The sequence below is a fragment of the Pan troglodytes genome, chromosome 8 (assembly GCF_028858775.2).
Source record: "Pan troglodytes isolate AG18354 chromosome 8, NHGRI_mPanTro3-v2.0_pri, whole genome shotgun sequence".
In the NCBI taxonomy this organism is placed as follows: Eukaryota; Metazoa; Chordata; class Mammalia; order Primates; family Hominidae; genus Pan; species Pan troglodytes.
In genome coordinates, this window is record NC_072406.2 from 144,063,229 (window position 1) to 144,185,124 (window position 121,896).

Below are 121,896 nucleotides of genomic sequence, written 5' to 3' on the forward strand. Positions count from 1 at the left end.
GGGTGGGGTAGGGGGAACAGGGACCTTCCTGATAGCTGTTCAAGTCCAAGGAATGCTGAGCAGGAGAGATGTGGGGCAAATTTTTAGAGAGAATGTTTCTGAAGTGTGTGGCCATGATGCCGCAACCCCTGAGTGACGGCGGGAGGCGTGATGGGTCTTAGATCCGTACAGGTTCGACGGCCCCTCGGCGGTGCGGCCCCTCAGCAGTGGGGCCAAAGCGCCATTGCCGGCAGCCAGTCGGGAGGAGGGTGAAAGAGAAATCCTGGCTGCACACAGAAGGCACCAACTGTTTGCTCATCGCAGAGCAGGGCAGTGGTGCCCAGGAGGGCGGGGCATCGGATACTGAAACACGAGCAGGTTTCCGGCATCGAGACTGGGGCTGGAGACTTCAGGAAACCTCATTTTCTTCCCCAAACATCCACCCTTTTCTTTAAAGTAGGCCAAAGGCCTCCGTTTCACGCTGTGTGAGCCAGGCGTGTCAAGCCACAGCGGTCGAGGCGGGTGTTTCTCAGGGCAGGCTTTAAAGGTGCTCGGGCCCTTCGGCCGGCACCCTCTGCAGGCAGGGCAAGGGGTGGGGCCATGAGGTCCCTGCAAAGATCAGGCTAAGGCGACTCCACCGCACTGGAAGGGAAACTGAAGCCCTCCCAGGGTCACCTGCTGGACGGCAGCAGAGAACGTGGGAGACCCACATGGCCAGGAGGAGGGTGGCAACACCAAAAACATAGTTTTGAGGGAGGACATGAATCAGCAGTCAGCTGTGCAGAGTTTCTTCCTCGGAGTCTTGGGGATGAATCAGGACCGGCCAGTGGGGACAGCTGAGTATGTCTCAGGTCATCCACAGGGATGCTGTCCAGGCTGGTCCAGAATTGGCTCAGCCTCTCATCTCGCTAAAAATCCTCCAGTGGGGAGGGCACCAGGGGCTTGGGATGGAATCTTCCCATCAGAACGGCTTTCAGCCTAGGTGGTTGACGGAGTCTGGGGAGAGGTATGCAGGTAGCGATGCCCACTCAGCCTCACAAGTCACAGCAACGAGGCACTGCAATGAGTCACTGCAACGAGTCACTGCAAACTCCATCCCTTTTTTAGGACTTCAGCTCCTCATGAAATGGCTCAAGAACCAGAATTTTAGAGACATTTTTTTCCCAGTGTGACTGTCTTGGAAAGCAGTTTCATGAACAAGCCTTTTTCTGGGCCCAGGACCCTCCCAGTGACCTGGTGGACAGAACCAGTTCTCTTTGGCCACCAGGCTGTCTCCTAAAGTAACTAGAGCCTGGGGACCTTGATACAGTCGCCTCATTCCACAGCAGTCTGATAGCCAGTCACACCTGCACGACTCCCATGTAGCTGACAAATTGCTTTGGTCTGGGGATCCCCAGCCACTGAATACTGGCCATCTTTACCTGCATAGGAACCTGGTCCCTAGACACCCAGTCACCTTTGCTGGGCTGGACTTGCAGCCTCCACACCACAGCTACGTCCTGACTGCTGGGAGCAGGAGCCTGTTTTGTTCTCTTCACCAGCCATTTGTGTCTCCTGTTCCGTGGGATGCCTTTCCATATTCTCTGCTTTACTATTAGTGTCTTTTTATCATGGTGTCAGAACGCTTTAATATAAGAGATATTCACTTTTTGTTTAAAATTTTTGTTTAAATGTTGCAAAATGTACCAGAAGCAAATAATCGAAGGGGGAAATTTTGCACCTCATAAGACAAAGTCTGATTCCCTTTATGGCTTTTAGATATCCCGTCTTATGGGAGAAGCTCTCTCCCATCCCAAGGGTATAGAATGCTATCTTTAGGTATCTTTTAATATTTTCACACTTTACATCCAACTCTTCATTCTCGATGGGGTTTATTTTTATGCATGGTGCGATACAGGATTCTGGATCTTTCCTTCATCGCCCATCATGCCAGCACCTTCTGTTATACAAGCCCCCAGTTCCCGCTGAGCTGCCTGAAATTCCCCTGGAACTTGGACCCACTCCAGGCAGCTCTTCTTGCATGTTCCTGGGGCCAAAACCATGCTGTCAGGATTCCATCGGCTCTGTTGGGATCTAAGTATCTGATAAGGTGTGATTCCTGGCTCACTGTTCTTTAGAAAACATTCTCAACTATTTTCAGACACTATTCCTCGATGTGAATTTAAATACTTCTTTTTATTTCAAAAAAGAAAATGGAAAACATCTCTTTAGAAATTCTATTTAGGTGGCATCCCGTTCACACATCCATAGGGGAAGGACTGAGGTTTTCATGACACTATCTCCTTCACCTGTGACCTCCCTGCATTTCTGCAGGTGTTGCTCTGTGTACACACACCATCTGCAAATGCTTCTCCTCCACACAGACAAGCCTCCCGGTCTCAGCCTCCTTTCTTGAAGCTGCACCTGCTCAACTTTCCGCTCAGGTCTCACATCAAGGATTTTGCTCTCCTGCACATTCACGGAGCCTTCCTTTGGGGGCGCCATTGCTTACGGCCCCTGGGATGGCTCACTTTGTGTGTCAATTTGCCAAGGCCACAGTACCCAGACATTTGGCCAAAAATTGTTCTAGCTGTTTCTGTGAAAGTACTTTCTAGGTGAGATTAACACTTAGATCAGTAGAGTTGGAGTAAAGCAGGTTACCGTTTGGGACGTGGTGGATCTCAGCCAATCAGCTGAAGGCCTTCATAGAAAAAAGGCTGAGGTGCCTTGGAGAAGAGGGAGCTCTGCCAGAGGGTGGCCCTCGGCCTCGAGCTGCAACACCAGCCCCTCACTGGATCTCCAGCCTGCAAATCACCCTGCAGATTTCAGACCAGCAGCCTCCACAATCCTATGGCCAATCCTTAAAATAAGACTAATGAAATCCTTAAAATAAATGAAGAAAGAGAAAGGAACAGTGTCAGAGGAGGAGTAAATGAAGGTTAAATAAAAGCATTTGTTTTCATTATTTTTAATTGATCTAAAAGATAGCTGTTCAAGGCTGGGTGCAGTGGCTCACACCTGTAATCCCAGCACTTTGGGAGGCTGAGGCAGGTGGATCACCTGAGATCAGGAGTTCAAGACCAGCCTGACCAACATGGTGAAACGCTGTCTCTACTAAAAATACAAAACCTAGCCAGGTGTGGTGGCAGCCGCCTATAATCCCAGCTAATTTGGAGGCTGAGGCAGGAGAATCGCTTTCACCAGGGAGTCAGAGGTTGCAGTGAACCAAGATAGCACCACTGCCCTCCAACCTGGGTAACAGAGCAAGACTCCATCTCAAAAAAAAATAATAATAACTGCATAAAATAATAATAGCAACAATGTATTAAGTGATTATAACACATGGACAAGTAAAAAAAATGAAAGTAAAGTATTGTCACAGAATGAGAGGGAGGAATTGAGAAGACCTTCTTATAAGTTGAAGGCGCCACATGGAAAGGGATAATGGTGTTCTTTAAAGCTGAATTTAGATGAGTTAAAAATGTGTATCCAGCATCCTTGGGGGCTTGGTTCTAGGACCCCCACAGATACCAATATCCAAAGATGCTCAAGTCCCGTATTTAAAATGGTGTCGTATTTGATGTAACTCACACACGTCCTCCCATATTATGATATATAATACAATGTAAATGCTATGTAAATCACTGTTATAACGTATTATTTAGGGAATGATAACAGGAAAGAGAAGCCTGTACATGGTGCAGGCATACCATCCTTTTTTCCTTTCTCTGAGTATTTTCAGTTGGTGGTTAGTTGAATCCACATACCCGGGACCCACAGATGTGGAAGGCCTGCTCCATTGTAAACCCTGAAGCAATCACTAAAAAGTGGCTTAAAAAGAAGTATGATTGACATGTGAGCAGAGGAGATAAAACAGAATCATAGAAAATGCTCAATTAAAACCAGAGAAGACAGAAAAAGTTGGAGGGAAAAGGAGCAAAGGATAATCACAATGTAAGAAAGTTGCAAACATGAATTCAACAATATCGATAATCACTTTGGATGCAAATGGTCTCAATACACCAATTATAAGACAGAAATGGTCAGAGTGCATAAAACAAGTGAGACTAGAGTAGGTTGAAAGTAAAAGGATGGAGAGAGTTAGTCCATGGAGCAGTAATTGAAAAATCTCTAGATTCACCATCCAGGAGCCCCCCTTGTCCTCAGAGATCTCTAGATTCACCGTCCAGGACCCCCCCTTGTCCTCCAGGGATCTCTAGATTCACCGTCCAGGAGCCCCCCTTGTCCTCAGAGATCTCTAGATTCACCATCCAGGAGCCCCCCTTGTCCTCTGGGGATCTCTAGATTCACCGTCCAGGAGCCCCCCTTGTCCTCCAGGGATCTCTAGATTCACCGTCCAGGAGCCCCCCTTGTCCTCCGGGGATCTCTAGATTCACCGTCCAGGAGCCCCCCTTGTCCTCCGGGGATCTCTAGATTCACCGTCCAGGAGCCCCCCTTGTCCTCCGGGGATCTCTAGATTCACCATCCAGGACCCCCCCTTGTCCTCCAGGGATCTCTAGATTCACCATCCAGGACCCCCCCTTGTCCTCCAGGGATCTCTAGATTCACCGTCCAGGAGCCCCCCTTGTCCTCCAGGGATCTCTAGATTCACCGTCCAGGAGCCCCCCTTGTCCTCAGAGATCTCTAGATTCACCGTCCAGGAGCCCCCCTTGTCCTCCAGGGATCTCTAGATTCACCGTCCAGGAGCCCCCCTTGTCCTCAGAGATCTCTAGATTCACCGTCCAGGAGCCCCCCTTGTCCTCCAGGGATCTCTAGATTCACCGTCCAGGAGCCCCCCTTGTCCTCTGGGGATCTCTAGGTTCACCATCCAGGACCCCCCCTTGTCCTCCAGGGATCTCTAGATTCACCGTCCAGGAGCCCCCCTTGTCCTCCGGGGATCTCTAGATTCACCGTCCAGGAGCCCCCCTTGTCCTCCGGGGATCTCTAGATTCACCGTCCAGGACCCCCCCTTGTCCTCCGGGGATCTCTAGATTCACCGTCCAGGAGCCCCCCTTGTCCTCCGGGGATCTCTAGATTCACCGTCCAGGAGCCCCCCTTGTCCTCAGAGATCTCTAGATTCACCGTCCAGGAGCCCCCCTTGTCCTCCAGGGATCTCTAGATTCACCGTCCAGGAGCCCCCCTTGTCCTCAGAGATCTCTAGATTCACCGTCCAGGAGCCCCCCTTGTCCTCCAGGGATCTCTAGATTCACCGTCCAGGAGCCCCCCTTGTCCTCTGGGGATCTCTAGGTTCACCATCCAGGACCCCCCCTTGTCCTCCAGGGATCTCTAGATTCACCGTCCAGGAGCCCCCCTTGTCCTCCGGGGATCTCTAGATTCACCATCCAGGAGCCCCCCTTGTCCTCTGGGGATCTCTAGATTCACCGTCCAGGAGCCCCCCTTGTCCTCAGAGATCTCTAGATTCACCGTCCAGGAGCCCCCCTTGTCCTCCAGGGATCTCTAGATTCACCGTCCAGGAGCCCCCCTTGTCCTCAGAGATCTCTAGATTCACCGTCCAGGAGCCCCCCTTGTCCTCCAGGGATCTCTAGATTCACCGTCCAGGAGCCCCCCTTGTCCTCAGATATCTCTAGATTCACCGTCCAGGAGCCCCCCTTGTCCTCCAGGGATCTCTAGATTCACCGTCCAGGAGCCCCCCTTGTCCTCTGGGGATCTCTAGGTTCACCATCCAGGACCCCCCCTTGTCCTCCAGGGATCTCTAGATTCACCGTCCAGGAGCCCCCCTTGTCCTCCGGGGATCTCTAGATTCACCATCCAGGAGCCCCCCTTGTCCTCTGGGGATCTCTAGATTCACCGTCCAGGAGCCCCCCTTGTCCTCAGAGATCTCTAGATTCACCGTCCAGGAGCCCCCCTTGTCCTCCAGGGATCTCTAGATTCACCGTCCAGGAGCCCCCCTTGTCCTCAGAGATCTCTAGATTCACCGTCCAGGAGCCCCCCTTGTCCTCCAGGGATCTCTAGATTCACCGTCCAGGAGCCCCCCTTGTCCTCTGGGGATCTCTAGGTTCACCATCCAGGACCCCCCCTTGTCCTCCAGGGATCTCTAGATTCACCGTCCAGGAGCCCCCCTTGTCCTCCAGGGATCTCTAGATTCACCATCCAGGAGCCCCCCTTGTCCTCTGGGGATCTCTAGATTCACCATCCAGGAGCCCCCCTTGTCCTCCGGGGATCTCTAGATTCACCATCCAGGACCCCCCCTTGTCCTCCAGGGATCTCTAGATTCACCGTCCAGGAGCCCCCCTTGTCCTCCAGGGATCTCTAGATTCACCGTCCAGGAGCCCCCCTTGTCCTCTGGGGATCTCTAGGTTCACCATCCAGGACCCCCCCTTGTCCTCCAGGGATCTCTAGATTCACCGTCCAGGAGCCCCCCTTGTCCTCCGGGGATCTCTAGATTCACCATCCAGGAGCCCCCCTTGTCCTCTGGGGATCTCTAGATTCACCATCCAGGAGCCCCCCTTGTCCTCCGGGGATCTCTAGATTCACCATCCAGGACCCCCCCTTGTCCTCCAGGGATCTCTAGATTCACCGTCCAGGAGCCCCCCTTGTCCTCCGGGGATCTCTAGATTCACCATCCAGGACCCCCCCTTGTCCTCCAGGGATCTCTAGATTCACCATCCAGGACCCCCCCTTGTCCTCCAGGAATCTCTAGATTCACCATCCAGGAGCCCCCCTTGTCCTCCGGGGTTACATTCCAAGGCCCCCAGTGGATGCCTGAAACCGAGGGTAGTGCTGAACCCTGTATATACTGTTTTTTGGGGTTTTTAGGGGGCGTGGGAGGATCTGGTAACCAAGATGGCTGCTGAGTGACTGACAGGTAGGGTAAATGACATGGGTTCAATGGACATAGGGAGACTCACATCCAGGAGGATGGGGAAGGACAGCATGAGATTTTGTCACGCTACCCAGAATGGCATGCAATGTTAAACTTATGAATTGCTTATTTTGGAAATTTCCATTTAATACTTGTATACCATGGTTGATTGTGGGTAACTGAAACCACAGAAAGTGAAATTGCACATAAGGGGTGACTACTGTAATAATTTCAGATTCCTGGACTAGGAACATTATCAGGGATAAACAGGGTCATTCAGGCTGGGCACGGTGGCTCACATGTGTAATCCCAGCACTTTGGGAGGCCAAGGAGGGTAGATCACTTGAGGTCAGGAGTTCGAGACCAGCCTGGCCAACATGGTGAAATCCCATCTCAACTAAAAATACAAAAATTAGCCAGGCATGGTGGCGGGAACTGTAATCCCAACTACTCAGGAGGCTGAGGCAGGAGAATCACTTGAATCTGAGAGGCAGAGGTTGCAGCGAGCCGAGATGGCACCACTGCACTCCAGCCTGAGCGACAGAGCGAGACTCTATCTAAAAAAAAAAAAAAAAAAAAGTGGGGCATTCCAGAGAGTCTATTCCCCAGAAGACACAATAATCCTGACACCCAAGTGTCACCATCCATGAAGCAAACACTGGGAGAGCCGAAGGGAGAAGGAGGCAGCCACCGCTCAGGTGGAGATTTTAACACCACTCTCTCAGTAACTGACAGATCCAGCAGACTAGAAATCAGCAAAGATCAAGTTGAACTGAACAGCCCCATCCATCAAATGGATCTAATTGACATCTATTGAACACTCGATCCAGCAACAGCAGAATACACATTCTTCTCATACAGAAAGAAAAGCAAAAGCTGTTACTTTTCTATATGCCAACAATGAACAACTAGAATTTAACATTTATAAAACAATACCATTTACAATAGCTCTGAAAACAGAAATATTTAAGTATATACTTAAGTAAGAAAATACCACATCATCTATATGCAGAAAACTAAAAATCACCAATGAAGGAAGTCAAAGAAGGTCCAAATGAATGGAGAATATTTGTGGTTACAGATTGGATGTCTTAATAGTGTTAAGGTGTCAGTTCTTCCCAACTTGATCTATAGGTTCAATGCAGTTCCAATCAAAATCACTGCAAGCCATTTTATAGATATTGACAAACTGATTCTAAAGTTTATGTAGAAAAGCAAAAGACCTAGAATAACCCATTCTAAAAAAGGACAAATGTGGAGGACTCACTCTACCCAATTTCATGAGTTAGGATAAAGCTACAGTAATCAAGACAGCTGAATACCGGCAAAATAATAGACACATGGGTCAATGGAACGGAATACAGAGCCCCGTTATAGACTGACATAAATGTAGCCAACTGATATTTAACAAAATCGCAAAGGCAAGTCAAAGGGAAAAGGATAGTCCTTTCAGCAAATGGTGCTGAAACAACCGGATGCCCACATGCAAAATGCAGAACCTACACACGGGCCTCACACCTTTCACAAAAAAATGAATAAGTAAAGAGTTCAAAATGAATTACTTTTTTTTTCTTTTTTTTCTTTTTTTTTTTTTTTTTTTTAATGAGACAGAGTCTCACTCTTGTCACCCGGGCTGGAGTGCAATGGCGCGATCTTGGCTCAGTACAGCCTCCACCTTCCAGGTTCAAGCGATTCTCCTGCCCCAGCCTCCCGAGTAGCTGGGACTACAAGCATGCGCCACCACGCCCAGCTGATTTTTGTATTTTTAGCAGAGACGGGGTTTCACCATGTTGGTCAGGCTGGTCTCGAACTCCTGACCTCAGGTGATTCACCCACCTCAGCCTCCCAAATTGTTGGGATTACAGGCATGAGCCACCGTACCCGGCCATGAATTACTTCTAATAGTTCCAGGGTTTCTTTAGGGGGTGATTGAAATGTTTTGAAATTAGTGATGATAGAGGCACAAACTTGTGGATACACTAAAAAAAAAACACTGAATTGTACATTTTAACAAAGTGAGTTTTATATTGTATTGCAATGAGTTTTATATTATATGGCAATAAAATAAAATTAACCCAAAATAGTTAATACACATAAATGTAATGTGCACAACTATAAAACTTCTAGAGGAAAACATAAGAGAAAATCTCTGTGACCCTGGGTTTACTGATGAGTTTTCAGATACAACACCAAGAGCACAATTCATGAAAGAAAAAAAATTGATAAGTTGGACTTTATTAAAATTAATTTTTCTGCTCTATGAAAGACGTTAAGAAAATGAAAAAAACAAGCCACTGACTGGAGGGAAATATTTGCAAAACAAATATGTGATCAAGAACTTTGTGATCGTCGATTTTAACGTGTCTACTTGGCTGTGGCATGGGATGCCCACACGAACTATTATTGCTGGGTGTGCCCTTGAAGGTGATTCCAGACTGTGCGGCTCCACAAGGCCAAGGGGGCTGGAGGGGCTGGCGGTGGCCACACCAGGGAGTGATGGGACAGGCAGGTAGCTGAAGCCTGATCACCGGCCCTCAGGCTCAGCATCCTGGGCAGGTCTCTCTGGGCCAGGCTGGCCCATGACACCCACCACAACGGTGTTGGCAAGGACCAAACACAGTGTGTGCAAGAGGGCTTTGCCAATCGCCAAGAACTAAATAAATGCCGGGACTGTTATTATTATTATTTCTTAGCAAATTAACTACCCATATTACATAATTGCAAAGTGCTTCTGAGCTAAGCAGATCAGGACAGCAACACTCATTAAAAATTCCAAGCGACTCCACATGATTTGCTGACCTTTGCATTCATTCTTGCCTTTTCTCTCCTCATTAAATCCTATTCCTGGAGCTGTTATTAGCTCCCCAGCCTCTCCCCTGATTAAATAATGACCCAGGATCACTCGCTTAGGTGTTTCCCGTTTTCACTGCAGCTCCAGCCCCAGGCGCCCCCACCCTGGATGCGGTTGCACTTGTGGCCGATGTTGGCTGATTAGGCGAACATCACTAAATCACCCAGACTCCTATGCACAGAGTGTGCCTCTCACACCAATTATTAAAAGCTTGCAATTTTCGGGGGGTGCGGGGACTTCACATTTACAAATAATTAGGTTGGGATTCGATCTTCCCTGCAGTGAAAGGACACTAATGACTCCCATTCTGTCCAAATTCTTATCTTGAAGGTTGGGATGGTACAAGGAGTTCTTCCTGCTGACAGCAGAGAGGAAGGCCTTAGCACAATTTCTTCTTTTGAATGGAACCAAGGCCACCTTGTTAGCCAGCACCTGAGCATCAAAACAAGTCTTTAAGATGTCCCAAAGAAACGCCGATTCCCTACAGCCCCGGCCCATGTTTTCTCAAACATTTACTGACTTAAATTAGAAATACGGGCTCTGGCCTGGTGTGTGGCTCACACCTGTAATCCCAGCACTTTGGGAGGCCGAGGCGGGAGGATCACAAGGTCAGGAGGTCGAGACCATCCTGGATAACACGGTGAAACCCCGTCTCTACTAAAAATGCAAAAAATTAGCCGGGCGTGGTGGCGGGCGCCTATAGTCCCAGCTACTTGGGAGGCTGAGGCAGGAGAATGGCGTGAACCCGGGAGGCGGGGCTTGCAGTGAGCCGAGATGGCGCCACTGCACTCCAGCCTGGGCGACAGAGCGAGACTCCACCTCAAAAAAAAAAAAAGAAAGAAAGAAAGAAAGAAATCCTGGCTCTGATTTCCTGCAGGTGCACATGCTGCAGAGTAAGTTTTACAGTGGGTTTGAAGTTCAAGAAGGATCGATCAAAAAAAATGCAATTCAAATATGGGTGAAAGACTTGAATGGACATTTCATCAAAGAAGGCATAGAGACGGCCAATAAGCCCGTGGAAAGATGCTCAACATCACTAATCATCCGGGAAATGCAAATCAAAACGACGCTGAGATACACCTCACATCTTGATGGCCACTACCAAGAAGACAGAAATTAGCAAATTAACTACCCATATTCCGTAATTGCAAAGTGCTTCTGGGCAGAGCAGATCAAGACAGCCACGTTCATTAAAAATTCCAAGCGACTCCACACGATTTGCTGACCCTCGCATTCATTCTTGCCTTTTCTGTCCTCGAGTGTTGGAAGGGATATAGAGTAATTGGAGCCCTGCGCACTGCCGGTGGGGGTGCAAGATGGTGCTGCTGCTGTGGAAAATAGTGGGGCTGTTCCTCACAAAATTAAAAACAGAATTTCCGTATGATCCAGTAAATCCACTCCTGGCTCAGCCAGGTGCGGTGGCATGCACCTGTAGTCCCAGCTACTCAGGAGGCTGAGACAGGAGAATCACTTTAACCTGGAAGGCGGAGGTTGCAGTGAGCCAAGATTGTGCCATTGCACTCCAGCCTGAGCAACAAGAGCAAAACTCCGTCTCAAAGAGAAAAAAAAGTCCGCTGCTGGGTATACACCTGAAAGAACTGAAAGCAGAGGGTCTCACACAGATCTTTGCACACCCATGCTTACTGCAGCACCATTCACAACAGCTGGAAGGTGGAAGCCACCGAGTCCATTGATGGATGTGACTGGATGAACAAAATGTGGTCTCTCCAGACAATGGAATATCATTCAGCCTTAAAAAGAAGGAGATCCTGACACATGCTACGACCTGCACGAACCTGAAGACATTGTGGTGCGTGAAATAAGCCAGTCACGAAAGGACAAATACCGCATTATGCTACTCATGGAAGGAAACTGGAGTACTCAAATTCATAGCGAAAGAAAGCACAGTGGTGGTTTCCAGTGGCTGGGGGTGGGGAGATGGGGAGCTAGGCCCAGGGAGAGCAGAGTGGTTTGTGGTCCTGTTCTAGAAAAGTCTCTATTTGGCCAGGCACAGTGGCTTACTCCTGTAATCCCAGCACATTGAGAGGCTGAGGCAGGTGGATCACTTGAGGTCAGCAGTTCAAGACCAGCCTGGCCAACATGGCAAAAACCCATCTCTACTAAAAACACAAAAATTAGCTGGGTGTGATGGTAGGCACCTGCAATCCCAGCTGCTCAGGTGGCTGAGGCAGGAGAATCGCCTGATCCTGGGAGGCAGAAGTTGCAGTGAGCTGTGATCATGCCACTGCACTCCAGCCTGGGAGACAGAGCAAGACTCTGTCTCAAAAAAAAAAGAAAATAAAATAAAAAAGAAAACTCTCTACTTGACCATATTAATAGGGTTCTTTACCCATGGGAAACCTATGTGGACTCTTCAACTAAGGACTTTTTTGCAAAAAATAGACTGATACAAGCAAAAGGACTTTGGAGCAGCCTTTGAGTCTTAAAACCTGGTAGGTGGGTTTTACTCCCCATGGAGGAGTTGAAAGTCTTGTCCTTGCTGAGGGAGAGCTGCCACTGCTCTGTCCAGGCCTTGGGAAGAGATTGCAGAGGTTTGTTGAAAAGCTGAGGGCAAACGGGGTCATGATTCACCAGTGGTTCATAATAAGAGTCGTCGTAAATTTCATCCTAAATCTACTTAAATGGAGATGAGGGGAAACTGATTCACGTGAAGAAGAATCAAAGGGAGGGTTTGAGGAAAGGTGGTCTCGCCAACGTGGAGGTGGTGGTCGTACCTAGCCACCTGCCTCCCGCTGCCCTTCAAGGCAGCCCAATGCTCCCAGCATGCACAGGGGTGGCTGGATCTCCCCTCCCCAGATTCGGGGGTTCTCCCAGCATGCACCACGGTGACCTGGACCACTGCTGCAGAGAGAAGGGTAGGCCAGCTGTAGGGAGAGAGAGATGGCCGGGCATGGTGCTTCATGCCTATAATCCCAGCACTCTGAGAGGCCGAGGTGGGAAGATCACTTGAGGCCAGGAATTCAAGACCAGCCTGGCAACATAGAGAGGCCCCATCCCTACAAAGAGAGAGAGATGAGCTCTAAGCCATCTGCTAGAGCTGCACTTTCCCAAGCACACAGGCCTATTGCATTTAAATTTCTTTTTTTTGAGACAGAGTTTTCCTCTTGCTGCCCAGGTTGGAGTGCAATGGCACGATCTCGGCTCACTACAACCTCCACTTCCCAGGTTCAAGCAATTCTCCTGCCTTAGCCTCACAAGTGGCTGAGATTACAGGTGCCCACCACCACATCTGGCTAATTTTTTGTGTTTTTAGTAGAGACAGGGTTTCACCACGTTGGCCAAGCTGGTCTCAAACTCCTGACCTCAGGTAATCCACCCGCCTCAGTCTCCCAAAGTGCTGGAATTACAGGCATGAGTCACCATGCCTGGCCTAAACTCAAATTAATTATAAAGAAATGAAATCTAAAAATCACTTCTTCAGCCACACCAGCCACATTGCCAGTGCTCGGCAGCTCTGTGTGTCTAGTGGCTGTTGCACTGGGCAGTAGAGACCTAGAACACTTCATCTTGGTGGGAAGTTCTAGAAGGTTCTATTCACAGAGCTCTCCTGGGGGTAAAACTCGGATTCTGACCTTTCATCTTGGTGGGAAGTTCTATTCACAGAGCTCTCCTGGGGGTAAAACTCGGATTCTGACCTCAGGGCCACATTCTCCCAGACTGGGAATGAAGGTCCCAGATCTGGAGGATTGGTTGTTTCAAATCTACTTCAAGGGTTGCACAATCCCAGCAGCAAGAGGAGAAACTTGAGAGGACTCCGCCTTCCTGCCCAGATGCGGGGTGGACGCTCCCCAAATACTCTACAGTGTGGAAGTCAAAAATGAAGCCGCAGCGGTGCTGGTCTCCCAGGAAAATGGAGGGCAGCTTCAGCCGGGCTCGGAAGAATGACGTTGTTGGTGAGTAATCTCAGATGACGTAAACCCACATTTACTAATAAAATCTCCAGCATCATCCATATAAGGTAGAGTTGACTTTTCACCTCCTAAAGCCTTCATAATTGCTCTTATTTTTATGCTAGAATGTTATCTCTGTTGAAATGTTGGGGTTTTTGCATCCTATTAAAAGTGTTAATAAGCTGTGTTTAAGACCTTACTTTGCAATTATGTTGAGCCAGCTAAATAAATCGATACTGACTTTTAGCCCATTTAAGGAGTAAAATTGAACTCCTGCTAATTTAACAAATATTTTAAAAATCAGAGTTGATGAACATGTTAATGTTGTCCAAAATAAGTGTATTTAATTTGTGGTGATAAACATGAGGCCATCACCCACCAATCCTTCGGCGGGGAGGTGGGGAGGACACAAGAACGGGGGGCAGGCAACAAAGTGCCTTTGGCGGGGCCAGGCTGCGGGGCCTTCCCACACACCTGTCCATGGTTTCTCACTCATCTGAGAAGCAGCATTTTCAAAGCACTGCCTTCCCCTTGAATAAGCACATGTCTAGCGGAGGCAAGTGCAGGTGAGCTCTGTGGGGGTCCTTGGGTCCCCAGGACCTGTCTTGCCAAATACTTTCCACAGCTCAACTCACCAACAATATCCCCCTTTCTTCCCCCGACATGGCACATGCTGTCATCTTTAAAGGGTAAAAATGAGCCCAAAGACTAAAACCCAGATCAATTCCCAGGCAAAAGCTTCAAAACCTTCGGATTGTCATGTCTTGAATAAACAACAGAAGTTGGTTTATATCAAAAGGTCTGAATGGCTGAAGCTGAAGCCACCCTCCAGCCAGGGGAGATTGAGGGGCCAGGCAGGGGCAAGCCTGCCCAGGACCAGGTCCCTTCACCCTCACCTGCTGGGATCACACCAGGGAACACGGCCTGGAAACGGAGGCTCTCCAACCCGAGCAACTCGTCCAAGCTCACCCAGGGAGTAACTACGGGGCCCATTGGCCAAGCTGGGCAGGATGACACCTGCCGGGGCTTTCCCCAGATTCCGGGCAAGTGAGCTTGCTGCACCAGGGATCTGGAATGTGGCCTGGACCTGCCAGCCACACAAAGAAAACGTCCTACGAAATTTATTAACTCTTTTTTAATGCCAATATTTCACTATGTATAACATACTTATTCATTTTAATATAGAAAACAATGCTTCCGTGACTTGTCATGGAGTAAGATCGGTGCTCCGGGAAGATGCATGGTTTTTATGCAGATTATACATTGTGTATACATTGTGTATACATTGTGTGCTTCTGTTATACAGCGGTGAGGGAAGCCATCTGGCCTGGGGCTGGATTACAGACGGGAGCTCCACCCAGCAGACGGAGTTGGCGAAAGACACACATTTTCTTTTCCTGGCATTAACTTCTTATCAGCCTAGATGGCAGGATTAGGGATGAGACAAGGATGCTTCCAACGAGAGAGCACCCTTACTCACACGCCTTCCCATGAAGCACACTGCCCGCAAGTCACAGGGTGCAGCCCGGGGCCCAGAGCATCCGTGCCTCCAACTCGTGGAATCACATGTCCTTCCTGGCAAACTAGTGACAATAAACAACATGTACCATTCTAGACCACCATTCAAGTCCTCAAATATCCTGCAAATGCACCCAAATTACTCTTTTACTGTTATTTATATTATTTATGGAGTCTCGTTTTTCCAAGTAAATTATTCTCTGCTTGACTCTGATATATTAGTTTGAAATGACAAGTATTAAAACAGTGAACACAAAATGAGCTCCCAGATAAAGACAAATGAATCTTCAGGTCTAGTGATAGAAGTTCCTGGAAGCCTATTTGAAATCTGTGTACTTAAAATATCAGGTGACTGAGAGACGCAGTGAAATGTAATGAGTCACACTCCGTGCTCCTTGGAAGCGTCCTTGTGGCAGGAACTGTGAGGTTACACAGCACCAAGGGGTCTCGAGTGTCTACAGCATGGGGCACTCACTATTCTCAGCTGCAGATTTCAGACACCCTCACAGGCTGAGTCCAACCAAGAGGAAATCGGGAGCCTGGGCCCAGGGTCCATGCAGGGCCTGCCCTTGGGTCCTGCAAAGGTTTTCTGACCAGCTGGGTGTACCAAGCTCTGGGGAGACGCCGGGGCTCCAGGGCTCACAGCCGGGAGCAGGAGTGGGCCGTGAGCCAACCCTCAGGGCAGGATGCTGGACACCTGGAGGAGAAACTTGGTGGCACAGAGGGTTCTGGAAAGTCCTCCTGGGGACTGGAGGTCGGAACTGAGTTCGTCAACCTGTAACCAGAAGAATCAGAAATCCCTGCTGTCTCAGACCAGTGGGGTCTCACCATGACAGGGAGCTAGGGGACAAGAGAGAGAGGAGAACGTGGAGTCTTTCCAGCTCTGGAATGAAGAGCAGGGTATTAACCCCTGACTTCAACGCGGGAGCCTTTAGTCCGAGCCGGGGACACAGGCACACAGGCCCCATTCCCAGCAGCCAGAGCCCATGGCAAACCCGGAGCAGGCCCGGGGGTCTCTGTGGTCCCTGAAGGCGGAGACAATGGCAATCAGTGGGAGCCCTGGCCAGACCCCAACTCAACTCACCCGAGGCTTACGTAGGGGATCCTCTGTGAACAAGCACCCCCAGAGAGGTGGAGGCCCACCCTGGCCCTCCAGGAGAACACAGGGCAGCGTGCTGTGTCCTGGGACATAATTCTGGTCCCTTCCCTTTTGTTTCCCAGATAACGTCTTCCCAGGAAATCCCTCTCGCCGCCTCCACCCCACCTTCAAAATGCCAGGAGCCCGCGTGGGTTTCTGAATCCACCACTGTCGCTCTTGCTGCCACCGGGTGCCACTGCTGTGGACAAGTCCCCTCAAGGACGGGGGTCCCTGCAGGTCCTCAGCGGCGCCCATCCCTGGGCTCTGGGCTTAGTGCTTCCTTCCTTCGTGCTATGGCCACAGCCACCGCCCCAAACACTCCGTGCATCAGGGTGGCCTCACAGGCCCAGGCGTCACCATGCCTGCCGAACCCCCCTCCTACTCAGCCAGACCCCAGGCTCTCCCTTCCCTCAAGCACCCTGTGATGTCCCCGGGTCCTGCCCTGCCTGGGATCTAAGTCAGGGCCCTCCTAATCCAACAGAGGAGCTGCCCGAATGCTGAGCCTCACGAGGAAAAGATCTCTAACTGGATCCCATCCTCCAGAGGTTCCCAGGCTGTCATGCCCTCCCGGGGACCTCAGTGAGGCAGCGCTGGTCCGTGATTCCACGAAACCAAAGAGCCTGCTGCTCACTCCCTGGAGCTGCACATCCACTCTCACTAACCACACGGGGGAGAGGTCCCGGCTCGTCCTCGTGCTGCACTCCGAGCAGGCAGGAGCAGGGCAGCCCAGGCTTGCCAGCTCCCTCACAGAACAACCCCAAGTGGCTGTGGCTAGGGAGCCCAACTCCAGGTTCCACCCCTGCTAGGGAGCTGTTTCCTGAGTCAACAGTGGTACCGAGTGTGACCAGCATGGGGGGAACGCGGGTGACGCAGCAACCCTAGATGCTGGCTTTGGAAGGGGTGGACTCTGCTCCTGGGCGCTGTGGGGACGCCCTCATTCCCGGGTTGTAGCAGCACTAAGCGGAGGCCTGAGGCGCTGGAGCTAGTTCTGGACAGCACCTGGCCACTTTCCCCTGCACAGCCTGGCGTGTCCGCACCTGTACCCTGCAACCACTCCCTACAGGAGCCCCTTCAAAGTCAGAGGATGCCTCAGGCTTTGAGTCTCCTCTTGTTTATTGGGACCCTCATAAACAAGGAGGCCTGTTTCTATAATCAGAGCTTCCTGGAGCTCTGGAATTCAGAGCAGACATTAATTCTACTTTTTTTTTTTTTTTTTTTCGAGACAGAGTCTTGCTCTGTCACCCAGGCTGAAGTGCAGTGGCGCAATCTCAGCTCACTGCCATCTCCGCCTCCTGGGTTCAAGCGATTCTCCTGCCTCAGCCTCCCGAGTAGCTGGGACTACAGACACATGCTGCCATGCCCAGCTAATTTTTTGTATTTTAGTAGAGACAGGGTTTCACCGTGTTACCCTAGCTGTTCACGAACTCCTGAGCTCAGGCCATCCGCCGGCCTCGGCCTCCCAAAGTGCTGGGATTACAGGCGTGAGCCACCGTGCCCGGCCAACGTTAATTCTTTAATTCAACAAACGTGTATCTGGTCTACCTCAGAGCTTGGGGGGAATTCCTGGGAGGCCGGGAAGGACATGGTGCTCGGGCCAGGCCCAGTGCCGTGCAGGGAGACCTCAGAGGCTCTGACCAAATCCACCAGGAGAAAGCAGAGTGGCCCAACCACGCCCACCCCAGAAGGAAAATGCCTCAGTATCTCTTTCCTCTGTGCTAGAAAATGGCTTTGTTTCCCTCAGGGCGCTGGAACCGGACCCCGTGCAACTTCTCCCAGGAAACTGGTCCCCGTGGCCCATCTGGGAGGCCCTCATTCCTGCATCCTGACACCTGCTCTTCCAAGGGGAAGATTCCATGGAAACAAACTCCTACCCCCCAGCTGAGACCCCTCCACCCTTAGACTCCATTCTAGGGGCTGGAGCTTTGAGAGGCATCTCCACACTCACCCAGCCGATGCTTCCCTGGCTGGGAGTGGGAGGGCCCAGGGTTTGGAGGGCAGCCCCCGAGGAGGTGCACACTCACCTCCTGGCTTCTTCCTGGGAGGCTCAGCAATGCTACACATGCCCAGCCCTGCTCCAGAAATGCAAAGTTGAGGGACCCATGGAAACGGTGGCGGTGTCCGTGTAACCAACAACACATCTGCAATTGCACCCGTGATTTGGCAAACCTACTTCTTTTCTCTTAATTTTACTGGCCGGATTTGGTGACATCAATAAGCAAAGCTCTAAACCTAACATCACAAAACCTTTTTGAAGACTGAATCGCGACAGAATCTCCCACTTTCTTCTTCACAACTCGAGTGGAAACCAGATTAACATTTAAAATGAATTAGTCACGGAATATTTTAATAGCATTTCTCAGAGACCAGAACTTTGTTCCCTAGTGGCCAACCCAGGAGGAAGATTTTGTGTCCAAACTCAGGAGAAATGAGCATTTTTTTTTTCCTACCTGTTTCTTATGAGGTGAATGAAACGGGCATTTTCTTTGTTTGATTTTTCTCTTTCTTTCAAAGACTGACAGGAAAATGCCTCAGTTTCCTCCTCTCTAAAACAATGAAAGTTAAAAGGTGATGACGGATGACAAAGGTGGAGGAGAGTGAGGAGGAGCTCGAGGAGGAGGGGAGAGTAGTCTTGGGAAACAGCACATGAAAGCTGTGATAAATTTCAGCAATGCTGTGTCTCATTTCAGATGTCCTTCTGTGGGTTTTGCAGACAATTTAGGAGAAGTCCAACGAAAAGGGAAGTTGCCTGAAAGAGCCGGCTCCCGATCCTTTCGAATGAGGTCCGAGAGCACCACCCCGCGGCAAGTCCCTCTCATTGCTGTTGCTTGCGTTTGCTTTCTGAGCCCCTCCTCCGGCCTGGTGCAGCTGCCTCCTGCTGCCGGGACCATGCCAGGAAGGAGCCAGGAGGCGAGTATGCACCTCCCCAGGGGCTGCCGGCCAAGCCCCGAGCCCTGCCCGCCCTCCCCAGCCAGGGAAGCACCAGCTGGGCGAGTGTGAAGGTGCCTCTCAAAGCTCCAGCCCTCCAGAATGGAGTCTAAGGGTGGAGGGCTCTCAGCTGGGGCGGGTGGGAGTGGCGGTTTGTTTCCATGGGAACTTTCCCTCGGAAGAGGCAGGTGTCAGGATCTCCCAGCCAGGGAGGATGTTTGCCTTTGGAATGTGTCCCGAGTCTAAATTATTTAGACTTTGTCTACACAACCTACCAAAGAGCGTTTTGGCCCCGCCTGCCCCTCCCCAGAGGACACGGCAGTGGCGCTGAGGGGCCTGGGTCCTCCCCTCCAACTGGATCTTAAGGGAAACTGAGCCACAGGCCACTGCCCCCCAACACCTTCAGCTGCTTCTGCCTCAAGGGGGATGCTGCCCTCTGTTTCTGCACAGTTTGTGTCTTTGGGGGCAGGCCCCGGCCCGTGACACATGCAGGGCTTTGTCTCCCATTGGGCGGCTGCAGGCGGCCCCATTCCAGGCCATCAGCAGGACCCCTAGAGCCCCAGCCCCAATCCTCCAGGTGTGGGAGGGTGGACATGAGCAGGCATTAGGGCACAGTCCCCAGGAGCCACTCAGGGCCTGAAGGGGCTTCCACCTGGACCCAGGCTTCTCCCTCCCCTCCCTTGCAGGGAGGCTGGCATCCTGGGCACAGGCTCAGGGGTCGAGCTCAGGCTCTCCTTCTGGTGGCCGGAGGAGACCCCACAGTCCCTGCTTCCCCTCCACAGGCCCCGCTGCCCACTTCTCTCTTCTTAGCTCTTCCTGTCTTTCGAGGCAGACTTCTTGTCTCTTCAGGCCCAGAGAGGGAGGGGACAGATGGCCAATTCCCTGCCAGTGGTCACTGCAGGCGCCGAACCATTCCCCACCCAGCTGGCCCGCCCTCCCTCGCCTGGGGGCCAGGATCGGAGCGGAAGATAGAGAAGCACCTTCTCCTGCTTGGACTCGGGTTTCAGGCTCCAGGCCTGGATTGCCACAAATTAGCCATGTGACTTTGGGAAGTTACTTCCTCCTACTATGCCTCAGTTTGCTCATCTGTAAGAGGGGATAGATAATAGGAGGCCACGTCCCACCAGGTCGCTGCACCCCCGGCCAGGAGTGTCACTGGGACTCTGCCTAGGTTCCACCTTCCTTTGTCTCCTGAGACCCCCCACCCCCGGTAGGCACGGGACTCCCTGGGAGGGGAGGGGCGGTGACCCTGAATCCTGGCCCAACACACTAGTTGCCCCTTGAAGGTGCTAATAGGGTATTGAACAAAGCCTCATCAGGTATTACAACACCCAGCATATAAAACCTCATTCTTCAAATATGCTTTAGAAAAACAACTTTTCCTTTAAGAAAGGCTGATTAAATCCAAAGGTGTCACTTCAGTGATCTGGCCATTTTCCAGACTGAAGGAAAGGCTGGAGCACGGGAGACTCTGACAGTGAAGAGACCAGCGGGCAAGGGGAGGGCAGAGGCCTAGGTGCTGCGGGAGACGCACAGGAGAGGCCCAAGTGGGTGGGAGCTGGAGGGTCTGCCCGGAGGGAGGAGGGGTCTGTCCTGGAGCAAAGAGGAAAGGGGACTCTACAGGCAGCCATGTGGAGAGAGATGCTCCCTGCCACGTTTCCACTGTTAATTCTGGAAACTAACTTTCTAAATAGGTTTTTTAAGAAGAGAACGTCTTATAGTAACTTAGTAAACTTTATTTATTTTTTTTTTTGAGACAGAGTCTTGCTGTCTTGCCCAGGCTGGAGTGCAGTGATGGGATCTCGGCTCACTGCAACGTCTGGCTCCCGGGTTCAAGCGATTCTTGTGTCTCAGCCTCCCGAGTAGCTGAGATTACAGGCGCCTGCCACCATACCTGGACAATTTTTGTATTTTTGGTAGAGATGGGGTTTCACCATGTTGGCCAGGCTGGTTTTGAACTCCTGACGTCAGGTGATCTGCCCACCTCCACCTCCCAAAGTGCTGGGATTACAGGCGTGAGCCACCACGCTCGGCTGTAGTAACTTAATAAACTTTTTACATAATGGACCTTCCCCAAGTAGATAAGGAACATCTACAAAGAAGCTACAGTTAACATTAGATGGTGAAAAACTAGATGCTTTTCTTCTAAGATCAGAAAGAAGGCAAGGATGTCCCCTCTGGCCACTCCTATTCAACGTCGTATAGGAAGTCATAGCTAGTGCAGTAAGAAAAGAAGAGGAAATAACACGTGTATAGATTGGGAAAGAAGAAACAAAACTGTTCACAGATGACATGATTTTCTATGTAGGAAATCTCAAAGAATCACCCCCCAAAAAATCCTGGAATTAATAAGTGATTATAGCAAGGCTCCAGGACACAAGGTTAATATACAAAAGTCCATTTCTTTCCTCTATAGCATTCATTGGACAATTGGAATTTGAGATTAAAAACACAACACCATTTATGTAAGCTCCAAGAAAATGAAATACTTAGGTATAAATCCAACAAAATATGTATAAGACCCATATGAAGAAAACAACAAAACTCTAATGAAAAAAATCTAAGAGCTAAATAAATAGAGAGACACTCCGTGTTCACGGATAGGAAGACTCGATATTGTCAAGATGTCAGTTCTCCCCGACTTCATCTATAGATTCAATGCACTCCCAATCAAAATCCCAGTGAGTTATTTCATGGATACTGACAAACTGATTTTAAAGTTTATTCAGAAAGGCAAAGACCTAAAATAGCCTACACAATATTAAAGGAGAAAAGAGTCAGAGGACTGACACCACCCAACTCCGAGTCTTATTATAAAGTGACAGTAATCAAGACAGTGTGGTATTGGCTAAAGAACAAGCAAACAAGACAACATAGTAAAATAGAGAGTGCAGAAATCGACCCACATAAGTATCAACTGACTTTTGACAAAGGCACACCAGCAAATACAATAGCGCAGAGATGATCTTTTCAACAAATGCTGCTGGAACAACTGCATACCCCGTGCAAAAAAAAAAAAAAAATCAGTCTAGACACAGATCCTCTACCCTTCACAAAATTTACTCAAAGTGGATTACAGACCAAAATGTAGAATGCAAAATGAACAGTTCCAGAATATGCCATACAGAAAATGTATGTCACCTTGGGTTTGGTTTTCAGATACAACTCCAAATTGAGGTTTGATTTCATTAAAAGTTCAAACCTCTGCTCTGTAAAAGATGCTGTCAAGTAAATGAAAAAACAAGCCACAGACTGGGAGAAAATATTTTCAAAACACACATCTGATAAAGGGCTTGTATCCAAAATACGCAGAGAAGTCCAGCAAAACCAAGTTGGAGGGTGTCTCAGTTTCCCACAGCTGCTGTAACAAGCTACCATCAATTTTACAGCTTAAGACAACAGAACTGTATTCTCTCACAGTTCTAGAGGCCAGAAGTCCAAAACCAGTTTCACAGGGCCAAAATCAAGGTGTCAGCAGGGCTGTGCCCCCTCAGGAGGCTTGCTTTCCTCCTCCCGCTGCAGGGGCTGCCAGCAGTGGTTGGCTTTTGGCCACATCACTCCACTCTCCCCACCGTCTTCACGCTGCCTCCTCCCCTGCGTGTGTTAAGTCTCCCCCCGCCTCTCTCTAATTAGTGACATTTAGGGCCTGCCAGGATGATCCAGGATGATCTCACCATCCCAAGACTCTTAATCACATTACAAAACCCCTTTTCCAAGTAAAGTCACATTCACAGGTTCTGAGAATCACAACGGGGACTGACCTGTGGAAGCCATGATTGACCAACCACATCAGCATTAGAAAGGGTTCTCTTGGCTGGGCGAGGTGGCTTACACCTGTAATCCCAACACTTTGAGGGGCCGGGGCGGGTTGATCACCTGAGGTCGGGAATTCAAGACCAGCCTGACCCACATGGAGAAACCCCATCTCTACTAAAAATACAGAATTAGCCGGGCGTGGTGGTGCATGCCTGTAATCCCAGCTACTTGAGAGGCTGAGGCAGGAGAATCACTTGAACCCAGGAGGTGGAGGTTGTAGTGAGCCAAGATGGTGCCATTGCACTCCAACCTGGGCAACAAGAGTAAAACTCCATCTCAAAAAAAAAAAAAGAAAGAGTTCTCGCCGAAGAGAAGACAGCACATCGACACCCACAGGGAGAGGCTGGGGACTGCTGGGTTTGGATGAAGTCCGAGAAGAGAGCGCCCTGCTTGGTGGACAGACGTTTTGGGGAGTGGCAGGATCCATTGTTCATGCAGCACCATTCCTCTCAGACACTTCTCGAGAGGCTACAGCAAAGATTTTCCGTGGTTTTTTATTCCTTTTGGGTGTCAGCTCATCTCTCGCTGCATTTCTTCCAAGTGCAAGGTGGAGCTCAGAGAGACGCCTGGAGGATGAGGCGGCACAGGCAAACCTCAGGGCATCGTGGGCTCGGTTCCAGAGGCTGCAGCATAGTGGTGATCACAACAAATGCAGCCAAACACAGTTTTTGGTTTCCTAGTGCATGTCAAATATATGTTTACACTACACTGCGGCCTAATAAAGTGTGATAGTGATAGCATTATGTCTAAAAAATGTACATACCTTCATTTTGAAATATTCATTGCAAAAAAACACTAATGAAGTGAGCACGGGTTCTGGGAACAATGGTGCCTATGGACTTGTCCTGTGTGGTGATGCCGGAAACAGCCAGCGTGTGAAAAATGCAATACAGTGAAGCGTGATAAGAGGAGGGGAAGGAGGTGTGCCTGCATGTGGAAAACTTTCATCGGAAAAGTCACAAACAATGAGGTGGATGCAGGTAGCTCTAGCCCGGAGGCTGGTCTGCAGGGAGGGCCGGGGTGTGGGTGGAGCCCAGCCAGGACCCTCGGATAGGTCCACGTGGCCAAAGCCCTGGAGGCAGGCACGGTGGGGCCCAGGGGCTGACCCAGGTGCTGATGGGTGGGGGCTGCCTGGGTCCACTTGAGGGATCCCACACCCCTCCTTCTGGCCTCAGGCATGGGCATGGGGTGAGGGAGTGGCCTGGGCAGGCCCCAGAGCATCCCAGGCTGAGACACAGATGACCAAAGTGTAGTCCTCCCCCACACAGGCAGAGTCCTGGAAGCCAAGGTCTCCACTCCAGGCCCACGAGGTCCTCACTCCAGGCCCGTGAGGTCCTCCCCACCGCTACCACCATCGCTGTCCTCTCAGGATCCTGGGGGCTCCGGCACTCTCCGGCCCCACTGGCTGAGCTGATTCCATCCCTGCCTGGGCTCAGGGCATTTCTCACTCTGACCCATCTCTCTGCTTCCCTCTGACCCCCCCACCGTCAACGTTTTGCCTGGAGCCGGGAAACAGCTCCAGGCAACACTGGGCTTTATGTCTCAACAGCCCCATGACCCAAATCCTCCCTACCAGGTCCCGTCAGAAATCCTGGGAAGAGGTCAGATCAGGCTGACGTGGGTTCTGCCCAAGAGTGGCCCAGCTAGTTTGCAGGGGGCTTCTATCATTCGGGGGGGTACTAGTAACAGGGAGAGGCTGCACAGGAGAAGAGAAGGCCATCATCTCCCTCCCCTCTGAGGCAGCAGAGAGTGAGGACCAGGAGGCCTCTGGCCAATCAGCTTTCCCTGGACGCGCAGCCCCGCCCCATGCTCGCTCCCTGAGGCTGCCCACATCCCCTGGGAGGCCACACTGGGTCCAGGCTCCTCTTCTCCCCTTTGAGCCCTGCTCTGGTGGAGCAGAGGCCGGCCCTGCCCTGGGCAACTTTGCAGCCACCTTCTAAAGCACTGGGGAGCTTCCTGGTTACAGGGTGGGGGGAAACATCCTGAGACTGAATGACCAGGGACACTCGGGTGTGTGTGTGGTTTTGTGGTGTGTGTGGCATGTGTGTGGAGGGGTGAGTGTGTGGTTTTGTGGTGTGTGTGTATTGTGTGGGGTGTGTGTGTGGTTTTGTGGTGTGTGTGGTGTGTGCGTCTGTTGAATGGGGTGTGTGTGTGGTTTTGTGGTGTGTTTGGTGTGTGTGTCTGTTGTGTGGGGTGTGTGTGTGGTTTTGTGGTGTGTGTGGCATGTGTGTGTGTTGTGTGGGGGGTGTGTGTGTGGTTTTGTGGTGTGTGTGGCATGTGTGTGTGTTGTGTGGGGGGTGTGTGTGTGGTTTTGTGGTGTGTGTGGCGTGTGTGTGTTGTGTGGGGGGTGTGTGTGTGGTTTTGTGGTGTGTGTGGCGTGTGTGTGTGTTGTGTGGGGTGTGTGTGTGGTTTTGTGGTGTGTGTGGCGTGTGTGTGTGTTGTGTGGTGTGTGTGGTTTTGTGGTGTGTGTGGCGTGTGTGTGTGTTGTGTGGGGTGTGTGTGTGGTTTTGTGGTGTGTGTGGCATGTTGTGTGTTGTGTAGGGTGTCTATGTTGTTTTGTGGTGTGTGTAGTGTGACCATGCTCACCCGGCTGTGATGTACCTGCTGGGTTCCCTGTCCCTTCCCTGGTTCACCCATGTCTCTCCTACTGAACGCCCAGCTTCTTCAGAGCCTTCTCCAAGGGGTGAGGAAGGGTGTGGCAAACACTGGGCTCCTGGACCAGGGGCACGCACCCCAGGAGCATTCACCTCAGAAGCGTTGACCCAAGGAGAACTCATCCCAGGAATGCTCACCCCAGAGGCACCTACGCTAGGAGATCTCACCCCAGAAAAACTCACCCCAGGGCACTCACCTTAGGAAACAGTGGTCCTGGCAGAAAAGAGGTCAGGCAGTGCCACTGGCTTCTTAAGGAGAAGGCCAAAGGGACAGAAGAATTCCTGGAGAGCCCTGCCAGGAGAGGCACTGGCCACTTGCTCTGGGGTCACAGACACCTGCCTTGGGAGGGAGGCACAGACACCTGCTGGGGGGGCACAGACACCTGCTGGAGAGGGACAGACACCTGCTGGGGAGGGACGGACACCTGCTGGGGAGGGACAGACACCTGCTGGCGAGGGACAGACACCTGCTGGGGGGCACAGACACCTGCTGGGGGGCACAGACACCTGCTGGGGAGGGACAGACACCTGCTGGCGAGGGACAGACACCTGCTGGGGAGGGACAGACACCTGCTGGCGAGGGACAGACACCTGCTGGGGAGGGACAGACACCTGCTGGCGAGGGACGGACACCTGCTGGGGGGGACACAGACACCTGCTGTGGCCCACGCCAGAGCCAGGGTTTCTGGACTTGGTGTTTCCACCGCAGGCGCCTGTGCCACACATCCAGGCAGCCTCCGCGCCCTGCCCCAAGTCCCTGGGTGTCCACATGGTCAGCACGGGCAGGAGCGCGGGCCTCGGCCCGGGTGCGCTTTCCATTCCCGAGGTCGTTTGTAGGAACTGGGGTGATGCTGCCTCCCGCTGGGGCTGAACCTGCCAGACTGGAAGGAAAGTCTGCGCTGAGGGGCTGCTCACACTCGGCCAGCAGGAGGCAGCAGAGGGCAGCCGCACCCTGGCTGGGAGGCGCCCAGGGCTGGAGGGTTGCGCTCTGCAGGGTGTGTATCTGCAGGCCTGGGCTCAGCTGGCAGGATTGCGGGTCTGCAGTGTTTCTCAGGTTGTTTGTACTTCGACAGTAAGAGCTGGGCCCAGAAAATGATTTCCCAGCTCTGCAAAGATTCACAGTAAGAGCATTTCACAGGTAGGAAGCACGTCACCAGTGTTCAGAGAGCTTTCATTTATTTTCTTTTGGCCTCATAACTCTTTATGGCAGGTAGGTCAGCAGAGCAAGAACTGTGACTCATCAAGGATGAGCAAACAAACCCGGAGAGGCTGGAAATGCACGCGGGGTCCTCGGATTAAAGCTGGGCTGGGAATACCATGACTTAGATTCCCAGTGCCCCAGCCCCAGCCTGGCCAGGAGGGTGGTGGCCCTGCCCCAGCTCCACCCAGCTATCTGTCCACCCTGCTTCTGGTGGGCCGCCTGGGGCAAATGCATCTCCAGTTATACTCCCATCCACCGTGATCCCAAGGAGCCAGGGTCTTGGTCTTACACCCCCAGGCTCATGGACACTCACTGAGGCTTATTTTTAGAGCTCAGAGGACTTGAAGTGCTCCCTGAACCAGCATGTGTGGGTCAAGTTGGAAAGGGCACATTCTAGAATTTCTTGTTTTCAGTTGGTTTTATAACGCCTTTTGTTTGAATGTATTGACAGAAGACTCAGTAACGGGCCCCTGAGAAAGAGTCACCCCTCTTAATGGTGTACTGCCCTGACAGTGGCACGTCTCAGGAGGTGACCCACTCGGCAGACAGCAAAGTGCTGAGTGCCATGATGGTTTCCCAGGGAGAAGGCGGATCCGAGCCGGTGGCGGGAGAAGGGAAGAGACAAAGGCCCACGCTGCGTCTTCTGGGAGCGGAGGAGCCTTTCTTTCTGGAGCAAGCAGAAAGTCATCTTATCAATCAACTTGGCACTTCCTCCCACGAGAACGTGAGAAGATTCACATGGTTAAGGGGCCTTTGATGTACAGAGATCTTGTTTCACTGCACAGGATTTTTAAGTTACTCAGATAAATGGGGGAAGACTTGACACTTATTGTGCATAATTTAAATTCAAATAGGCTCCCAGTGAAGGGAAATTACCAGACACTTTGAACAGAGTCTATGCCTTCCGTTCTGTGCCTTCTGCTGATATTTAGGCTCAGAACTGCCTTAGAGCTGCCTGATTTGTATAATCTAGAGAACAAAACCATGTTTTGGAATATCATAAAGCTGATATTTTTATTTTTGAAATGAAGTTATCCCCACCTGTGAATTATTTCTAAAACAAAAAAAAACAAAAACAAAACCTCTTAGGCTGGGCGCCATGGCTCACGCCTGTAATCCCAGTACTTTGGAAGGCCGAGGTGGGCAGATCTCTTGAGGGCAGGAGTTTAAGCCCAGCCTGGACAACATGGTGAGACCCATCTCTACTAACAAGACAAAAATTAGCCGGGTGTGGTGGCACACACCTGTAATCCCAGCTATTCAGGAGGCTGAGACACACGAATCGCTTGAGCCCAGGTGGCAGAGGTTGCAGTGAGCCAAGATCGTGCCACTGCTCTCCAGCCTGGGCAACAGGGCCAGACTCTGTCTCAAAAATAAATAAATAAATAAAATGGATCATAGACCTAACTGCTTCTTGGCCTTTCGGCTATAGTAAGTGTAAAATAGATCATAGACCTGTACGTGAAATGCAAAACTATAAAACTCCCCCAAGATTACATAGAAGAATATTTTAGTGACTTTTGATTTGGAGACGAGTTTTTAGATACAACACCAAAGGCATAAGCCATAAAAGAAAAATATGATAAGTTGGACTTCATTAAAATTAAATATTTCTGCTCCATGAAAGACATTGTTAAGAGAATGAAAAGATAAGCCACATACTGGAAAAGAACTGGCAAAACACATACCTTATAAAAGATTGTATCCAAAATATACAAAGAACTCTTAAAATGTAACCGTAAGAACACAAACAACCCAATTTTGAAATGGGCAACAGATCTGAACCTCACAAATGAAGATATACACATGGCAAATAAACATATGAAAAGATACTCAGCATCATACATAATTAAGTAATTGAAAATCAAAACAATAGGCCAGGTGCTGTGGCTCACACCTGTAATCCCAGCACTTTGGGAAGCCAAGGCGGGTGGATCACTTGAGGCCAGGAGTTCGAGATCAGCCTGGCCAACATGGTGTAACTCCGTCTCCACTAAAAATACAAAAATTAGCTGTGCGTGGTGGCCTCCCGCCTGTAATCCCAGCTACTTGGGAGGCTGAGGCAGGAGAATCACTTGAACCCCGGAGGTGGAGGTTGCAGTGGGCCAAGATCATGCCACTGCACTCCAACCTGGGAAACAGAGCAATACTCTGTCTCAAAAAATAAAATAAAATAAAACAACAATGAGATACCACTGCATACCTATTAGAATGGCTAAACTTTAAATTTGACAATATCAAATGCTAGTAAGGATGAAGAGCAACAGGAACTCTCATTAATTGCTGGTGGGGATGTAAAATAGTGCAGCCAATTTGAAAGACAGTTTGTCAGTTTCTTACAATGCTAAACACACTCTTTCCATAGGATCCAGCACCCACACCCCTAGGAATTATTCCAAATGAGTTGGAAACATGTCCATGCAAAAACCTGAAATGAATGTTTATAGCAACTTCACTTACAATTGCCAAAAGTCGAAATTACGAAGGTGTCCTCCAAAAGGTGAATGGATCAAAAAGCCGTGGTGCGTCATACAGTGGGATATTATTCAACAATAAAAGCAATGCTCCATCAAGCTGTGAAAAGACCTGGAGGAGTCTTAAACGTCTATTACTAATTAAAAGAAGCCAATCTGGAATGGCCACAGGCTATATGAAGCCAACTACATGACATTCCAGGCAAAACTATAAAGACAATACAAAGAGCAATGGTTGCCAGGGGTTGTTAGGGGCAGGGAGGGACGAATGGGTGGAGCACAGGCTATTTTTAGGACAGTAAAATGATTTTTTTTTTTGAGACAGGGTTTCATTCTGTCATCCAGGCTGGAGCACAGTAATGCAGTCATGGCTCACTGCAGCTTTGACCTCCCAGGCTCAAGCAATCCTCCCACCTCAGCTTCCTGGGTAGCTAAGAGGCTCAAGCAATCCTCTTACCTCAGCCTCCTGGGTAGCTAAGACTACAGGTGCATACCACCACACCTAGCTAAGTTTTCCTTTCTTATGCTGCCCAGGCTGGTCTCAAACTCCTGGGATCAAGCAATCCTCCTGCCTCAGCCTCCCAAAGTGCTGGGATTACAGGTGTGAACCACCATGCTCAGCCATGAAACGGTTTTATATGATACTATAATGGTGAATACATGACACGATGCATTTGTGAAAACTCATGAAACTATACAACACAAAGAGTGGCCGCTTATGTACACTATGAACTTTAGTTAATAACAAGATATCAATAATAGCAGTTCATCAATTGTAGTTAATGTCAATAATTACTAGTTACACTAGTACAAAACATGACTAATAGCAGAATTTGTATCTGTGTGTGGAGGAAGGGGGTATATGGAAACTCTCTGTACCATCTGCTCAATTTCTGTAAACCTAAAGCTTCTCTAGAAAATAAAGTCCATTAATTTTAAAAAGCAATTAGGAGCCGGACATGGTGGCGTACACCTGTAGTCCGAGCTATTTGGGAGCCTGAGGGATGATGATAACTTGAGGCCAGGAGTTCAAAGCTGCAGTAAGCTATGATCATCCCACTGCACTTCAGCCAGGGTGACAGAGCAAGACTCCGTCTCTAAGACAAAATAAAAATAATTATTTGAAAAATTAAAAAACAATTAGGGTATCATCTTGGTTTAAAAAATGTCAACAACCTTTACCCTAGATTTACACTAGTATATTCACAATTCTGAGATCCACGTGCGGGTTCCCTTGCCTGGAGTAACTAAAATCCCAGACATGCTCTAAGATCCTGTCAACTCCCTCTTGGGAAAAGCACCATCTGCTCAGAAGCCATCACTGCCTTCTCCTTTGTTTGAGGCCACATGAGTAAATCTCTGATGGTGGGATGATTGTACCTCAAGGCTCACATACACATGGAGGTGGGTGAAACGCAGGTCTTTCCCATTCTTTCTGCAGCCGTCCATGGGGTCATTGTGCCCCTGCGTCACTCCCGCGCTCACTACCGGGCCCAGGACACTTGGGGAGGCCTCAGGGAGCAGGTGCTGAAGTGGCCTCCCCACTGAACAAAGCAAGTGTGCTGGTGAGACACACACCCAGGGGGTTTGTCTTTCTCAGTCTGCAAACATCAGGCGACAAGCATGGCACCATTCTACAACTGGGTTCAGGGTTCATATTAGGCCCGAGCTCTGTCAAATCTGTGTAAACACACTGGTTTGGGGTCCCCGTCCCTCTTTCTCTCTGTTGGTCTCTCGTAGGGGAGGGCTCTGGCTCTCCGTTAGCAGGCGTCCACACTGGCGTCTCTCAGACCCACATCTACCCTCCCAGCCCTTGGCCAACACCCTTCTTCACCCTCAGGTGGGGGCCCCTCATGGTGACCACAAGACCTCTTCAGGGCCTACACACTCACACACATACACAGAGACACACAGAGAGACAGACACACAGAGACAGACACACGTAGCGACAGAGACACACAGAGACAGAGATACAGAGACAGACACACACACAGACACAGACACACAGAGATAGATACACACAGAGACAGACACACACAGAGATATACACACAGACACACACACAGACAGAGACAGAGACACACAGAGACACACACAGAGACAGAGACACAGAGACATACAGACACACACACAGACAGACACACAGAGACACACACGCAGAGACACAGACACACAGAGACACACACACAGACACAGACACACAGAGACAGACACACACAGAGATACACACACAGAGATATACACAGAGACACACACACAGAGACATACACACACACAGACACAGACACAGAGACATACACACAGACAGACACACACACAGTAGACACACAGAGACACACTCACAGAGATAGACACACACAGAGACAGATACACTCATAGAGACAGGCGCACGCCCCAACAGGGACACATATGGACACAGACACACACAGGCAGGCTGAGTTCAGTCCTCACCCATACAGGGGAGCAGGAGCTCCTCCACGCCCTTCGGGGACACTCTGGGGCAACCTGGTGCCCTGCAGCTGCGTCCCCTTCCTGAGGAGGGCCCGGGGCCTCTGCTGAGGCCACTGCTCCAAGGCTCCTAAAGTGGCTGCTTGGCCCCCAGCCCCCACATTCTCCAACTTCCCTGGGGATGCATATTCATTGTCTGTGGCTGCTCTACCTAGTGACCAAAATTTAGTGGCTTAAAACAGCACAAATGTCCTCGTAAGATTCTGCAGGTCAGAAATCTCAAAGCAGCCTCACAGGGCTGAAATCAGGGCTGGTGCCCTCTGGAGGATCCAGGGGAGCCACCAGCCCTCGCCTCTCCCACTGTGAGGCCGCCTGCCTCCTCGTGGTGGCCAGCCCGCCAGCCTCTGCTTGAGTCACCTCTCCTCCCTCTCCAGCCCTCCTGCCCACTCTGTGACTCCCCCTGGCCACTGCGTCTCCCAGGATCCTCTCCGTCTCAGGATCCTTCACTCAATCACATCGGCACAGTCCCTGTGCTCCAGAGGCTGCTGTCACAGGTCCTAGGGATTGGGACGTGGACGTCCTTGGAGGGCCGTTCTCCAGCCGACCACAGGTGCCAGTGTCCCCAGCCCGGCGGGGGGGGGCCGCCTGCAGCAGACTGGCTCCTCCTCCGAGGCCCCCCTCTAGCTGTCCTCTCAGACATCTGCTCAGACATCCAACCCAGAGACTCAGGGACAGAGAGCTGGCACACAGGGCAAGGAGCCTTCCACATTTTTCTGTCTTACACCTGTACTTCAGCTCGTTATCTTAAACTGAACAGTGAAGGCTTTGAGAGTGTGTCCCCTGGTTCCGTGTGGAGGGCCACGCCCAGAAGAAAAGGAGCTGCTCCACCCAATGGGAGGAGTCCAGGGAAAGAAAAGGGGACAGGGTTCGGTTCCCCACAATTCTACTCCCCTCCAGCTATCTGGGAAAGGACCTCAGGAATGCATGCCTCTGCCTCTGCCATTGCAAGGTGAGGTCCAAGGTCCGCGCCGCCAGGCACTCTGGGCTTAACCTTCTGCATAGAAGACAAGAACACCAAACTCCAGGAAGGTGGGATTCCTTCCTGGTGGCTGGGCTTGGAGGGAAGTTGGGAACCAGAGAGAGGGCCTCGGTAGAAACTGCCGGAAGGCTGCTCCAAGGGCAACTGGGAGAAATCCGAGGGGAGAGAGCAGAGCCTACAGCAGCCACACGTGTGGAGAAGAAGACAGGAAATCCTTGAAAGAGAGAGCTATTGGGAGGAAGGGCTAAGGAGTTCGCATGACGTGCTCCCCTGGCCAATCTGCAAAGGTCAAGGATGGGGCGTCAGGAGCGGCCCCTCCAGCCACGGCACAGGATCCACTGTGTGTTCCCCGCAGCACTGGCGAAGCAATCAGCCACAGCAGCTGCGTGGAAAATCCCGCCCCACCACCATCCTCTTGTCCCCACGCACGACGATCCCGGGAGGCAGTGACCAGAGGGTTCAGTTTCCAGGTCACTGCATGAGGGTGTCCTTCTTGCCAGGCAGAGCCAGTGCTGAGGCTCCCCTGCAGCCTCCCCGCGCCATGGACGGTGGAGTTGGAAGCATAAAAGCCCCAGCACTGCTCCGTGTTTAATAACATCCAGACTCGAGGTCACGAGCCCCAGCCTCAAGGTTAGAACTTACCTTAAACTGGGCTTCGATTCTTGGTGATTGTGAAGCCTTAAGCAAAGTATCGAATCCCTCTATGCCTCAGTTTCATCATCTGAAAAAGCAGGATGACAATACTCAGCTCGTAGAGCTTTGAAAGCGTTGAATGAGGAGCAGGTGAAGTGCTCAGTGCCGTTCTGGACACTTGGGCTGTGTCCAGGGTGCCGCTAAGAGCACAGTCGACCCCTCTTCATACCTGCACCTGCCAGCTGCTCACAAGGTGGCCCCTGCTGAATAAAAGCAGGGGCAATTAGTAGTGGACTGCTCATACATGGCTATGGTGTCAGCATGTCAACATGAATCAATGACTGAACAAGACACCGAGGCTCAAGGACAGCAGGGGACAGCAAGATGAGTGAGTCTATGAAAGCCCACGTATTTCTGCATGTACACGTACTTGCTTTCTTTCCCTGCCGTAACACATTACCGCAATCTTAACGGCTTACAACACCTATTTATTCTCTCACAGTTCCTCAGGGCAGAAGGCCGGGCAGTTTTGCCTGACTGGTCTTCTGCTTAGGGTGGTGGGAGCCTGAAATCAAGGTGACAGCAGGCCCACGCCCCTTTCTGGAGGCTCTCAGACTGAATCTCCTCCCAGAATCTTCCAGGCTGTGGTCTGAATGCTGTTCGTTTGGTCAGATTCCCATCTTCATGCCGGCTCTCAGTCAGGGGCTAGTCTTGGCTCCCCGAGGAGGCCCAGGTTCCTGCTCACGCCTTCCACGCACCCCTCCACCACCCGCCGGCCAGGTCCCTCTCGTGCTCTGACGCGCTCTGACTCTCCTTTGTGCTGAATCTCTGACTGCAGCTGGAGAAAGTTGTCTGCTTTGAAATGCTCACACGATTAGACTGGACCCGCAAGGATGATCCAGGATAATCTGCCGAGGTTAAATCCTGGAACTTTAAGCCCATCTGCAAAGTCCCTTTAGCCATGCAACGTGACATAGCCACAAGTTGGCTCTGGGGATTGGGGCATGGACATTTGGAGGGTCATTATTCTGCAGACCACACACACGCACACATCTCTCTTGTTCCTGGAACGCCGATGTTCTCTCCACCACATTCAATACAGCGTGTGGAGATTTTTTTTTTGTTTGAAACAAGGAAGGAGTGCAGAGGAAGGGAGGGGACAGGCAAATGCCCCCAGGCCGGAGAAGAAAGGCCCAGGAGACAGGAGCAGGTGACTGTGGGGTTTTCCTTCTCAATTCACAACACAGGGCTAGTCACATCCTTCCGTCCGTCCCTCTCTTCCTACCTCCCTTTCTTTTTTCTGTTCCTTCATTTCTTCTCATCTTTCTTCCCTTCCTTCAGCATGTGACAAAAATATGAGGATCGGATCCTTTCTGGCAGGAGGAAAGAAGAATGATGGGATGACATCTAACGCCTTGCCGGGCTCCAGCAGTACGAGGCAGCCATGTGTCAAAAGTCGGAGACACAAACCAGCACGTGCCCCTCTAACCACAGAGTCTCAGTGCAGGTCCTCCTGCCGTTGCTCTTCCAGCCAGCCCACAAGCCGGGCAGACAGGGTGCCTCCGCCTCCTATTAGCAAGCTTCTAAATGTGGTTTGTTTTCCATGGAAAGATTGCACATCCTACCAATAGGCTACACCTATGATAACACTGAGATTCTTACTAAGTCTGAAATTGAAAATAATCCACATTTGGTATTTTCAAATAATATTTAGTAGTTGAAATCTAAATAAATCAAAATTATTTTAGGCTAGGTGCGGTGGCTCACGCCTGTAATCCCAGCACTTTGGGAGGCCGAGGTAGATGGATCACTTGAGATCAGGAGTTTGAGACCAGCCTGGCCAACATGGTAAAACCCTGTCTCTAATGAAAATACAAAAATTACCTGGGCGTGGTGACACACACCTGTAATCCCAGCTGCTTGGGAGGCTGAGGCAGAAGAATCCCTTGAACCTGAGAGGCAGAGGTTGCAGTGAGCCAAGATCGCGCCACCGCACTCCAGCCTGGGCGACAGAGCGAGACTTCGTCTCAAAAAAATAAAAATTAAAGGCCGGGCCGGTGGCTCACGCCTGTAATCCCAGCACTTTGGGAGGCTGAGAAGGGTGGATCACGAGGTCAGGAGATAGAGACCATCCTGGCCAACATGGTGAAACCCTGTCTCTACTAAAAATACAAAAATCAGCTGAGCGTAGTGGTGCACACCTGTAGTTCCCAGCTACTCTGGAGGCTGAGGCAGGAGAATTGCTTAAAGCAGGGAGTCGGAGGTTGCAGTGAGCTGAGATCACGCCATTGCACTCCAGCCTGGCAACAGAGTGAGACTCCGTAAAATAATAATAATTTAAAAAAAGAAAATTAAATAAAACATATTTTAAAATAAAGGTATTTGGGGGAAGTGTGATTTGCAGACTCTTAAGATATAAAGTCCTTCATAGACTTGAAGAAAATTTATGGTAAGTTAGACTTTAAAATAATTCATCTGAGCTCTTTCCTTTTGCTGCTGTGGCCGCAGCCATGAGCACGCTCAGGCTTCAGAAGAGGCTCGCTGCTAATGTCCTCCGCTGTGGGAAGAAGGTCTGGTTGGACCCCAAGGAGACCAATGAACTCGCCAATGCCAACTCCCGTCAGCAGATCTGGAAGCTGATCAACGATGGGCTGATCATCCCCAAGCCAGTGACTGTCCATTCCGGCTCGATGCGGAAAAGCACCTTGGCCCGCCGGAAGGGCAGGCACATAGGCATAGGTAAGCAAAAGGGTACAGCCGATGCCCGAATGCCAGAGAAGGTCAAGTGGATGAGGAGAATGAGGATTCCGTGCTGGCTGCTCAGAAGATACCGGGAATCGAAGAAGACTGATTGCCGTATGTATCACAGCCTGTACCTCAAGGTGAAGGGGAATATGTTCACGAACAAGCGGATTCTCATGGAACAGCCACAGGCTGAAGGCAGACAGGCCTGCAAGAAGCTCCTGGCTGACTAGGCTGAGGCTCGCAGGTCTAAGACCAAGGAAGCACGCAAGCGCCGTGAAGAGCGCCTCCAAGTCAAGAAGGAGGAGATCTTCAAGACTTTGTCCAAGGAGGAAGAGACCAAAAAATAAAAGCTCCCCCGTTGTCTGTACGTACTGGCCTCTGTGATTACATAGATCAGCCATTAAAATAAAACAATCCTTTTAAAAAATCTGTTTTATTGAGGTATCATTCACATACAATAAAATGGGTCCACTTTAAGTGTCTTTTTCAATGAGTCTTGACAACCGTTCATGCTGCATTAACAGCTGCGGCCATCAGGATGCAGAACACTTCCATCAACTCAGGGAGTTCTTTCCCACTCTCTCCAGTCAATCCCCCGCCCTCTCCAGTCCATCCCCCCCCCCTCCAGTCCATCCCCCGCTCTCTCCAGTCCATCCCCCACCCTCTCCAGTCAATCCCCACACTCGTGCCCCATGCCATTTTTTTTGAGATGGAGTCTTGCTCTGTCACCAGGCTGGAGTGCAGTGGCGCGATCTCGGCTCACTGCAACCTCCGCCTCCCAGGTTAAAGCAATTCTCCTGCCTCAGCCTCCTGAGTAGCTGGGATTACAGGCGTGTGCCACCACACCTGGCTAATTTTTGTGTTTTTAGTAGAGATGGGGTTTCACCATGTTGGTCAGGCTGGTCTCAAACTCCTGACCTTGTGATCCGCCCACCTCGGCCTCCCAAAGTGCTGGGATTACAGGCGTGAGCCACCACGCCCAGCCCCTGTGCCATTTTTAAAATCACTGTAGAGCAGTCTCACCTGTTCTAGAACTTCAGGATTCTTCAGAGAAACCGTGTATGGAATGAGCTTTATTTTCAGGAACTCACTCACACAATTGTGGAGGCTGACAAGTTCAAAAACAGAGGGTGCACAGGGTGAGCAGGGCAGGCCAGCAGGCTAGCTCAGGCAAGGGCTGATACAGCAGCCTGGAGGCAGAATTTGTTCTCCAAGAAACCTCAGTATTTGTTCTGAAGGCCTTTGATTGATTGGATGAGGCTCACTCATATTATCAAGGGTAATCTCCTTTTCTCAAAGTCAACTGCCTGTGGGTGTTAACCACATCCACAAAACACCCTCGTGGCAATACTTGGCTTAGTTCTGATGAAATAACTAGATACTATACCCTCACTACGTTGACACATGAGACTAAGTATGATAAAATAAAGGGGCGCATGTAGCTTGCATGCCTCCGTGTCTGGCTCCTTTCATTTTCGTGATATTTCGGGGACTCATTTGGGACTGCTGTTTGTATGAGTAGTAGCTCATGCCTTTTAGCTACTGAACAGTACTGCCTTCTATGATTACAATAGGCTAGATTCTAATACACACCAGGCATTTTCAATTCAGCTGTGAGATCTGAAAAACAATTTTAAAAAATAAAATTGCTGTCAATACTCAGAAACTTGTAAACACCAATTAGAATCCAAACAGAGAAATTCATTGAGCTATTAGGTTGGCACAAAAGTCATTGTGGTTTAGCCAAATATTTTAAGATTTTAGCATCATAAGAAGAATAGTTAAAAATCTCTTTTTAAAAAATAGTTAAAAATCTCGGCCGGGCGCGGTGGCTCACGCCTGTAATCCCAGCACTTTGGGAGGCCGAGGCGGGCGGATCACGAGGTCAGGAGATCGAGACCATCCTGGCTAACACGGTGAAACCCCGTCTCTACTAAAAATACAAAAAAATTAGCCGGGCGTGGTAGCGGGCGCCTGTAGTCCCAGCTACTCCGGAGGCTGAGGCAGGAGAATGGCGTGAACCCGGGAGGCGGAGCTTGCAGTGAGCCGAGATCGCGCCACTGCACTCCAGCCTGGGCGACAGAGCGAGACTCCGTCTCAAAAAAAAAAAAAAAAAAAAAATCTCTTGCTGGTCAGCTGATGCACAGTGGGACGCAGGGAAGGCAGCCCCCCAGTCTCAGGAATATGTTACTTTTGTGGCTATATCTTGTTTTTAGTTTAATTTAATGGGAGCTAATGAACCAGAAAATACATTCTAAACAAAAACTAATTATCTTGTCATCACTTCAAAAGACATATTTAACACACATTAAAGCAATTACATATGAACTAAGAATAAAATCCTACATCCCCCACTGGCTGAACGAACCCCCCTGTGGCCAGGGGGTCCCCAGGAAAACCTCAACACTGAGGCTATAATGGGGGATGGGAGGTCAGACAGGCCTCCTGATACCCCCGCCCTTTTGTGGTTTGGACACAACAGACCAGCGTTAACGTCAAGCTAGAGACCATAAGACTGACAGAACGGACTCTGTGGCAGTAAGATGCCAAATCATAAACAGGGCCTAAGGCCGTGCGGGGGAGGGTGAAGCCACGCACCGCACACTTAGAGAGAAAACGTCGTTCCCACTGCTGTTGGGTTTTCCTTCCCTCCAGCAGCTAAATAAGCACCGGCCTTGAGAGGAGCAACTTTAAGCAACTGCAGCTCCACCAGCCACTAAGTGACCCCCAGCCCTGCTCCAGCAGCCGTAACTACAACTTTCATTGGACAGAAGACTGTAACTGTCTCCTGATAAGAAACCACCGACCTTGGACTGGTTCTGGCCGGTTTACAGAGGTTGCACATCTGCATGCCTTCCTGTCCTGAAAAGACCTCTTGAGGTACAGGGCCTAGTCCTAATTTATTTATTTATTTATTTATTTATTTAGAGACGGAGTCTCGCTCTGTCGCCCAGGCTGGAGTGTAATGGCACGATCTCGGTTCACTGCAACCTCTGCTTCCCGGGTTCGAGGGATTCTCCTGTCTCAGCCTCCCAGGTAGCTAGGACTACAGACATATGGGCGCCACCACGCCCAGCTAATTTTTGTATTTTTAGTAGATGGGGGTTTCGCCATGTTGGCCAGGCTGATCTCGAACTCCTGACCTCAGGTAACCTGCCAGACTTGGCCTCCCAAAGTGCTGGGATTACAGTCGTAATATATTCAAATGTTTAGTCTCCCCGACAGAGTGAGATTGGGTCCTATGTTACATAATACACGTGTCAGGACCCCCTTCCTGAGTATTCATAGCTCCTCCCAAAGCCTGTTGTCTATGTATGTTTAGCCAACCTGTTCAGCATAGAGCTCCTGCCCCAACCCCTCCTCCTATGAAGAGCCATCTCCCATCTTGGCCTGGGGGATGGCCACCTTGCTGGCTGTAACCATTTATAAGAAATAAAGTTTCTCTTTTTCTAAATTTATAAATTGTCAGGTTTTTAAGTTAACAAATAAAAGAGATCTGGTCATTAACTCAGTTTTTCAAGTGTCTTCCTGGGCAGATAGGCTAAGTCTACATTTTAAAAAGAAGGTTACAGCCCCATTTTTCTGCTCTTCTTCTCCTCAACAGAGAAGTAGGTATTCACTGCCTCTAGTTCCTCTCCTGCCACTGTCCCCAGAGCCCTCTGCAAACTTGTGATCTGAGTCCATTCCATAGCCACTGCTCTGTCCAAGTCAGTAATGGCCTCCCAGTCCCTACAACCAAATGGTCACTCCTGTATACTCATCACATAGCATCCACTCCCTCCTGTCTTCAATGGATCCTGGAGGTGGGTTCTCCAGGAGCCCACCTCGCAGGCTGCTCACTCATCCTCCACGTCCTCACCCCTTCAGGGCTCTGTCCTTGGTCCTGTCCCCCATCTGTCCTCCCTCCTGAGGTGACCTCACCCAGTTTCCTGACTTGAAATGACCTCTAAATGCTCTCACCTTGATGCTCTGGCTCTGACTTCCCTGTGTGCTCCCAGCCTGTCTGTGCAACAGCGCTATGTGTTGACAGCGAACCTCTGGTCGGGCTGCATCGCCCCCACCCAGCTGTGCCTTCTGCTGCAGAAACTCCATCCTTCCAGGTGCTCAGACCACCCGAGAGCAGGCATTCCTAAGTCCCTGCTTCCTCTCACACCGCATCTTTTCCATCAGCAAATCCCAGGGGCTCTGCTGTCGAAGCACTTTTCTCTGAAATCTGACTGGTTCTCACCACTCCACCCCATGTTCACCACTCTATCCTCATCCCCATGCCTGGTCAGCCCAGCTGGCCACCTGATTGGTCTCCCTGCTTCCCCTCTTTGGGTCCCCACAAGCTATTCTCAGCAGAGCATCCAAAAGCCCAAGTCCATCACGATCGTCTTCTGTTCATGAGCCCGTCTCATTCAGAGTCCAAGTCCCCTAAATGGCCTGCCCACTGTCCATCCTTCTCCACTTACCTCCCTGCCTTGACTCCAACCCCTGGCCTCCCCTCCACTCACTCTGCACCCACGCAGCTTCTGGCTGCCTCCTGCCCATGCCAGGCATGGCCCTCCTTCCTGTCCTGGCACTTGGTGGTCTCCCCTCCTGGCCAAGCTTTCCTGGATGTCTGCATGGTTTGCTCTTTATCCTTGAGTCTTCTCCAGTCACCCCGTGCAAGACTCCAACTCTCCCCATACACATTTCCTTCTTCCCTGATTTTTCTCTCCAGCTCCGACTTATTATGTATTTATTTCCTTATTGTCTGTCTCCCCCACTGAAAGGTAAGCTCCACCAGGGCTGAGATTTCTCTGCTCTGTTAACCTCTCACCCCCAGGGCTGTGGAGTGTGCCGCACGTGGCAGGAGCTGTCAATAAATAATATTAATGGAGTGGACGAATGTTCCTGATTTGCAGCGACTGTCTTTTAGTGGTGCAATACCATCAGTGCCCACCGCAGCTACCCTGAAAGAAGTTCTGATTCCGGACATCAATCCCATAGGGACAGTCTTCCTGATGATAGCTCGACTTCAGATTTTTCAACTTTACGACGGGTAGATTGGGTATTAGATGCATTTTTGACTTAGGAAGGGCTTATTTGCGGGGAGGGTAGCCCCACTGTAAGTCGAGGAGCACCCATGATCGCTCAGTATGCCAGAGAAAACCACCCGCAAATGAAACGATCGGCCCTGTTTCCCTAAGACTGCACTGGGAGCTCCAAGAACCCCTAAGGTAGCCATCTGGTGAGCAACGGTGCGCTCCGAAAGGGAGGTGGACAGGATTGGGAGACCGAGGCCGGCAGATGGCTCGAGCCCAGGAGTTCGAGACCAGCCTGAGCAACATAGACCCCCGTCTCTACAAAAAATTTACAAATCAGCGAGCCTGGCGGCGCGTGCCTGTGCTCGCAGCTACTTCCGAGGCTGAAGCAGTAGGATGGATTGAGCCCAGGAGGTCGAGGCTTTTAGGGAGTCGAGATCGCGCCCCCGCACTCCAGCCCGGGGAACAGAGCGAGACTCCGCGTCGGGGGCAGTGGGCGGGAGGCAGCGCTCAGGTACGGCGCGCTCAGGTGAGGCCGGCCCACATGCCCGCCCACCGCCGCCAAGCGCGTCCTCCATTGGCGGTTCCGCGAAGAACCCACGTTTCCATTGGCCGATGCGGGATGGGGGCGTGTCCGGCCAAGCGGCGCCCTGAAGGCGTGTCCGGCCGCAGCTTAGGCTCTCCGGGAGTCCCCGGAGAGTACGGGCGGCCGGCGGCGCTAGTCTTCTGGGGAGCGCCGGGTGCACACCGGACCACTGCGGGAGGCCTAGGGCCGAGGGCCGAGGAGCTGGCCTGCGCCCGCCGACCCCGGCTTCCCTCCGCAGTCACCCAGGCGTCCCTTGCCCCCCACAGCCGAACGGCGCCGGGCCCGGGGCCGGGGTCGACGGGCGCAGGCGCATTGGGCGCCCCCGGCAGCCCCCGCGGCCCGCCCCATCCGCTGCCCGTCCGAGGAGGCGGAGGGCGATGACGTCATCGAGCGGGGCGACGGGCATTGGGCGCCATTTTGAAAAGAGAAAAAAATCTCTCCCCGGCGGCGGCGGCGGCGGTGGCGGCAGCCGGGGCTGAGCGCTCGGCTGCAGCGGCGCGGAGGCCGTCTCCCTGGTCTGCCGCGGTCCCCGCCCGTCCCGCCGCCGGCTGCCATGGCAGGTGAGGGGCCTGCGCGGGCCGGCGGGGACCACGGGGGCGGGCGGGGGCCGCGGCCGGCCTGACCGCCCCGTTGTGTTTGCAGGAGCCGGAGGCGGCGGCTGCCCCGCGGGCGGCAACGACTTCCAGTGGTGCTTCTCGCAGGTCAAGGGGGCCATCGACGAGGACGTGGCCGAAGGTGAGGCCCGCGCCGCGCCCCGCCCCGGGACCCTCGCGGACAGTTCCCAGCCCGGCCGCGGCCTCCGGGCCCCAAGCATCCGTGGAAGGCAGGCAGGAGGATGGGGGCCGGGCGGGGCAGGGGCCAGGGGCCGAGCTGGGGGCCGTGATCGGGGGGCGGCCGTCCTCTGTCCGCTGTCCCGGCCCGCGGGGCACGGGCGGAGGCGTCGGGCCCGCGGCGGGGCTTATGTAAGTCACCAAGGTCACGGGCGGCCGGGTCCTCCGAACCCAGTGCCTGGGGCTGCCTCCTGCCCGGGGCGGAACCGAAGCCCGGGGCTGCCTCCTGCCTGGGGCGGAACTGAGGAGACCGCGGCGGAGCCGGGGACGGGAACGGAGTCCATATCCTGCGCTCGGGCAGCGCGGCACAATGGCCTAGAGGCTGGGAACGCGCCTAGGGCTGGGTCGGGGCCTCGGCCCCCACCCGGCTCTGCGTTTCATCGCCGGTGCGCTCTTGAGCGAGCTGGTTGCCTCGGTTTGTCCACCCTTAACAAGAGAGCTGGACCCCCTGATTCTTAAGGTCTGCTTTCTGCGGTTCTAAAATCCTTGAATTTTACTGTGAAGTATTGCTACTTTCTCTACTGATATATTTTAAGGTCTCTATTCCGGATTTTAATCTTGAACTTCATGGTATTACTTGAAGTTCACTGGTCTTTTCCTTAAATCATACTCTCAAATTGGCCCAGGCACAAAGTTTTAGGGTGGTGGGAGGGAACTGGGGAGTGCCTCCCGCCCCAGCTTCCCATGAAGCTTACCTGTCACCTTAAAGTTAAAAAGCTATGTAGCTTTCCTTTTTCACCGTTGAATGGAGAACTTGGTCGAGTCTTAGAAGTTTGATTAATATTTCAGATTCACAGTCATAGTGACTTTTTTGTTGTTCATACATCTTATTGAACATTGTAAACCTTTAACCTTTTCTTAAAAATGATTGGTGTTTGCACCAAATACACCTTCCCTGCCTCAAGTTACTAAAAGCCCCTTGTCAGACGTCCTGTTCACTTCCCTCCATCTCGGCCCCCCCAACCCCGTGAACTTTTACTCCCTCTTCCCTACCCTGTACCTCTCCCTGGCAGTGTCTGGTTTGGCACATGACCCCTGAGGACATCTGGAGATTCTGCGCCCCCTGGGACAAACAGGGCCTAGATTATTAAGCAGGTGAAACTGGGCTCTAAGAAATGCGTAATATGTATGGTTTGAGATTAAAACTAGGTGCATTTTATGTGATCTAAAAAGTTTGTTGATTTTATTTCTTTAAAATGCATTACTTTTTTTGTTTGATTTTGCATATGCTAAGCAAGTGACAGTTCAGCCTTACTCAAGTGTGATTTCTGTCGCAAGTAAAGCAAAACTTGTTTGGGAGTAGGAAGGTGAGAGGGCTTAATGCTTGCCTTAATTTCTGTTAACTCTTTATTTTCTTTTTTGGAGACAGGATCTCACTTTGTAGCCCAGGCTGGATGGAGTGCCGTGGTGCGATCTGGGCTCACTGCAACCTCTGCCTCCTAGGCTCAAGCGATTCGCCCACCTCAGTCTCTGAAGTAGCTAGGACCACAGACCCGCGTGCACCACCACACCAGGCTAATTTTTGTATTGTTGTAGGGGATTTCGCCATGTTGCCCAGGCTGGTCTTGAACTCCTGGGCTCAAGTGGTCTGCCCACGTCAGTCTCCCAAGGTGCTGAGATGATAGGCGTGAGCCACCGCACCTGCCTGGTTTCTTTACTTAAAAAAAAAATTATTGATAAGCTGAATGAATTAAAATTTAAGTATAACTAAGGTAGTATATTTTAAATGTGACTTTACACATATGAAAATAGTATTCTTTCTTTAAAAAAAATCTTGGGCCGGGTGTTGTGGCTCATGCCTATAATTCCAGCACTTTGGGAGGCCAAGGTGGACAGATCACTTGAGGTCAGGAGTTTGAGAGCAGCCTGGCCAACACAGTGAAACCCCGTCTCTGCTAAAAATACAAAAGTTAGCCGGGCGTGGTGGCACATGCATGTAATCCCAGCTACCTGGGAGGCTGAGGCAGGAGAATCACTTGAACCCGGGTGGTGGAGGTTGCAGTGAGTGGAGATCGTGCCATTGCCCTCCAGCCTGGACAATAGAACAAGGCTCCATCTTAAAAAAAAAAAAAAAAATCTTAACAAATACTTTGTTCTCTGAATTAAACTGATGGGAACTTTTTGCAGTTTTAAATCCCTATTTTAAGTTAAATTTTGAGTAAATCCAAAAGTTTGGTATTTCGAGTTGTCGTGGTTTCTTTTGTAACATTGCTTTGTGGTAATTATCCTCATGTGTTTTGGTTATTCTATGTATTCAGAGCTGTCTATTTTAATCCATGTATGCTTTGGCCATAGTAACCCATCCAGATTAACACATTTATAAGTCACCATCGATTTGTCCCATAGTTGTGATACCGTTGGTTTGTATTAACACCAGAGAGTCAGTGATGATGAAGGGAAGTGTAGTCGTTAGTCACCAGGGATTGCTGAGCAGCAAGGATCAAGAAGCTGGTCATGCCCAAACGCAACCTTGAGGGAGAGATGTTGGTGAGAGATAAGAGATGGGTGGCTGGGTACGGTGACTCACACCTGTAACCCCAGCACTCTGGGAGGCTGAGGCGGGTGGATCACTTGAGGTCAGGAGTTTGAGACTAGCCTGGCCAATATGGCGAAACCCCGTCTCTACTAAAAATACAAAAATTAGCCAGGCGTGGCAGGGCCGGCCTGTAATTCCAGCTCCTCAGGAGGCTGAGACAGGAGGATCGCTTAAACCTGGGAGGTGGAGGTTGCAGTGAGGCGAGATGGTGCCATTGCACTCCAGCCTGGGCGTCAGAGCGAGACTCCGTCTCAAAAAAAAAAAAAAAAGGAGAGAGATGGCCGGGCGCAGTGGCTCACGCTTGTAATCCCAGCACTTTGGGAGGCCGAGGCAGGCAGATCACAAGGTCAGGAGATCGAGACCATCCTGGCTAACACGGTGAAACCCCATTTCTACTAAAAATACAAAAATTAGCCGGGTGTGATGGCGGGCGCCTGCAGTCCCAGCTACTTGGGAGGCTGAGGCAGGAGAATGGCATGAACCCGGGAGGCAGAGCTTGCAGTGAGCCGAGATCGTGCCACTGCACTCCAGCCTGGGCGACAGAGCAAGACTCTGTCTCAAAAAAAAAGAGAGATGGGCAGTTCACAGGGGTTTTTATCGTGCACTGCTGCTCAGGCTGTAGAACTTAAGGTATAGCAGATTTTGTTTGTTTAGATTTGTGGCTTGTGAGGCATTTTGTTCTTGAAGGTTTTGTTCTGGGCCAATTTCAGCTCTGTAGAGCTTTACTACAGCCCTGCACTCTGGCCGTCTTTCTGCCCTCTCTGCAATGGGTAAGGAGAAGGAGCCTTAGAGATTAAGGCCTGGGTCCTCTCCTGACTTCAGTGGGGTGATGCCCAGTGCACAGGAAGTGGTGCAGGGCTAAGAGTAGGCACTCCTGACTTTGGAGGTCATGAAGTGAGTAACGTAGAAAAGCCTTTGGTTTTTGTTTTGATTTCTGTTTTGTTTTTAAAACCAATAGTTTTGGGCTGGGGATCAGAATCAACCTATGGTGAAAGTGCTGGCCTATGTAAAATTTGATGCGCCCCCTCCCCCCCCCCTTTTTTTTTTTTTTAAAGAATTGGGTTTAGCTATGGGTCAGGTCATTTTGCTAAGAGTTGTGATCCCACTGGGTCATCAGACTTCCCATCCCCCTGCAGGTAGGAGTAGAGCTGAGCTCACAAGGAAGTTATTAAGTGTCCTGCTGATGAGCAGGTGTATAAGCAGCAGTCAGTGGTGACTTGCCTCTCCTCCCTTTGCTGGAAGGTGGGACTAGGTGAGTTTATATGCTGAGTTGACCAAGAGTTAAAATAGTAAAACCAGGGGGCTTCCAGCAGGAAGCAAGTAGAAAAGTTGTTGTTAGCTTCTACTTCCACGATGTTTCGGTTCTAAACGGTGGCTCCTTTCTGGAAGTTGTTAACTGTTGTGCAGATTTTTTCTGCATGTTATGGAATCACCTTCACCCAGCCCCTGCTGCCTCTCCTGGAACGTACTTCATTCAGCATGTGATGTGTTTTGCAATGTCACATGGTATTTCATCCTTTGCTTCTCTCTCTGGTAGACTGAGCTCCTCAAGCTTGAAGGCTGGCTGTCCCCCTTCCCACCCCAGCCCTTGTAGAGGACCCAGCACGAAGGTCATGATAGGTAACAGTTGCTGAGTGGTCATTCTGTGCTAGAGATTGCTCGCAGTGCTTTTCCTATGTCAGTGAATCTTCACACAACCCAAGAAGGAAGGAAATATTGTTCTTCCCAGTCTCAGATGCAGAATCCAAGGTGTGGGAGCAATTAACTTGGGTCACAAAGCGAGTATATGGCAGGGCCAGGGTTTGGAGCCATGCCGACTGGCCGCAGAGCCGTGGAGTGCTGTATTGCTTCAGCGACCATTTGCAGCCAGCACAGTACTGATGAAGCCCCACTGTGGCATGTGGCCGTCCAGCCTTGGGATGGAGCTGTTCTTCTAAAGCTCGGTAACAATCTACTACCAAGAGGCGTGTGAAAATGCTTTTGAAGGCAAATGAAAATGGAATGCCTTTAAAGGAAGTGTGTGTCAAAATGATAGAAGATTAGTAACAAGGATTCAAGAATAGCATCACTTTCCAACCAATTCTCAAACTATTGAAGAGTAGATACCACAGAGACAGTAAGTAAGTGAAACACCTGCACGTCAAGCAAGTGCTGCAGCACCTTTGCCTGTGATGTCACTTTCCACATGACTGCAACCTGCTTACCTGCAGGGAAGCTTTGGGTCTTGCTCCTTTACATATTACACTAATTGCTCCTATGGAGAAACCGTGGGGAGGGGTTGGGGGAGGAGGGTCTTATATTGAACCTGGTTTTATATAGCTTTATAGCTTGATAACAGCTGGTTCCTTTCTTCTCAGAATTTGTAGTTTTAAGTGTATTGGGGTTTTATTTGTTGATTTTGCTTTAATCAGTTTCTTAATCCATGATCTATTGCTTTGAATTAGACATTAACCTGTTTCTAAAGAGATACACTAAACAAAACTAAAGGTTTGTTTGCTTAAGTCAAGCTTGAGTCTGGGGAGTTATGTAAGTAACGTGGATATCTGGTTAATCTGGTAGGATAGCCTCTCCAAGGGAGTTTACATTGGTACTTTGAAAGAAACATTTTAAGTCGCAGAAAGGTAACAAAAATTAAGGTAACTGTAGCATCAGCACCAGAAAGTTACTGTTTCATTGAATGTAAGATAATGTCTGGCTCGGTGGCTCACGCCTGTAGTCTCAGCACTTCAGGAGGCCAAGACGGGAGGATCCCTTGAGCCCAGCAATTTGAGACCAGCCTGGGCAACATAGTGAGATCTTGTCTCTACCAAAAAAAAAAGAAATTCAGGACGTTTGCCAGGTATGGTAGTACACACCTGTAGTCCCAGCTACTCAGGAGGCTGAGGTGGGGGGATCGCTTGAGCCAGGGAGGTTGAGGCTGCAATGAGCTATGATTGCACCACTGCACTCCAGCCTGGGCAATAGAGTGAGACCTTGTCTCAGAAAAAAGAAAAAATAATAATAATTATATATGTATATATATAATCTTTGAAACTAGGTGTATCTTTTATATATGATCTCCTATAATGTCTTTTATATGTATATATAAAATCTACATCTAATTTCAGAGATACTAAGATGTGGGGAAATGTACTTAGAATCAATGAAATACGGTGTTGGTGAATGCAAAACTTGTCAGTCATATTTATTGATTTCTTCTGTGTACAGAAAATGGGCGTTTGGTATTTATTCATTTATTTATTTTTTTGGTCTTAATGGGACATGGTGTCTCCTTATTTGAATTATTTCCGGTCTGATTTCTATATTCCATTGTAGAATTTTCATTTACTTAATATTTATATCTGTGCCATTGAAGAGAACCTTCAGGAAAGCATCCTCTGGGGAAGGCCATCAAACAAGCAAACAGTCTAGTAATATTTTGCAGTTTGACTTATGAGAGTTTCATAGGAAGCGTCTGCCTTTAGGAAGTCAGTTGTATGCCTTAAGATTCACAGACTCGCTGGGCGCAGTGGTTCACGCCTGTAATCCCAGCACTTTGGGAGGCCGAGGCGGGCGGATCACGAGGTCAGGAGATCGAGACCATCCTGGCTAACAGGGTGAAACCCCGTCTCTACTAAAAAAAAATACAAAAAATCAGCTGGGTGTGGTGGCGGGCACCTGTAGTCCCAGCTACTTGGGAGGCTGAGGCAGGAGAATGGCGTGAACCCGGGAGGTGGAGCTTGCCGTGAGCGGAGATCACGCCACTGCACCTCCAGCCTGGGCAGCAGAGCGAGACTCCATATCAAAAAAAAAAAAAAAAAAGATCCACAGACTCATCATGCTTAGTACAGCCACATCTTAACGCTCAGGAGGCTGGCCTGGTCATCGTTACATCGTGAAGTTAAGTTTACAAGATACGTGGTGGTATTGAATCATACCTGGTGATTTTCCATGTTCCCTGATTTTAAGCAGTCTGCTGTTCTGATGGGAAGTTCCAGGTTAGGTTTGTGTCTGCTGTTTTCAAGTCTGAGGGCCCCTTTCTGAGCTTCAGCTCGCTTATCTAGAAGTTAAATCAGAAGCTTTTTGTTAAGATCAAACAATGTGCAGTGCTGTTGCAACTTGAAAAGTGCTTTTCAAGTGTTAGATACAACTGTTAATTCTCTTGTATTTTATAGTATTGGGGCTTGGTTTTAGCTATATTTAAACACAAAAATAGCAGTTTCTTGTTTTTCCTCACCTGCTTCATCTCCATCTACCCAGATCCCTTCCACTGGGCCTGGCCTCTTAATGTTTACGTTATTATTCAGTGATTATTCCCATCCCTTGATCTTTGCTCCTGTTTCTTTCTCCGCCTAGAGTATTTATTTTGCTTCCTGTCCACTCCCTAAGCCCTGCTGATCCTTCTAAATCCACCTCCAATCCCGCTTGGCGAGTCCCTGCTCCAGCTCCCCTCAGCGTTCAGTGTTGTCTTAGACTCCAGATTTCCCTTTCACACTGTGTTCCATGTTGTTTAGCAATTGGCTGTGTCCTGCTTGTGGTTCCCTTATTTTATCACATGTATTATTAGGCTCGTCTCTCCCACTGGATGTCAGTCAGCATATGGAATGTCATGATATTACCAGGTGATAGAGAGGCATTGTGCACGTGGAATTTGGTACACATCCCTTTTTCCCCCTCTTCAGGCTTTGTGTTAACTTGGCAAGTTACTTTTTTCTCATCTGTTAAACGGGTACTATTACTTGTGACCATTACAGGGTTGCTGTGAAGATTCCAGAAAATGTATGGAAAGCTCTGACAAACAAACACGTTAACTGGTAACTGTTCAGAGGCTGTTGTCTTAAGAGACCCTCTTGCATAGGAAAATAGCTGACTCTGTCACTTCACGGAGCCAGTTTAAGAAAAATGAAGGGTAATGCAGGGGCCAGCTTTCAGCTTGGCACATCTGAAAAGTTCACAACAGCATACCAAAGGGCTTCTAGTGCTGGCTGTTGGAAATAGAAATGCAGTTCTTGCCTTCAGGAAACGCTGTTCGGACACAGACAAGCAGGTGGGTCCTTGCACCATGGCTGGACCAGAGCACACTGAGGCAATGTGAAGAAGTACCCAGTACACAGACTTGGGTAGGGAGTGGAAAGGAGGACATCAGGGTATAAGAAGAGGGAGGAGGGGAAGGGGAGGAGAATGTTCCAGGTGGAGAGGGCTTGGTGTGGAGGTTGGACAGAGCATGGTATGTTCTGAGAGGTCAGTGCTTGGCATGGTCCTCTGGCAGAAAAGGGAGTGGCTGTGATGAGCAGGAGGCTGGCTGGGGCCACAGGATGATGAATAAAGGACTTGAATCGTGTGCTCAGGACTCTGAGTGATTGTGAGCTTTTCAGATCCTAAGCGGAGGAGCGACATCAGCTTTGTTTTTAACAAGGTCACTCTGCCCTTTGGAGAATGGATGGTGGTGGGTAAGAATGGAGATAGGAAGTTACTGCAATAATAAAGATTGGGAAAATGGGCTTACTCTAGTTTCGGGGTGGCCAAGCTTTTTTGTAAAGGGCCAAATGGTAAGTATCTTAGACTTTCAGGCCATCCTGTCCCTGTTGCAACGACTGAATTCAACTCTGCCTTTAGCAGGAAGACAGCCATAGACCCTGCAGAGATGGATGGGCGTGGCTCTGTGCCCTGCTTCCACAGGAGCATGCCTACAGAAAACAGGCAGCTGGCCAGATGTCGCCCAGGTTGTGGTTTGCTAAACCCTGACCTAGAGTTGGTTCGCAAAGTCTTTTGGTGCTGGAATAATTTTATACTCTCAATAGTTATATTGAGGATCCAGAGAGCCTTTGTTTGTGCTGGTTATCGCTGTTGATGTTTTCTATATTTGAAATTAAAACAGAACAACTTAAAATATTTATTTTACTTTAAAAGAATCTACATGTTAACATAACTTTTTTAATGAGAAACAACTTTTCAAAAACAAAAAGATTAAGCAAGAAGAACAGTGCTGTTTTACACTTTTGCACATCCTTTTAAAATATGAGGTTTAAGAGGTGACGGCTGGATTCTCAGACCTGCTTCTGCATTCCGTGTGTTCCAGTTGCTTTATTGAAATGTGTAAGGAAAATGTGGTGTCACACTTCCATGTGGGCAGAGGAGGGGTCACCCCGGAGGCTCTTAGCGATGCACCGTAACTCGCCAGGTGGCAGCGTGTTTGAGTGTGCCGGCCCTTCGGAGTCAGTGGCGTTTCTGCACTCTCCTCCGTCTGAACCCTGAGGTCTGTCCTGTGCTCAGAGTGGGTCTTTTGCTCATGGACATGATTTGGTAATGTCACACGGGGGTTGTTTGGCAATATTGTTACATGGAGTTGTTTTTTTTTCTAAATGTTAACACATTCCATTATGGAAACTTGAAGAAAATCCTATTTTTTAATGTCACCACTGATCTCATCAGAAGAAAAAGTGAGAAACTGTCAGATTAGCAGTAGTAGAGAAAAGTTTTCGAAAATTCTAATTTTCTCTTGAAAGCTTGGATTTTATCATTGGTAACAAATACTGTCAGTTACTTTCTGTGGAGTGAGGGGCCCAGTGTGTTCATTTTCAAGTCAATTTCTGCCAGATACCAAATTCTTAATAACCAAAGTTGGTCAGTTGTTCTTTCAAATAAAAATGGCATTCCATGAAAAAAAGGGCTAGTTCAGCTTGTGTGATACTGTGGAATATGTATTTGGTCTTCCCTAGTACACAACTCCTAGAATCCTCGGGCTCGTCAGTGATGTCTTCGTAATGCGTTGGCTAAGGGCCGGCAACCCCTGGGTAGCTTCAGAACAGGGGCTGGTCACCAGAAAGACCTAGGCAGGATTAGAAGGTTGGGACTTTCAGCCCCGATCCCCAACCTCGGGGAGTGGTGAGGGGCGGGGGAGCTGAAGGTTAAGCTGATCACCAGTGGCCAGTGATTTAAACAGTCTTGCCTGTGTATGGACTGGGTTTGAAGATAGCTTCCAGATGTTTCTGGAGGGGGGCCCACCCAGAGAGGACACGGGAGCTCTGTGTCTCAGCCCCCATCCCTCGCCCTATGCATCACCTCTGTGTCCTTTGTAGTCTCCTTTATAATAAACTGCTAAACTAAAGTGTTTCCCTGAGATCTGCGTGCTCAGTGAGGGTTGTGGACACTGATTGATAGCCAGTCAGTCAGAAGCACAAGTAACACAACCTGAGGCTTGCCGTTGGCTCTCGAAGTGGGGGGCAGTCTTGTGGGACAGAGCACTCAACCTATGGGATTTGATGCTTTCTCCCAGCATCAAGATTTAATGGAATCAGGACCCCAGCCAGTGTCCGGCTGCAGAACTGACTGCTTCCTTGCTGATGGGGAGAGGTCCCCACACCTCTGGTGTCCTAAGTGTGCTGTGAGGATGTGATGGGAGAAACTGAATTTTGTTTTTTGTTTTTCAACACAAACAACTGTACCATGTGCTTTTTCTTGAGACAGTTGTACTTGGGGATGCAGCAAAAGTTCTTTTGTGGCACATTTTATCACAGGGTTGGAATTGAATAAAGTGGTGAATTATTTTAACTGTTCATTAGGGAATAAGCTAAGCAAAACTGGCCTTTTTCCTTTTTCTTTCCCTTTTTCCCTGCCTGTGCAGGGTGTGGAGAGGAGAGCTCGGGGCTGCTGCCACAGATCGTGCTGAGCCGCCAGCAGCTCCACCTGCCCTTGGCTTTGCTCATCCGTGGAAATGACAACAGCGTGAAAATGGCAGATGATGTACAAGGATTATGATGAAAATAGTCTTGACCTCATGGACCCTCTGAGAGGTTCTTGAGGACCGTTGCACCCTCAAGGGCCCACAGACCACACTTTGAGAACTGCTGCTTGAATGCAAGCTATTAGCAGTAGGAGTGTCAAGGACAGGGCAGACTTCAGGATTAACTGTTCCTTCTCATCTTTACCAGATTGTACTGGTTTTGTCTCAAAATACAAAAATAGAGTGTTTATTATGTAAAGAAAATCAAATGATAGAACAGCTGAGAACAGCTGGATCAAGAGCACAGAGCGGAAGTTCCTTTTCATCCCACTGCTGTCCTGGAGTCTTTCTCAGAACCCACTGCTCTTAACTGTATCTTTGTAGATCATTTTCTATGTGTTTATTTATTTATATTTTAAAACCTAGTTTGTGTATAAGCAATCTTTTTTAATCCACAAATGTGGAATCTTATTCTAGACTTTGAATAAGATTTTCTGTATTAGTCAATATTGTTTTTTGCTACTTCTTTTCCTTTCCTTTCCTTTTTTGGAAATAGGGTCTTACTCCTCTGTCACCCAGGCTGGAGTGCAGTGGTGCGATCAGAGCTCACTGCAGCCTGATCAGGCTCAAGCAATCCTCTCCCTGCTCAGCCTCCCGAGTAGCTGGAACTATAGGCTTGCACTGCCATGCCCACCTTTTTTCTGTTTTTTGTAGAGACAAGGTTTTGCTGTGTTGCCCAGGATGGTCTTGAACTCCTGGACTCTAGTGATCTTCCCACCTCCGCCTCCCAAAATGCTGGGAATCCAAGCATGAGCCATGGCATGCGGCCGCCACTTGCCTTTTTTCATTAAGAGTCTATAATTGGAGATCTTACAGGGAACTGGGCTTTCTGCTCAGCCATACTCGAGCTCATTTGACCCCCGGCCACAGCCCCTTGAGATGTAAGTACTACTGTGTTGCCTTCATCATACACATGAGACGATCAAGTATCAGGAAGATGAAGTTACTTGGTGAAGGTCTCAGAGCTAATAGGTGCTATACCCATTATTTGCATGCAGACATTCTGAGTTCCAGAGCCCATACTTAAATTTTTAACCAGGCTGCCTTTTTATGTGGCTCATTTTATCCTTTTTGATGGCTGCATAGTATTCCCTTAGTTATTTAGTCCAGTGTTTCTAATGACAGTGCAGGAGAGTCTCGTCCATCCTTTTGCCCTTCCTGGGTGGCAGACATCCAGGAGTGGGTACACGGTGTCAGAGGCTGTGCACATTTCTTGTTTCTATTCTGTGAATTGCTTTGATTACATCTTTTGTCCATTTTTCTGCTGAACTTAAAAAAGTCAGTCTGTAAAAGTGGTTTTTTTTGTTTCTGTGTTTGTTTTTTTGAGATGAAATCTCACTCTGTCCCCCAGGCTGGAGTGCAGTGGCGCTATCTCGGCTCACTGCAACCTCCGCTTCCCAGGTTCAAACAGTTCTCCTGCCTCAGCCTCCCGAGGTGTGATTACAGGCATGCCACCATGCCTGGCTAATTTTTTTTTTTTTTTTTTTTTTTTGTATTTTTAGTAGAGTTGGGGTTTCACCACGTTGGCCAGGCTGGTCTTGAACTCTTGAGCTCAAGTGATCCGCCCACCTCGGCCTCCCAAAGTGCTGGGATTACAGTTGTGAGCCACCGCACCCCGCTTGTAAAAGTTCTTTATACATTATGAATATTAGTCTCCTGAGTTTTTTAAAAATTGTTGACCTTGAGTTTTAATTCCTCTGCCCCCATTCCACACTCTCCTCTCCGAGTACAGTTGAATTTATTATACATGTGTCTTTGACTAGATTTTTTTTATTGCTGTTGCTACTCTGGAAATGAAGAAAAAGGGCTGAGATCCATGTTTGGGTCAGTAATGGGGTGGAAGAGGAATAATGTGTGGGACAAAAGGCGATTGGTGAATTGAACTGAAATATCATGTGAGGCTTAATGATGGGGGTGGATATTTTCTGAGCAATGTGTCGTTAGGCGATTTTGGCATGCGAGCATCTGAGAGTACACTTACCAAGCCCAGGTGGTAGGGCTCACTCCGTTACAGGCCTCCATTATTGTCTCATGGGAGCGCCATGGCAGGTGTGGACTGTCAGGAGTTTAGAGCTCAGAGGCAGGGGCAACCATGAAAACAGGCAATCCTGGAGTAGTCACAGAAGTCTTGCTAATGATGTTAGATATCTCGGCATGAAACAGACTGGAGCTTATTTTATCTGGATCTCCAGAGATGATAAAACCACAACTAAAATAGGAATGCAGCCATGTGAAGACGCAGGCTGTGCTGATCTTTTTCTGTATCGTGCGCAACACCTACCACTGCACCGGCACACAGGAAGGGCTTTTATGAATTCTTGGGTGAGTCACCATACCTGCCTGAAAGGGGCAGCAGGTTTGCTGATAATTAGCAACATTTGAGTGAAAAAAACGCAGACAATAGGTCTGCATGTTTAACCGCATCTAATTGCTGATTTGTTTTAAGTGGGTGGTGAGTAAAAGAGTTAACATTAATCATCATAGAAATGGTATTAATGAGCAAAGATATGACCGGCCTCACACCTGTAATCCCAGCACTTTGGGAGGCCAAGGCAGGAGGATCCCTTGAGCCCAGGAGGTCAAGGCTGCTGTGAGCTGTGATCACACCACTGCATTCCAGCCTGGGAACAGAGTGGACCCTGTCTCAAATAAGCAAAGACATTCTAATTAAAGCAATAATAATGTTCCATTTTTCCTAGTCATTTCTGGAAGGAGTGTCTGTACACTCATTTTTTGGAGGGTAATTTGACATTTCTCTCTCAAACTTAACACAAGGGTTAGGACCCCAAGGTTCCACTTGTAGGAATCCTACAGGAAATAGGCCAGCATTTCAGAAAGATGTGCACTGCAGTGATACAACGTTGAAAACACTAAATGCCTAAAAGTAGTGAGGCGGTTACATGTGTTAGAACACACACTTTGTGGAGTAAGAGTGTTCTGGGCCCCTCGGAGAGCAGTCTGTGACACATTGGGTGAAAACAGCAGCTTTTGCAGAAGAACGGTGACCCCAGGCGAAGCTGAGTGTGGTTGTAAATGCTGCTCTGGAAAGCAGATATCCAGGGGCGACATCGGGGGTGCGTGTGGGGAAAGGGTGGTCACGCTTCACTGAACAGAGACTTTGGCTTTTATTCTGCACATTTCTGTATTATTTTATGTTCCACACCAAGAATGCATTGTTTTGTAGGTATAAGGAGAAAAGTGCCCTTAAGAAAAGGTAAAGAGGGAGTTCTAGCAACTCGAAGGAGGAAGGTTTTTCTCTCCGTGCACCCGTAATAGTGACTCAGCACTGCTTAGCACCCCACCTTCTGTTGTGCTCCGGTTTTCTGGAATTTTAACGGTTTTAGGCTGCCATTTTGTCATGTTTGAAAATACCTTAAACTTTTTTTTTTTTTTTTAATTTCAATAGTTCTGTTCCAGAATCTAGAATGGCAAAGTAGTATCCCTAAAAGAGTATTCATTACAAAAGCTCTAGTACATAACTAGATTTAAAAGAAAGCAAAACAAAAACTCAGCTAGTAATAATGATTGAAAAGGGGGGATTCCTGCCTGACGTGTACCAGTGCGTTTGTAAACGTTCCTGGCTTTCGTAGGCATTGAAGGCTGCGGCTCAGCTTTGCTCCCGTCCTTTGCAGTAACCTGTATACGGGAGGCTCCGTTGTTTGCCACCTCACATTTGGATAGGTTGCTTTTAGAATAAATAATTATGTATTATTAGCATAAAATAAATAAACACCCACATACTCCACACCTAACAACGGTCCATCTTGTTTTGGGTTTTTGAAGAGATGAAGGCTATGGTCACGTTGAGGCTGTCCATCTCCGTTTTAACTCCCCAGCTCCGTTGCCCGTGCTCCTTCCTCCCTGGAGGCACTGTCTGTGAAACTGGTTCATAGTCTGTCCCTGCTCTTGAGTGTTTATCCAAATAGATCCATGGGTTGCCTTTTATCAGACAGAGGCCGATGGGGAATTGCAGCTCTGCCGTGGCCGCGCTTCTCCAGCTCCCTGCAGTTTTGTCAGACCCTAGAGATCTGTTCAGTGTCACAGGTCACATTTCTTAGATTTTGACTTCGTTTATGGTAACAGATAGATGTTGTTAAAGGCATCTGAAATATTAGATAATCGTTGAAGTAGTATTAACCAAAATTATTAATCTCCTCTGCCATAGAGCCCCGGTTAAGTTCAGGTGTGTAATAGTGATCTTAAAATGGAGAGAATGAGAAAGTTTTTACTTTAACCATTCTCAATTTGCTTACTGTTCATTAAAGAATTCAGTAGTAAAAGGCGTAATCTATTTGGATTATGAAGGTATCAGCATAGGGCTTTCTGTGTACGCCCTAAAGTACTGATCACAGTCAAATATGTCGTAGGTAAAATAGTAACCGTAGAAATCCATTAAATGTCTGCTGCTGGGTTATTTAAAAAGTAGATGGAACCTTTCTCTGGCCATGCGACCTGATAACCTCCCTGTTCCCCGCAGGACAGGCTGTGGTGGAGGCGCACACACAGCACCCAGAGGCGGGCTCTGTGGAGTTTGCATCTCTATGTCAGCAACTTAGGGTGGTTTGGGCCGCGTTTCACTTGACCTACAGAGAGAAATGTAACACCCAGGTTGGCATAGATTGGGATTTTTTTTTTTTGAGGTCTAGGAATATTTTTTTAATTGTGGTAAAATATACATGGCATAATATTTATCATTTTAGCCGTTCGTAAGTGTACAGTTCCGTGGTGGTAAATGCACTTACAGTGTTGTGTAGCTATCACCACTACCTGTTCCCAAAACAACTTCCTCATTACCAACACAACTTTGTCCTATTAAACAATAACTCCCCTTCTCCCCTTCCCCAGCCCCTGGCGACCACCATTCTGCTTTCTGTCTCTGAATTTGCCCAGTCTACGGACCTCAGGCGGGTGGAATGACACAGCGTTTGTAGGGACCTCAGGCAGGTGGAGTGACACAGTGTTTGTAGGGACCTCAGGCGGGTGGAATGACACAGTGTTTGTAGGGATCTCAGGCGGGTGGAATGACACAGTGTAGGGACCTCAGGCGGGTGGAATGACACAGTGTTTGTAGGGACCTGACGTGGGTGGAATGACACAGTGTTTGTAGGGACCTGACGTGGGTGGAGTGACACAGTGTTTGTAGGGACCTCAGGCAGGTGGAATGACACAGTGTTTGTAGGGACCTCACGTGGGTGGAGTGACACAGTGTTTGTAGGGACCTCACCCGGGTGGAAGGACATAATGACATAGTGTTTGTCCACTTGTGTCTGGCTTATTTCACTACACATGATGTTTCAAAGGCTCAGCCATATTGTAGCATATGTCAGAATTTCATTCCTTTTTATGGCAGAGTTAGATGTGGATTTTTGAAGTAGGAGGTACGTTTCTAACCTACTTTTGTTTATTTAGAAAATTATTGCTGGGCACAGTATCTCATGCCTGTAATCCCAGCACTTTGGGAGGCTGAGGTGAGTGGATCACCTGAGGTCAGGAGTTGGAGATCAGCCTGGCCAACATGGTGAAACCCCGTTGCTACTAAAAATACAAAAATTTGCTGCTCACGGTGGTGTATACCTGTAATCTCAGCTACTCAGTAGGCTGAGGCAGGAGAATCACTTGAACCCGGGAGGCGGAGGAGGTTGCAGTGAGCCAAGATTGCGCCACTGTGCTCCAGCCTGGGCAACATAGCGAGACCCTGTCTTTACAAAAAGTAAAACAGGAATCTCAGGGTTGTGCGTGTTTCTAATAAATGTTAATAGAAGATGAATTTCAGGAACAAGTTATTGGGAGAGAAACATTAGCAGCTTTGTTTTGCTAATATGATGGGCTAGGTTCAAAGATCATTTCCTAAAGTTTGAGATGTGCTTTTCCCCTTTTGATACCAGCTCTCAGAGTGATGATCTTTTCTCTATAGGCAAGGGAAATACTTGTCACTGCCTTCTTGCTAGTTTGACTGACTCTGAAATACTTAAAGATAGTTGTATTTGTTGTTGCATGTCTAGATCTGCCACGGGGGAGAGGCCAGAGAGGCTTTGCTGACGTGCAGGGAGTGACCGGGAGAATGTCGCAGCCTCACTTTGCAGGTGCAGTTGAGAAGGCACCATGAGTAAAGGTGCTGCCGCACGCACCCAGGGTCCTAAGGCTTCAGCAGTTAAGAGTTCATCCGTTGCCATTTGATGAGGGCTCTGGGAGTCAAAAGACTTCCCTGAACAAGGAACCCTTGAGCTCAGATGCAAATGAGGGATGGGCCTGGACTGGGATGGGGGATGGGAGGAGCCTGCAAAGGGGAGAGAGGGTGGGAGGACTTGACACGGGAGAAGAACAGGCTGGGGCAATGGGGTGTGAAAGCAAAGGGAGTAAGATGAGCATTTTGGTCTTTACTAAGGGCAGTGAGGATTCAAAACAGCATGGTCGGATTTGAGTTTAAAAAATAGAACTCACTGGCTGCAGTGTGCGGAGGTGGGCTGGAATCCATTTTTGCTCAGCTGGGGAGAGTGTATTTTTAATTTTCCAAAGTGACTATGTTGGTGATTGTGTCAGAGCCCCTGGCCTGTCGGTGGTGGTTATAAAGCGCTTTTGATTTGCCTGTAAATCAGAGTCTACCATGGCTCACACAGTTATTTGCAAAAATAACTTCTAAGCATGAAATTGAGCATAAAATTGCCTAGGAGTAATTCAAGTTGCTTAGTATGTTTGAGAGAAAGGTTAATATATTCAGTCAGACAGACAGCCTTTTTTTTTTGGATAAAGGCGTTCTCATTTTTCATCATGGCATGGGGGAAATAGCCTGGAATATTCTTAGTAAATCAGATTTTCCTTGAAAAGAGTGGTCCTACCTCTCATAGACTTCAACGGCAGTGGTTTAATATGGTTGCCAAATTCTGAAGTCTTCTGAAATTTGTTAGACAAAGCAAGACTTATGATCACAGCATGATGCAAATACTAATTTTCCGAGTAAAACACAATAAAAGATTGACCGTTTCTCTCTCATGTCATTTACTTATGTCTATGACTGTGAGAACTAAAGTGGCTGTATTTACAGTAAGGTAACTATTATTAATGCTGATGTATTCTTGAGAAATAAAAAGAGTGGATGTTAAGTATTCCTCATCACAAAAAGGAGTTATGTGGGCTAATACATTTGTTAATTAGCTAAATTTAATTGTTCCACAATGTATGTATACTTTAGACATCATGTTGTACATGATACATACTTATCTGTCAATTTTTTTTTTTTTTTTTTTTTTTTTGAGACAGAATCTCACACTGTCACCCGGGCTGGAGTGCAGTGGCTTGATCTCAGCTCACTGCAGCCTCCGCCTCCCAGGTGCACACGATTCTCCTGCCTCAGTCCCCCGAGTAGCTGGGATTACAGGTGCACACCACCACACTTGGATAATTTTTTGTATTTTTAGTAGAGTTTCACTATGTTGGCCAGGCTGGTCTTGAACTCCTGACCTCGTGATCCGCCCGCCTCGGCCTCTCAAAGTGCTGGGATTACAGGCATGAGCTACTGCGCCCGGCCATTATCTGTCAATTTTTTTCTTAAAAAAAATTGGAAAGTAGCCAAAAAGAAAACAAAGTCCCTTTAGGTTTAAATAGGAAAATGAATTTAGTAATTTGTGGAAAACAAATTTATATCAGATTTTTGTTTGTTGGTTATTTTTAAAACTTGGAATAATTTAGTCTACTTTTAGAGTGTATTTGAGAATGGTTACAAGTTGTGAGGCCCTTTTAGTGACTTGATCCATTTGTTTTTATGGGGTAGTTTTACTTACAACAGCTTTTGAGCTGTAATTCATTGAGCACAGAGCTCATCCTTTGTGAAGTGTGCGGATGAATATTCAGTTTTGTGGCCATCTGAATTGGATAATTCTAGAACCTTTCCATCACCCCTAAAAGAAACCCACTAGCAGTCCCTCCCATTCCCTCCACCCTCTGCCCTCTGGTAACCACTGATTACTTTGTTTCTGTGGATTTGCCTGTTCTCCACGTGTCATGTAAATGGAGTCATGGCCCACGTGTCCCTCTGCTCCCCGGCTGCTTCTCCCCAGCGTGATGCCGTCAAGGTGTATCCTGCAGCATGCGTCAGTCCCTCCCTCCTTTCCTGGTCAGTTTTCCATTTTTGTTTATATGTTAGTTGATGGGTTGTTCCTAGTTTTTGGCTCTTTCAAATGCACCTGTGGAATTCTTGTACATGTTTTTGTATAGACATGTGTTTTCTGTGCTCTTGGGTATATTCCTGGGAATGGAGCTTGGTCATATGGCAACTGTGTTTAATGTTTTTGTGGAACTGCCGAACAGTTTCCCAAGGTGGCTGCAACATTTTATAATCCCGCCGTCAATGTATGAACGGTTTTTCTTCACCTACGCTTGTTATTGTCTGTCTAATTTTAGCCATCCTAATAGTTGTGAACTGGTATCTGGTGGTTTTGATTTGTATTTCCCTAGTGATTAATGGTGTTGAGCATTTCCTGTGCTTATTTGGACATTTATATATATATATTTTTGGAAAATTACATTTTCAATTGGCTTGTCTTTTTATTTTATTTATTTTAGAGACAGGGTCTTGCTCTGTCAACCAGGCTAGAGTGCAGTGGTGCTGTCATAGCTCACTGTTAACTCCTGGGCTCAAGCGATTCTCCTGCCTCAGCCTCCCAAGTAGCTGGGACTGCAGATACACACCACCACAGCCGGCTAACTTTTAAAAAATTTTTGATAGAGATTGGGTCTTGCTGTGTTGCCCAGGCTGGTCTTGAATTCCTGGGGTTACAGTGTTAGCCACCGTGCCCGGGCCTGTCTTTTTATTGTTGTAAGAGTTCTTCAGGTATTCTGGATACAAGTCCCTTATCAGATACATAATTTGCAAACAATTCCTCCCATTCCATGAGTTGTGTTTTCAGTCTCTTGATGGTGTCCTTAGATGCACAAGAATTTTTAATTTTGATGGTGTCCACCTTATTTTTTTCTTTCAGAAGTTTGTGCTTTTGGTATTATATGTAAGAGACCACTGTCTAATCCAAGATTGTGAAGATTTATTCATTTAGCTCTTACATTTAGGTCTCTGATCCATGTTGATATATAATTATATATAGAATTTATGTGCAGTTAATTACATTTATATATAATTTTTATATGTGGTGTTAAGGGTTCAGCTTTTTTCTTTTGCATGTGGATATTTAGATGTCCTGGCATCATTGTTGAAATAGTATTCTTTTACCATTAATTGTCCTGGTACACTTGTTGAAAATCAGTTGACCGTAAGTGTCCTTCTAGACTCTGACCTCTGATCCATTGGTCTATATGTCTGTCCTCATGCCAATACCATACTGTCTTGGTTACTATAGCTTTATGGTAAGGTTTGAAATCAGGAAGTGTCAGTCTTCCTCCTCTGCTCTTTTTAAAGATCATTTTGGCTATTCTGAGTCCCTTGCACTTCCATATGATTCTAGAATTAGTTTGGCAATTTTTGCAAAAAAAAAAAAATGCAGCTGGGATTTTAATAGGGTTAATACCTTGACTATTGTAGAACACTTTGGAGATACTTTCTTAGGTTTTCCAATCGTGACACAGGATAACTTTCTGTATATTCAGGTCTTTAATTTTTTTTTACAGTATTTTGCAGTTTTCAATGTACAAATCTTGTCATTCTTTGATTACATTTATTCCTAAGTATTTATTCTTTTTGATGATATTGTAAACAGAGTTGTTTTCTTGCTTTTATTTCTGAATTTTTCATTGCTAGGTGTAGAAATGCAGTTGACTTTATTGGCCTTGCATCCTGTGTCCTTGCTGAACCTGTTTATTAGCTCTGATAGGTTTTGTGTTTGTGGATTCCTTAGGATTTCCTGTATACAATATAATGCCATCTGTGAATAGAGATATGTTATTCCTTTTTAATCTGGATGCCTTTTATTTATTTTCTTTGCTTAACCGCCCCAGCTAGAATTTCCAGTAGAATGTTTACTAGAAGTTAGCAAATCAAACATCCTTGTCTTGTTCCTGATTTTAGGGGAAAAGCCTTCAGACTCATCGTGAAGTGTGATGTTAGCTGTGGTTTTTTAGGTACTCTTTGTCAAGTTGAGGAAGTTGCATTTTATTCTTAGTTGGTTGAGTGTTTTTATCATGAAAAGGTGTTGGATTTGTTAAATGCTTTATCTGCATTTATTGAGATGACCATGTGGTCTTTGTCCTTTAATGTTATTAGTATGGTGTATTACATTGATTTGTTTTTGTATGTTAAACCAACCTTGCATTCCTAGGATATGGTATACTTCTCATATTTCAAAAATATTGTTTGTTCCTGTAGCAGAGAAATTTTTAGTTCTTTCTGACTTCTGTATTTTAGAATAATTTGCCACAAACTTTTTTTTAGTGCTTAAGTGACTAGAAAGTAGTATGCAGAATTTTCTATTTTGTCACATTTTATCCAGTCTAGTCATAATGATGCAAGATTTTTTTTGCTCCTTAGTTCAGCTAAATTCAGCTTCTTGTCTTGCAACCAGGAAAAATTAGGCATGCGGATACATTGAAGGGTGAGGAGGCAGAATTTATTAAGCAAAAGGAAAGCTCTCAGCAAAGAGAGGGATTCTCCAAGCAGGTTTCCCCCTCACAAATTGAATACGAGGCCACCACACAGAGGTTGAAGAAGCCAGGCCCCTCCCCAGCATAAGGTGCATATTCCTAGTGGCTCCGCCCCGTTCTTCAGCGCACACACAGGCCCTTAGTCTGAGCCACTCCATGTTGATTTATTTCCCTTACTGGGCATGTGTTAAGGGACGGGATTTTTCAATGTGGGCATGGTTAGGCGACCTCCCCCACCCTGTGCACAATGACCTGGGCGGGGCAGAGATTCCCTTGGGTCCTTTCCCTGTTTGCCTATGTATTGCATTTGGCTGTCTCCTGCCTCTATCAGTAATTCGGATAAACTCAATTTTGGATGCTTTTAGATTATAGTGTCTCTAGAGTCTTACTGGGTCTCGGACATAAATAGTTTTCCATTTTTTTAATATATGGTAGAGGCTTATAATTCACTTCTATTAGTTTATGTCTGGTTTTTGAACAGAATGGACTTTTTGCCTTTGGGTGAGCTTCTTTGAAAAGACACAGAAATATGTGTATATGTGTGTGCGTGTGCGTCTGTGTCTGCTTGTAGAAAATTTCTTACTTCCAGCTGAGCGCAGTGGCTCACGCCTGTAATTCAGTACTCTGGGAGGCTGAGGCAGGAGGATCGCTTGAGCCCAGGAGTTCGTGACCAGCCTGGACAACATAGTGAGACCCTGGCTCCACAAAACATTAAAAAAGGTAGACAATTTCCCACTTTTCTTGTCTGTCAGTTTGTCGTATCCAGAGTGCCCTGTTGCTGAGCTCACCGCCTGGCAGCCTCGGTAAACTCTGCATCCTTGGAGAGCAGCTCTACTCCTCTTTCTGCATATGTACTAAATTCTTCTCAGAGAAGTTTTATGTGAAGGAGTTGTGATTTCCGAAAACTCTCTGGCTGGATGTGTTTTTTGACTGTTGCGTGTCATCGTTTGAGTCCCTGCAGTATGCACACAGCTCTGCCAGGTGCCGCAGAGCAGGAAACAAATGGCCTTGCCCGGCACCTCGCCTCTGCCCAGCGTGTAGAGGAGAGAAGTGATTGGGTGGGTAATGGTAGGAAACGAACTCGTTGCCAGAGTAGGGGTGCGTTGAAATGGGTGAACTTGCCGAGTCAGGGTAGCAGAGCGCTGGCTACAGCGAGTGCATGAAGGACTGGGAGGAGAGGGTGTGGTGACCACGAGTCCAAAGAGCTGCCTAGCTTGTGTCGTCCCGCTCCAGGTGGCCTCTGCTGGAAGCAGTGGCTTCTTCCACTGCAGGGGGTGTCTTTGACGGGGAGATTATGGCTGTTCTCTTTTGGGTTCTTCTGTTTTTCATGAAATAAGCAGATTCATTCATGGGAAGTGGGGTGAGTGGCTGGGGTGCTGGAAGTTTGAGGAGAGAGGAGAGGTGTGAGACAGTCATTTTGAGGAGGGAGGAGCCGTGGTCTGGGAGCATCAAATGAAGGAAGGAGAAACTCTCCCCCCAGGGAGTGGGGTGTGAGACAACAGAGAGCCCCCATGGAGAGGGCCTGGGAGAAGCTGCTGTCAGGGATTGCAAGTTTCAGACTAAGAGGATGAATGGAGCCTTCAGAGAGGGCGGGTGCGCGGGTCGGACGGGTGCGCGGGTTGGAGTACAGGAGGCCCAGAGCTTGGCGGCGGTGAGAGTCCGAGTGAAGACGGATAGCTGCTTGGGCCTGAAGTCAGCGGGATGTTGTTTGCTGCAGAATGGAATACCTGCAGAGGGCACAGGTCCCAGATATGCAGTACTGACTGTCGCCCAGCAAAGACCCCCAGTAAATACCCAGCCCCACTAGGAGCACGTTGCCAGGACGCCAGGCCCTCCCTCCCTCCGGGGGAGCTCCTACCCCAGCTGGCATCGCACATCGGACACCCCGTTCTTGAATGTGGTATAAGTGGAATTGCACCCTAAGTCCTCTGCAGTGTTTGGCTTTCTGTAAATAACCTGGGGTGTTACGCGATGGTCATTTGTTTTCATTGCTGTGTGATGTTCTGTTGTATGAATATGCCACAGTTTATGCATCTTTTCTACTCTTGATGGACATTTGAGTTGATTCTTTTGTGAACGTGCTGTGAACATTCTCGTAAGTGGTTCAGTGATGCACATATGTAGTTCTGGGGGCTCTGTGTCTGGAGTGGAGTTTCTGGGTCACGGGATATGCATGTTTCGCCTTTATTGGATATTGTCCGATGGTTTTCAGAGTTGCTGTACCCATGTTTGCTCCAGGAGCTGTCTACGAGAGCTGCCGTGGATATCTGGAAAAGTCAGTCTCATTTCAGCTGGTGTGTGAGTGTGACATTGCAGGGTGGCTTGTACTGACCCTTCCCTGACAGCTAGGGAGGGTGGACACCAGTTCATCTGCCTACTAGCCTAGGGTCCGATTTGCTAGTGCCTCCGGTAGGGCGCTAGTTTTCCTTATAACCACCTCCTGGGCTGCTAGGCCACCTCAGTTCCTGGTGGCCAGGTGGAGACCATCAGGAAGGGGCAGTGGTCTCGCGAGCAGCACCTGGTCTGTGGTTATGTGCCAGGAAGTGTGTTTAAATGACCCAGTCCAGAACTAGCCGAAGAGGACCTGTGGGAAACTTTCACATCATGTCTGTCAGGGATCCCTTTTGTTTTGACAATGACTCAGTAATTTTAGGTGATGCGTTTTAAGTACTGTATCTTTTTTGGTAATAGACTGATTGTGGTACTTGGGTATTGACCGGGTTTTTTCAGGCTGGTAATGTTATCTTTATGCTTTTCGAGAGCTTCCTCCTGCTGCTTTCTGGACATTGGGCTCTGAGGCTTAGGAGAGGAAATGGGGGAACCCCTTGAAGGCTGCGGCAACCCTCCAGCAGAGGTGGTGGGTGCCGTGGGCGGAGGCTGGCGGCAGTGAAGATCCAGAGAAGTAGAGAAGTGAAATAGTCACATTTTTATTTTGTTTTGAAAAACCTAGTGGGTTTTCAAAAACTATTAAGTTAGGAAAAGTCTCAGGATATGAGCCATGCAGCCAGCAGGCCTCCAAATGGCCGTCCAGGCAGGGGAGACGGGTCAGACGGATCAGGAGACATTGTCTCTCGGGACAAGAAGAGCTGAGAGCTGATCTGATGCATTCATATTTGACATACCAGTTAAAGGAAGTAGTTAGAAATGATGTACGTATAAAAGAAAAGTAGAATAATAATACAACAGGCGCCTCTGTCCTCAACCCCAGAACTCACTCCTGGAGTTGTTTGTCTGCCTTCGTTGTGTTTCTCTCCAGATGCAGTTTCTGGATCTCCTGCAGGCTGATGACCCCAGACGGCCTTGTCATTGCCCCCTGTACTACCTCGGAAATCTTGGTTTCAGGCACCCCCTTGGATTTCTGTCTCCTGTGCTTCCCGCAGAGTGGCCCTGCTCAGGCGCCCCCTCCTGATCCTCTGAGCCTCTGCCTCCTCCCAGCCGCTGGGCAGGCTGGAAATGTTATCATGGGAATGGGCAGGCTGGAAATGCCATCGTGGGAACTGTGCTGGGTGGTCTGGTGTTGCCCTTAGTGTTTCGTTCACTAAAGCGTAAGCCGTGTGAAGACGGGCTTTGTGTTGTCTTGAGGCCACCCACGCAGTGCTTGGTTTAGAGCCACTCAGATGTAGGAGCAGCTTAAAAAGATAAGCTGCTGGCCTCAGGTGTGAAGTGGGCGTGGGTACTGGGAGGCAGGCCTGCATTTCTCAAGACTCGTCACTCTTCTCTCTTCTGAGGGGACTTCCGCCATAGGCTCTCCACATCGCCCGTGTCCTCTCTTTCACTCCTAGCAGGTGACCCTCCCTCATGCCTCATGGAAACAGTGCAGCCTGAGGGGCTGTGCTCTGCCCGCCACACCTGCCCTCTCCATTCTCACAGCAGCTCCCGGCTGTGCTCCGTGCCTCCCTCCCCGCCACCACCGGCAGCTGACTCTCCCTGGGGCACATGGTCCTGACTTCTAGGGCATGTTTTACAGATCCCACTGACTCCGTTTCCCCTTCCCCATCCACAGCTCCTGAGTCTGCTTCCTCATAGCACCCGAATGTCCTTTAAACCTGGGACCTCATTCCTCGTCACCTGCCCCTCCTCTCTTGCCACCTGAGGCCGCCCCGGTTGTAACTCCCGTGCTGGGACTGCTCACTTTTCATTCCGTGGTTTCGAACCGTCAGTGCCAACCTCCTGTATGGCAACCGATGATTCCGCCTTTTACTGATACCACCTTCAGCCCACGTGTATCCCCACTCCCCGCAAAAAAAGAGGTTGAAAGAGATCTATTGCAAGTTTTTGTTACATAAGTATTCCGTTAACAGGTAAATATTGTGTATTACTGAACTGTGCCTTTTCTTTTTCACACAAGTTTTCACTTTCCTGGGTCTAATTGCCTGATTTTCTCATATGCTTAGTTATCTGTGTCTTTAGTGCATTTTTTTTTTAGCAAACACTTCAACAGGTCTATCAAATACCAACACATCAGATCAGCTCTCAGCTCTTCTTGTCCCCAGACCAGTCTCTCTGGCCTGAACGGCCACTCTGAGGCCTGCTGGCCGCCTGGCTCATGTCCTGAGATTCTCCTCACCATTTTTTGGAAGTCAGATCCATCATCTTCCTTCTCTTGGCTTTTTCTCTCATTTTGCCAAATTGCCTCTCGCAGCAGTTTCCTGAGAAAGCATTTGTTTGTTTTGGCTCTTTGCATATTCGAAAACATTTTTACTCCTCCCTCAGATTTGATTGAAAACTTGACTAGGTCTAGCATTTCAGGTTGAAAATTGTTTTCTCCCAGAATTTTGAGGGTGGTTTGAGGTTTCATCCACCATGTTTCCTGCAACCTGTGTGATGCCATCTGACTCCCTTCCTCTCCGCATGTGACCTGTTCATTTGCTCTGGAAATTTTTAGAATCTCCTTTTTATCCCTGGTGTTGAGATGTGCGCGGCCTGGGTCTGCCATCAGCCATGCGGGGCCTCTGAGCCTGGGAACGGGGCCTTGGATGCTTCTCCCTTGCTTTCTCTGTTGTGTTTCTAGAACTCGTCAGCTGGGAGGTGGGCCACCGAAACTGATCCTCTGATTGTCTTATCCTTCCTGTCATCCATGTCTTTCTTTCCACTCTGCCCTTTGGAGGAGATCTGAAGGTTTTGAAGATTACTGTTGCCCTTTGGATTTCACATGGCACTTTCTCCTCCTCTTTCCTCCTTTAGTATATTCTTCCTCTCCTGGGGGCCCCACTGGGTGTCCTGGCTGAGACCAGCCCAGGTGTCCTGCCCCACTCACCCGCAGGGGCTTGCCACCTCGAGCACGCAGGGTCCCACTTCCAGCATCCCTCTCCTCTCCCCTCCATCAGGCGGGGATGATGATAGCCCTGCTTCCTGGGGCTCTTAGAGGCCTGGCTACGTTAGTACAGGGCTTGTGCGTGGTTAGGATAGCACCTGGCTCCTAGTAAGCGCTCAGCCAAACCCTGGTACTGTAGCGGCTGGTAGTAGTCAGCAGATTTCCAGAACATGAATCAGGCTTTCCCGTCTCTCTTTGTTCAGATTCCATCCTTGTTTTTGTTTTTTTGTTATTTTTTACTGAGATGGAATCTTGCTTTGTTGCCCAGGCTGGAGTGCAGTGGCGTGATCTCAGCTCCCTGCAATCCCCACCTCCCTGGTTCAAGCGATTCTCCTGCCTCAGCCTCCCGAGTAGCTGTGATTATAGATACACACCACCATGCCTGGCTGATTTTTGTATTTTTAGTAGAGATGGGGCTTTGCCATGTTGGCCAGGCTGGTCTCGAACTCCTGACCTCAGGTGATCCACCCGCCTCGGCCTCCCAAAGTGCTGGGATTACAGGCATGAGCCACTGCGCCTGGCCCCACCCATCTTTGTTTTGGTGACTTCTTGAGGCTCTGCAGGTCGTGGCTGTTGGTTTCTATTTCGGAGTGTAGCGAGGCTGCTGTTTCTGAGGGCGTGGGCTTTTCAGCTGGCAGCTTCACTGTGGTTGGCCATGTCCTTGTAAAACCCAAATGCTTGAATATTGAGGCCCTTTCCCCAGGGCTGGAGTATTTCGGAGGGCACCCCTGGGGATGGCGGCCGGTAGCCAGTGTCTGAGGAACAAGAAACTGTGTGCTCCCACCTGGCAGGGTGAATGGGGGGCGACCTGGGGACCAAGCAGCTCTGTGAAGACTTTCTGCATCTCTGTGCCAGCCCCTTGCTGCCCCCACGTTTGTTAAAGCTGCTCACATAGATGCTTTTTCTGCTTTCTTCTGACACCTGGGCGGGGGTGGGAGGGTAAAGGAGATGAACACACACGCATGGCCCACCGTGTTCGGCGGGAGGTCTGAGAGGACTCGGGGTGGCTGCGGACACTTTGCGGATTTGATGGGACCCGGATGTTGAATGAGGATTGCACAGCCAGACAGCCAGCTGGCAGCAGTGCCACGGCAGGTGGAGTGTGACATGGCAGTGGGGCCTGTCTGGCCGAGAAGAGACCCGATGTCTCCATGGGATGGCCAGGAGGTGCCAGGCTGTACCATGGGCAGAAGCGCTCCCCTACCCCAGCAGGGAAATGGAGGCAGAACGCAGCCATGGTGAAGTTTATGGTAGTTTAAAATACCTAACTCACTTTGGGAAGCTGAGGCAAGTTGATCACTTGAGACTGAAGCGGGCTGATGACGTGAGGCCAGGAATTCGAGACAATTCTGGTCAACATGGCAAAACCCTGTCTCTACTAAAAATACAAAAATTAGCTGGGTGTGGTGGCGCACACCTGTAATCCCGGCGACTCAGGAGGCTGAGACATGAGAATCACTTGCACCCTGGAGATGGAGGTTGCGGTGAGCCAAGATCGCGCCACTGTACTCCAGCCTGTCTCAAAAAAAAAAAAAAAAAAAAAAAACCTAACTTGGTGCCTTTAGTACCATATTTATGCCTTCAGCATCAGTCTGGTTTTTAAAAACTGTCTCCATCAGATTAATTTGATGTTGATAATTTAAACGTTGTTGGTTTTGTAATTTTGTGTATTTAGTTTGGGTTTAGAGATTGAGCACTGCAGTGTTTCTAATTTTAGGTTCACGCGTGTTTGTGTAGCTTAATGAAACTTCCCAGCACTGACAGTTACAGGAGTTTCTCTTTTAAAAGACTCAGTCCATTATAATTAAGTTTGAAAATCACTGACAGAGCTAGAATACCATTAATTATGTAATTTTATACACCCTCTGGGTATAAATGACATAGATTTAGACCTTTTTAATCCAATACATAATATTTTAGTTTCGTTTAAGCAAGTTAGGTTATTTTCAGTAATTTAATAGTGACGCTTCTAAGAAACAACCTAATCCTTCTTCCAAAGTCTGAAGATTTTGAAAAGAAAGAACTCCCAGGCCAGGGATTCCCGTGTGAGGCCAGCAAACAGTGCCAGCCGCGGGAGCTTGCTGTGTAGATGTTGGTGGAAATCCTTCACTAACACGATTAAAACACCTTTGCAGACCTGTCAGAATTGCATTCTAGCCACTTTTGGAGGGAGCTGTTTGAGTCACTTCAGCTTTAGGGCCCATTTCTTCTTAGTAAGTAGGTTGTTTACAATAGCCATTTAGTTGTTTTTTTACTTCCTACTATAAACATACCGTGGGCCCTGGGTGTGCCCAGGTCACTGCGAGCCCTTGAGTTGGTGCCCAGCAGGGAGGCGAGCTTGTAGTGTTCTAGCTGTTCCTGAGACTCCCCCACACTGCAGGGTAAGGCGAGGAGTCCCACTGTGGCCATAGGACAAGCTCTGATGGCCCCTCGGGAGGCCACGCCAGGCCTTGTCCTCAGTCCGCACGCGACACAGCAGCACTGCGGAGAAGCCAGCCTCCTCCAGAGTCTGTCATGGAACTCCCCCTGAAAACAGAAAATCTTTGTCCAAGTCACAGACCTGGGATTTTTTTTTTTTTTTAATTTAATAGTTGGTCATAAATCCAGACACTCCCTTCCCAACCCGAAGGGTTAGCCTCAGGACACCTGAGGACTTTCTCACTGCTTAGTGTTGGTGTTCCTTCTGCCCCGGGGTCTTGGCCTCTGTTGAGCTGGTGTCTGGGGTCTTTGTTATGCTGTCAGAGATCTCAAGGCCTCCCTGACAGTTGTCTTACTTGGTAATGATGTCATCATTATCAGTGGTGGTAACTGTATCCAGACAATGACATGGAACTTCTACTGTCTAGAATATTACATTGTACAGAAGCCAACAAAAGTTATTGCATAGAATATTACAACATTTTTATTACTATTGTATAAGAATCAGATTTATTTTAAAAGTTAACATTAGGTATGCATTATAAAATTAGGCAACATTCTTCAGGACCCATTTTTTTCCTCTGTTTTTTTCTTTTACAGATGAATTTTCTAAATTTCTACCCTTTATCCTTTTATCAAGACAACCTAGTCTAGATAAATCCTGGTGCTCCAGGGGCCCAGGCATGGGGGTGGAGTAAAACTCGCCCATTCACCTGTGCCGGCAGGTTCTCTGCACCAGAACCAATAAGTGGCCACTTGGTAATTACAAGTTTGCCAAGACAGTTTGGCTTTAGTCTCGGAGAAAGTTGTATATATTTATCGTCCTTTTGCTCCTTTTTATTAATTTTTTGGTATTGTGACTCCTCCCCAAAACCGCATCCGGTAAATCGCTTCTGTATTTTGTTGACAGCGGACATCATTTCCACCGTTGAGTTTAATTACTCTGGAGATCTTCTTGCAACAGGAGACAAGGGCGGCAGAGTTGTTATTTTTCAGCGTGAACAAGAGGTCAGTAATTTTCAGTCCACAAATCAAATGCAATTATTCAACCTTTCACATATAACTTAGAAGGGAGGAAGCAAAATTATTTTCTCATTGTCTCATTTCATTAAGATTCAGTTCCATCACATTAGCCATACAGAATCTCCTTTCAGAAATTATCTAAGTTCTGGCCTCAGCTGCTGAGCCCCGGTGAAGTCTCCAAGGCCTTTGTCTTCAGAGTAGGGAGGAGATTCCGCTGGGGACCCCATGAAGGATGCAGGGTGGTGGTGAGGTGCATTTATGTGCTTTCATTCCATAAGAACTCACGCGGCTCTCTCTGAAAATCCCTTTATACGCCTATGCAGGTACTGGCCCAGCCCCGCCGTCCTGCCCTGCCATGAGGTGTGAGCAGCTTTCTCAGCACTTCCTGCAGAGAAGTCTGGCAGGGGTGTGAATTCTCTCTTCCCTTCAGGGAGAGGTGAGCAGCACTCACTCCTCCATGCCCCCTTGAAGGCTTCACCTGTCCGGAGGGAAGGGAACCTTCAGAGTGTGGGCCTTGGAGGAGCCCACAGCTCATAAGCAAGCACTGGCTTCCCGGTCAGGGCACTTCCTTTTCACTGATGCCTTGCCAGCCCCCTCCCTCTTCTTTCTGTTGAGCCTCCTCAGAGGTCCTAATGAGCAGTGATAAAGGAAGCGAGATCATGATTTGGTAGTCAGGGATTCCTGGCAAGAACCCTGGCTCTGTGCAGCTAAGCCTGGGGTCTGAAATATTTGTCCTGCCTTTTCCTTATAAATACAGTCCCTTGCCCTTCCTGTCTCTGAGTTTCCTAACAGATGAAAGGGACAGTTTATCATCTCCAAAGTCTGGTCTCTAAATTTGTGTGACGAACTTTGGTTTAGAGGTTGGTGGGCCCTGGTTCCCCTCTCTGCAGATCTGTACACAGGAAGTGCTGGCCCTGCCCCCCAGGAAGGGGAGCCTGGAGGAGGACTGTCCCTGGGCCACATGAGGAAAATTGACAGGTGCTAACCAATTTCATTATCAAAACATACCTGTTGCAGCTTTATTTTGATTATGTCCAGGTAGTTAAAGATTTTTTTAAATCCTGTTTTCTCTGATTTGGGATGGTAAGAAATCCTTTTGTGAATAATAAGTATATTGTTAATATTTCTTCACAGTTTGATACATTTATAATTTTGCATTTTTATCTCAGAAGTAGAATATCACACAGTGCTACTTAAGAACCATATACCTTGGCCAGGCGCAGTGGCTCACGCCTGTAATCCCAGCACTTTGGGAGGCCGAGGTGGGCTGATCACCTGAGGTTGGAAGTTCAAGACTAGCCTGACCAACATGGAGAAACCCTGTCTCTATGAAAAATACAAAATTAGCCGGGTGTGGTGGCACATGCCTGTAATCCCAGCTACTTGGGAGGCTGAGGCAGGAGAATCGCTTGAACCCAGGAGGCGGAGGTTGCAGTGAGCCAAGATCGTGCCATTGCACTCCAGCCTGGGCAACAAGAGTGAGACTTCATCTCAAAAAAAAAAAAAGAACCATACACCTTACCTTTCTCAACAGAAGTAAAAGTGGGTTGTGGTGTTTAAATGTTACTTTTAAAGCAGGAGGAGTTTCGTTTTTTTGAGATGGAGTCCTGCTCTGTCACCCGGGCTGGAGTGCAATGGCGTGATCTTGGCTCACTGCAACCTCTGTCTCCCGGGTTTAAGTGGTTCTCCCTGCCTCAGCCTCCCAAGTCGCTGGGATTACAGGCATGCACCACCACGCCCAGCTAATTTTTGTATTTTAGTAGCGATGGGGTTTCACCGTTGGCCAGGTTGGTCTTGAACTCCTGACCTCAGGTGATCCGCCCACCTCGGCCTCCCAAAGTGCTGGGATTACAGGCATGGGCCACCACGCCTGGCCAGCAGGAGGATTTTTTAACAAATTGTTGAGTCATGGCTATCTTAATGCAAGACTTCACTTTTAGCTTATTTAAAAAGTCTGTCATTGTAGCGATAGCCTTAGGGAAGATGCCTCATCCCTGCCTAACAGATTTTAGGTTAGAAAATGGAATTTCTCTTGTTTTTGTGAATCGTTGCTTAACCTAAATAATAATAGTCTCAAATATAAAACAGACCATGATAAAAGTCAAGCATCTCGTTCTAAAATATATTGGGTATTATAGAGTGTTAAGTGCTTTTTTAAGATGTATGAAGATGTTATGTGAGTGACAGATTTACACAGGAGCAAGTCCCTACTAAAGTTGTTCAGCCAACTGCAACTTGATAAACCCCAGGCAGCTTTTTTTCTTTTTCTTCATATTTCGGTTAACGTCTGAAAGGCTTTCATGGTCCATCCATTTTTAGAGCATTTGGCTGGTTGCCCCATGTGCCTTTCCCTGTGGACTTGAGTGTGTCTGTGGGTAAGGGCGGCAGTGCACGTGTTCATCCATGGCCAGAGGCCGCAGATGGTGTTGCAGCCGCCAAGAGGGTGAAGCTGCTGCCCATCAAGCGACCCCAGCTCCCAGTTAGAAGCTGCAGCAAGGTTCACAGGCGTCCACATGTGCGTCTTAGTATCGAAGGAGCGTGGAGGATTCGGAAGGCTAGTGAGTGAGCACCAGATTGTGGAAGGTGCAGGGCCTGAGATTCAGGAGTCAGGTCCATAGAGGCCCGTTGGGAAGCTCTGGCTGTGCAGAAGACGAGGTAGGAAGCATAGTCAGCACCTTGAGTTTCAAGCTTTTCTTACTTTTCTGTGCAGATTAAGTCTTACAGGAAAGCCCAGCCAATAAAACTAAGGCCCACAGAATGTATGGGTGTGGCTGTGCGGTCCACTGCCCTCCAGGCTCAGCTCTAGCCGCCAGGAATCGGGTGAAATCAGAAATCAGCACGTCCAAAAAGAGAAGGTGCTCGCTTCCTCCTCCTCTTCCTGTGTGTTACTCCCCTGCTCTCCTGCCCGTGTCCCCGTGAGGCTTCCTTTAGAATTCTCTCCTAGCAGAGCGGCACTCCAGGAGATCTCGGAGTGTTGGAGAAGGCTGAGGGGTTGCTTGGGTTTGGGGTGACTGTGATGGGAGTTGGAACCCGTTCATGGCAGAGAGACAAGCCTGCAGCCTAGGGACCATTCTTGTTCTGGCTCTTAGGAGAAAGGCCAGGGCAGTGCAGGCAGCACTTTGACTTGGACATTTTATTTTTTTGCTTCTATTCCGCTGTTTTTTTTTTAGTAGATGAATGTCTTGGGCATAGGACTAATTTAGTTATACAGATTTTTCTTTTTAAATAATTTGGTTCCACTTTTCTCCCTTGAAATAGAACTGTCTGTTGAGGGGCTGTGCTTTTTTGTAGAGTGGTAGGAGAGGGTCAAAGGAGAACAGTTTCAACATCTGCCCCATGCAGCACACGCGGGGCAGTCAGCGGCGAGGCGCTCAGCTCCTGCCCGTGGAGGCTTCGGTTGAAGGAATGCAGGAATGCCCTGCCCGTCAGACTCAGTGCGGCGGACAGGGGCAGGCGAGGCACTCAGCTCCTGCCCGTGGAGGCTTCGGTGGAAGGAATGCCCTGCACGTCAGACTCAGTGCAGCGATGCGGGGCAGGCGAGGCGCTCAGCTTCTGCCCGTGGAGGCTTCGGTGGAAGGAATGCCCTGCACATCGGACTCTGCAGCAGTGCGGGTGTGGGTAGCTTCTTGGGATGTCTTCTCCTGATACTTGATCAGATTGGAAATATCCAGGAACATCTGTTTAGACTTGAAAGTTCGCTTAGTTCCATTCCTTTAGCATATGTACTAAAGTGTTCAACACCTAAGAGATTAGATATTGGTTATAGAGCAAGAATGAAAGTACTGGCGTCCTTGATTTTGAATTATGAAATATTTAATACTTAATAGAAAATTTCACTTAGGGCATACAGAAGATTCAGAGGTTAATATAGATGTACCTGCAAACCCACCACCCAGAGGTTATCCCTTCATCAAAGGAAGGAGAATGCTCGGGATACAGATGAAGCTCCTGTTGTCCCCTCCCCATTTCAGCCTGCTACTTTCCTCCCGGTCTTTTTCACTCTCCCTCTAACTTCCCAGAGTTGCTCATGATTTTGAAGATGGCATATGTTTTCCCAAGCATGTTTCTCCACTTCTGTAACAGACTTGTTCTGTACGTACGTAAGCAGCACCTCACTCTGGGCACCTGTGCAGCCTGCTTCACTTGCGCAGCACTGTGCGGTTGTCTGTGCTGGCTCATTTATCTCAGCGGCTTCGTGGTGGTCCCTGCATGGCCTTGTGGCTTACTGTTGCCCTTCGCCTCTGGTTAGCATATGTGTGGCGTCTGGTTCACTACCACTGTGTTGGAGCTGCCACATCGCTGTGTCACGCTCCTCAGGCCCGTGCTGGCTCTCCTCTAGAGCAGACTCAGCAGACACTTTCTCTCCAGGGCCAGATTGCAAACATTTTTGCCTCTGTAGCTCATGCGGCCTTTTCACAACCACTCACCTCTACCCAGATGGTGCAGAAGCAGCCAGAGACAGTATGTGCACACATGGGCCTGACTGTGTTCCACTAACACTTGCCTTAAATACGGCAGGCTACATTCAGCAGACCTGCTCCAGAAAATACGGCAGGCTGCATTCGGCAGACCTGCTCCAGAAAACACGGCAGGCTGCATTCGACAGGCTGAATTCGGCAGACCTGCTCCAGAAAATACGGCAGGCTGCATTCGGCAGACCTGCTCCAGAAAATACGGCAGGCTGCATTCGGCAGACCTGCTCCAGAAAACACGGCAGGCTGCATTTGGCAGACCTGCTCCAGAAAATACGGCAGGCTACATTCGACAGGCTGCATTCGGCAGACCTGCTCCAGAAAATACGGCAGGCTGCATTCGGCAGACCTGCTCCAGAAAATACGGCAGGCTGCATTCGGCAGACCCGCTCCAGAAAATACGGCAGGCTGCATTCGGCAGACCCGCTCCAGAAAATACGGCAGGCTGCATTCGGCAGACCTGCTCCAGAAAATACGGCAGGCTGCATTCGACAGGCTGAATTCGGCAGACCTGCTCCAGAAAACACGGCAGGCTGCCTTCGGCAGACCTGCTCCAGAAAACACGGCAGGCTGCATTTGGAAGACCCGCTCCAGAAAATACGGCAGGCTGCATTCGGCAGACCTGCTCCAGATGCATACCTAGAAGTGGAGTCGAAGAGTCGGAAATCAAGTTCGTTCTTTTTTGTTTTTTTCCCCTGAGTTTCATCTGAGATTTTTTTGAGCCAGGATTTTTTAGCTTTAAAAAATATGTATGGTCATTTGATATTCAAATTTATAGTACTGAAATTTTCTCTGCACTGTGCTTTGTTCGTTAAAACAGCTCTCATGTTTCCTTGCAGAATAAAAGCCGTCCTCATTCTAGGGGAGAATATAATGTTTACAGCACCTTTCAAAGTCATGAACCGGAGTTTGACTATTTGAAAAGTCTAGAAATTGAGGAAAAAATTAATAAAATTAGGTGGTTACCACAACAGAATGCTGCTCATTTTCTACTGTCTACAAATGGTAAGAATTGTGTTCTAAGTGGCTGTTTGATTTAGTTTTTTATTTTTAATTTTCTGTGTGTGTAGATTCCTTTTTATTTTAGAAGTTATTCCTGCTTTAAATTTTGGGGGGAGGGTAAGTTATCTAGGGTAGCAAGTGATAGGTTGAAAATTCAAAGTATGCAACAAAAACCACACGTGCACTTTATGATGCTGTTACTCTGGACGTCTCCACATCTTTCTTTATTGTACAAAACACCTCCAATTGGAAATATTCATGTTCAGAGACCCCATAGCTTATAACCCAATATAGGACCGCACCGCTTTCTAATACCAGTACTCAAACAGTAGTGATGCATGTTATAGTTTTTCTTTTCATATGGAGAATGAGGTTTTTATTTTCAGATAAAACTATAAAATTATGGAAAATAAGTGAACGAGATAAAAGAGCAGAAGGTTATAACCTGAAAGACGAAGATGGAAGACTTCGAGACCCATTTAGGATCACGGCGCTACGGGTACACGTTGCCTTTGCTTTATCCAATGCTGTTCAGAAATTAAGAATAAACGTTTCAGTCTGCTGTCTGGAGAGTGCTGCGCAGTGGAGTACTGTGAGGTCTGCTGTGAGGTCTGCCTCGTGATTCCTGAAAGTCGTTTGCACTCGTGTGTGTGTTTAAAAGCAAGGTCTTTCTCCTGTTTCCACAAAGGCAGAAAGTCACATGTGGTCCTTAGGAAACACAGCAATACTAAGGGGAAAACTCATATTTAATTCTACAGCAGAAATCTTTGTGGACATACCAACCACCCTTCTCTCAGAAGGTTCAGAGCAGCACCTGGGAGGTGGAAGTTCAGATGAAATTCAGAACACTTCACAGGTGAAATAGCACAGGTTGCAGATCGAAAGATGAGCTGTGGGCCACAAGGTACATTCAGGATGTTCTCGTGGAATTTCTTTGGGGTTGGCTTAGGCAGATGCTGATGGTTCAGAACTCTTCACCTGTCCACCCATGAGCATCATTACTTTTTTAATTGTTAAATTATTTGCTCCATTGTTGGTACCCCCTTACCCCCTCATCATGCAGTATGAAATGATCATATTTCATCAATTCTGATGCCTAAATTTTTTCATATTTTAACATTTATGAAACCGGCTAAAACTCAAAACCTCAATGTCTTATAATTGGCCTGGTGCTACGCACCACTGATGTTGTCTTCAATTAGATGGAACATGGTGAAGGGTGTCCGGCAAACTGGGCTCGAGCCCAGGTGTGTCTTGGTGAGAAACCAGCACCTGTGCAGAGGTGTGTCCCCTGGAAGGAAACTCTGCCTGGTCCCAAGGGGGTGCCGTTCCTAGATTTGAAAACCGTTGGTTGTTTGGGTGGTTGGGTGGTTTGGTTGCGGGGGGTGGGTGGTTGAGTTGGGTGGTTTGGTTGGTTTTTAATGAGATTTCAGCCCCTTTTACACTATTGTTTATCAAGTGAAGACTGAGTGAGTGAGCCCATTCCACATTAGTCTTGGAGAGTGCTACAGAGGACGCTGTACCGCAGAAGCCTTTCCCTAACACATGTGCCTCTGGGAGTGATGTTGGGTCTGTTCTGATGCCATTTCTCCAGCTTTGCCGTGTGGGGTGGCCACACCTGGGGTCGTGCATTCCTCAGGAGGAGTGTCCTCAGACTTCTCACATCGATGTTATCACCGTATTTCCTATGAGTTCATCAAAGCGAGAAAGGCTGTGGCATTTGCTGAAAATCTAGTTTATAGGGTCCTAATTTGAACCAAGATGTTTTGATCCAAAATGTTGGTGATGTCTGATACACAGTGCTGCCGCCTTTGCACCCCTGAATTAGTGTAAATCACTTTTAGTGACAGTAACACGAGTTGTGCAGTTCCATCATCATGAAACTGCTGATCCTAAAGTAGAAGTGTGATGGGACCCCCGAGGGTGGGCACTTGACTCCCTCCAGCCTTGTCCATCTCTTCTGCAGCCAACACCACCTCCCACTCAGTTACCTGTGCACACCCCACCCTCAGAAACCCCTGTTCCTCCTGATCAGACCCTGCCACAACCCATCAGCTCACGTGCTCCTTTTGGGAGAACAGTAGGCCTTTACTAGGCCCAGTCTTGGTTTTATTCAAGGCTGCTTTTGTAGGTTTAGCCTAAATAAAACGGGTATAATTGGTGGCCCTACCGAAGGTGTTTGAGAAGTCTAGTTATTTCATTAGTTGTTGCATGGGGAAGAGACCACAGACAGGTAATTCTGTACATTGACTTAGGTCGGTATTAGAGATCTTACTTCTCTAACAGTTCAGAGTGGGCTATTTATGTATCTGAGCCTAACTGGGTAAGAGTCAGAAATGTTGCTATTTTTAAATTTTTGCTCTTAAATTATTTTAGTGCCAGAAAAGGGATATAATTAAAAGAAGAAATCTTGGCCAGGTATGGTGGCTCATACCTGTAATCCCAGCACTTTGGGAGACTGAGATGGGAGGATCACTTGAGCCCAGGAGTTCAAAGACCAGCCTGGGCAACATAGCCAGACCCCATCTCTAAAAATGAAAGCAAATTATTTTATATGCAAATTAAAATTTTTTCAATAAAAGAAGGAATCTTTGTAAGTATTGCAGCTATCATATGTTCTGATTAATGGGAAATTTGTTAGAGGATTGGGGTAGGTGTGTGTTTTTAAGCCTGAACTTGGTAGAACTGACTCTTCTTGCTCTAGAGAATCCAAGGGTGTGGTCAGCACTAACTGGGTTAAAATGAGGGAAGCCTCACTACACACACTTTTCCAAGTTGATTTTTTACAGAATTCGGCCAGACAAGACTCAGTTGAGAGATTCTTTTTCCCCTAAGCTTTCAAGGCTCTCCCTTTTGGTTTCTAATTACAAGAATAACAAAAAATACTATCATTAATTTTTTGTTTTGATTTTAAAGCTTATGTTTTTCTTCCAGCTGGATGTTAGTGAGACACAGGCCTTTTTCCTTTTTTCATGTGTGATGCTATTCCTCACGCCTGAGCTCTCACCTCTGACCATAGGCGGCCTGCAGCCAGCGCCCACTCCTCTCTGTCCTTTCTATTTCTGTGCGAATTGGGCTTCCCTAGGAAGCCTCCCTGACCACAGCACTCAACACAGAGATGGGGGCGGGGGAGGTACCTTCTACTTTTTGTTTTAACCTCAAGTGAAGTGTAATATATAATACATACCTGCAGATAAGACATCTGCCCTATAAGTGACCAGCTCCATGAATGTTTGTAGGGTGCACATGCCCATGTAGCCAGCCCCAGACCAAGAAATGGAATATCCTCAGCTCCCCAGCACCCTGCTGTGCACCCTGCCAGTACCTGGAGCCAGTGGAGGTTTGTGGGGTTTGCACCGAGAAGCATAGTCCTAGTGCAGTGAGAAGAGGTGTGTGCATCTAGCTGCAAGGAGAGGACAAAGGGAGGGGCGCAGCTGAGCCACCCAGGAGGACTTTGCTGTCCAGCGCCTCAGTGTGGCCACTGGAGGACACACCCGAGAGGGAGCCGCAGGCCTCGGTGCCTGGGCAGTTTGTTACCCTGCCAGCTGATCTTCTCTTCAGCAGGAACATGTCAACCTCGGTAATGGAAGCAAGGGGAAGACTTGGAATAGACAGTATTCCATTTTGTAGCGTATTTTCATAACTCTGCTAATTGGTTATTTGGGGGTATTGCCTGTACAAAATTATTACTTAGCCGTGAATATAAACTTGTCCTCTTTCGTTATCTACTATAAGTGTTCTAATTATGTGCTGCTGTGATCTTTGTTTTGAATTCCTATTTCCTTCCATTTTTAGGTCCCAATATTGAAGCCCATGGATCTTATGGTAGAAGCGAGTCCACGGCGAATTTTTGCAAATGCTCACACATATCATATAAATTCCATTTCAGTAAATAGTGATCATGAAACATATCTTTCTGCAGATGACCTGAGAATTAATTTATGGCACTTAGAAATCACAGATAGAAGCTTTAGTATCCTTCCTCAGAGGGACACTGGCGTCTTCCCGAGGGTGCTCTTTAGATAGTAATTTCTCTCGTCCCTTTATACACCTGTATCTCAGAGTCTAGTCTTGTAAATACCATCGCTGCACAGCAGCCTGGATGTAAGTTCTCTGTGATTTGAAATGTTTGTCCCTAAAAATACAAATTTCTTTCTACCTTTGGGAAAAAGTTATCTGTATAATGGGAATTACCTGAAGTCCACTGCCTGCCTGGTTTAATCAGAGGCAGTTTTAAATAGGCTGCATTTGAAAAACCCACATTATGTGTTCTTTTTTTTTTTTTTTTTCTAAATTTGCTAATGAATAATAGAAAATACTGGCTTAGGTTAGAGCAGTGTTGAATCACCCATCTGAGCAGCAACTTCCAGTGAGAACCTGTGTTCTTCGTGGCTGTGCACCGTCTGGGTGGCCCCAGCCCTCCTCACATGGGCCCCTTTCCAGCCAGCAGCCGGGAGCATGGGGCTTGCTTCGTCTGCAGCCTCTCCAGGGTCCCTGCCGTTCTCCCTCTGCTGTCCAGCGGCTTGAGCTGGGGTTCCATGTCGTATGTTGGTTTTCTTAGTTGTTTCAGCTTGAAGGGTGAAACTGGGCCTGCTAGTCTGAATTGGCCCACAGCTGAATTCTGCCCTTTCTTATTTTTTTCAGTTGAAGGATTTCTGTATAGGGCAGCCTGCTATGTTGGATCTGTTGTAACTACACAGAATAAGCTCTTCATGTCAGGAAGAGCAGCATCTTTTGGAATTTGGTGGCATTCTTGTGTTGTAGTTTCGTATGGGAGTGTGGGATTTTGCACAGATGGTGCTAGCTTGGTTTTCCTATTTATATGATTAAGTATGTACTATCTTGCTATTAAGGGCTTTCTGTATAACATTAATAATAGCAGCAAGATGAAAGCGGTGTTCGCTTGTCTGTGTCTCCCCCTGGGCCGGGGCGTTGCTGTAGTCTGAGTGTGCTCATCCCAATCCCCTTACCAGGCGCTCCTTTGGAATTCGGGATGTGTAACCGGCCTTCTTAATAGCTAATCCCTTAAACCTCACTGCGTGGATTATTTGGCGTCCTATTTCGCGTGACTGAATGTAGACTAATTAACAACCAGCTGAGCTGAGCACTGTGCCTTAACCATGCGCTCCCAGACATCGTGGACATCAAGCCTGCTAACATGGAGGAGCTGACCGAAGTCATCACCGCAGCCGAGTTCCACCCGCACCAGTGCAACGTGTTCGTCTACAGCAGTAGCAAAGGGACCATCCGCCTGTGTGACATGCGCTCCTCGGCCCTGTGCGACAGACACTCCAAGTGTAAGTGCGTCTGTTGTTGAGATGGAGTCTGGCTCTGTCACCCAGGCTGCGGTGCAGTGACACAGTCTCGGCTCACGGCAAGCTCCGCCTCCCGGGTTCCAGCAAGTCTTCTGCCTCGGCCTCCCGAGTAGCTGGGACCACAGGCAGGTGCCACCACGCCCAGCTAGTTTTTGTATTTTTAGTACAGACAGGGTTTCACCATGTTGACCAGACTGGTCTGACCTCAGGTGATCCCCCTACCTCGGCCTCCCAAAGTGCTGGGATTACAGGTGTGAGTCACCGCACCCGGTCACGCCTGGCGTCTTTTAAAGCATCTCATTTAGAGCCACTTGTTCTTCAGACACTCCAAAGACTTAGAGAGTTCTTCCTGTTCCCCAAGTGCCTTTGCACAACTGGGGAGCCCTCCTTTGCTGGGGCCGTCCGAGTGTGGCTGTGTCAGAGGCTGCTGCTAATAAGTGGAACTCGAGGTCATGCTTCCCACAGGCTTATGGCTGTAGGGTGAGTGTGCTTTTGGCACCACCGAGAAGCGGGGTCACTTCTGCCCAGAGCCTGGGTGTCTCCTCAGAGGCTGCCAGCACTGAGTCCCGCCAAGAGCCACCCGTTGCCTCTGCCTCTGTGCGTGAGACCTGGGCTGAGGCCGCCAGCACACAGGAGGCCATTCCCAGCTGTTGGAATGAGCTCCTGTTCATGTTGAGCTTGGCTGGATTGGAAGCCACTTCCCTTAGCTGAAAGTCTAGCATTTCAATCCAGTGAGCTTTCAAGCTCCTTTTAGGTGAGGGAGGTTCTGCTTTTGTTTTTATTTTTAGCCATAAAGAATGGGCTTGACTTTATAGAGCACTGTAGTCAGCGTGTCCCAGTGTCCTGAAACATTGCTGACCCTTCCTCCAGTGCCAGCAGGTTAGACACATGTCCAGTGACTTCCTCTGATGGGGAAGCCGCCAGTCAATCCCACCAGACTGAGCCGCTGCTCATGTGCAGCGGCGCCCCCAGTGCCTCGGTGGAATGTGCCCACGGACCGTGTGCAGCAGCCTTTTCGCCTGTTCTCTTTCCTGAGGTTGAGTGTGTTTTTAAGAATTTGTATTTCTACTAGAATTCCTGTGATGAGGATGAGTGTTTCGTAGCATTTGGCCTGTATCTTAAGCATAAAATTCTTGAGTAAATAATTTCAGATTCCAGTTCTATTTGTCATCAGAGTGATTTATTTGAGTAAATGCTTGGTGTCGGCACAGCTGGCTTCAAGTTAATTTCAGATGCTAAGCCGACAAACACAGGCTCCTACATCAAGAAAAAAGAGAAAAAACCTAAAGCAGCTTCAGGTCAAGGAAGCACAAGCCAGGTGCAGTGGTGCTCACCTGTGGTCCCAGCTACCCTGGAGGTTGAGGCGGGAGGATCTTTCTGAAAATAGGAATCCAGTTTTGTCACAGTAGAGCTTGAGTATATTCAGTATTGGAGACAAACCTTGGCTGGCTGGCTTGGACCGGCGGGACCGTCTTGGTGGTTAAAATCAGGACCACAGCGTTGCCAGTCAAGGTGGTCACTCCTGCAGACCCACAAACTGTCGACCCTCCAAAAAGCAGGCAGTTTCTTAGAGGCACAGACCGCTGTGTCTGCATGACCATATAATGCTGTTTGTGTCTTCCTGTGATGTGTATGCGATAGAATTTCATGTGCTCGGGCCTGGTGCCATGAGGACGCGGAGACACTCCTACAGGAATGCGGTGGTGCTGAACCTGGGCACACATCAGGATGCCCCGAGGAGCTCCCACAGATGGCAGTGCCCAGGACCTTGCCTAGAGATTCTCATTCAGGGTCCGGGTGAGACTTGGGCGTCTACGCTTCTCATGCCCGTCCCTTGTCCATAGCTGGTGCTAGAATGTCTTATCCGAAGCTCTTGCCCACGGAAGTCACAGAAGATCAGAAAACCTAGAGAATCAGAAAGATCAGAAGACCTAGTGTTGAGGCCAAGCCCTTCCAGAGTCTCTCTGAAGGAGCCACTTCCTACTTGAACTTGAAAATGATTTGTTCTCTGATTTTTAAACAGAAGCTGAAAACATTTTATTTTGTTTTTCAGTTTTTGAAGAGCCTGAAGATCCCAGCAGTAGGTCCTTCTTCTCAGAAATAATTTCATCCATATCCGATGTAAAATTCAGTCATAGTGGGCGGTACATGATGACCAGAGACTACCTGTCGGTGAAGGTGTGGGACCTCAACATGGAGAGCAGGCCGGTGGAGACCCACCAGGTCCACGAGTACCTGCGCAGCAAGCTCTGCTCTCTCTATGAGAACGACTGCATCTTTGACAAGTTTGAGTGTTGCTGGAACGGTTCGGATAGGTAAGGCCTGCGTGGAGATGAGCTGTCGCCCCAAGCTTGCTGGTTTCCGAGAGTGCAAGGTCAGTGAGGGAGGCGAGCTGTCCTCCAGCGTCAGAGGAGGACGCTCATAGGGTGTTGTTTTCCAGACCTTTTGATTGATGGATGATAGTATCAACTTAAAGAAAATAGGATCTCTGAGCAAGTTTCTCACCTAGCTTGTCATTCCATTTATATTTAGATAAGAAGTATAGCACTAGGTACAGGCCGGCTATGTGTTAAATGCTTAGTGAATGATAGTGTATTACTTTTTATTATGCTGATAATGAGTGAAAAGGAAGGAAGTGGGGAAGTGATTCACCTCACTGGAATGACCGCGTTGCAGTCTGCCTTTCCTTCTGGAGAGAAGTAGATGAAAACACCCCAGAGCCACTGCCTGTCATGCCCAGACACAGCGTGGTCATGGCTGGTCTGAAACACCGATGTAATTTATAATGTGATGGTTCTAGTACCTTGATAATTTATTTTGTATACATTCTTTAAAGATAACTATGATTAGTGTGGTTGAGAGTTATGTTTTTTTATTATGCAAAAAGTTACGTTTCAGATGATGGAAGATTGTCTTGCACCATTTTTATATAGAATTTTTGTTCAGAATTCAAGAGAACAGAGGAGTCTATTGGCAATAAGTGATTGACTGGATATTCTGCAAAACCCTCTGGCATAAACACCTAGAAATGCTGGATATGATACAGCAGGTGTCTCTTCAGGTGCATAGTTGAGCTCACAGATAAGCAAGGGAAATCTCACAACGGCCAGAAACTAAGAGGGAGCTGAAACCAGAATGGCAGCCTCTGAAGGCGTCTATTCCAAGAGCAGCCTCGCAGCCCCGGCTGGCCTCAGGAGCATCAGCCCATAGCAGGAACCACTGCCCCTGTGAACAGCAGGTTGTGGTGCAAAGCTGAAGCCTTGTCCCACACGAGGTGACTTGCTCACGGTGGCTTTTCCTGTATGTGCTTGGTAATTTTCAAGAGCTGAAGCCTTGGCCCACACGAGGTGTAGAGTTGGAACAGGGACCCCTGAAGATGGTGTCTCCCTCCACTGGCAGATAGGGTCCAAAGGGCAGTTTGTCTGTCTGAGGCCTTGCATGGGGGTGGCCAGCACTGCCCTGAGAAGTGGAAGCAAAACCTCCCCTCACAAGGGTTTGCAGTTTGGGTTTGTGCCAGCTACATCATGATCTGTAAAATCTCACACTGTGGAGCTCCTGCCTCCACGAGGGCTGTGTGCGGGCATCGGGAGGGACCGGCATGTTTCCAGATCTGGCTTCTACTCTGTTTGCAGACTGACCTGCCAGCCTGTAGCATCTCACGGATGTTGACTGAAGACATGAGGTTCCCGGGTTCTTGTGGCACAGCTGGCAGCATGAGCCTCTCGTTGGCCTGGGTTCCCCACGGGTGGACACTTGAGGCCGTGGCTGATGCACACTGAGCTTGGAGAACCCCACTGCTTTCACAGCGGGCAGTAAACACACCTGCACTTTGACTAGAAGAGACATGACCTCATTCCTCAAGGCCGCTTGCTGGAAGCACAGCCCTGAGAAGTGGCCCAGGTGGAGAGAATGGCATTGGCAAACTCCGTGAGAACACGCGTGCTGGGTGGCTGCTGCCAGCACACCCAGGTCTCTCTGGATTTCCTCACGTTAAAATCATCTAAACATGAGCTCACAGGTGAAAATTACCAAGCACATACAGGAAAAGCCACCGTGAGCAAGTCAGCAGAACCACAGCAGAACTGAACCTCCAAGAAGGCAGCTGTTGAGATCCTAAGTTAAAGAAGATAAACTAAGAATGCTTGAGATATTCACAGACTAGAGGAAGGAAACAGCCTGAACCAGGAGCCACATGACCGCCAAACATGACGTGGAGACTGGAAAGGAATCAGAGAACATCTAGAAATGACAGGTATGATACATGACCGCCAAACATGACCTGGAGACTGGAAAGGAATCAGAGGGAACATCTAGAAATGACAAGTATGATAGATGAACCTGTGTGGGTTTAGCAGCAGGTCCCTTTTGGCTAAACAGATCTTGTATTAGTGGATGGAAAGGAAAACCAGAAGAAATGCGGGCTAAAGAGCCAAACAGAAAACAAGAGACACTAGGAACCGTGGAGGCCAGGGTGAGGCACAGCACACGTTTAAACAAAGTTTGGGGGTGTGAGGCTTAAAGTGACAGTGGCCAGCAATTTTCTCTAAATTATGAAAGCCTGAGTACACAGGATCGGGAGCACAGCATCCATCCATCTCATAATGATGAAATTGCAGGACACCAAACGCAAAGAGAATATCTTAAATGCACCCAAGGAAAAAACACAAATTACCTCTGAGAGCGGACACCGAGACTGAGACTCGGCTTTGCCACGGCCACCGTGGGAGCCAGAAGCCGTGTGACAGATCCAGCAAGTGTGACTCCTTACTCTCCACCGCCAGCTTGGAATCAAGCCTTGAAGTAGATGCTCGTTCAAGAATCTGCTTGTGAGAAAGGCATTTTCAAATGGGAAACAATGTATCACAACAGGAAACTCAGTAGAGCAAGCTGTAAAGGGAGCCTGGCCCTGCGGAAAGGGGCTGAGACAGATAGGCAGGGGAACGCAGCCTGCAGGGAAGAGCAGTGCAAACTCTGAAGCTCTGCCACCTGGGCGGCCTTAGTTATCTGTGTTCGGGGGAGAAAAATTAGAGCCCTCACCAGCCCCACACAATAAATAAATAAGCTCTGAGTGTTTCTAAGCCTAAGACATCTTTGTGAGCTCTGGAAACAAGGGCTTCTTTAAGAAGGCCCCAAAAGCCCAAGGAAAACATTAAGAAATTCAACTACATTCAATTTTAAACTTCTTTATATTGAAATTAAAAGTGAAAACAAAATCCACAAAAGGATAACGAACAGAGATTAAGTATCCAGAATAGGTGCAGAATTAGTTGTCAACAAGAAGGTGGCAAACAACTCAGAAAAGAGCAAAAACCATGAATGGGGTTTCGCAGAAATGGAAAAATAAATAGAAATGCTCATCCTTCTTAGTGATCAGCAAGTAAAGCCAAAGGGACGTCCTTTCATGCCCATCAGAATGATGATGGTTTGGGGGAGAGGGTGGAGACCAGTGGTCTTACCCAGTACCCTTCTTGTGACCTCCTTGGTGACATTCAGTCCGGTTGGGAGCTTCGTGCATGTTCAGACAAGAAAACGTGCTCAGATACCTGAAATAGCAAACAACTGGAGACAGCCCACAGGTGCATCATTAGAGGAATGGACAGGTAAATTGTTCTCTATCATAACATATACTGAAAAGCAGTGAGAATCAATTATTAGAACTACATGGATCACCTAGGTGGATCTCACAAAGATAATCCACAAAGAAAATTCAGGAGGAATGCGTACGGTGCAATGACATACAACATGTTTAAGACATACAAGACGGTTTTGTTTTAAGAATCTGTAACTATTGGCCAGGCGCAGTGGCTCACACCTGTAATCCCAGCACTTTGGGAGGCTGAGGAGGGCGGATCACGAGGTCAGGAGTTCGAGACCAGCCTGACCAACATAGTGAAACCCCATCTCTACTAGAAATACAAAAATTAGCCGGACATGGTGGTGCATGCCTTTAATCCCACCACTCAGGAGGCTGAGGCAGGAGAATCACTTGAACCTTGGAGGTGGAGGTTGCAGTAAGCTGAGATTGTGCCACTGCACTCCAGCCTGGGCGACAGAGTGAGACTCTGTCTCAAAAAAAAAAAAAACAAAAAAAAAAACAAATCTGTATGCAAAATATAAATGTGTGTGGGGATGACACATATGTACTCTAGCAAGTGAGGACCCCAACTGGGGATGTGATAGGAGACCATCTTTCTTTCCAGAGTGGCAACACAGTGCAGGGGGGTCCCTGTCTTAGCAGTGACTTGCGGGTGTGCGAGGGGGGTCCCTGTCTTAGCAGTGACTTGTGGGTGTGCGAGGGGGGTCCCTGTCTTAGCAGTGACTTGCGGGTGTGCGAGGGGGGTCCCTGTCTTAGCAGTGACTTGCGGGTGAGGGGGGTCCCTGTCTTAGTGACTTGCGGGTGTGCGAGGGGGGTCCCTGTCTTAGCAGTGACTTGCGGGTGTGCGGGGGGGTCACTCTCTTAGCAGTGACTTGCGGGTGTGCGGGGGGTTCACTGTCTTAGCAGTGACTTGCGGGTGTGCGAGGGGGATCCCTGTCTTAGCAGTGACTTGCGGGTGTGTGAGGGGGGTCCCTGTCTTAGCAGTGACTTGCGGGTGTGCCAGGGGGGTCCCTGTCTTAGCAGTGACTTGCGGGTGTGCGAGGGGGGTTCACTGTCTTAGTGACTTGCGGGTGTGCGGGGGATTCACTGTCTTAGTGACTTGCGGGTGTGCGGGGGGTTCACTGTCTTAGCAGTGACTTGTGGGTGTGCGAGGGGGGTCCCTGTCTTAGTGACTTGCGGGTGTGCGAGGGGGGTTCACTGTCTTAGTGACTTGCGGGTGTGCGGGGGATTCACTGTCTTAGTGACTTGCGGGTGTGCGGGGGGTTCACTTAGTGACTTGCAGGTGTGCGAGGGGGGTCCCTGTCTTGGCAGTGACTTGCGGGTGTGCGAGGGGGGTCCCTGTCTTAGCAGTGACTTGCGGGTGTGCGAGGGGGGTCCCTGTCTTAGCAGTGACTTGCGGGTGTGCAAGGGGGGTTCACTGTCTTAGTGACTTCCGGGTGTGCGGGGGTTCACTGTCTTAGTGACTTGCGGGTGTGCGGGGGTTCACTGTCTTAGCAGTGACTTGCGAGTGTGCGGGGGGTTCACTGTCTTAGTGACTTGCAAGTGTGCGGGGGGTTCACTGTCTTAGTGACTTGCGGGTGTGCGGGGGGTTCACTGTCTTAGTGACTTGCGGGTGTGCGGGGGGTTCACTGTCTTAGTGACTTGCGGGTGTGCGGGGGGTTCACTGTCTTAGTGACTTGCGGGTGTGCGGGGGTTCACTGTCTTAGTGACTTGCGGGTGTGGGGGATTCACTGTCTTAGCAGTGACTTGCGGGTGTGCAGGGGTCCCTGTCTTAGTGACTTGCGGGTGTGTGGGGGATTCACTGTCTTAGTGACTTGCGGGTGTGCGGGGGTTCACTGTCTTAGTGACTTGCGGGTGTGCGGGGGGTTCACTGTCAGCAGTGACTTGCGGGTGTGCGGGGGTTCACTGTCTTAGTGACTTGCGGGTGTGCGGGGGTTCACTGTCTTAGTGACTTGCGGGTGTGCGAGGGGGGTCCCTGTCTTAGTGACTTGCGGGTGTGCGGGGGTTCACTGTCTTAGTGACTTGCGGGTGTGCGAGGGGGGTCCCTGTCTTAGTGACTTGCGGGTGTGCCAGGGGGGTCCCTGTCTTAGCAGTGACTTGCGGGTGTGCGGGGGGGTCACTCTCTTAGCAGTGACTTGCGGGTGTGCAGGGGGGTTCATCATCTTACCAGTGACTTGCAGGGGGTCCCTGTCTTAACAGTGACTTGCGGGTGTGCAGGGGGATTCACTGTCTTAGCAGTGACTTGCGAGTGTGTGGGGGATTCACTGTCTTAGTGACTTGCGGGTGTGCGGGGGTTCACTGTCTTAGTGACTTGCGGGTGTGCGGGGGTTCACTGTCTTAGTGACTTGCGGGTGTGCGGGGGGTTCACTGTCTTAGTGACTAGCGGGTGTGCGGGGGTTCACTGTCTTAGTGACTTGCGGGTGTGCGGGGGTTCACTGTCTTAGTGACTTGCGGGTGTGCGGGGGTTCACTGTCTTAGTGACTTGCGGGTGTGCGGGGGTTCACTGTCTTAGTGACTTGCGGGTGTGCGGGGGTTCACTGTCTTAGTGACTTGCGGGTGTGCGGGGGTTCACTGTCTTAGTGACTTGCGGGTGTGCGGGGGTTCACTGTCTTAGTGACTTGCGGGTGTGCGGGGGTTCACTGTCTTAGTGACTTGCGGGTGTGCGGGGGTTCACTGTCTTAGTGACTTGCGGGTGTGCGGGGGTTCACTGTCTTAGTGACTTGCGGGTGTGCGGGGGTTCACTGTCTTAGTGACTTGCGGGTGTGCGGGGGTTCACTGTCTTAGTGACTTGCGGGTGTGCGGGGGTTCACTGTCTTAGCAGTGACTTGCGGGTGTGCGGGGGTTCACTGTCTTAGTGACTTGCGGGTGTGCGGGGGTTCACTGTCTTAGTGACTTGCGGGTGTGCGGGGGTTCACTGTCTTAGTGACTTGCGAGTGTGCGGGGGTTCACTGTCTTAGTGACTTGCGAGTGTGCGGGGGTTCACTGTCTTAGCAGTGACTTGCGGGTGTGCGAGGGTTTCACTGTCTTAGTGACTTGCGAGTGTGCGGGGGTTCACTGTCTTAGCAGTGACTTGCGAGTGTGCAGGGGGTTCACTGTCTTAGTGACTTGCGGGTACATGGATAGTCACTGTATTTTTTATTCCTCTTGATATATTTCAAATATTGCAAAATACCCTTTGATTACATATCCCCAAGAACATCTAAAAGGGTTCCCAGTAACATTTGCTTAGTCCATTCACTCTCACAAACACGCCCGTCTTCCTACCTGGAAACTTCTGTTGAGGGATGCGATGAAGGGGAGTGAGGCGTTTCAGTGCTGCCTCAGCCCGATCCTGATTCTCCGTGTGGCAGCGCCTTCTTGTGTTCTAGGTCGCCCCACAGAACCAGTTATGCGCTTACGCCTATGTCTGTGCTGTTCCCTTCCTGGGCCAGCACCGGGCTGCTGGGCAGCGCCCTTGTTTGCAGTGTGGAAACGCCCACTCTGGGGCTGGCACTATCTGTCGAGAATTTAAAAGTGATCATAAATCTGTATGAAAGCTGATGTGCTTTTCGTTATTACCATGCACCAGCAATTCCAGTCAATGTCGGCCATACATCTTCTGTCATCTGTGTTCTGAATAATGGTTACTGTTGAGTTTTAATAACATAAATGTAAGCTTCAGATTCACACATTCTTTTTACTTACCCTTTCGTAAACACTTTGTTCTATGTGGAAACTAATTTGGGGAACTCCCAGTCAATGGCCCTCACGTGCCAACTTGGCTGCATACCCCTGTTCCAAGACCACGTGCACAGCTTGGCATTGCTGGAGGGCGCTGGGCACACCTTGTGTCTCCCGCCTCTGTGGCGCTGTGGGCTCCTGGATGGAAGCAGGAGATGGGAAATAAACATGTATCGCTGAATGCAGTTTCTCTTCTCTGAGTTCGTCTTTTTTTTTTTTTTTTTTTTCCCCTGCTTTGAAGTTTTAGACAAGGTCAGTCAGACACTAGATATTTGCCAGCAGCCAGGGTCAGTGCTGGGCCATGGAAGGGAAGCGGCCCACTTCTTTCTCATGGCCCCTTGAAGACGCGCCAGCGTGAAAGGCCTCTCACCACGCATGACCATGGGGGCAGGACGTGAGGGCGCAGGTTAGTGTCAAAATAGGAAGAGGAGGCGAGCTTCAAGGACGGCTGGAGAAGCCAGAAGGGCATTGTTTGAGCACATCTTTCATCAGAAACTGGACTCATGAAGCCATGGGTCAAATCATGGCAGCGTTTGCATCATTCAGCTATTTTTCTGTCATTTTTGTAGAAAATGTAAGATTGCAGAGGTTTTTACCAATATTATGAAGTTATATCATGAGGATGTGTGCGGTAGTAGAATTTTTCGACAGCAGAGACATTTGAAAGCCATTACAGTTGATCTTGAAGAAACAAAAGCATGGACGGTATTGTATTGTCTGGAATGTGTGTGAAATGCGGTTGTTCTAAAATTCTGCCACACTTTGCCCAGTGGATTTTTACTATTTCTATCCGTTGCCTCATTTGAAAGAAACTTTTTGAAATTAATATAGAAAAGCAGTTTAACTCCAAAGAAACATTGACAGATATGACTAGTAACTGTTGAACATGATAAGGATTATGTTCAGGTCATTATGGATCGTTGACAAATTGCAGAACATAAGGCTTAAAAATAAACTGTGCTGTTATTCATGAGTGAGATAAATAGGTGGGGTTGTTTCAAAAAATACACTAATGTTAAAAGTGTGACTCCATTATTTTGTTTCTCCTGTGACATGGATTCTTACTGACATGATTCTAGATAAAGCTCGGTACCCATTTTCACTGCATTTCTCTTCTGCCCATTGTGATTGTTCATTCCTGATTTCTGAAAGCAACTGGGTTGTGGGGGAGGGTGGCGTGCGCCGTGCACCCCGGGGGTGGGGTCTGAGTCCTTGCTGCCGCTACCCCCACTGAGGAGTGCTGCTGTCTGCTCTTGTTTTCAACAGTGCCATCATGACCGGGTCCTACAACAACTTCTTCAGGATGTTTGATAGAGACACGCGGAGGGATGTGACCCTGGAGGCCTCGAGAGAGAGCAGCAAACCGCGCGCCAGCCTCAAACCCCGGAAGGTGTGTACGGGGGGTAAGCGGAGGAAAGACGAGATCAGTGTGGACAGTCTGGACTTCAACAAGAAGATCCTGCACACAGCCTGGCACCCCGTGGACAATGTCATTGCCGTGGCTGCCACCAATAACTTGTACATATTCCAGGACAAAATCAACTAGAGACGCGAACGTGAGGACCAAGTCTTGTCTTGCATAGTTAAGCCGGACATTTTTCTGTCAGAGAAAAGGCATCATTGTCCGCTCCATTAAGAACAGTGACGCACCTGCTCCTTCCCTTCACAGACACAGGAGAAAGCCGCCTCCGCTGGAGGCCCGGTGTGGTTCCGCCTCGGCGAGGCGCGAGACAGGCGCTGCTGCTCACGTGGAGACGCTCTCGAAGCAGAGTTGGCGGACACTGCTCCCAAAAGGTCATTACTCAGAATAAATGTATTTATTTCAGTCCGAGCCTTCCTTTCCAATTTATAGACCAAAAAATTAACATCCAAGAGAAAAGTTATTGTCAGATACCGCTCTTTCTCCAACTTTCCCTCTTTCTCTGCCATCACACTTGGGCCTTCACTGCAGCGTGGTGTGGCCACCGTCCGTGTCCTCTCGGCCTTCCTCCGAGTCCAGGTGGACTCCGTGGATGTGTGGTTGTGGCCCGAGCAGGCTTAGGCGGCCCCACTCACCCACAGCATCCGCCGCCACCCCTTCGGGTGTGAGCGCTCAATAAAAACAACACACTATAAAGTGTTTTTAAATCCAAACAGAAGTATTGTCTTTTTATTTAATTTAATTGCATAGAATGAAGTTATGCAGGGTTCTTCTTTGGAACTAACTGTTTGAGAAATGTGTGTCCTTCTTTGGCAGCGTGGGGGTATGTGTGCAGCATTTCTGTCCCCAAGCTGCTGCCCGCTGTGTTTCTGTAGAAGTAGCCCATCGGATACACCAGGTAAGGTCTGGGAAAAGCCAGAACCGAGGCCACCTCTGAGAAAGAAAATTGCAAGGAAGAACCAAAATTGCTGCCATCCAGTAAGCCTGGTTTAAAGTAGCCTCAAATTCACTACAGTTGAAGAAATATGTGCTTTCTTTCTAAGGCTTTTGAAAAAGCACTTTGGGGAAAGTATACTTTTTAAACATTGCCAAAATTACATGCATGCTAAATTTCATCCTGCATTTCAAGCCAGCAAAATTAAGCAATTTTAATTACACGATGCCACCAGTACCTTGGTTTATTTTCAAAGTAGGATCTTTGATACCAGAAATCAAGATTTTCCAAGACAAATAATACAGAGCTGTACCAATGCTGAGTGACCAGAGCTTGCTTCCGTGGGATTTAACACACGCCCACTACGTGTCCCCGAGAGGAGTGGGGAGTCGGGCTCCCGTGCCCCTGTGGAGATGGAGGTGTGTGCTGATCCCCCGTCCGCCTGTGGAGATGAAGGTGTGTGTTGATTCCTCCTGCTGCTGTGGAGATGGAGGCATGTGCTGATCCCCCGTCCGCCTGTGGAGATGAAGGTGTGTGTTGATTCCTCCTGCTGCTGTGGAGATGGAGGTGTGTGCTGATCCCCCGTCACCCTGTCTAGATGAAGGTATGTGCTGATTGCCTGTGCCCCTGTGGAGAAGGAGGTGTGTGCTGATCCCCTGTGCCCTGTGGAGATGAAGGTGTGTGCTGCTCCCTCATGCCCCTGTGGAGATGGAGGTGTGTGCTGATCCCCCATCCCATCCCCCTGTCTAGATGAAAGTGTGTGCTGATCCCCCGTCCCCCTGTGGAGATGAAGGTGTGTGCTGATCCCCCATCTCCCTGTGGAGATGAAGGTGTGTGCTGATCCCCTGTCCTGCTGTGGAGATGAAGGTGTGTGCTGATCCCCCATCTCCCTGTGGAGATGAAGGTGTGTGCCGATCCCCCATCCCCCTGTGGGGATGAAGGTGTGTGCTGATCCCCCATCCCCCTGTGGAGATGAAGGGGTGTGCTGATCCCCCGTCCTCCTGTGGAGATGAAGGCGTGTGCTGATCCCCCATCCCCCTGTGGAGATGGAGGCGTGTGCTGATCCCCATCCCCCTGTGGAGATGAAGGCGTGTGCTGATCCCCCATCCCCCTGTGGTGATGAAGGCGTGTGCTGATCCCCCATCTCCCTGTGGAGATGGAGGCGTGTGCTGATCCCCTGTCCCGCTGTGGAGATGAAGGTGTGTGCCGATCCCCCATCCCCCTGTGGGGATGAAGGTGTGTGCTGATCCCCCATCCCCCTGTGGAGATGAAGGGGTATGCTGATCCCCAGTCCCCCTGTGGGGATGAAGGTGTGTGCTGATCTCTCATCCCCCTGTGGAGATGGAGGTGTGTGCTGATCCCCCGTCCTCCTGTGGAGATGAAGGTGTGTGCTGATCCCCAGTCCCCCTGTGGGGATGAAGGTGTGTGCTGATCTCTCATCCCCCTGTGGAGATGGAGGTGTGTGCTGATCCCCATCCCCCTGTGGGGATGAAGGTGTGTGCTGATCCCCCGTCCTCCTGTGGAGATGAAGGCGTGTGCTGATCCCCAGTCCCCCTGTGGGGATGAAGGTGTGTGCTGATCTCTCATCCCCCTGTGGAGATGGAGGTGTGTGCTGATCCCCATCCCCCTGTGGGGATGAAGGTGTGTGCTGATTCCCCGTCCTCCTGTGGAGATGAAGGCGTGTGCTGATCCCCCATCCCCCTGTGGAGATGAAGGTGTGTGCTGATCCGCCATCCCACTGTGGAGATGAAGGCGTGCGCTGATCCCCATCCCCCTGTGGAGATGGAGGCGTGTGCCGATCCCCCATCCCCCTGTGGAGATGAAGGCGTGTGCCGATCCCCCATCCCCCTGTGGAGATGAAGGCGTGTGCTGATCCCCCATCCCCCTGTGGGGATGAAGGTGTGTGCTGATCCCCCATCCCCCTGTGGAGATGAAGGTGTGTGCTGATCCCCCATCCCCCTGTGGAGATGAAGGTGTGTGCTGATCCGCCATCCCCCTGTGGAGATGAAGGCGTGCGCTGATCCCCATCCCCCTGTGGAGATGGAGGCGTGTGCTGATCCCCCATCCCCCTGTGGAGATGAAGGCGTGTGCTGATCCCCCATCCCCCTGTGGAGATGAAGGTGTGTGCCGATCCCCATCCCCCTGTGGAGATGAAGGCGTGTGCCGATCCCCCATCCCCCTGTGGAGATGAAGGCGTGTGCCGATCCCCCATCCCCCTGTGGAGATGAAGGCGTGTGCCGATCCCCCATCCCCCTGTGGGGATGAAGGCGTGTGCCGATCCCCCATCCCCCTGTGGAGATGAAGGCGTGTGCCGATCCCCCATCCCCCTGTGGGGATGAAGGCGTGTGCTGATCCCCCATCCCCCTGTGGAGATGAAGGTATGTGCTGGTCCCCCATCCCCCTGTGGAGATGAAGGTGTGTGCTGGTCCCCCATCCCCCTGTGGAGATGAAGGTGTGTGCTGATCCCCCGTCCTCCTGTGGAGATGAAGGCGTGTGCTGGTCCCCCGTCCCCCTGTGGAGATGAAGGTGTGTGCTGGTCCCCCATCCCCCTGTGGAGATGAAGGTGTGTGCTGGTCCCCCATCCCCCTGTGGAGATGAAGGCGTGTGCTGATCCCCCATCACCCTGTGGAGATGAAGGCGTGTGCTGATCCCCCATCACCCTGTGGAGATGAAGGTGTGTGCTGGTCCCCCATCCCCCTGTGGAGATGAAGGTGTGTGCTGGTTACTAATCCACATGGGCAAGAACAGGATGTCCGTCATTACCCTGAATCAATGCTAACACAGTGCCACTTGAGTTCACATTAAGTTAGAAATTGAGAATCTAAAGGTACCTTTATTTTAACTAAAAAATAATTTATATACTGTATATTGATTGTGATACAATTTACAAAGTCTGAGGTGTGGAACAGAGTTATTTAAGCATTAGTCAACCCTGGTCCTTAAGACAGTTCTAGTAAAATGGGATTGTATATATTTGTTCAACTATTTTGACCAAAAAGTTCAATAAATTTTAAATGTTTGACTGGATTTTCACTGCGTATTTGGACACCCTTTTCCATCTTTCCTCTAGAATGTATTTCCCACTAAATAGCCCACCTCCTCCACCTCCAGGGCAGAGCAGAAGGTGCAGCCCAGGCGGGTCCCGTGTGTAGAGGCTCCACGTGGCACTGCTGCTCCCGTGGAACTGCCACTGCCTTGAGGTCTGCGGCGCACGTTCCCTGGAGGTGTCCTCACCTAGCTCTGGGGCGCCTGCGGGGGAAGCCACCTGGCCAGCAGTCCTGTCCGTTTCTGTGGGTTCTCCCCAGTGCAGTCTTGGTGTTCTGAGAGGCGCTGGCGATTGCACGCACCTATGTCCGCAAAAAGCAGGATCCATTCACTTTAGAGAAAGAAGTGCCCTCAACAGGTGCGGAGAAAACTTCTCTTTCCTGCTTAAAGTAGAACAGTGTCATCAGCTTCTGAAGGTTAATGCTGAGCACAGTTTTCATTGATGAGGATTCTGGGCCCGTGGTTCAGGTGGAGGTTTGCTGCTCTCTGGGCTGATGACCCGGATTCCATGAACACACTTTCTTCGTAAGTGGATTTAACATGCCTTTTTTGAAAGAAAAATGGAGCTCCTATGAACCAGTTTATGATGCCCTCGTGGACAGACTCAGTCTGATTTTGGAGGCCACACGACTGGCAGGTGTGGCTGGAGACTGCAGCATGTGCGTGTCTGTCTGTCCTGTGTGGAGCCAAATCATCACCATCAGTGCCAGAAGCCTCCCAAAGCCCAGTGCCATGGGATTGGTGTGTGTGCTGCTCCCGGCTGGAAGAAGCTGGCCCTGGATCCGCCTGGCCCGGCTGCTCTGCATCACCCCTTTGCTTGCTTGGGAGGAAGAGTGGGTCTGGGGCTGCGGAGGCTCTCCGGGTGGCCTTAAGCTTGCTTTTCTCCTAAACCTGTGCTGTGCGTCCTTGGCCAGCGGCTTTGGCATCAGCCAGGGAGTGGGGGAGTGAGGTCAGAGCCAGCAGGAGTCCGGGCTGTGCGGGGCAGCAGAGGTCGCATCTTCCCAGAGCTGCAGGCAAAGGGACAGGATGGGCTTGCTGTATGAGGGCGTGGCTCTGCTCGCCCTGGGCTGGGCCAGGGGTGCTGAGTGGGGCTGGAGCCGCATCTTCTGTGGCGAGCTGTCCTGTCGTTGCTGTGCTGGGATCGCCAAGGGAGAGGGACGGAAGCTGTCCGTGAGCTGGTGAGACAGCAAGCCAGGAATCCAGCCACAGGTGGGGAGACAATGCAGCTCAAACTGGTGGAGCTGCAAGGGCCCACAAACCACCTTCAGACGCTGCCCGCGGCCAACGCTTCCCCAACCCCTGGGAGAGGCCTGGGCCTGGGGGCCTGGCGGGCCCCGCGCTCTTCCCTTGGGTCCCGTCCTCCGAGGGGGCTGCCTGCCGAAGCCAAGTTTAGCAGTCCCCGACAGTGGGCTTCTCTGCACAGGTGGTGTGCAGGGGTGGGTGGAGTGTAGACCAGATGTGAGTAAGGGCAGCACCCCCAGCCCCACAGGGCTGTCACAGCTCAGGCCCTGCAGAGCTGTGGGGTTTGGCTGGTGTGGGTGGCAACCCCTCCTGAGTGCCTGCTGCAGGCGGGCGCTGGGCCAGGGCTTTCCCTACAGCCACCCTGGCCATGGGTCACAGACACACACACCACAGCACCCGGCTGGGCACTGGGGTGATACTGGGCTTGGCTTTGAGCTCCGTGCCTCTGTGCCCCATACGCCCCTCAGATCTCTGGTGACAGTGCGGGGCTGCCTACAGGACACCCAGGGCTCCTTGATCTTTTAGGAACTGCGGCACCCCCGAAGCTGTGAGAGGTGCAGAGGCGCTGCCGTCCTGGGCCGGGCCTCACCTTCCGCCTTGTGTGCTCTGGCGCCAGCACCCAGTCCCAAGAGCACAGCGGCTGCGACTTGCCTCTGGCCAGGGCAGGTGGTGGTGTCATACCCAGGACGGGAACCCACACTTGATGTCCTCCGGGTTTTTTTTTTTACATTATCTTAAGGACTGACAGACTCCCACCCCATCTCCCATCTGTCCCTAATTTCATGCGCCTCCGCCTGAGTTCCTGCACGCATTTCCTGAATAAACACACCCCTGTGCCAGTCAGAACCCGCGGGGGTTTTGGAAGTGAGAGCCCAGCAAGGCAGCTGGCCAGGGGGCGGCACTGCCCTCCGGGGAGCACCGGTGCCCAGGACTCTGCTTCTGAGGCTGGCCTGTACGATGATTTTGTATAAATATCTCCAATCAGAACCTTTTTAGTGTATTTCTTAATATAACAGAAACTGGTGTCTTAAAATACAAGACTAGCTGCCCGGTGATGACACCAAATCGAACAGCGGGGCTCGCAGTGGCCGGGATCCCCGACAGTGGAATGCTGAGGTTAGAACTGAAACCGCGTTTCGTGAAGTCATCATCACGCACGGGAAACAGGTTTGGGGTGAGGGGCGGTCCCGTCCTAAGAAAGCTCTCCAGCTGCATGCGGTCACCTTCACTCACTCACCAGATGCAGATTGCAAAGAGGCGAAACCTGTAATTTCTTTAATAATCACAGTCTCCATCTGGTGAGTGGTTAAAGTCACGTTCCATTTTCATTTTCCTTTTGGTGGCTGGGAAATGCTTCTGATAGTAATAGTTTTCGATTCTGCAACTCCCATTGTCTTAGGCTCTGTAGCTCTCCATTTTTTTCTTATCCTTGGGACGTGTCTTGGACGTTTCTAACAGGCTGTGTTCCTGGACCTGAAACTCAGCTGGAGACTGGGTCCCTTGCAGATTTGCAGGGACCGTCCATCGCTGGTGTGTAGATGCAAAAACAAAACACTGGCACCACCCAGTCAGAACTGGCAGGGGCTGCCTGCACTGGGCACCAACCCCGCAGATGGCCAGGCCCAGACCACGTGACTGCCTGCTGGGCTCCACCCCCAACCGCAGCCCAGCCAAGGCAGAGAGGTGGCTGCACTTCCACCGATCAGAGGTCCAGATAGAGCCCCGTCTGCTTGGAGGGGTCGACTACGTGACCGAGTTTCATAATCAGTGGTACTTTCCATTTATTAATATTATACCTTTGAAGATGACTGTGTGACCTTAGACAATTCACTTGCTTGCCTTGGAGTTGTTAGAAAATTATCTTTGGGGCTAGGCATGGTGGCTCACGCCTGTAATCCCAGCACTTTGGGAAGCTGAGGTGGGCGGATCACGAGGTCAGGAGTTCAAGACCAGCCTGGCCATCATAGTGAAACCCCGTCTCTACTAAAAATACAAAAAATTTAGCCAGACGTGGTGGCAGACGCTTGTAATCCCGGCTACTTGGGAGGCTGAGGCAGGACAATCACTTGAACCCAGGAGGCGGAGGTTGCAGTGAGCCGAGATTGTGTCGCTGTACTCCAGCCTAGGCGACAGAGTGAGACTCCATCTCAAAAAAAGGTTGGGATGTCTTTTTAAGTGTGTCTGTTCCAGGAGGATGGGAAACGCTAATTTATGATTCCAAGAACTTTCAGGGGAAATTTGTTATCCAAACCTAAATATCTGAACACAGTGTAACCCTGGTTCTTACTAGAAGTGTTTTTTCTTAAAGAAGCTGTGAACTGGTCATACGTACAGCATTCACAAGTCCCCAGAGGAGGGTGACAAAGTCTTGCCCTTGCCTCTGGCCCCCTGGATCATTTTGGATACTTGTTTCTTGGGGGGTTACTTCCAGTTTTTATACAAACACAAATAAGATTCACTCCTGTTTCCCATTTCTACACATCGGGTAGCATCCTGTGCATGCCGCGGGGCGCCTGGTTGTCCTCACTGCGCGCGTCTGGGCGGGCTGTCCACACCGTCCGTGGAGCCTCACTGGCTGCTGCACGGTGGCATTGCCACACGTCGGACGCGGCTTCTGACGCCACAGGGCTGTGCGCTGAGGCTCTGCCTTTCTAACAAGCCCCCAGGCAGCGCGCTGACACCCCTAGTCCAGGGACCACACTTTTTTTTTCTTTTTTAGTAAAAAGGTATCTTCTATTTATTTTCCTTCTTAGCATTGTACTTTGAATAATTTTGAACAGGTTTTGGAAATCCTGCAGCCTTCACCCAGCCCCCTAACAATGGTGTGTCCTGCAGCCTCATGGGGACTCACACCGCGCAGGGCTAGTGGCCTCACCTGTACCTGCCTTGGCACCTGCCTGGCTGTCTCACGAGTGTCGGTTTTTCCTGTCCAGGGCCCTCCCAAAGCGCCCACGTTGTATTTCGTTGTCTCCCTGCCTTCCAGTCTCTGCTGCAGTCTTTCAGGACCCGAGCACTTGGGAAGTGTGGGCAGGTATTTTGTAGACTCCCCCTCAATTTTGGTTTGCCTGATATTTTCTCGTGATTAAACTGCAATTATGCATTCTGGCAAGAACACGGAAGAGATCTGGCCTCCTCTGCATCAAATCAGGATGTAGGTGGTGTCTACCAGGTCTCTTCACTGTAGAGTTACTGTTTTCCTTGGTGTAATGAGTATCTTGCGGGGACACAATGAGAATATCCTCTCAAGAACCCACTAACTTTAGTTTCTGTCGACGAATCACCAGTTATTGGTATTTGCCTAATGGTGACTTTGTGTTTTTTGTTTTGTTTTGTTTTTGAGACAAATAACCGTCACCACCACCGGGACCCAGGGCTGGCCGTGCACACGGCTGTTGGAGGATCATTGCTTCCAGGCCCTTTTGTTGAGTGGCACTTGGAAAGACACACTCCCCCACGCACAGCTCCGGCTCAAACCGCGACTCACTGCTAACCCAAACCCAGCAAGCCCACGGCTTCGTGCTAGCCTTCCTTGTGACTGTCCAGCAGTGGGAAATCAGGCTGTCATTACGTGTAACATCACGCAGTGTTAATATGCCTGTGGTTTCAGGATTGCCAACCCATGGAAAGCAAATTCACTAGCAAGAGTGTCCTAGGTTCTTTTTTTTTTTTTGTCACTTGAACCTTGCAGTATCCACCCCGAATGGTGTTCTCTGGTCCTTTCGCTCACCAGCCCACCCCTTCAGTGTGGCTTTATTATTTATAGCAGTGAGGTTCCCTTACTGTAGGTATTCCATTTGGGATTCCCCCCAAAACAGTTATTCATTGAATTTGGCAGCATCTGAAGCATTAGTGTGGTTCTAAGTCTGGTACACAAAAAGCTGCACTCCTTCCACCCTCTTCCGTTTTCCATCTCCACCTCTTTCCACCCCGGGGTAACCAATCTCATTTAATTCTGCCTTATTCAGCCTAATTTTTTTGCACAAATGAGCAGTTATGTGTTTTTCTTTTTTCACATAAAGTATACTATATATATATTTAAATAATGCTGTATTTTGTCCTCCCATTTGCAGTTTGGACGGGGCTCAGCAGGTTCAGTTCATCTGTGCTCCAGACTGTCAGCGAGGGCATCTCTCCTGGCACTGGAGGATCCACAGAGGGGGCCACATGGCTGGCAGGGGTGCTAGCTGCTGGATCCTATCTGACCAGGCCTCTCTACTGAGCAATGTGGCTTCTTCCCAGCACGGAGGCTGGGCACCAAGAGCATGCACCCGCAGAGACAGGAAGTGGCGGCTGCCAGTTTCTTAAGGCTGGGTGGGCCCAGAAAGTGGTGCTGCACCACTGGCATCACTCCCTCCTTATCCTGTTGGCCAGTCCAGAGCTGAAGGGGCACAGACCCCCATCACTCATTAAGGGCTGTCAAAAAAACTAGGGGTCTTTTTTTTTTTTTGAGACAGAGTCTCGCTCTGTCGCCCAGGCTGGAGTGCAGTGGCACGATTTTGGCTCACTGCAACCTCCACCTCCCGGGTTCAAGCAATTCTGCCTCAGCCTCCCAAGTAGCTGGGACTACAGGTACGCCACCACACCCAGCTAATTTTCTTGTATTTTAGTAGAGACGGGGTTTCACCGTGTTAGCCAGGCTGGTCGCGAACTCCTGAGCCCAGGCAATCCACCCGCCCCAGCCTCCCAAAGTGCTGGGATTACAGACGTGAGCCACAGCGCCTGGCCGGGGGCTGTCTTCAGACTGCTACAGGTTTCCTGTTTCAAGGAGCTGCTTCCAAATGTTCTTTCCTTTCTGCTAGGGAGACATCTATTTTTGCACTGTGTTTTACTTCACATACCCTGGAAACCCTTCTCATCGCGAGCTCTTCCCCTTGGTGCATGAGTGGCAAAGCGCCGGCCCTGCAGGGCAGCACTGTCGTTCTCTAGAGTCTCTATGCGTGGGCACCTCGGTTGCTTCATATATTTTAATACAATCATGTTATAATAAATACTGCGTATTTAGTTATATCCTTGTGCATGTGCATGTAGAAGTTTCTACGTAGAAGTTTCTAGGTCTGTCTCCAGAGTGAATTCCTAGAAGTGGTTTGTGCGTCCAAAGCATAGATGCATGGCTGGAGTTTTTTGAGGTGTTGCCGACTCCTCTCTCTTGCAGCCATGTGCATTCCTTCTAAGCAACGTGTCGGCGTCACGTTCCACACCCTAAGCAGATGTGTATGGGCAAATGTCCGCATCAGAGTAAATATTAGGTAAATAGTGGCCAAGTGTTCAATGTTTTTATATCAAAATCACTTAGATAATGTTAATTTTATAAACTTAATGATTAAAATGAGTGTTATGGGCAGTTATTTGTATTAACCACTGTAGAAAAGAAGGGTTATTTACAAAAGCTATTCAGAAGGCACACTGCCATTATCCTACCTCAAAGATAAAAACATTCAGATCCGCACACACATCAAACTTGTTTCATTTTTAATAGAATGTCTAATGTTACAATCTAACGAAAAACACCTCCAGAAAACTTGATTCTTGGTCTCCCATCTGTCTAAAGCACTCCAGTCCCAGAGTTGTTTTTTCTGAAACAGGGTCTTGCTCTTGCTCAGGCCGTGTGCACTATCCTGGCTCACTGCAGCCTTGAACTCCTGGGCTCAAGGGATCCTCCTGCCTCAGTCTACCAAGTAGCTGGGGCTACAGGTGTGTGCCACCACACGAGGCTAATTTTTGTATTTTGTGTAGAGACAGGGTCTTGCTATGCTCCCCCAGGCTGGTCTCGAACTTCTGGATTCGTGATCCTCCTACCTGGGCCTCCCAAAGTGTTGAGATTACAGGTGTGGAGCCATCACACTGGCCCAGTCCCAGAGCTTAGTACCTCCAACTGGTTTTTTTTTTTTTTTTTTTTTTGAGGTGGAGTCTCGTTCTCCCTCCCAGGCTGGAGTGCAGTGGCATGATCTCCGCTCACTGCAACCTCTGCCTTCTGGGTTCCAGCGGTTCTCCTGCCTCAGCCTCCCAAGTAGCTGGGATTACAGGCACGTGCCACTGCGCCCAGCTAATTTTTGCATTTTTATTAGAGACGGGGTTTCATCATGTTGGCCAGGTCAATCTTGAACTTCTGACCTCAGGTGATCCGCCCACCTCAACCTCCCAAAGTGCTGGGATTACAGGCGTGAGCCACTGTGCCCGGCCATACAGCTGGTTTCACTCAGAGTTCAGCCATTGTCATCTGTGAGGGGGACACGTGGTTGGCTTTGTTGTGTGCTAACTTTGATGGTGACCAGGGGGTTCACTGAGCTCTGTAAGGTGCTGAAACTCCACTGATGTTTGTGATGAAAGACAAACAGCAAACATATTTGCTCTAAAACAAAAACGGAATTCCCTTGACCAGCGTGCTTCGATGATCTCAGACTATTCTGAAGTTAAATTATATAAAGGAATTCTGATGTCATGCCATCCACATTCTCCAAATGTAAGACTGAGAGATGACTGCTTCCAAGGTAGCATCAACAAAGATTTTTACAAATGAAAACGTTAGATTTAACACCCGAATTAAGCGTGGAAAGGTGAAAGAAACATCAAGGCGGCAGGCAGCCTTTCTAAAAAGCTTGCTGTAGGAAAGATAATGTCAAAATAGGGACCAGTCCTGGTTTCATTAAGAAGCTATTATGACGTCTGATTTTAAACCATATGTAAATACAGTAATCTGAAGGATTTGGCAAAGATTTATTTTTTTTTCCATTTCCAGTTTTTTAAAGTAGACACAGATTTGCTTAGAATAAAGCTGATTTTAAAAGCACACAAAAGTTGAACACAAAGGAGAGGATTAAATTCACCAATGCAGAGTGATAAAGAGGAAAAGATACTGAGCAGGTGCCTTCAGCAGAAAACTGATCATCCAGGGTGATCACCTAATAATCGGAGACTTAATTCCTTATAATGCAAAAGCAAGAAGAGTTTAGTGTACGAACTGTACAGCTGAGTTTGTAGCTCTATCTTGGTTTCTGTTGATTATGGACAATTAGCATAGTTATGTATAATCTTTCTTTAGTAGACAACCTGCATCCATTTAAATTAAATAATACTTTCTACAATAGTGTGATATATAAGGCCACAATATTTTGGACAAACCCCTTAAAGTAGCGATTTTATTATCAATGTTATTCATTCTTTCGAAATATAAAGTACTTCAACTGAATTAAGGTTGCAGATAATTTTTAAAATACAACACACATCATGACTAGTATATTAAAATTATTTATATTCAGATATTTATATCTAATATCAAATGAAAATTTACTACCAAATTTTTTACAGTAGACATTAATCAGTCTGACATGCTTATTGATCCCATAGGTATAATTATAGATCAACATGATTTTAGTGTCTATTCTTTTATTTTACTAAATTAGGAACGCAGCATTTACAGAACAAATAAACACAAGTGACGTGGCCACCCCAGGATCTAACAGCTCTTCAGTGAGCTATGTTGCAAGCTCAGAAGTAATCCACTAACGAACCAAGTCAGACTCCAGTTCTTCATCAAAAGGTGCTGGTGGAGGTTGTCAGACGCCTTCCAATATAGATCCTTAACAGAAAAATTATCAGTAGTTAATGTATCTTGTGATTCACAGGAGACTGTGTTATAGCTGAAACAGGGTAGCTCACTGTGGTTAGAGCTTATGCAAGGGGACTGGTGATTTTATACCCATTATAAAAATTTTGTACTGAATCTATCTGTAATCTTTTATCTAGTGTTTTATCAATATGTATTTTGTATTAATTAACTTAGAAAACATCAGATCGTATTGTTACATAGAAGGATCACCAAACCGAATGCTGTTTCCACACAGAAAGCTTCTGCTTTGTTCCAACTCAGTGCTGGGGGAAGTCACCTACCAGGGCAAGATGGTGTTGCTAGTTCATCACCACCAGCCTCACCAAAGCCAACTGCTTAAAAATGAAGCCCCTGCCCTCATGTGGTTTAAGTTTGGTAGTGGGAGAGATGTCCCAAGCTAAAGATGCAGGAGTGTCAGAAAAGGCTTTTCGGCAATAGAGAGGCTCGCTCTAGCTGACCAGCGGGCATCACTCCCGGAGGGAGGAGGATGGGTCTCCAGGAAAGGGCAGAATCGGAAGCCTGGCTGGCCTGGCCTGTGGGCAGTGCTGTGGTGGGCACTGTGAGCGCAGACCGTGCTGCAGCAGCTTTCGGGGCAGATTTTATCGTGTGGTTCTGAAAAGCAGCTGAGGGGGTGTGGGTCGCCAGTGGCAGCATCGGGCTCTGAAAACCTGGGCAGGACGAAGGACAGTAGCTGGGAAGTCGTGGCTGCAGAAATCCATCCTGAAACGAAGGGCTTAAACCTTGTATTTAAAATGAGGATCCCGAGGCCTTGCCCCCCGAGTCTGCTTGACAGTTCTGGAAAAGGCTCCAGAAAGCAAACTGCCTGGTGACGCTGATGCAGTCTGTGGGTCTCACTCCAAAAAGCACCAGCGGAAATGAAGGTGATGGGACGGGGTGGACGTGAGAATGTGCCCAAGAGCGAGGAGAAAACCACGCACACGGGAGGGCGAGGTGGAGACGCGGGCAGCGCTCAGGTCCCGGCCCAGGAAACTCAGTGGCTTTTATCCCGTTTCCTTCAACCCCAGATGTGAGCCCTCTGGCCAACCTACCTAACCCACCTGCCCCCGGCGGCATTCCGGTCTTTCCAGTCTGTCCAACACACGGCAGCCACAGAACACTGTCTGCACGCCAGGACTAGAGCCCTCCTGCCCGCTGAGAGGCTGGGACCAGCCCGAGGAGGAGCCGTTTTGGCTTCCCGCTCTGGCTCTTCACCACTGCTGCGGCTAAAGCGCTTCAGAACCCACAGCGGCGCCTGCCTGGTCTCTGTTTTCTGCAGGGTGAGTGAGTATAAGCAGCCAGGAAAGGCCAGGCGCGGTGGCTCACACCTGTAATCCCAGCACTTTGGAGGCCGAGGTGAGCCATCCCTTGAGTTCGAGATCAGCCTGGGCAATGTGGCGAAACCCCGTCTCTATTAAAAATACAAAAATTAGCCAGGCCTGGTGGTGGGCACCTGTAATCCCAGCTACCCAGGAGGCTGAGGCAGGAGAGTCGCTTGAACCCGGGAGGCAGAGGCTGCAGTGAGCCGAGATCATGCCCCTGCACTCAGCCTGGGCAACAAGACCGAAACTCAAGCCAGTAAAGTCGGAGACTGCATTGGGTCCTTCATTGCTGAGAGTTACTAGAACAACAGTCCTGTCTGGAGGAAGTACAGCAGGTAACTGAGACCCTCCATCTACAGCAGACAGCCGGGTGCATTCCCGCCACAGTACTACGCAGAAATGAGACTGCTTTCACCTGCACACAGGACAAAGAGGTCAGACCTAAGAAGCCCTGCTTTGACTCCGTTTATATTCAGTGAGCAACAGGCAAGACTCGTCAGGCCAGACAGCAGCACCACAGGGCGTCTGTGCTGGGGCCTTTGGGGGCTGCAGGCTGGTGGTTTCTGGACCTGAACGGTGACTACGTGGGTGTTTGTGAAAATGCACCAAGCTGTAACTGATGATCTGGACTTCAGGAAACAGGTTCTGAATAAATCACCGCGACCCAGAATCGCCCCACGACATGCCATGACAGGAGTCACACAGTCACATCACCTACCCCAATCCGATGGCCAGCAAATGAGAGAGCAGCAGAGATGGAAGGAAAACTTTCAGAAATTCTGCAGAGAATATGCCCCCTTTCTTCATGACGCTCGTGTTCCTCATGCTGAGGGTGGCCGTGCGCTTCGGGTGTTTAAAGAGGAACTCCCTGAGGCAGGAAGAAACGTGTCAGCTGATGTGTCCTCTGTCAAGGGGTGCCCCCGTGACACTGAGAACACACTCACTTGGGGGGACTATTTTCCGGCCGACTTGACCAATCCCATATCCAATCTGAGTTTTTCTTCAAGATGCTTTCAACTTCTTTCCTTCTCTCAATATCATCTTCCTCAGACTAAGATAAAGTCAATGTTAAAGGCAGATCAGTGTACCACACGTGACACGGGAAGCACCCAGCTCCCACCCGAGCTTCAGATCCGCAGGCTCAATTCAAGAGCCCAGAGGCACATGTCAGTGCCTCGGACTGTGGCCCAAGGGGAGTCCTGGGGCTGGGGGCCTTCCCCGGGCCGCGCCGCACTCCCGGCTCACAGCATGCTCGCCTCCTCCAGGGACAGATCACCTCTGGGGGAGCCCCACTCAGGGCGTAAATACATTTGGTTCACTGTGAGATTCTGGGGGTACTGACAGCGGCAAACACTGTCCTAGGGAAGTCACGTGACATGAGGGCAAAGATGGTGACTGCAGCACTGGTTATAACAAAAGAAAATGAAAACAGCCGAAAATGGCTCAAAACAGGGACATGACGAAGGAAACGGACGCTGTATAGTGAGCAGGTTTACAAGATGCTTCCGGGATAAGCAGGAGGGAAAAGGCAGAAATGTCCACATAACCACAGCTGCGGCCAAATCCTCAGAATTATATAACAGCACGAAACATTAAAGAGGATTTTAAATCTGAGAGTCTAAGTGTTTTTCTCTATTTTTTTGCATTTTCAAAATTCTGTACCTGAACATCTAATTCCTTTTAAAACTAAGGGGGAAGTTTTGTTTAAAACAGTGAAAACGGCAAGACCCTGTCTCAAAAAAAAAGAAATAAAATTGAAAATACTCAAGAATATAGCTCCCCAAACCCACCAAACATCTGGGTACACCCAAGCTGGGTACAGCCCCAAGTGCCCAGGAGCAGGCCGCACACCCTGGATGCACCCACACACCCACAGCCAGGGCTCCTGGGGCTCCCGAAATCATGCTGCCCCTCGGAGTGGGGCCAGGGGGTGTCCCTGAGAAAGCCTGGGTAGCAGGGACTCCTTGTTTCCTTGGTGAAGAAAGCCTTGAGGGAAGCGCTAGCACCGAAGGGTCAGCTACTCATCCTGCCTGGAAGGCCACGCTTCCTCACAGAGCTTCCAAAATACAGAACACGGTCCATCGTTAAAGTTCTCACCAGCAACAAACACCCAAGAAAACACTGATCGCGCATCTCACCTGCAGCAAGGTAGGGCACTGCCAGATACAACTGAGCAAGACAGTACTGATCACTGCCTCGAAGCCTATCTGTGCCGGAGGAGGGAGGGAGAATGATAGTAAACCAAGGCAATAACCCCAGGTACACTTTTTCCTCTAAGACTCACTCCGCTTTCACAACAATGCTGAAGGCCGCTATGTAAAGCCCATTCAATAGCTGTTAACAGAAAAGTCATCTTAGGCTGGACACGGTATCTCACACCTATAGTCCCAGTATTTTGGGAGGATCACTTGAGCCCTGGAGTTCAAGACCACCCTGGGCAACACAGGGAGACCGCGTCTCTACAAAAAAAACTTTTTTAAAAAAGAAGAAAAAGTGATCTTACACTAAATTATCAGGCTGATCAGCCGCTAATGCTACACTGCTCAGGCACCAGTTAGCTCAGGACTAATGCTAGGAAAGGCACAGGGTGTAATTTCCGGCAGGCAGTGACAGTGTCTAATGAGGAAGACACCTCAGAGTCACAGCCACAGTGGCCACATGGCCTCAGATGGCCCCGTGGGTAACGCCTGAGTCCCACACAGCATGCAAATATTAAAACCCACTCACTGTCCAACCAGCAGCCACGAGGAAAGACCAGCCAGTAGCTGGCTCACTGCCACCCCTTCCAATGGTCCCTCCCTCCTCTCTAGGCTGCAGCCACCAGGGAGCCCTTCCTCCTTTCCGGTGTATCCCTGATGGCAGGCAGGGACAGGAGGCCCCCGCTGCCTGTCCCACTCGGCGCCTCCCCCGCTCAGCTGAGTGTCCAGCCCATGTGCTTGTGGATGTTCCCACCCACAGTTTCTTGGTTTGTTTCGCTTTTTTGTTTTTTTAAAAGCAGGAAACACCCTTAAAGCCCGACTTTTCTCTGAGGTGCTCAATTACATTTAAAACCGTTTCCTGTACAAACAGATCACAAATACTTTTACAACTGCACATTCTCCTTCCAGCTTACCTGTGAGCTGTTTTTCTCTCCAATGCTATGGGTATCTGTTTCAGAAGCTCTGTTGGTATCTTGTGGTGTCTGTGAGCGAGGTGGGCTTGGCGATGTGAATAGAATGGGAAAAACAGAACATCATGTGAACATTCTATCATTAGAAGCTCAAACCCCAAAGGCAGTGAACCGCCTCCGTGATGAGGGGCTCTAGCCAGTCAGCGTACGCGTCTTCCCTTCCACCCAGCACCTGCCAGAGCCAAACTCTTCCTCAGCCCTTTTGGCTGAGCACGACAGGAGTTAGCTAGCCAGTCTTCCAGAGAAGACGCAGGGGCAACCGGCAAGCAGCTGGCTTTGTCACCTGCCGCCTTCACGGTCTGTTGCACAGCTCTCAAGGGCACGCGACCTTTGACCACTGTCAGCCACTCTACCTTGGAGTCACTCAGAAGTACTGCTAACCAGGAACCGCTCCTCCTGCGACCACAGCCCCGCTGAGGCGCGTGAGTGCGTTTCTCAGAGTGGGGTCTGTGGCTGTTCCGCTGCCTACTGATGACTTGAACGTGGCTCCCCACAGACTAAGTCCCAGGTCACTGCATCCCCAAAGAGGGCGAGGCTCCTATATAAGGACGGACAGCAGCAGGAGCCAGTCCAGCCCACTGTCCTAGAGGTGACACGGGCACTTCCAGCTGTGACTGTCACCCACTGAAGACATCAGCACTGTAACACATACACTTGTTGACGTGCGCCTACCTGTCACAGTGAGAACTCTTGGAGCTACTCCGTCCAGACTCATGCTGTGCGTCCAGCAGTATTTTTTCCATGTCACCATTATAAATAGACACCGAGGCTGGAACGCTGCCCCCGTTCCCATTATTGCTGAAGTGCAGTTCTACCCAGGAGCCTGATGGGGACAAAAAAAGGGGCGCAGATGGAATTCTCTACCCACTCTGGAATCTGCTCTTAATATCTAACCAGCCTGCCCTTCCATTTCCAAGAGGTAGCAATGGTGCCACACCAGGAACCATCCCTCAACCCCGACTTGAAGACATCCCTCTGCCCACTCTCATGGCAGTGACCGTCCACGCACACACTCCCTGGGTACAGGAAGGAAGCCCCCTGGGGCTGAGACCATGTATCTGTCCAGCTCTTGCAGTCCCTTTATACCAAGCCAATGTCCAATAACTCTGCTGACACCAGAATCCAATTAGAATACTTCCTTGCAGTGAGCTTTTATAAGAAAAAGGCTATTATTTGGAAAAAGAGGTCTTTAAAAACAACAACAACAACACTAATGTCAACATAAGCTTAAGGGATTTGAAGTTTTCTTTAAAAGGTTTAAGCTCTATTTTTTGTTTCTTTTCGAGACGGAGTCTCGCTTTGTCACCCAGGCTGGGGTGCAGTGGCACGATGAAGGCTCACTATAATCTCAAACTCCTGGGTTCAGGCCATCCTCTAGCTGACACCTCCGGAATAACTGGAACTACAGGCATGCACCACTACTCCTGGCTATTTTTTTTAGGAGATGGGGTCTCGCTATATTGCCCAGGCTAGTCTCGAACTTCTGGGCCCAAGCAGTCCTCTCACCTCAGCTTCCCAGTGTGCTGGGATTACAGGCGTGAGCCACCATGCCCAGCCTCTATGACTTGCATCGTGTGGCTTACTTTGCATTTATATAATTTCTAACGAGGTTGAAGACGGTTTTACAAGTTTGCTAGCCATCTGGATAGCATCTTTTTTGAACTGGTTCTTCGAATCTCTTATTCTTTTCTATTATCTGTCTTTCTCTTATTTGTGGGCATCCAGCAGTATTTTTTCCATGTCACCATTATAAATAGAAACTGAGGCTGGAACACTGCTCCCGTTCCCTTACTGCTAAAAGTGCAATTCTGGGATAATTCTGTATTCTAGATATATGTTTTTCTGCATTTAAATACGTTGCAAGTAACTTTCCCTCGGTAGCTTGTTCTTTTCACTTCTGATGTTTTCTGATGTACAGAAGTTCTTGATTTTAATTCAGTCAAATGCAGCAATCCCTTCCTGAGCTGAGATATTCTATTCTATTATTTTCACACAGCTCTACTGTTATGACAGTCACATTTAGATCCAAAATCTACATGGATTAATTTTCCCATTGATGTGAGACGGATGCCCCATTTACTGCAGACAGCTCCCGCCTCACTCTGCGCTGGCTGCTTCCTGTGTCAGAAATCAAGCGTGCGTATAGGCACACGTCTATTTCTGGGCCCCAGATAATCTCTCTACTTTGTGTCACAGGTTTATTTATTTAAAGCAAATCTGGTAGGAGCTTCCTCTGGTAGCGTATGGAGGATGGAGTGCAGGGGGAGGAAAGTGCAGGCCACAAAAGACAGAGAAACTTATGGACGAGAACAACGGAATTATCTCATTTTTGCAGTCACTATAATTTTAGTAAGCAGAATAATCACCCTGAGCTGCTGACTGTCCTTAAACCAACACAGCACTAATAACACCATGCAATTAGGGGGAAAGGAGCAGCCTCTTCATCCGTCATGTTCGCTGGAAGCAAAGGCAGGTGCACAGCTTTCCACACACACGAGGCATCTCTCCTGAAAGAGGGCTGGCCTAGGCTCCATATGCCACTTGTTGCAGAGTCTATTTCATATTAACCAGAAAAAAGCAAACTGAAGGCCCGGGAAGGAAAAGTGGATTTGCAACTTACGCCATCAACAGTCTCCCAGTAAGCTGCTAATGAAATGATCACACAAATTTTCAAATGAATGCATGATTGTTCTCTTTGGCCTCTCACGTTGCCTCATGTCCTGGCCCACACGAAGCACATCCCTAATACAAAGGCAAGCCAAGGTCTGTCTCGGAGCCTGGAGCTCAATGGAGGAGAAAGGCCCAGGCCAGTCTGCCCCACACTCTGGCAGAGGCTACATGGTGCCTTCTGGGATGTACAGACCACACCATTCCTGAAGCCGCTCATCTGACCAGACAGTATTGCCAAGTACTCTGATGTTCACTAGCCCTCCTTCCCTCTCTGCGGTTCAAGATGCCATGCGGCCGGCTAGCCATGGCCTGCCCCTGAGAGAACGGCACCACAGCCTCTGTTTTGGCCAGCTGTCTTTCTCCGCTGAATCTACAGTATTCAGATTCTGGGCCTGCTTCAATTTACTTGACTAAAGTGTTGTTCAGATATCTGACGATATGGAACTTGAAGGTGTGGTGTCTCTTCTCTGATGCCACTCTTAACATCAAATGTGGGACACCAAGTCACCACCACCGGGGTGTCCAACGATTCAATTCCATTCTATCTACCTAGACTTAGTGTCGAGCCCACAAGACTGTTCCCACAGATGCAAGCAGAGAATGGGGTGTCCAGGTTACCCGTATTTCTGCCAGTGCCTCTACCTACTCAGGGGATCCCACACACCTGCCTCAGGTTCAGTAATTTACTACAATTCACAGAACTCAGAAAAACTCTTTACTTACATTTATCAGTTTACCAGAAACAATTCCAGAGCAGACAAATGGAAATGACATACAGCCCAGATCCCCACCTACCCCACACGTCCCAACCCTAACCCCAACCACACACTCTGCAACCAGACCCCCACCTACCCCACACGTCCCAACCCTAACCCCAACCATGCTACCCACACCTCATGGCTCCCCCATCTCCATCTCCAGTCCCCTCCCCTCCTAGGAGGGGCTGCCCTGGGAATTTCTACCTCAAGTAACTATCCTGGGGCCACCCTTGAGCCACTGTATTAGCAGTGTATTCTGAAGGGGCTCCTTACAACTTACACCAAAAATGGTTAACCAAGGAGCACTTTTGGAGTACACTGCTAATAGGGTGACTTTATGAATAACGCACACACTGGTCAGGTTGTTCTGCCTATGGAGTCACCATCTTTTTACTGTTTTACTTTCTTTAATAAACATGCTTAAGACACTTATTGGCACAGCGGTTCATGCCTGTAATCCCAGCACTTTGGGAGGCCGAGGCGGGCAGATCATCTGAGGTCAGGAGTCAGAGACCAGCCTGACCAACATGGTGAAACCCCGTCTCTACTAAAAATACAAAATTAGCTGGGCATGGTGGGCGCCTGTAATCCCAGCTACTCGGGAAGCTGAGGCAGAAGAATCCCTTGAACCTGAGAGGGGGAGGTTGCAGTGAGCCGAGATCATGCCACTGCACTCCAGCCTGGGCAACAAGAGCGAAACTCTGTGTCTCAAAAAAAAAAAGACACTGCTCAGGAAACCCCAGGGGTTTAGGTGCTCTGCACCAGGAAGTAGGTAGGGTCAAGACCAAACACATACTGTAATCTGTCACACAAGGGGCAGGCTGAAGACGACAGGGAGAGGAAGATGAAGTAGACACAAGTGTATCTCTGTCATCCTCTGCGCTACTGTAACAGAATCCCACAGACTTAGTGATTTACGAACAGAAACTGATCTCCGTTCTGGAGGCTGGGAAGTCCAAGATCCAGGCACCAACATCTGGTGTCGGGTGAGGGCCTTCCTGCCTCAACCCTTCAATGAGGCTTCAGAGGGACCCACCTCCCTCCATCCAGCCCCTTAGAGCACTAATCCCATTCACTAGAGAGGAGCCCCCATGGCCAAGCCACCTCTTAAAGGCCCACCTTTTACTACCATCCCACTGGCAACATGGAGGCACACATTCGAACCAAAGCAGTGCTTTTTAAACATCACCCCAGAAAGGACCTAAAAATCCAGGAAACAAGGAAAAAAAACTCATTCCAGATTGTCCATGGCTAATGACTTTGGGCCCAAAAGCTGTATTCCCAGGAATGATTTACTAAGGGACAGGAGTTTTATTATTAACCCACAGCAACTGGGTAGGAAAGGAAGGCACTTCCTGGAGAATGGAGCGTGCTGTGTATCTACTCACGTGTTACAGTTCTCCACTCGGATCGTTCACCTTTTCAAAGAAAGATGGGCTTACAGTAAGGTTGCTTAATAACCTTAGAAAACTTGCTCATAATCACAAGCAGTTTACACTTCAAATCACTGTAGTATAATTAGGCCCCAGACGGAAAGGTGCTGCTGTTGCTGCTGCAAGAACAGCCCTCCTTCCTAATCTCATTTCGCGTCCCTCTCATGTTCCTCCCCCTCCTCACTCACTCATAATTTACATTGCTAACAAGACACACAGCCAGTAAATCTTACCTCCCTCCTATATCAAGGCAGATGAGATTTTGAAAAGCCTAGACTATAAATATTTACATCACAGTACAAAAAGAAAACTGATAGGTCTGCCTCAGAGACAAAATACAGTCCAACAAGAGTTCTTAATCCATTTCTTATTCTCACTTTGTGTAAAAAAAAAAAAAAATCATCTGACATCCAGCTTTTCTAGGTGCCCAAAGCAGTTCTCCCTCCAGTGACAGACTCCAGGGAATCCCTTCGATTCACTGCCCTCTGTGTGTCCCAGGGCAACTCCCTGGGTCCCATTCCTCAACATGGATTCACGGGCCACAGCCACGAGCCCCACGTGGAGTAAACACAGGGCCAAGTTCTCAAGGCCACCCTATGCCCTAACCTGGGGTGACAACCTTAACTCTGGCTATGAAGGGAGAATCACCTGTGGTGTTTTTTTCATTGTTCTCCAAAAGCCTAGCCTCAGCCACTCTGAAAGTGACTATTTGGGATGCTGGGGTGGAATCCAGGCAAATAGATTGAAAAAGCTCTGGGATAAATGTCAGAACAGAGGGAGGCAGCATCCCAGAAAAAAAGCCTGAAGCAGAGGAGCTGTGAACCCCCGAGGGAACTAGCACCCCAAAACCATACAAAGGGCTTCTTCCCCAGGGGAGGTGGGCTCTAAGAAATTGCTGTTTTACCTTTAAAAGCTTCTCAGGTTAGTGGGGCGAGAACAAAAGAGACCCGCCTGACAAAAGATTTCAAGTATCAAGTCAGCTGGGTAGGTAAATCAGGTCCCTGGCTTCCGACGGGGCTCGTTTCCCTCCACCTTCCTGTTGCCTCCAGGACCTCTGGCCTCCTCTCCTCCAGGACCCTCCAGGGCCTATTGCACGCAGCCTCAGGCATCTGGGCTCCAGGTATCCCACTGCTGCTTCATGCAGAGACCTTGGCTTCTCCTTAAGTGTTGTTGCCAGCCTTATCTTTCACTCCACCTCTAGAACCTCATTGTGACCATCTACGAAATGCAGGTCTCGGAGGAGAATCTCGATGTCTGCAACCCCTTCAGGTCTCAAAGCACACAATGCTACAACTCCACTCCAAAATAAGTAGAAAACATCTTTTCCCCTCATACAACTTTGCCCGTGGTGAGTTGCCTCTGACGAGAGAGAACCATCTGCCAGTTGCAGACACAGCAGTGGGTGAAGAGGTGAGGGCTTGGATTATTAGACACGGCCCTCCAGAGGAAATGGGCATGCACTTTACTGAACTGATGCCCTCCTGGTGAAGACAGTGGGTCCTTCAAGGAAGTGATGCCCCCGCCACCGTGACACGGTCTCGTCACAGAATCCTACCTCTCCTGCATGTTAGCAGTGACATGTCTAGGAGAAAAGGGCCAAGTTCATGGCTGCAGTGAGCTATAACGATTGTGCCACTGCACTCCAGCCTGGGGGAGTAAGACTGGGCTCGTAAAAAAAAGGAAAAGGACAAATATGAGCATCCTGCGAGTCAACAACTTTAGCTAGAATGATCAAGAGATAGAAAGGAACAGAATCAGCCCATTTGGCCATTAACTCTTTAGGAAAAGCAGTTGGCCCCAGAGGGTACACTCAGAGGGGAGAGTGCTTGCTGCTTCCATCCGTGGGTCTGGCTGCAAGGCTCCCAGAGTTCTCTGTTCCGAGGTAAACAAGGGGCAGTGAAATCGGACAGGCAGAGGTGAGCGCTGCCTGAGCCACCGCTCCGTCCCGGATTTGCAGGCAGCTGGAGCCCGCGGGACCGGCCAACCCCGCCCACGCCGAGCCCACAGTGGCCCCGTCCTGCCGAGCGGACACTCAGGGCGGCCCAAGGAATCGCCTACATGGGATCCACCCCGCGGGTAACTATCTTTTTATACAATAAACAAAACCGAAAAACAAAAATCTCGTAACTCCGGCGCTGGCCGTCTTGCACTGCCAATGACTCAGCAGCCTGTGTAAGTTACATATTGGAGAGAGGACCGAGCCCCCCGGAGCCCCCTCCACCTCCCAGATCCCAGCCGGACAGTGAAACGCACAATGTCAGGAGTAACGCGGCTTCACAACCGGAAAATGGGTGATTTTATGGCAAAGAGTTTATAAAAACATCCCTTGGACTTTATTTTATGACAAAAGATAGGAAAACACCTCTTAATCTATTTCAAAATAGTAATTAGCCAATGTTTAAATTTCAAGAGGAAAAATCCGAATTACAGGATTTTAAAGAATATGGTTTTAGGCCAGGCGCGCCTGGTGGCTCAGGCCTATAATCCCAGCACTTTGGGAGGCCGAGGCGGGAGGATCGCTTGAGCCCAGTTCAGACCAACCTGGGCAACAGAGTGAGACCCCGTCTCTTAAAAAAAAAAAAAAAAAAAAAAGGTAAAAAAAAAAAGGTTGTAGTGTTCATATGTATATATATATATATATTATTCAATATATTACGGTAACTAAGTCCTGCCTAGTAAAATCTTTTTTTTGTAATAAAATTAGCAACTCACTAAATTTATGTGAATATATGGTTTTAAAAACTCTCAGTGAAGATTAAAAGTTCACTGTCAGAGGTTTCAGCAGTCCTTTCCCAAGCTTATTTACATGCTAATTTTGCTTAGTAAACTCTGGCTTCAAAGAACACAAAGGTCAGCTGCCACCAGGTCCCTCCTCCGAGGCTTTGGCCCTAGGGACCCTGGGAAGGCGGCTTCAGTGCCCGCTTCACTGAGTAAAGGCTCGTCTGGACTCTGACGCGGGTGGGTCTCCACACCACCCGGCTGTGCGTGGGGCAAGTCCTGCACCCCGGGCCTGCGTTTCCCGCTGCGTGAACGGATGGTCTTGCGAATCTAGCCAAGGGCACACAGCGAGCCTCTACTCGGGCATTAGGCAGGCTGTAACGACTGAGTGCTGCACGGGCAGCGTCCTTTTGCTTGTGTTTTCTTAACCCGTAAGTCATTTAAAGCTTTGTTTTGAACGACCCCCTAGTGAAATTGGAACATGCCCATTTAATGCCATATTTTAAAAACGCTGTAACCCCCTCCCATCACCGCGTTCACCCTTGAGGAAATCCTAACAGTCACCATGGATATAAACATTAATAACAAAATTAAAGCACATAACAAGCCACTTGCCACGCCTTGGTGTTTGGTCATTAAAACCAATACTGGTCTGAACTACAGACCGCGGAGGGCAACGTGGACTTTGCGGCTGTTCGGTCCAACTGCGAGACGCAGATTCACCTCCAGGTGGAATTCTAGCTCGCGCGGAGCTGGAGAATCGGGGCTTTCCCGTGCGGTCCGACCCGGGTCCAAGCCAACCCCCGCCCGAGTGGCGAGGCCGCGAACCCCGGGCAGTACGCGGGGTCCCCACGCCCCGGGCTCCGCATGCCCGCAGGAGGGGTGGGTACGGAAGGGGAGGATGGCACAGCCTCGCCCGGCCCGCGATGCCCCCTAGGCCTCCCCGGCAACCTCCCCTTGGCGCCCTCTTGGCCTCCCTCTGGCCTTCCCCAGGCTTCCCCCCCGCGCCCCCTCGGCTCCCGCGCCGCCTCCTCCGCCTCACCCTGCAGACTCTCCTCCTGCATCCCGGGCGCTCCGTTCTGCGACATGGCGCCGGAGGGCAACTGCGGCGATCGGAGTCCGCGCCGGGCTGCGGGATGTGCTTCAGCTGCGGGCGGTGGGAAGGCGGAGGTAGGAGCGCCGCGGCCCAGCTGCGCTCCCGGACTGAGCGGAGCCCCGCAGCCCGGCCGGAGGAACTCACAGGGCAGGGCGGGGCCGGGCGGATCTGCGGCCGCGTCGCCCATTGGCCGCGACTTGGGGCCTGCGCGTGCGCAGGGGCGTGGGGTGCGTGTGGCACGTGCGGCGCGTGCGCGGGGCGGGTCCTGCGGTGGGCGAGGGGCAGAGGCCTGCGGTGCGCGGGACGCGGGCGGGGAGAGGGGCGGGGCGAGGGGCGCGCAGGCGCGAGGGCGGCAGCGACCGCCTGAGGTGAGCCGGCCCGGGCTGGACGCTGCGGGCCGCGTGACGAGTGGGCTGCGCGGTCGCCGCCGCGGCAGGCGGTGGGCCGGGTTCTCTTTTAAAGGGGCGGTGGGACCGGCGGACGCTCTGGGCACTCGCTACCACGGAGACGCCGCTACGCTTCGGGGCGGGGCCCGTCTTTCCATCCTGCTAGTGGGGAAACTGAGGCGCGGGGCTGGCGGCGTCCGTGCGGGGGGCGTGAGGACGTGCAGGGAAGCGGCCGCTGCGGCTCCGAGACGGCCCGTGGGGTCGGGACCTGCGCCCGGGGCGGGAGCTGCGAGCGGTGGGCCGGAGCTGAGCGTCTCGGGACGGGACCGCGTCCCCGGGTCTCTGCCCGCCCCGCCGGGGCGCCCCTGCGTGAACAGCGGGGCCCGTTGTGTCCGGGGCGTCCGCCCGCAGGAAGAAGCGGAGGCTCGAGCAGAGTCGAAAGAGTCTGCCCGAGGGAGGCGCGGACCCCAGGGGCCCGGGAGAGGCGCGCCGTCCGCCTCTGCGGCAAGGGGCCTCCGCGGTGCAAACGCGGTGTGGGGCGGGCGTCCCCGGGGTGGGCCGGGGCCTCCGCGGGTCACGGGGCGGAGTGGCGCTTGGTCGGGCCGGGTGGGTGCCCGGCTTCCGTGGGAGCCAGCCTGGCGTGGGGGCCTCGCAGCCTCGGGACTGGGAGGCACTTTTCAGAGGAAAGTCGCTTTCTCATTTGCCACTTTTGATCAAAAGTCTTTCTTCTTGAAAGCGTTGTTGATCCAAATCCAAGTGTCAAGGTGCGCCCCAGAAACGCTGCTTCCCAGACAGTCGTGTCTGGTCTTGCGGGAAAGGAGGAGGCGTCCCGCCAAGGAACCAGGCGCTCAGAAGCTGAACCGGGGTCACGGAGCCGCGAAGCCAGACCTCAGTCGCTGCGTGCATTTCATCACTGCTCTTGCCTGTTGAATCGTCTCTAGTCTTTGGAGTGCCACGATTTTAGTTTTCTCAGGAGTAACAAACATCCAGAGGCCAGTGTGGGGCGCATGCCTTTCATCTCAGCACTTTGGGAGGCCGAGGCAGGAGGATCGCTGGAGCCCAGGAGTTGGAGACCAGTCTGGGCAATATGGCGAAACGCTTTCTCTCCCCTAAAAAAATACAAAAAACTTAGCTGGGTATGGTGGCACCTGCTGTGGGAGGATTCCTTGAGCCCAGGAGGTAGGGGCTACAGTGAGCCATGATCAGGCCACTACCCTCCAGCCTGGGCAACAGTGTGAGACCCTGTCTCAAAAAAAAAAAAAAACAGCCAGAGATACATAGCATAGCATTAATAATTTCGATAGTAGAACTGTAGTGCTGGCCAGGCAGTGGCTCTTGTGTGTAATCCCAGCATTTGGGGAGCCCAAGGCAGGAGGGTCACTTGAGCCTGATAGTTCAAGACCAACCTGGCAACACACAAAGACTCCATCGCTATTAAAACAAAGATGTTACCAAGTACGGTGCACGTAAGGATTACAATGAAAAAGAGAATGTGTATGCCAGAATGAAAAACGGAAACTATTCTAGGGAGTCAACTAAAAGTATTACGAAGAAAATCAAATGGAGAATTGTTCAGAATAGTGTAGCCTAGTGGCTTGTACTTTTTCCCATATGAGTTTCTACTTCGTGGAAAGGGTTTATGCACATCAAGAGGTATTTGCCACCATACATAGACTTGCTTGCTCAGCTAATAATCGAAAGCAATGCAGTCGTCCAGTGCAGCCTTAGCCAGTGAGTCAGTAGCTTTTTGTTGGGCTGTGATGGAGGCAGCAGTTTCATCAGCAATATTTCCTGATAGG

General features: G+C 49.5%; 2 protein-coding genes and 1 pseudogene across 14 annotated transcripts; 2 read left to right on the plus strand and 1 right to left on the minus strand.

The window, feature by feature from the left end:
- Positions 1-35,899: 35,899 nt before the first annotated feature.
- LOC100609825 (large ribosomal subunit protein eL19-like) lies at positions 35,900-36,540 on the plus strand (annotated as a pseudogene).
- A 5,546-nt stretch (positions 36,541-42,086) lies between these two features.
- PPP2R2D (protein phosphatase 2 regulatory subunit Bdelta) lies at positions 42,087-94,434 on the plus strand. Of its 13 annotated transcripts, XM_063782289.1 has the most exons (11): positions 42,141-42,289; positions 42,372-42,464; positions 72,084-72,181; positions 72,520-72,632; positions 75,488-75,810; positions 77,508-77,673; positions 78,057-78,169; positions 81,466-81,643; positions 82,803-82,967; positions 85,039-85,300; positions 93,568-94,434. In XM_063782289.1, exons 5-11 carry the CDS (start codon positions 75,610-75,612, stop codon positions 93,845-93,847), a joined length of 1,365 nt encoding a protein of 454 aa, XP_063638359.1. In that variant the 5' UTR covers positions 42,141-42,289; positions 42,372-42,464; positions 72,084-72,181; positions 72,520-72,632; positions 75,488-75,609; the 3' UTR covers positions 93,848-94,434. The 13 variants fall into 13 exon arrangements, with proteins under 13 accessions (XP_016775124.1, XP_063638355.1, XP_063638357.1 ...); XM_063782290.1 differs by lacking the exon at positions 75,488-75,810 and having other exon boundaries at positions 42,134-42,289; XM_063782286.1 differs by lacking the exon at positions 72,520-72,632.
- Positions 94,435-105,637: 11,203 nt separating this feature from the next.
- On the minus strand, positions 105,638-120,187 carry BNIP3 (BCL2 interacting protein 3). The gene is made up of 6 exons (XM_508116.8): positions 119,658-120,187; positions 111,709-111,859; positions 110,980-111,064; positions 108,812-108,918; positions 108,586-108,735; positions 105,638-106,518 (listed from the first exon to the last, which is right to left on the minus strand). Exons 1-6 carry the CDS (start codon positions 119,896-119,898, stop codon positions 106,473-106,475), a joined length of 780 nt encoding a protein of 259 aa, XP_508116.3. The 5' UTR covers positions 119,899-120,187; the 3' UTR covers positions 105,638-106,472.
- Positions 120,188-121,896: the final 1,709 nt, after the last annotated feature.

What these genes read in the sequence shown, in the direction of transcription:
- PPP2R2D (XM_063782285.1), top strand. An exon ending in CGACGAGGACGTGGCCGAAG is followed by an intron (nt 42,465 to 72,083) that starts GTGAGGCCCGCG and finishes TTTTGTTGACAG; the next exon opens with CGGACATCATTTCCACCGTT. An exon ending in CGGACTCTGCAGCAGTGCGG is followed by an intron (nt 75,809 to 77,507) that starts GTGTGGGTAGCT and finishes GTTTCCTTGCAG; the next exon opens with AATAAAAGCCGTCCTCATTC.
- BNIP3 (XM_508116.8), bottom strand. Translation starts at nt 119,898, where the DNA reads ATGGGCGACGCGGCCGCAGATCCGCCCGGCCCCGCCCTGCCCTGTGAG. An exon ending in CCGGAAAATAGTCCCCCCAA is followed by an intron (nt 108,736 to 108,811) that starts GTGAGTGTGTTC and finishes TTCCTGCCTCAG; the next exon opens with GGAGTTCCTCTTTAAACACC. An exon ending in TTGCTGGCCATCGGATTGGG is followed by an intron (nt 106,519 to 108,585) that starts GTAGGTGATGTG and finishes TTTTCTGTTAAG; the next exon opens with GATCTATATTGGAAGGCGTC.